Here is a 144,179-nt window from a genome sequence, read left to right as displayed (position 1 = left end):
CATATCAACATTACAAAGACTTGGTGAGGACATAGAAGGCAGCCTCAAGCAGTTGTTACTTGGTACCATTAGGAGATCTCTTCGAATGCAAGTTGCAGAGGAAATGAAAAGATATGGATACTTGGGACCATATGAATTGAAGACATTAGAGAGAATGTCTCTAATTGAGGTTCAATTGCATGATTTCCTGTTGCTTTTAAATAATTATTTGTATTTTGTATTTCTTAAAGTATATCTATTATTGTTTTAGGTTTCACTATATTAATGTCCTCGCTGAACTAATGTTTCTTTCTTTTGTTCTTTTTTTCTTTTCTTTCTTTTTTTTTTGTGTGTGTGGAAAAGAGGCTGTATCCAAGCAGTAGTTTTTGGAGAACCTTTCATGGTCGGCAGCGAGAAGGCAGTAAACTTTCATCTAGTTTAACTTCTTCAGATGGAATCAAGTTGCACCTTATATGCTCACATTCATCCAACAACATTAGCATCGAATGTGGTGAGATTGATGGAGTTGTAATAGGTCCTTGGGCAAGTAATAATGAAATGTCTACTTTTCCTGTGCCTGACGAAGACGATACTCACACTGGATACTGGGCAGCTGCTGCAGTCTGGTCTGATGCATGGGACCAAAGAACCATTGATCGTGTAAGTCTCTTCTCATCTATACCACTAAAGTTATAACACCAGTTAATTATGTATTCAACTCCTTGCCTAAGCCGAAAGTCTAAGTGCATGTATGGGTGTTCTTATCAGGCCTGGGCCCAGCCAAGCCCTCATTTAGGCTGGAAATTCCAGGTTGGGCAAGAAGTATGAAATTATTTATTTTTCTTTTAAGTTTTGCATAGCCATTACCTTGTCAGAACAGGATTCATGTAACTGACCCCATGTAGTTGGAACAAGGCTATGATGATGATGACATCCATGACTTGAACCCAAGATCTTAAACACAATGAGTTCTTCAGCCACTAAATTAATATAAATGTTATGTTGAAGGCTACAAGTTGTTTATAATATAATACATATTCTTGTTTATTAGAAGTTTCTAGTTACTGTTACTGAAAAAATAATAAGCATATATTTAAATCCATATAAATTTCACCTAATATATTATTTTCTGCACTACATAACTTGCTTCAATGGTATAGTTGAAGTACAAACCAAATGTTGTTCTCCATTTAATCTTGGTTTATCTCCTTGGTGAATGGACCATGATCATCTTTTCTTTAAAGATGGATAGAGGCTCCATTATCCCATCCGAGGTATGTTTCTATTTCATGGACTGCATACCTGGACAAATCCTAACAATTTACCCCTATTATCTAAAGGTATGTATTCATTTTGTGACTCCTCCCATGGATCAGTGGGCTCGTTCCTGCTATATTTTCTCTTATGATGGCATTTCATCAAGCTGTTTGGGTACCAGTGGGTAATCCTTAGTAGGAGTCAGATTTTTTTTTAAAGCGGGGATTAGTTAAATGCTTTTATGGGCAAAGTAGAATATCTCATTTATTTTCAGGCATCTATTTTAGAGGAGCTATGGACTTGAACTTAGCCACTTATGTAATGATTGACACAACATTGTTGAACCAGTTCTAATGCATAGTGTACATGATGCATATCTGACTTGGTGAAATGTCCCAACCATTTTTTTTTTATATAGGGATTTCTTTGAGTTCCTCCCATGCATATTATATTACTATTTGTACAATTTTTACCTAAAAAATTGATATACTGCATGCCAATGACAGCCGTAAGAACCATTCAACCATCTTTACTTCAATCATCATCATCATCTAAGCCTTGTCTCAACTATATGGGCCAGCTGTCTTTACTTCAACCAGATTGATTATTATTTGATCTTGGTTAGTTTTTTAGGACTGCTTTTTGGTGACAAATGCTGGTTTTTTTTTATTTATATTTATTTTTCTTAATGATTTGTTTCTGCAATGGAAGGTTTCAAAATGACAATTTCAATTCTTATATGTTGCGCAGATAGTTCTAGACCAGCCGTTTCTCATGGGTGTTCATATATTATGGGAATCACAATTGGAATATTATATATGCCACAATGATTGGGATGAGGTCTTCAAGCTTCTGAACATGATTCCTACAGCTTTATTGTCAGAGGGAAGTCTCCAAGTCAATTTGGATGGCTTTCATTCTGATGTAACCGTTGGATGCACTGGTGAACTTCCTGAGTATGAGAAGTATATCTGCTCTTCTGAAGAATTGGACACGGTTTGCCTTAGTGTGCCAAATGTTAAAATTTTCAGGTTTTCAGCTAGTAATATATGTTCCATTTGGTTAAGAATGCTTATTGAGCAGGAGCTGGCCAAGAAATTCATTTTCCTGAAGGAATACTGGGAAGGCACAGTAGAGATAGTACCACTTCTGGCTCGTGCAGGCTTCATTATCAATAGATCAAATTCTGCTATGAATGAACCTTTTGGGAGCTTATCAGAGCTTAGTTTGACTGATACCGGTGGAGAATTACATGGTGATACTTTCCAAGCCTTGCATAAACTTGTTATACATCATTGTGCACAGTATGATCTACCCAACCTTTTGGACCTTTACCTTGACCATCATAAATTGGCTCTGGATAAGGGTTCACTTACATCATTACTGGAAGCTGCCGTAAGTTTCTTTATCTGGTTAGTTTTAATGTTTTGAGTGGGCTCATCTGCCTAATAATTTTCATGTTAATCATAATTGTTCTGTTTCTTTCTTTATATCATTAACCAGATAAAGGAGATTGGTTAATTTAGAAGTTGAAACTACAATCTTCTAGTTCTACCTAATACAATGAAATTTATTGAAGATACATCAACCGTCCTAAACCATATGCTAAAACTACATTAATCTAGTAAAGAAACACCCGAATGTAAATGTGCCTTTCCCACCCCTCCTCTACCTAAGCTGCCTGCTATATGATTTTTCAAGCTCCACACCCTTCTGAATGAGATGTTAATCAATATGCCATAGTTGTAGCCTCTTTAACATAACTGTCTGAAGATCAAAGGGCCCTGCCATTCGTGAAACATTCAACTGTCTTCTCCTGTTTCTTTCTTCATTATTAAATTTCTATTTACAATATATTTAGGAGCCTCTGCTTGGTGCACTGTGAAAATCTCAGGATAACAAGTGGGGGAACATGGGTTTGAGTCTGAGAGCAGCCACTTTATGCGAAAGGTGCCAAAGGTTAGGTTTGTACCCAGTCCACTCCTCCCAACACTAGATAGTTTGGACCAACATCGAGTAATGACCCTTTTATTTTAAAAAATATTTCCATATTCCATAACATTGGTTTTATACCAGTAGCGGTAAGTTTCAATTGCAATCGAGTTGATTGCATAGACTCTAGTAGAATATGTATTGATATTTTCCTTGTTAACATTTTCTTATATGCCTTGTGTGGTTAGGTATCTCTCTTTCTCCCATCCCCTCCCCCTCTTTCTTATATGATATGCATGTATGATTTTCTTTACTTTCTTTATAGACAAGTAGTGTACACTTTGACTATGAAAAGAAAAAAAAAACAGTATCATATTTCTGTATCCTGTAACAGATCACTATTCAGACAGATTTTGTTGGCTGGATATTTTACTCAGAACTTTATCATTCCTAATTTCTTGATGATTGAAATTTTGTAGGGTATATCAGTATTTGACATTAGACATAGTAGATCATAGGTCAAAAAGAATCTTCATTTATTGCTCTGGTTTGGTCTTCAAGATTGTATCATCTGATTTATATTTAATAACCAGTCACATACAAATGTGTCATTTCTTTTGAATCTTTACAGGGAGATTGTCAATGGGCAAAGTGGTTGCTCCTGTCTAGGGTTAAGGGGTGTGAATATGAGGCATCATTCTCTAATGCTCGTTCAATTATATCAAGCAATGTAATTCCTGGTAGAAACCTCAGTATGTTGGAGGTTGATGAAATTATACGTACTGTTGACGATATGGCAGAAGGAGGTGGAGAAATGGCTGCTTTGGCAACCTTAATGTATGCATCTTCTCCGATCCAAAATTGTCTCAGCAGTGGAAGTGTTAATAGGAATTGTAACTCTTCAGCCCAGTGCACACTGGAGAATCTAAGACCAGCTCTCCAACGCTTTCCCACACTATGGCGCACTCTTGTTGCATCATGCTTTCACCAGGATGCAGATGGCAGTTCTATGGCTCATAATACAAAGAATGGTTAAACTTCTATCCTTAGACCTCGTCTTTTTAGCATTTTATGACATGCATAATTTTCCCAAAATATTCCAAGTTTCCATTGTCAAATTATATCCCCACCAATTTCTAACATTATCTTCCAATTTACAGTATTTGGCAACTCAACCTTGTCAGATTATTTGTATTGGCGTGAGAACATATTCTCTTCCACTGGACGTGATACCCCACTGGTACAAATGCTCCCCTGCTGGTTTTCAAAATCTATAAGGAGATTGATTCAGCTTTTTGTCCAGGTTGTTTCTGAGTTCATGGTTTATGGCTCTTTTTGGTATTTAATGTTCTTTTAATTGGTTGCATATTCAGAAAATTTGTAGAATTGAAACCAAGGAAAAGCTCAAGACAGTATTTTTAATCTCAAACCACTCCAATTTATGCCATTTCCTGTTACTGAGCAGACATTCTCATTTACCTGCACTTTTTTTTGATATGCAGGGCCCTCTTGGATGGCAATCTCTAGCAGGCATTCCTGCAGGAGAATCTTTTCTTCATAGAGAAATTGGCATTTTCATCAATGCACATGAAAGTGCTGGTCTTAGTGCCATTTCCTGGGAAGCATCTATCCAGAAAAATGTTGAAGAGGAACTGTATGCTTCCTCAGTGGAGGTGAATGTTTTTCCCTGATCTCTATACACAATAAACTTGCTTTTAGAATTTCTCTAGCTTGATATATAGATGAACAAACTTCTGTCTGTGCTTCTCTTGAACATTGCGGGAGCAAGAATTCAGCTTTTATGCTCCTACTAATGTTTATTAGTCTGTCTACTGTGTTATGTGCCTGGAATATTGATTAAACCTTGTTGAGTTAGTGGTTATGGAAGTTTGGATGGAAGAGTTTACATTATTAATTTTTTATTAGTAATAATTAGAAGGGTGTTGTGGGAAAAAGAAAAGGCAAATATTGATTTGTGTGCCGCTATGCCAGTATAGTGTTCAAACTAAAATCCAAAAACTATCATTTACAATTTTCCTGTATCTTTTAGTGTATTTGTCATTGCCTTTAAAAAAACTCTAGAATTACTCAACTTATTAAAAAACACCCTACAATTGCTTCTTTTCAAATGCTTCAGTGAAAGGAACCACATCCCCCAAATAGAAGCACCCACTTAGAGAAGTGGCTAATACTGAATCGCATTACAAGCTGAGGTGGGAAAAACCAAATGAATGTTGAACCATAGTTTTCAAGGCGTCTAGGCGATTCTGGGCGACAATTGGGCGCCTAGTCGCCTAGGCAATGGAAATTTTATAATATAAAAAGCTAACTTTTGGTTAGTTCCCTAGTTTTATATACCATTCAGCATGTATATTAATTGAAAAAAATAGCAATTCTCTTTAGTAAGAACATTAAATTTCCTCTAAAAATGTGGCAAATCATCAAATCTAAAAGATAAAAATCTTTTACATATATTAATTTCATTATTATTTTTTATTGGAAATGATAACTTCATTACTGTAAAATTAAGATACAATTGTCAACCCCTAAGATAGGAGTTGGGCCCGAGTAATTTGAAATACAGAACTGCCCAGAACAAACTTTCCCTCACTGTCCCTTGTTTGGCTGAGGTATCAGCCAGACCATTAGTTGATCTTCTTATCCACTTGAAACCTGCATCAAGCTCCCTTGTTATATTAAGAATTTCTCGTATGGGCTGTCGATACATCCATGCTCCCAACTTGCCTGATTGCAGCCAGTCCATTAACAATTTAGAATCTCCTTCTATCTCCACTTGGTGTAATCCCAATTGCTTGGCATATTTTACACCTTGAAGCAGAGTCATCACTTCTGCTCTCAGTGATCTCCCACCCCTGTTGGCCCAGAAAACATAGCAACAATTCTCCCATCTCCATCTCTGAATACTACCCTTATACCTGAAGGCCCTGGGTTACCTCTAGAGCTCCCATCAAAGTTCAACTTATTCTTTGTTGTGTTGGAGGGGACCACATTTCCTGCACAATAGGTTTTATAGATGTTGTAGCTGCCACCACTCCCCAATTCCTAAATATGTCCTCAGCTGAAAAATCTTTAAACAAATCTAGAGTTGTCAACCAATGAATAGTCATAATGGTTATTCTTTCTATAGTTGCCTCCTTGGATTTCTCCTCCTTCAAAGATCCTGATATTTCTTTCTTCCTAGACTGACCAGAGTATAGCTCTTGTGGCTCTCTCCACATAAATCTACCACGCCTCTTCGATTGCCTGAAAAAGCTTGGGTCAAAAAGGCTTGTCACATCCGGGGGAGGTGTCCACCTGCAAACAAAGAGAGAAGAGAACCAGGACCAAATAAAGTGCACAAAAGGACAAAATATTAATAGGTGCGTGATCGTCTCACCAGAACCCAAGCAAAGGCTACAAACATGGGGTGAAAGGCAGAAATTTGGCCTTTTTCTTTGCAACACATCCAAAGTATTGATTTTTTTGAAGAACCACCTCCCAACAAAAAGCCTGAATTTTTGGGGGTACAGGGCTACACCATACCTCCTTTGATGGAAAGTTCCTTGCAAGGTTATTTGATTGAATGAGGACATTAAAGAAAGAGGAACAAATGAAAACACTAGACGGGGAAGGTTTCCAAATTCTACTATCCACACAAGACTGATCTAGAAAGGTTGACCCTAAAAGGGAAACTAGTTCATCCACCATTGCCATTTGTCTCCTTAGACCTCTTCTTAATCCCAAGTCCCAGGAATTATCAATAAAAACCGAAGAGATCACTTTTCTTTTATTTTCTGACAGTGAATAAATAATAGGAAACCTATCCTTAAGGGGACTCTCTCCAACCCAAACATCTTCCCAGAACAACACTTCGTTTCCTGCACAGGGATCAAGTTTAAAGTAAGGAAGGATGGAAGGCAAAATACCATGAGTAGCTTTCCAGGGAGAACATCGAGAAGCCCTAGGATCAACTCCCGCATCCCAACCATTGTCTGCCAATCCATGTATGCTACCAATCACTCTGTGCCATAGTCTATCCTGTTCCAATGACCACTTCCATAACCATTCCCCAATAATATTGTGTTTCTCATCCTAACATTTCCTATCCCTATGCCTCGTCCATCTCTACTTCTAGAAACTACCTCCCACTTCACTAGGCGATCCTTCTCAGAGACTACTGGTTCCCAAAGGAAGTCCCTCATAATATTCTCTAACTTGTTTGCCCTTTGACTGGTATCCAAAAGGTAGATAGGAAATACACAAGTAAGCTAGCCAATGTTGACTTAATTTCATTATTTTCAAAAATAATACTACTACAATAAGTATTTAATAGAGCAATTTCATATCAATTAGCAACTAAAGAAGGTTATTAACTTTATATGATAAATATTCAAGATGGAAAGTAAAATAGAAAAAACAAGGATAGAGTTTCTGTTTTATTTAATTAGAGAGAGAAGGAATAGGAAAAAAAAACTTTATAATTCTATTATTTCTTTCCACTTTCTTTCTTTTTCTCTCCTCAAAACTGTTTGACCTTTTAAATTTCAGTAGTAAAACATTAAAACAAAGTATAATTGATAAATATAGCATATAATAAAATCTTTTAACACATACATTAATAAGATACAACAATATAAATGATATTATAAAAGGTGCCTGCCTTGTCATTTTTGTCGCCTAGGCGGGCGCTTAGTCACCTAGGCGGGCACCTAGTCACCTAGAAAGGCGCCTAGTTGCTAAAAGTTAAGGTGTTTGGGCAAGATGCCCAGCCAAGGGTGCCTAGTCGCCTAGGCGTTGAACAAGAATCCAAAGAATCTGAATGTGGTAAGGTGTAGGGAAACAAAAAGGATGTAATCTACTTGATGTCTTTGCATGTTCAACATCTATTCAGGATACAAAGACCTTAGCTTTTTTATAGAAAACATGTAAAGTATGGAATATCATTGAAAACTGAGAGAAAAACAAAATGCAGAATCCTTGGATACTAGAGGACAATACACTCAGAATTTACTAAAAAGAACATGATCCAAATTCGGTGTAGTAACACTTAGCTCCCTGGACTTTCATTTGCATCATATGGCTATGAGCTACCATGTACTTTCAGATTCAAACCATAATTTTCAAGGCAGCAAGTGAGGCTAGGCAATAGGGGGGCACCTTGTTGCCTAGGTTCCATAGCAAGAAACAACCGTCTTTCACTATTAATTGTCTACAATCTTTATAAAAAATGTATAAACTTGATTTAAACATAGAAAACCAACATATTCATGAAAAAACTGGAAGAAAGAAAAGAAATTTCAGAAAATAGAGGGACTGAGCCTTTTTTTTTGTCCTAGGAAAAGAAGAAAAGAAAAAAAAGATGAAAGGAAGAAGAGGAAAATAAATAGAGGTGTGTCTAGACAGCTTTGTTGAACTTGTATCCCATGACTTCTCAAATAGGATAGAAAGTCTCCATCAGTGTATTTTCCCCCTAAATCTGAGTGGAGGATACGTATATGAGACTGAAATTGAACTCGTATCATAGTATTAAAAATCTGAAATGCAGGATATACTTCTGATTTATGTCTCAGAAAGTAAATCCATGTGTACCTGGTGCAATCATCAATGAACAAGTCAAAGTACTTGTATCCAAGCCAAGAAATAATAGTTGAGGTCCAAACATCACTCTGTGTAATTTCAAATGATGAGGTGGCATGTTCAGATGTGTGAGGAAAGGGTAGAGTGTGCCTTTTACTCAAACAACAAGAAACACATGAGGTATCAAATGTATGTAAAGATGGAATTTTATTCTTAGTAGAACTAGAGTCAGACAAAAATTTTAAGTTTTCAAAATGTGGATATCCCAAACATTTATGCCATAATTGTTTTCCGAACAAAAGATCTAGAAGAGGATGAACTAAAATATGCCGATGATGTTGGTGCTTGAGAATTCTTGAACTCCAATGCAAATAAACAGCCTAGCCTACACCCCTTCCCTTTCACCTTCCAAGTGTACCAATCCTGAATCAGACAACCATCGTGAGAAAATGTTAGTGTGTATCTTTCATAAACAAGTTGGCCAATAGAAATCGGATTAGTAGTGAAGTTACGAACAAAAAAGGTTTTGGTAAGAGGAAAGGATGCAGTAGATGGCAGCTCAAGGGACAAGTCATTACTACCAATCATATTCAGTTCCGAAGTCGATGATCCAAACATGAGATTGAGAGGAACAATAACCAGAAAACTCACCAAACAGGCCGATAGTAGAAAAGGCAGAGGAAATAGCAGAGGATACAAATTGCCAAATTTTCTCTTCATCCATAGATGCAGGAGAATCACCCTTGATAGAAGAGATGTCAATGGTTTGTCCCTCAGTCACTTGATATGTACGTGGTTGGTTCTTCTTCTAAACATTGTTAGATGGCCTAATTAGACGGTCTGGAATGATGTGACCATGCTACTTACAATAAGTGCAAACATTCTTTTTCTTGCAGTGAGAAGCAATGTGACCAAATCCCTTTTTTTTATGAATGATAATAAATTTATTAATTCAGAAGCAGATTTAGAGTGAGTTCATACAACATCCTAGGGAGAGGTGCGAGCTATAGCCCCTCCTTGAATCTTACAAGTAAACTAGGAAAGAAAAGCAAGAATCACAACTGAGCCCAAAACAATTCTTCCCTATTTACCCCTTGCTTAGCTAACACATTTGACAAAGTATTTGCTGATCTCCCCACCCATTGTACAGTGACCAACATATTCCTTGTCAACCAACTAAATTTCTTCATTTCATTCTTGTAACGCCACATAGCCTCTTCAGGATTTTTCAACTAACCCACCACCACTTTGGAATCCCCCTCGATTGTTAGGTGTTGTACAACAACTAAAAGTTCTGCCCTGATGGAGTCCCCAATTCCCAAGGGACCTAAGTAGAGCAACAAAATCTCTCCCTTCTCGTTTCTCAAAGCACCCCCCATTCCGAATAATCCTGGATTACCCATGCTACTTCCATCAAAGTTCAACTTCAGTGAGCCTTCGGATGGAGGAGACCAGCTTGTAATTGATTTGTCCTTTAGGGATGAACACCTCGCTACTGCTGACCAATTTCTCCAAAGGTCATTAAAGGAGAATTGATGAAAGATTCTAATATTCCCTATTTAACACACAGTCTTTCAATTCTTGACTGCTCCTTTCCTTTTCTTGAAAAATTCTAATATTCCTTTCTTCCCAAAGAGTCCAAATCAAGGCAGCACGAGCACATCTCCACATAATTCTCCCTATTTTTGTAGGCCAATAAAAGGTAGAATGGTTGAAGAGCATGTGAAGTTCTGCTGGTAGACTCCAACTACTCCCAAACAACCAAAGTAGCCAAGCCCAAAGGTCTGCAGAAAAGGGACAAGATATTAATAGGTGGTAACAATCCTCATTGTGAGCTCTACAGAGGATACACCAATTAGGAGAAGTACAGAGGAAATGTCTTCTCTTTTGTAGGTTATCTAGAGTGTTTACTTTCCCATGGAATACTTCCCAACAAAATGCCATAATTTTTTGGGGAACTGGCCTGCACCAAATTTCTTTTGATAGAAAGGGTTGGTGAGTAGAAAGTTGAGAGATGGACTTGAAGAAAGAAGCACAAGTGAAGGTTCCATTGGGTCTAGGAGTCCATACCCTCTTATCTGGCTTGGAGGGATCCAAACAAACCTGATTAAGACAACCAAGCAAGACAGAAAGAGATTCAATTTCATCATCCCTAAGTCCTCTACGAAACCCAAAATCCTGACAAAATCTCTTGCACTCGTAACATTGTGTTTTGGAGAAGTCTTTGGCACCAGATTTCTTGATTCCTTGAACAACAAGAGCTGTATCAGCCCTAAAATCTATTGATTTTCCATCAATACTTGCAGTAGTTAGGGGTCTAGTCTTCTCCCTCAACAGTTCACCCATCACTGAATCCAACTGGAAGAGTTCCTCTACTCAAAATATAGGACCTGGTTATCTCATGTTCAGGTCTAAGTCTCATAAGGAATTGATTAACTTTCGTCTTCTCAAAGTGCTGCTGGAGAGATACTTGACACATTCTGTAGGGTCCGAAGGGTCTATATGGACAAGCTCGTATTCTGCCCACAAGTCAAGGAAATCAGCATAATATTCATAAATCTTCTTATCTCCCAGGCAATAGGCAAGAATCTCAGATTCAATCTGATACTGTCTAGACGTGTTAGATTGATGGTACACGGTCCACCTTCTTTAAGTATGCATACATCTCATAAGCAGTACACTTTCTTCTCATTGGTACTGCAATATGAGATAAAATTGAGCTGAGTATCCAAGAAACTATTTTCCCATTATCCAACTTCCATTCATATATCCTTCCAGACCTTTTCCTTTAACAAATAAGTCAAAATGGAACTTCCACATGCTGTAGTTAGTTCCATCAAACTTTACAGGAATGATATCAGCCTTCTCAGACATTCCGAATCACAACCACAGCCCAAGACAGGTTAACAATGCTAAAAGAGGGAAGAACCAGAAATTAACCACCTAACTTAATTCAGTAACAGTTCAAAAGCAACACTGAAGTTATACTTCACCAAGTAAAATGAGATTATACTGCAGAAATCTCAGAACAATAGGTTTATATCGATGTCAGTCCTAAAAATGAAGTTTCAGGACTGTCGATTACAAGGTGGGATCAAAACCCTACCAAAACCAAACCAGTCTTCAAAACAGATTAATAACCAGTTAAAGGAAGCCTGGGTGACACCAACCTTAGAGTCTTAGGCTGATTGAATCAGCCAATTTAGAGAAAACAAGAAAAAGATGGCCTGCTGGGTATCTTTTCCAGAAAATATCTATCAGCTTTGGTTGATCAAAAGTTCAAAACAGCCTTCAAATAATCTTCAAACAGAACTCGATGGTAATCAAAATACTTCTCAAACAACCCTCTAATCATCCAAGAAATAAATCAAATCAGCAGCTGGTAGACATGACCTGCTCTGATACCATGTCAATCTTCCAGTTCGTGAGAGAACACCAGGGGTGTCTAATATGATAATCGACCCTCACCCCCAATGAGTTATATATATACACACACACACACAATTACCAAGAGCCCTTGAAGGGCTAAAAGATAAAATATAAAGAATTACAAAAGAACCCTTAAAGGGCTGAAAGATAAAAGGAAGAAATAAAGAAAATAAGACTAGTACAACAGGGACCATAGTACTATTCATAAAAAAAGGGACCATAGTACTACAGTACATCAAGTGTCTCCACAACTATTGGCCGATACGGGCCGATATGTTGTGAAATTTTGATCCTTGGAACAAAGGCATAATCGCGAAACGAGGCCATGGAGCAAGCTTGTGAGGTGAGATTGTGAAGACAAGGCCAGGCATTACAGTGTATCACAAGATTGTTACGTGACACGCTATTGAAGGATCCTGCTTCAATGAAAGATAGGGGAATAATTGGTGTGTATGAGAGACAATTGCGCTGGGATTTGATGATACCAAGTCAATATTCCATTGCATCATTATTGCTTATGCGATGGTTACATATGTAACCTTATGGTGGGTCACTCATCGTAGGTAGTGCAATGTCTAATTCCATATACTTACAAGGGGGTTTAGGAATTGATAACCTATTAACTCAAAACAAGGCACCACTAGGGAAATGCTTGTGGAGGTTTCCCCTAGAGGGAGACAAGTTGTGGCACTAAGTGGTTGTAAGCATTCATGGCTATCTGTTGGACAGTTTGGTAAGAAAGGAATCATAGGATTTTTTTTCTTTTTTTGAAAAGGAGAGAAGTAGAGGAGCACTTGTTGATGTCATTACTGCTAGAATGGTCCATTGGGTGAAGTCTATAGATTCTTTGAGGATATCTCTACAGTGGCTGTGCTTAGTAATTCGAAGAAAGTAGCTAATTCCAGCCCCTTTTAAACCTGTAGTCAATCCAATTGGACTCCACCAGATAGTGGGTTCACTAAGTTGAACTTTGATGGAGGTAGTGAAGGAAACCCCGGTCCTTCAGACATTGGAGGAGTACTCAGAGATGAGGAAGAAAAAGTGGCCTTATTTTCAGGTTCAATTGGTGTAGATGATTCGCTAAGAATTGAGGTCCTGGCTGTTTTGGAAGGTATACAAAGGGCAAAGGAGCCGAATATTAGAAAATTGATTATTGAAGGTGACTCAAAGCTGGTAAATAGGCTGGTTAGAAAAGGAGGAAATTGGGCTTTGGGGTTTTGTTAATGAAAGAAGGAGATCTAAGTGGCTGATCGAGGGTATGGAAGTAAGACTGCAGTGGGTGAAAAGAAGTGCTAATTTCTTTGCAGATGCACTTGCCCAACAAGGGTGGGGAGGGTTCAATTGTTTTGGACTTTATTGTAATCTTGTATATTTGATGTGGGAAAGGTTAAGAGAGCTTACCTCTCCCCTTGCTATCTTATAATTGTATCTAGATGTGAATCAACCCAAAAAGAGAAAGGAATATTTTAATCTGAAAGTAGAAAAAAAAAAAGAGAGAAGATAGCAGAAAAGAAGAGGAAGAAGAAGATGAGAGAAGAGGAAGGGAGAAGGAGAAGAGAGTTTGATCAGTTCTCTCTCCTTTCTCCTAATCACTTTTGTTAATCTTCACTTAATGATCATAATTACAAAGATGCCCTTAATGGGGTGGCCAGCTCATAACATAACATAAGAAAAGAATAAAAAGGATAACATACCCATATGGATAAGGCCCATTAACATAGACATAACAAAACAATAAAATAAAGGTACTAGGGCCCATTCGGCTCAGACTCTCTCTACATATCATTTATCTTGATTTTTAATAAATTGTTTCTGTTATTGATAAAAAAAATGGCTGGGATGCTGGTGTGGCTGCAAGAGACAAGAGTTACCTTAGCTTCTCTCTGGAAAGCAATTCAAGGCAGTCTTACTATCTTTAATTTTATCAGGTACAATGTGTGGTCCAGTCATAAAATTCTGTTTTGGGAGGATATGTGGGTGGGCAACTCTCCTTTGAAAGGCTTGTTCCCTTCTTTGTATGCCCTATCTCATATTATAATAAAGAGCCTGTGTCTAAACTTGTAACCCCCTTGGCTCATGATCTGGATTGGGATCTTGGCTTTCATAGGGTGTAAGAGATTTGGAAACCCTTCAACCACTCCCTGGTTATGTCAAAATTTCTAGAGGCCCATACTATCTTTTATGATCCGTCCCACTTACATGGGAGTCCCCATCCACTATCAAATTTCTATAATTTAGGAGCTTAGCCAATCTTATCCCTTGTTGGATTGCTCTCAGTTCTGTCTTTGTTGAAACACCATGGCCGATGAGTCCAAAGAATAATGCAAAAATATGTAAACCTTATCACTTTACTGAATGTTTATCAATCTTTTTCTTTGAGTTCAAATTTCCATTTCACAGATATTAAGGAGCACCTAACTACAGCCGTTCTTTTTGAATTCACTTTCATGCTATGTGAATGTAATAGTTCAGATAAATGATCAGTCAACCGCCAGAAAGCACAATAATAGTTTTCCTTTTATGGTTCATATATTGTGGCTATTTGCATTTCTTGGAGCTTGGTGCATCAATCTCTAAAACTGTATTTGCTCTTTCTGGGCTTCAATAAGTGCTTGAATTGACCTCCAGGCTTCTGACAGCATAGTTAAAGTAGCAATTACCAGGATCTGCATTTAAGTTAAGAACTTTCCTGTACTCAACTGTTCTTAGCATATTCCTTCTGCAGTTCTGCTATAGATTTATGTGTTATAGTTTGGAATGTATTAGCTTCATTTGAAAATTCAAGTCAGTAAAGGTTCATGAACTTAACCGACCATCCATCTTGGCTTGATAACATGCTTTGCTCATTTCATTGGGTTTGGTGTCTTACAGGAGACTGGATTTGGAGTTGAACACCACTTGCATCGAGGGCGTGCACTAGCAGCTTTCAACCATCTTCTTGGCATGCGAGTTCAAAAGTTGAAATCAACAAATATCCTGCAGGAACAATCTGGTGCCTCTGCAAATGTGCAATCAGATGTCCAAATACTTCTTGCTCCTTTGACTCATAATGAAGAATCTCTTCTTTCATCTGTACGGATAATTTCTTTGCGTATTTCTTGAATAGAATTTAATTGTTTAACTTTCAATTCATCTTACAGTTTGACTTAGTTTAAGGTGTTATTCACTAAATATGTAAGGTAGCTTAAATATGACACTTTATTTTTGTGTATGTATATTATTGTAGTAGGTATGACCAAATTGGAAATTTAAAAATTTTTAATAATAAAATCATCATTGATGCCTTATTCCAACTATATGGGATTGGCTACACAAATCCTGTTTTGCCAATGCATTCTATTTAAAGTCATATCCATTGTTAAATTATTAGTGCTTAAATCATTTCTTACTACTTCTACTCATGTTCTTTTTGGTCCACTCCAAGCTCTTTTAGCACCTTCAATGTGTAACAAATCACTTCTTCTAATTGGTACAGTTGGCGGTCTTCTATGCACATGCCCAAACCATCTTAATCTACTGTCTCTCGTTTTATCACCTATTGGAGCTACTCCTAGGTTCCTATGGATAACTTCATTCATAATCCTATCCTTTCTAGTTTTTCCACTCATCCATCTTAGCATTCGCATTTCTGCCACATTCATTTTTTGGACATGTTCCTTGGTTGCCCAATACTTTGTTCCATACAACATATCTGGCCTGACAATTGTTTTATAGAATTTTCCTTTTAATCTAAGTGGTACTTGTCTATCACATAAAAGTCCAGATGCACCCCTCCATTTTGCCCATCCTGCTCTAATTCTTTCGGTGACATCTTCCTCAATCTCTCCCTTGTTATGAATTATTGAACCAAGGTACTGGAAATGGTCACGTTGAGTTATCTCTTGGTCTCCAATCCTAAGTCTATCTTGATTTACACTCCTATTATTACTAAATTTATGTCATATACTCCGTTTTTGTCCTACTTATTTTAAAGTCTCTTGTTTCTAAGGCATTTTTAGTAATAGAATAAAAAGAAAATCTTATTAGGGGAGCAAAAAATAAAATGAAGGTGTATTGAGGTTCCACACAACAAACAATACAACCAGAAACAGAATAAAAGGAAGACATTCATAAGTTATTCATCCATTACAATATCAAGGGTATTAAAAATCTCCAATGTGAAAGTGTCTTCCAAATTCCAATGTCTTTGAATTCTACATGAACCATCAAAAATAAAGGATTTGAGAATTGATATCAATATAAAATTCTCTGTTGTTGTTTTTTCCTTGTCAAAAATCCTTCTATTCCTTTCCTTCTAGATGCCCCCACAAACAGCAGATGGTAATGGTATTGAGAACCAACCTCGCTTTCTTGTTTCCAGCAAGCAAAAGCCATAATGAAAAGATCTCATAGGGATCAACGGATCTGAACACTGGCTTGCAGAACAATGTAAAGAAATATGTTGTTTAGGTTCTGATTGTTTGCAGTGCAAATCTGAACTGAATGCAAATTTTGCACCCGGTTCAGTTCTGCATCTTTTTTGTTTGTGAAGATGATTTGCACTCCAACCCAATGCAAAATTTGCACCTTCCTCCTATCTTAATTCTTTCTCATATAAAGTGGGGACTACATCCTTTTGCTTATCTTAATCCTCCTAAACAGATAATCTTCCTGCTGCCTCCATTCTCTCTCTCATACAAGTATGGACCACATCATTTGATTTCCTTTTTTTTCTCACAAACATTCAAGATAGGGTCAAATCTGAAGCAAAAGTAAAGAAGAATTTAAACAGACCATTTGCACTATCATGCATTTATGCTTTATGCTAATGCAAATGAAATTCACAGTGCAAACAAATGGAGTCTTAGCTACATTTTTTACTATTTCTAATGAACTTTAAACTAATGGTGTTTTGCAAAAGATTGATGAACATTTTTTGTATTTTCAATTATTGCAACAACTCATTTTTTCATAAGTATGTACATTACATTGTTGAAGTGTTACATTAATTTGGACATATTTTAAGTATTTATGATTTTTTTTAATTTTCTCAACCAATGACAAGATCAAAGAATTACTAGTAAGAGAAGAAAAAGTTATGATAATATGATATGGTGACAATCAGAAAAAGAAAGAAATCAAAGCATGGAACAAGCCAACTATCTAGGGTGACCATGGAGCCCCACAAATATACCCAATCTACAAAGGAAGGTCCAAGTCCCAACACATCTCCTCCCTCCAAATGCTTCCCATAGCTTATGAGTCAACTAATAATCGGTAGATCTCTGTATCTGTTGAAAGGATATATTCCTTGAGGAAGCTAAAGATCATGCTTACTTGACACATGCGAGAATGCTGTGGTCTCTTTCCATCACATTTTATCCAGCTAATTACCAAGTAGACCTTAGTATTATAATAATTCTGTTGTTGGTATATAATTACATATATTAGCTAATATCATTTGTTTAATGCCAATATTATCTGAATATTTCTTACAGAATATTATCTAAATATTTCAGTTAGCACTGTCTTGTAACATGTGGTGTGCATTCATTTTCAGGTTGTTCCACTTGCTATTGTGCACTTTGAGGACTCCATGTTGGTTGCTTCATGTGCTTTCCTCCTGGAGCTTTGTGGCTTATCTGCCAGCATGCTTCGTGTTGATGTTGCTGCCTTGAGACGTATTTCTTCTTTTTACATGTCCAGTGAGTATAATGAACATTCTAAGCATCTCTCACCAAAGGGTACTGCATTTCATGCGGTAAACCATGAAGGTGCTATTACAATTTCTCTTGCCCAAGCACTAGCAGATGATTATTTGCATCATTATAATGATAGTGTTATTAAGCCAAAAGAAACTTCTAATAGAGATTCCAGCAGTAAACAACCTTCACGAGCTCTCATGGCTGTCCTACTGCAATTGGAAAAGGCAAGTCTTCCTTTGATGGTTGAGGGGAGGACCTGTGGATCATGGTTGCTAAATGGCACAGGTGATGGAGCTGAGTTCAGGTCACAACAAAAGGCTGCAAGTCAGCACTGGAATTTAGTTACAGATTTTTGCAAAATGCATCAGATCCCCCTGAGCACAAAATACCTTGCTGTACTAGCAAAAGACAATGATTGGGTACTATTATTCTTCTACCTCTGTTCTGTAATGTAGTTTTACTATTATCTAGGACCAAATGATCATTGTTTTTTCCCTTTTGTTAGGTTGGTTTTCTTGCAGAAGCCCAGGTTGGAGGATACCCATTTGATGCCATCATCCAAGTTGTAAGTTTTTATTTCCTTGTTAATTGGATGACATGGACTTTTTTGATGGATAACTAAGAAACTTTTATTACTTTGTTGAAAAAAGAAACTATATACAAAATGATGAATGTTTTTTTTTATCAGCAAAAGAATTTCATTAAATTTAATTCAGAAACTTGGTACAAAATGATGAGTGATTTCCTCAAATCTATGGAGTAGCAACCCCTTTTTAATTTCACCCCTTTATGTTGTTCCCTAATACATTTGATCGCTAATTTATCCCTTGTCTTGCTAAATAATTGCTAATGCCATTTTCTGATCTCTGTGTCCAAGTAAATTCTGCATTCATCTCCCTTGCCAGCCTCCTTATCGCCCTCTGAAGACATTGATCTTTCTTAACTTTATATCTTATTTATGAAACAATTCACTATTACACCATTTCCTATCAAAAAAATCAATATTACTTCTCTTAGCTTCTTTGAGTGCATTACCATTCCATTCTGATATTATTTCATGTTTCAGGCTTCTAAGGAGTTCAGTGACCCACGACTGAGGATCCACATTTTAACTGTTCTAAAGAGCATACAGTCAACAAGAAAAAAGTCTAGCTCTTATTCAAATTCAGCTCCCATGGAAAAAAACAATGAAATGCCTTTTTCAACTGATACCAACCTCCTGATCCCCTTGGAGCTTTTTAGGCTTCTTGCTGAGTGTGAGAAAGAGAAAAATCCTGGAAAGGCACTACTGATAAAAGCAAAAGATTTGCGCTGGTCTCTTTTGGCAATGATTGCATCATGCTTTGCAGATGTGTCTCCTCTGTCCTGCTTGACAGTTTGGCTAGAGATAACAGCAGCAAGGTTTGCTAAAGTGAAAGTTTATATTTTCTTCCTGTTGTTTTAATTGCAATTGGTGCTTTTATTTTAAAAAAATTGAACTCCTAAGTATAATTCTGTGTGCATCTCAGTACCAAAATTTATTTACAGGGAGACATCATCAATCAAAGTTGATGACATAGCTTCCCAGATTGCCAATAATGTTGGAGCAGCTGTGGAAATGACCAATCTACTTCCTGTTGGTAGTAGAGCCCTTACATTTCGTTATAACCGAAGAAATCCAAAAAGAAGGCGCCTGATGGAGCAGACATCAGGGGATCCCTCAACTACTACCTCTTCTAAAGTTTCTACTGATATCAATGTTATCAGAAATTCTGCCATTCAAGATATCAGTGCCGAGGAAGATAAAAGACAAGAAGCTGATGAGCAAAACATAATTTTAAGTGATTCTGATGAAGTGCATGTTTCTCTTTCCAAGATGGTTGCTGTGCTTTGTGAACAGCATCTGTTTCTTCCTTTGCTAAGGGCATTTGAAATGTTCCTCCCATCTTGTTCTCTTTTACCTTTCATCCGTGCCCTGCAGGTATATTAAAAAAATCCTAACAACAGAACGTGTGTGAATCTACTTTATTGAATTCATCCCTCTCCCCCCAACAAAAAGAAAATTAGGTAAGGAACTATGTAGTGCAAATAAGAGAAATTGGATAACTTAAATAGGCATTTACTGGAAGATCTTATTATCGTCGAAGTCAATATCCTTACAAATAAACTCTTATATTATGCTCCTTTCTACTTGAAGTGCTTTGAAATCATTCCTATCTTTAGCAGCCCAGCTATTGTATTATATTCCAACTTTCTGAGTCTAATTACATAGGCAATTCATCATGATAATATAATTGTATGTACCAATGAAAAAAAAAATTCCTTTATATGGGAAATGCTAATTTATCAAACTCCAACTAGAACTTTAGTTATGATATTTTTGTTATTTTATACTTTACACCAGCCTAATTTGATACATTGAATGCATATAGTTGTACTGTTGTAGTTGATAAAATAGCAATGCTATTACTTTATCAGAGATTATTTTATTTTTCTAATTTTCCCTTTCCTATAACCTTTAAAAATTGACTAGGTTAAGTTGTCATAATGTTATATCATTTCCACTTAATAAATCTCAAACCTCCTCAAATTATACTACTTTCTTTACAATTAATCCTAGTTTAGTATTGTTTATTGCATTTTAAAATTTTAGTTAGTTAATTTTAATTAAAAGTGTTATGTTTTTTTGCAATATAAACTAGGCTGATTTTATTTCAACAACATAATATTGAAACCAAATAACAAATACCATCAAATTAATACCTTTTGTAATTTTATGACTATTGAAAAGAGTATTTAATTATTTAACTAAATATTTTAACAATAGGTTTTCTGAAAAGTCCAATTAGATCTGTTGGTTCAATGGTTAGGATCAACAAACTGAGTTTATATTTTATTTTATTTTTTATTTTTGCAAAATGTAGTTAAGGGTGACTTTCATGCCTCATGATTATTCCAATAGATTCGGTGGCATCGCTGAAATTTGGAATATTTGCACATTACATGTACTTTATTTTGCTTATATATCAAAATAGTTTAGAAATAGTGGGAAAATATGAAGAGAATTTTGAAGCCTTTTAATTCTAGGTGGTTTCCTTCCTCCTTTTGGAGAAATAGAAATTTCATTATGTTTCAAGAAATTGCAAGCTGAGTATAATGATGAATCATCCAATAATGTGTAAACGGAACCATGCCTTCCATGTAGATATTGTTATGTGTTGTTTTTAAATTCTGAGTAGAGAGTTTCATAATAACTCACTTTGGTCGACTTCCAAGCTGAGATTTGATTCCTATCTGAATGATTCTTCAAAAAGAAAGGAGAAAAACAGCGAGCTAGCAAGCAAGACCAAGAGAGAGTAATTTTAGGTTTTGACTCTTTTTCACTATGCAATTTTAGGTTTTGATTATTCTTCGCTGTTTATTTTAGGCATTTTCACAAATGCGACTAACAGAAGCTTCGGCACATTTAGCATCCTTTTCTGCCAGAATCAAGGAAGAAGCTCCTCATGTGCAAACAAGCATAGGAAGAGAAAAATTAATTGGAACATCATGGATAAGTTCAACTGCTGTGAAGGCTGCTGAGGCAATGCTTTCAACATCTCCATCAGCGTATGAAAAAAGGTGCTTACTACAACTTCTGGCTGCAACTGATTTTGGAGATGGAGGATCTGCTGCAACGTGTTTCCGTAGACTGTATTGGAAAATTAATTTGGCTGAGCCTTCATTGCGGAAAGATGATGATTTATACCTAGGGAATGAAACTCTAGATGATGCTTCACTTTTGACAGCATTAGAAAAGAGTGGAAATTGGGAACAAGCACGCAACTGGGCCAGGCAGTTGGAGGCTAGTGGTGCACCTTGGAAATCTGTTGTTCACCATGTTACTGAAGCACAGGTATTATTATTACCTTTAGATAATTTGTCTATTATGTGCAGTATTGGTCTTTTGAGGAAATTTTTGATACCCGGAGTCTTGTCTGCAAAAAATACAATTATTAAATCCTTATTGTTGAGTTGTGGGCCGATTTTATTTGTTTTTTATTTACATAACTTAGTTAGGTTGTTGTTGGGCTTTAGGCCTATTAGTTTATGTTTAAGTTAAGTGTGACTTTTCAGCTTCTTACAAGTAGCCAGCTTACTAAGAGTATACTTGTACTTGTACACTCTTTATTTATGACTATATAATCTAATGAAGGGGGCGGCCAGATCTATTTTTGGCTTCTTTCCCATTCTATTCTCTCTCTCTTCTCTTTCTTTCTAGCAGAAACTTTTTCCTCTCTTCTTTCTCTTCTATCTTTTACAGATTTTATATCAAATCAGATTATCAAAACTTTTCTACTTGGTATCAGAGCAAGTTTAAAGATTTCTTGAGCTGCTCCATCATGCAGCCCTAGATCAGCCGACTGCATGATGAGGTAAAGGGCTGATCAAAGACTTTAGCTAAGCCCAGTTCTTGGATTTTTAGGTGGATTTGCAATCCCTTGTAGCTAGTCTAGGGTTTAACACCAAAATCGGGAAGAATTGGTGAAAGGGGGAGAGTCTTGATTTAGTAGGACTCTTCAGTTTTGACCTAGGAAGTAGCGCCCTTGTTTTCTAGGGTTCCTTGAGTTTTTCTAAAGGGGGCGGTTCAAGTCCCAGCTTTTTTGGAGGCCTTTGGAGGGAGTGGCAACCTTCTCTCTCTCTTCTCTCGCTCCCACGGAAAAAGGAATCTTTGGATTGAGGGGCTTATAGGGTACCAGAAAGGTGTTTGAGTTTCTAAAGGAGATAAATACCTCTCTTTTCATCTCAAATTGATTTCCAAATCCTTTTTGGGAGTTATGGAGGGTTGTGGAGTTGAAAACAAACTTGGAAGTGAAATGAGACAAGAGGGAGGAGGTGGAGACCTCTTCGGGGCTGGGACCACCACTACAGTCAAGCCATATGGTACAAACTACTTAGAGTGGTCACAATCTACAAAGATGGCCATTGGTTCTCGTGGGAAATTGGGGTATATCACCGGTGAGGAAAAGAAACCTAAAACTAACTACTCCCGGTGGGTACAAGAGAACTACATGTGATGACTTGGTTGTGCAATTCCATGCTACCCCATACAAGTAAAAACTTTTTATGGGCTAGCATAGCTAAGGAGATTTGGGATGGAGTTGTAGAAACCTATTTACAACTATAGAATGTTGCTAGAGCTTACCAGTTGAGAAACCAGGTGATTGCTACCAGGCAGGGAGATAAATCTGTTGTTATTTATTTTTCTGCCTTCAAAACCATATGGCAGGAGATAGATCATTTGGGGACTGTGATTTGGGAAAGTAGTAAGGTTGCAGCAATTTATCAGAAGCTGGTAGAGAAGAATTGGGCTTTTGAGTTTCTAGTCGAACTTAACCCTGAGTATGACATTGTATGGTAGCATATTCTTTCCAGAGACGGTGCAACTTTATCTCAGGCATATGCCTTTGTGTCTGGAGAGGAGAGTATGAGGAATGTGATGATGAGGAACCCTGATCTTGAGCAGTTAGCTATGGTTAGCATAGTGAAGCCTAAGCTAAGTGGAGACAATGGTGGAAATGAACCTAGGATGGAGCACAAGAAGGATCTGATCTGTGACTACTATAAGAAGTCTAAATATACCAGAGATACCTGCTGGAATCTTTGCCCACACCTTGTGCCGAGTTGACTCAGAAACTAGAAGGGAAATGTGAATATGGCAGTGGCTGGTGACTTATCAGGACCACCTACTACAACTTCCCTAGAGTCTATTGCAGCAGTTGCAATGAGGGCCGAATTGGAGAGATATGGACAGTTTCTAAATTAAAGGGACACAATCAGTTCCAACCCATTATCAGGCGGACAACAAGGTATAGGTGGATCAGGAGGTAGCCATTCTACTTCGTTTACACATACAGGTAGTTCACATGCCACTACAAACTATGTTTCCACTACAGGTAAGGAGGGACCTCCTTGGATTATAGACTCAGGAGCCTCAAAACATATGACCAACATTTTCACCATTTTCTCCTCATACCACCTCTACTCTGGCAGAGATAGAGTCTCAACAAGTGATGGATCACATGTTCCCATTGCTGGGAAAGGGTCTATCAAGATAACTGATACCATTACCCTACCCTCTGTCCTTTATGTCCCTAGACTGAGTACTAACCTTTTATCTGTTAGTAGCTTGACAAAGAATTTGAATTGTTCAGTGATTTTTTCTCCTGGTCATTGCGTTTTGCATGATTTGGAATCAAAGAGGACGATTGGGAGTGGTCATGAGGTGAATGGAATCTATATTCTTAATGCGCTTCCTAGTCATCAGAGTCATCATGTCAGCAAGGGTATTGAGTCAAAGTCGGTGGGTTAGATTATGCTTTGGAATAATCGGTTAGGGCATTTGTCTTTTACTTCTTTGCATTTCTTGTTTCGTTGTTTGAGTCTATCAGTTTGTCTAGTTTGGAGTGTGAAGGTTATCAACTTGGAAAGCATTGTAGACATTCCTTTAAAGTAAGTAATAAAAGATATTCTTCTGCTTTTGATATTGTTCATACTGATGTGTGGGGGTCATATCATATTGGCTATTGGTATTTTCTTCTGTTTGTGGATGATTATTCCCAATATTCTTGGTTATATTTGATGGGATCCCATGATGAGGTACCATCTTTGGTTCGACAGTTTCATCAGGTGGTGCTGACGCAGTTTGGGGTACGAGTGTAAGTGTTTAGATCAAACAATGCCAGTGAATATTTTGAAAAAAAAAAACTGGCATCATACCTATTGGAGCATGGAGTAATCCATCAAAGTAGTTGTTCATACACTCCACAATAGAATGGTGTAGCAGAAAGGAAGAATAGACATATTGTAGAAGTTGCAAGAAGCATGATGTTGAGTTCTACTGTTCTAGTTCGTTTTTGGGGTGATGCAGTTCTTATAGTAGTTTTCTTGATTAATCGGGTGCCTACTCATGTTTTGGGATATAGTGCTCTGTTCAACATTCTTTTTCCTGAGGGGGAGATGTTCCATATTCCTCGAAGGGTGTTTGGATGTGTATGCTTTGTCCATGTTCTTGATCCTCACCACTCAAAGTTGGACCCTAAGGTGAAGAAGTGTGTCTTCCTTGGGTATGCAAGAAACTAGAAGGGGTATTGTTGCTATGACCTAGTCTCCGGGGTCGATATGTTACTATGGATGTCACCTTTTTTGAATACACATCTATTTTCGCAGAGGGTTCTTTTTAGAGGGAATGTTTTGGGGAAGGAAGTGAGCAATCTATACCACTTCAGGTTCCAGCCCCTTTGTCCACTCCAGTGTTTGACCCAACCCACCCACTTTACCACCTCCCTTGCATCCTATTTCTCAGACAGCGCCTACGACTGCACAGGGAGGTTGATTCCACAACAGAGGAGCCCTCATCACTCCTTATCGGCTCTTTGGAGATTCCAGGTTCAATTGACACTGACCCAGGTATGCCTTTTGCTTCCTCTGATGGTTTAGTTCCTATTGATACTACTACCCTTGCTCCTAACCCAATTGTAGATAACCTTGATCTTCTTATTGCACTTAGAAAAGGGAAGAGAAAATGTACTACTCATTGCATCTCACACCATCTTTCCTATAGTAGATTATCTCCTTCCTACTAAGCCTTCCTTTCCACCATCGACTCCGTGTCTATACCCAAGGGTGTTAGTGAGGCTCTCTCCAAACCTAAGTGGAAGGCAGCTATGCAGGAGGAAATGAAAGCTTTGATTAAGAATCAGACGAGGGAGATTGTGGATCTACCAGAGGGCAAGGAGACAATTGGATGCAGATGGGTTTATACAGTGAAGTACAAGGCTGATGGGAGTATAGAAAGGTATAAGGTGAGGCTGGTTGCAAAAGGATACACTCAGACTTAAGGCAAGATTACTTGGAAACTTTTGCACTAGTGGCAAAGATGAGCTCAGTCTGGATTCTTCTATCACTAGTAGCTACATACTCTTGGTCACTCTTCCAACTTGATGTGAATAATGCTTTTCTCAATGGGTATTTGCAAGAGGAGGTGTATATGGATTTTCCAGTTGGTTTCTACAATGATGTAGAAAAGGGAAAGGTATGTAAGTTGAAGAAGTCTCTATATGGTTTGAAGCAATCACCTAGAGCTTGGTTTAACAGGTTTAGAAGTGCAATGATTGTATTTGGCTATACTCAAACTCAATCTGATCACACTCTATTTGTGAAGAGGAAGGGGGTCGCTGGTGTCAGTTTTGATAGTGTATGTGGATGACATTGTAATTATAGGAAATGATCTGAGTGAGATTGATACCTTGAAGAAGAACCTGCACAAAGAGTTTGAAATTAAGGATCTTGGGGAGTTGAAGTACTTTCTAGGCATTGAGGTGGCAAGGTCCAAGCATGGGATCTTCATTTCATAGAGAAAGTATGTTCTGAATCTACTACAAGAGACAGGGAAACTTGGGGCAAAGGCAGCTTCTACACCTATGATCAGAGCCACAGGATAAATGTTTCAAAAGGTGAACTAGTAAAGGATGTTGGGAGGTATTAGAGATTAGTGGGGCGGTTGCTATACTTATGCATGACACGACCAAACATCTCTTATGTAGTGAGTGTGCTGAGTCAATACATGCATGCCCCACGAGTTCAGCATTGGAAGGCTATTGACAGGATACTTTCCTATTTGAAGGGACACCCAAGTAGAGGCATATTGTTTGCTGACCATGGACAGTTGAAGTTAAAGGCTTACACAGATGTTGATTGAGCAGGGTGTCTAGATGATAGGAGATCTACATCATGAGTTTGCATTCTTGTTGGAGGCAATCTAGTTTTATGGAAGAGTAAGAAATAGACAGTTGTGGCAAGGTCAAGTGCAGAAGCTGAATATAGAGCCATGGCACATGGTGTTTCAGAGCTCCTCTGGATCCATTCCTTGTTAGGGGAGATTGGGATTAAGGCAGAAGAATCTATGATGCTATACTGTGACAATCAAGCAGCAATTAACATTGCCCACAACCCAGTTCAGCATGATAGGACAAGCACATCGAAGTGGACAGACATTTTATAAGGGAAAGGGTGACCTCCGGAGAAGTTTGCTTGCCATATATTGCATCTGACTTGCAGCTTGCTAATGTTCTTACAAAAGGTGTTGCAAGAAACAAGCTGGAGCATGATCTACGCAAGTTGGGAATGTGTGACATCTATTCCCAACTTGAGGGGGAGTGTTGAGTTGTGGGCCGATTTTATTTGTTTTTTATTTACATAACTTAGTAGGTAGTTGTTGGGCCTTAGGCCCATTAGTTTATGTTTAAGTTAAGTGTGACTTTTCAGCTTCTTACAAGTATCTGACTTTCTTCCCCATTCTCTTCTATCTCTCTTCTCTTTCTTTCTAGCAGAAACTTTTTCCTCTCTTCTATCTTTTACAGATTTTATATCAAAGCAGGTTATCAAAACTTTTCTACTCTTATAAATGGGTTACTTCATATAATTTTATCATAAGCAATTTTAATATGGGTTACTTCATAATTCATTGTGCTTCTTCTATGTTTCATTGTCAACTTTGACATTGTATTTGTTTCAGGCTGAAGCCATGGTAGCAGAATGGAAAGAGTACCTTTGGGATGTCCCTGAAGAGAGAGCTGCTTTATGGGGCCACTGTCAGACACTGTTCCTTAGATATTCCTACCCTCCCTTACAGGTCATGCCAATAATATGTCACCAACCATATGGAAGTACAATTAATTGCAGATCATCCATATACTCATTTTACTCATATTCTGTTTAATATGTTTTTCTGTCTGATTTCTTGCTGGTCAGTTGTGTAAATTTTTTTCTACACTCCCTACTGATGTTCTTTTCTCTTGATGTGTCTTCAGGCAGGATTATTTTTTCTCAAGCATGCAGAAGCTGTGGACAAAGACATTCCAGCAAAGGAACTGCATGAACTACTACTTCTTTCCCTACAATGGTTAAGTGGAACCATAACCCAATCCAACCCGTACGTAACTTTCCTTTGCTACTTTGTCTCTGACTAGGGGTGCAACTTGGGCATTCTTGGGTTGGGAAATTGTTAAAATTTCAATAGGTCCAGCTCGAGTGCAATGTAAATTCTTTAAATTGGGTACCTAACTTGCACCCCTATCTCTTACTTCTAGTTACTTTTCTAACTTATATGCTTGTTGTTTCCAGAGTCTACCCTTTGCATCTTCTGCGTGAAATTGAGACCAGAGTATGGCTCTTGGCAGTTGAATCTGAGGCTCAGGTTAAGAGTGACGGAGATGTCATGTTACTCAATTCTGGCTGGAACAAAGTGAGTGGAAACAGCTCCAATATCATAGAACGTACTGCAAGTATTATCACAAAAATGGACAATCATATAAATGCAATGAGAGCAAGAGCTGGAGAGAAAAGTGATACAAGAGAAAATAACCACATGCATCTTCGTAACCTGCAAGCCATGGATGCTAGCTCTTCCATGATGACAGGAGGAAGTACAAAGACAAAGCGGAGGGCCAAAAGTTCTCTTCCACCAAGACGGTCTTTGGTGGACAATGCAGATAAAAATAGTGATCCTGATGATAATTCCTATCCTCCTGTCAGTGTGAGGAACAACATTGAATTTGTTAAAAGCTTTCAGTTGCAAGATGAAAATTTTGGAGTAGAGGGCTCTGTTTCGAGGTGGGAAGAAAGAGTTGGACCTGCTGAACTGGAAAGGGCTGTTCTTTCCTTGTTAGAGTTTGGACAAATAACAGCTGCCAAACAGCTTCAACATAAGCTCTCTCCAGCACATGTTCCTTCTGAATTTGCACTAGTGGACAGCGCTTTAAAGCTTGCAGCTACTTCAACTCCTAGTAGTTGTGAACCATCTACTCCAATGTCGGATGCAGAAGTGCTTTCAGTTATCCAGTCATACAATATAATGACTGACTGCCATCAAATTGAACCATTGCAGGTTCCTGCCCAATCTCTTTCATATGGTTCTCTATGCTTCTTCTGTTCCTTAATCTCCATCTTTACATTATTGGCCTTTTTTCCAGTTTTCCATTCTTCCTTCTTGAATATTCAAGATGTGACAGGGCCTGAGTATCTCCCAAGTGATTGAGTTATAGCAGTCATGGTTCAAAGTTTTGATAATCTCAATACACAAAATTTGCATATCAAGACTTCTGTCTTTGTCAGAACTATTTTTGTATCTATTAGGTGTCAGATTTTGACAGGGGTATGCCAACGTTGTCTCTTGTGAAATTCTTAAAACCTGCTAACTCCCCTTAAATGGCATATTGGGGACCCAAAGATAGATTACGATACGCCTGGTACAGGCACATCATATTTTATACTTTGAACCTTCATAGTTGATTACAGTTCTCATATTTGTTATTTATCATTTTATTGCAGGTCTTGGAGAACTTAACAAGCAAGTGCAATGAAGGTGGCGGTCGTGGTTTGTGTAAGAGAATAATAGCTGTTGTAAAAGCTGCCAATGTCTTGGGCCTTTCTTTTTATGAGGCATTTGGAAAACAGCCAATTGAGCTTCTACAATTGCTTTCTCTTAAAGCACAAGATTCGCTTGAGGAGGCAAAGCTTCTAGTGCAGACACATTCCATGGCACCAGCCAGTATTGCTCGAATTCTTGCTGAATCTTTTCTGAAGGTGATTTCTTCCATATCTGCTTAAGCATTTTGAGTTATTGCTGCATGAGATTATGTTCTGACACTTTACTGTATTTTTCCAGGGTCTATTGGCCGCACATCGTGGAGGATATATGGATTCTCAAAAGGAGGAAGGACCTGCACCTCTTTTGTGGAGACTATCAGACTTCTTAAAGTGGGCAGAACTTTGTCCATCAGAGCCAGAAATTGGGCATGCATTGATGCGTTTGGTGATTACTGGACAAGAAATACCACATGCTTGTGAGGTAGGTATCTATAGTTGGGATTAATAACATAGTAATGTCATAGATTAATAGACTGCCCAACGTTTTGCTCAATATTATCATCTCTCATATTGATAAAAAAATATTATCATCTCGCATTTAGAATTTAGATCTCTCTAATAGCAGAATATTGTTGTTTTCGATCAAGATATTAGTACTGCTATTACTATTAAGTGTTAAAAATTTCAACTAGCAATATGTACCAACTGTACCATAGATGGTATCTCATAATTTTCTTTGGAACTCATTTCTCAGTTAACCATATTGATGTATTCTTGGGATTTTTTGCACCTGAGGCTATATCATAGTTTTCAAGGCGCCAAGGTGAGGCTAGGCGACAGGGGGGCGCCTTGTCGCCTAGTCACCTAGGCGGGCGCCTAGATGTCACCTGGGCGATGGATTTTCTTATGTAGAAAACATAGATCCTAGGGTAGTTCCCTAGGTACCATAACCATATTTGTAATACATAGTACAAAACTGTTTGGCAATTAGGCGAGGCGAACCTCAAAGGTCGCCTTGTCGCCTAGGCGTCACCTTGACAACTATGGGCTATATTATAACTCTGTATATTGGGGATGATCATGGGCTGGACCAGGTTTTTGCAAGGTAGGAATAGTATTTTGAGCTGTCGGGGTGTGGCAGGCCTACGGCCTGAAAACATGTCTGGGTACAGGCCTGGCCAGGAGTCCAGGCTTTAAAACTATAAAATTAAAAAAATAAATAAAATTTAAATCTGAGTTTATATTTAAAATTACGGAAAATATATAAAAATTTTATTATGCATATTAATTTATTAATATACATGCAGGCCCAGACAGGGTGGGTAATTTTTTACTTAACTTCCAGGGCAGGGTGGGTAATGCAGGCCCAGGCAGAAATTATCAACCTTACTGTATACTCCAAATTTGTATTTATCCTCATGATTATAGTATTTGTTTTTTACCTTTGTTAAAAGAACAAACATCAAATTTTGTTACTTTTGAAACTACAAAAAACAATTGAGCTATTATTTACAGGAAGCAAGAACAGAAATAATCCAGTTAAAGATCATGATATTCCAGCATTATTTATCATAAAAAAAAAAAAAACAGATCATGATATTCCAGCACCATCTTTTAATCCATATGTTATATGTAAGAGTAAAGGCAATAGTTTGAAGGATTGAGAAGACACTTGACAATAGTTTTCCTCTGATTCAAAACACAGATGATCTATCTGTGTCTCACAAAATATTTATTGTGGTGCAACTTATGGTAAATGCAAACATAACAAAATCTCCAGCATGGGTTTTATTCCATTTTATTCACAGAAAAAAGCTGATTTTTTCTTGTATCAACAGTTTGAAAGACCCTACCATAAATACCCGTTTGTGTGTGTGTGTACATGTTTCTATTTTCTTTGGTTCAATATGATATATTCCCACGTCTTACCATAATTAGAAAACTATGTTTCAGGTTGAACTTCTCATTCTGTCACATCACTTCTACAAATCTTCTGCTTGTCTGGATGGAGTAGATGTTCTTGTAGCCCTTGCAGCAACAAGGGTTGAAGCTTATGTGTCTGAGGGAGACTTTTCTTGTCTGGCTCGCTTGATAACTGGAGTAGGAAATTTCCATGCCTTGAATTTCATTCTTGGCATTCTTATAGAAAATGGTCAGCTAGAGCTTCTTCTTCAGAAGTATTCAGCTACAGACACTACCACTGGCACAGCGGAGACTGTCAGAGGATTTCGGATGGCTGTCCTCACATCATTGAAACATTTTAACCCTTCTGATCTTGATGCATTTGCTATGGTATGGATATACTCCAATTCTTTACCATATTTTACACAGACGTGTACACTAGAAACATATATAAAATGCTGCAGTGTGGATGATGTGGAATGGGGATGTACACTAGTCATATAGTAATTATAATGTTAAGGGCCGATAGCCTCACATTTGTCTTCATGTTTGGGAATTTCTCTGTGCAGGTTTATAATCATTTTGACATGAAACATGAGACAGCTTCACTGCTAGAGTCACGAGCTATGCAGTCCATCCAGCAGTGGTTTCATCGCTATGACAAGGAGCAGAATGAGGACCTCCTGGATTCCATGCGCTACTTTATTGAAGCTGCAGAAGTACACTCCACCATTGATGCTGGCAATAAGACATGCCGGTCATGTGCACAGGCATCTCTCATCTCACTCCAGATCCGCATGCCCGACTTCGATTGGCTCAACCTATCTGAAACCAATGCAAGGCGTGCGCTGGTTGAACAATCCCGCTTTCAAGAGGCTCTCATTGTGGCCGAGGCATACTGTCTCAACCAGCCAAGTGAGTGGGCTCTTGTGTTATGGAACCAGATGCTGAAGCCAGAACTCACTGAACGATTTGTGGCCGAGTTTGTGGCTGTGCTTCCTCTCCAGCCATCAATGCTCATTGAGCTTGCAAGATTTTATAGGGCTGAGGTGGCAGCAAGAGGGGATCAGTCCCACTTTTCTGTGTGGCTGTCACCGGGAGGTTTACCCGCAGAGTGGGCAAAGCATCTTGGTAGGTCATTTAGGAGCCTTTTGAAGAGAACAAGGGATCTAAGATTGCGGTTACAGCTTGCTACCGTGGCAACTGGATTTGCTGATGTAGTTGATTCATGCATGAAAGCATTGGATAAGGTGCCAGAGACCTCCGGGCCACTTGTATTGAGGAAGGGACATGGTGGAGCCTACCTCCCGCTAATGTGAAGAAAGTTTGGTGGCAACAATGATGATGGGAGATAAAATGATTCAGTGTGCTAATGAGATAGTAATGATGATAGTGGTGGTATTGATGATGACAATGAAGGTAAACACTCTCACCTGAAACACATTTTAAACTTGATGCCATTTAAGCTTTGGGTGCAGGAGAGCACAGTTGGGATTAGCACATCGTGTAATAGGCTTGAGATGGGTGTAAATTAGGTTACGGATTTTCCAGCTCCCTACAAAGTTGAAACAAGCAATGGGATGTATGGAAATGTTTTGCAGTGTAGGTTGTACAGTCCAAGTCATCAATTTCATGCTGGTTTTGTTCTTATTTTTTGGCAGAAACCGGGGCAATTTGTAGCTTTGTTGAGTGCATTCTTTGTACCATGTATCTCTTAGGCCCATTTGACCTATACGAAGTGCCCTTTTGTGTACATAGATGTATATTTCAACCTTTATAGCAAACATCAAATTCCATCGGTGGCGTAGCAAAGTTTCTTCTCCCTTTTCTTCTGTTTCGTAAACGAATCCTTGATGTTAAAAAATTAAAATTTTAAAGTATTGACTGTAATGTTCAATAAGCAAAAAAAGGAATGCTATGGTTGTGGTAGGGCTTCTTTCCGGGAGTTTGGTGCTGAAGCCGTGGTTAATGGCCACTGGAAATACAGGTTTCTTGGGAACACGTCTTTGTATGAAATAAATGATCGAGTTTCAAAATTGTGAGGTTTATTTTACAGCCCCTTTTATCTCCACTGCAAGTCTGCACGTAAAACCAAGAACGAACTTATTTTTTGCAGTCAGGCATTGAAATAATACCTCGAGTACTTGTTATTAGATTCATTTTTAGGATAAAGTAGAAAATATGTTATTATTAGACATTTTTTAGGATAAGTCGCAGATTACCACCTGTGCTTTGGGGTACTGATATTTAGTCGCCATAACTTTTATCTGTGACAAAGGCCCTTCCTGAACTTCCATATTCCAATGCTTTCTCTTGATTGATGGAAACATACGGGTTTATGCAAATATGTAAAGAAAGGGCATAGTGGTTCCACAAATTAAAGAAATGGTGGTTTGGGGGTTTAAAAATGTTTGACAAGCACATGATACTGTGAGACACATAGAATCGTTTTTAAAGTTGAGTGACAGTATGTTAACAGAGGGAACAAATTGTTGAAAAAAGTACAGGGTGGGATGCTTTAGCTCGCTGAATTAAAGTGGCCATATAATTGCAGAAACATCCACCAATATCAAACCAGGAGGATCACTGAACTTTGGGATGCTTTAGCTTGCTGAATATGCAAGATTTAAGACAATTTCAGCATCCATCTGTCTATCTATCTATCTATAAAAGTGCAAATAGGTATCTTTGACTTCTTGAATTTCGTTGCAACAAATGCCCCCTAGCTAAAGTTAGAATTGGAAAATAAGCAAAGACAAAACTGTTATTTTATAATTTTCATTTAATGCTTATTTATACTATTATTAAAAGTGTGAATAATGGTGTGAATTTTTGAATTTGGTTCTTATCTAATTTTAAGGACGGAAATGTAATTTGAAAACTAATTCTCCTCATTCAAATTCTCATTAAGTCTCATATTTAAAGTATTAACTCCATTAACATTTATTGATTTGTTTTCTTGATTAGAACACTCCCTATTTTTGAATATGGTTCCTCTCTAATTGTGAGGGCACAAAATGTAATTTGAATTTTGAACTACTATATTGTGGGGTATTAACTCCCATGTCAGCAGTCCTCTCCTTCTTCCATTACCCCTTCTCTCATCTCTCCATTCTTCCTTACCCCTTTCCAGTTCTCTCATTTACTCTCTTTCTTTCCTCCCCTTCCCTCTCAATAGAGAGTCTCTTTGCCAACTAAAGTGACCTATTAATCGAGTGATTTTTTGTTCCCATTGAGAGAATCATGCATAATTTATATAGAGAGAGCTAGGTTTATAATCAATCACATTTCTAAAATGTCTCCTCTTACTCCTAAAATCTCTAATGATTTATAGATTATTGCTCTTAACTGTCTTTTCCCACATTCTCCTCCCCCCCGCGTTCCCACCAACTTAAATAATCTCCTCTCTTAAAATTTCTCCTAAACAGCCTCCCCTACCTAAATAATTTCCTCTCTAACAACCAATGAACCAATAGATAAAGAAAGAAGGATGTGCTTTTCTAATGTTTAGCCAAGTGGTACCACTGTCCCCCACTTTTTTTCTAAGTTATCTCTAATTCCTATTTATCTTTTAAATTGTCTCTAATTTAGTAAAGAATTTCTCTCCAAAATTATCTTTAATTCCTATTTATCCTTTCCCCCACTTTTTATCTATATCTACGTAAAGAAAGTTTAAATTAAAAATTTTAAGAATTATTTAAATATTATAAAAAATTATATAATAATTATAAAATATTTATGAAAACACAAAATTAGTTATAATAGATTTAATAATATCCATATTATTAATAATTTTATATTTTTCAAAATTCAACATGAAATTATGTACTAACAACATAAATAATGTTTTAACAGATTAGTCAATTGAAATCTTATTCAAATAATAACTTTAAAATTAAAAAAATAAAATATTATTTAAATATTTCAATAACTAAATATCTTAAATAAAAAAATACTAAAAACAGCTAAATAATTATATAAAAATATTTAATATTATGTAATAACTTTTAAAAAATAAAATCCAGACAAAAAATAAATATTTTACATATTATTTAAATGTTTAAACAACTAAGTATTTTAAATAATAAAATATTTAACATAAATAAATTTTAAATAGTTAAAATAACGAAAGTATGTAATAAATTTAAAAAAAAATCCTAAAAGTAGAAAAATATTATAATAGATTTCATAATATTAAAATTTATAATAATTTAATAGTTTACAAAATTAATAAAGACTTGATATTTTAAAAAATTAAAAATGATATTATTAAATAACTATTATTTTAAACAACTAATTTCACTTATATCAATTAATAATTCTAGAAAATAACTTTCAAAAAATTAATATTTATTAATAATAATTTTAAAATCTTAACCTATATTTATTATATATTTACATGTATAAATTAATATTTAGTGTATTTTCAGTAATTATTTGTTGTATTTTCGTGATAAATATATTTTCAATAGTTATGTATAAATCTATTTTTGTTCTATTATTTAACAAAAAGCTTTCAATAATGATTGTAAATTAAACTACTGTTATTTAGCATTTTAAATTTACTTTATTGTACTTATTGTATTTTTGTTATTAATTTATTTTTAATAATTATCTATTTTTGTTATAATTTATTGATTAATATTTGTTAGAGATCAAACTATTTTTTGAGATTACACTATTTATTGAGTAATTTAATATCTTTTTAGTATTTATTTTATTTTTAATATATTTATTGTTAACCAAAAGCTAAATGATATTGTAATTATTGTATTTTTATTAGTTATTTATTTTCAATAATTGTGTATTTTTACTATGTATTTTTAATAATTATTGGTGATTAAACTATTGTTATTTATTAGAAATTAGAGTATTAATTTAGCTAAAAATTAAGAGTATTCACGGGCCAGTTTAGTTTGGTTGCAGGTTTTTTTGGCCAACTAAATCAACCTAGTCAGGTTGGGGAGTTGGTCACCCAAAACCAACTGATCATTAGTGAAAACTAGCCAACTCGGGTTGTATCAATTTGAGTCAATTTTCGATTTAGTCAGTTGATTCAAAAAATTTTAACTTAAAATTAAATTTAAATTAAAAAATTGCATTGATATTATTAAAAAAATAAATCAAAAATTAAATTCATGATATAAAATACTTTAGCTAAACTAAGAAATATGAAAATTTCCCACTTTCCTGTATTAAAAAATTATATTTAAAATATAAAGTATTAATGTATATCCATAGTTGGATCAGTTCGGTTTTGGTCGGTTTACAAATGGCCAAACCGAAACTCACCCAACCTGATTGGGTTTGAAAATTAATGAACCAAAGCTGATTGGAAATACTAGAAGACCAACCAACTCGGGTTGAGTTGGTCAGTTTCATTTGTTTGATGAACAATCCTAGCCAAAATTAATTATTGTTATTTTTGTATTATAAAAAAAATTATTAAAAGTAATATATAAAATATAAATAATTATTAATTATTTAAAAATTAAAATATAAAACAATTATATACTCTTGTGTGTTTTTATTGTTTAGGTTTCACTTAATGGGTCCCCACTAGTGTGTGTGTGTGTGTGTGTGTGTGTATATATATATATATATAAAGAGAGTCTCTACTTTCCCTTTTTTTAATATTTTGATCTTTTTATTCCATGCCATGTTTTAAACAATCTATTATAGACTCTCCTTTCCCCCTTAATAATAAAAATTTTCCTAAAATCTCTCTCTCTCTCTCTCTCTCTCTCTCTTTATATATATATATATATATATATATATATATATATTATTCCCATTCATATAATCTCCTCTCCTAAATTTCTCCTAAGCTATCTCCTCCACCTAAAACTTCCTATCCTAAAGCATCTCTAATCTATCTCACATGCCTAATAAACCATATAATTCTATTGTCTCTTTCCCACCCTCCTCCCCCCTCTCCCTCTCTCTACCTTCTAAATTCATCAATGTTTTAAAATATTAATATTTAGGTTAAAACTTCTTTTAGAAACAATTTAAGTTAAAACTCAAGCATTGAAATGAGATGAGTAAAAAATATCTAAAATACTAATTAGAGAAAAAAAACAAATAAGACAATAAGACAAATAATAAAATTTAATTTCGATTTAAAAATGATTAACATAATAGAAAATGTAAATAAATTATTGTTTTTAATTTTAATGATTATAATTGTTAAATTTAGTTACAACAATATTACTTAATTTATAATTAAGAAATTCTAACATTATTAAAAATTTTAAATAGTAACAAAATTAGCATAATATCCTAACTTAAATTACGCATCATAACAATTTACTAAATAAATTAAAATTTAATAGAAGTAAAAATTATTAATCTAAATTCAATTTTAAAACAATGAAAATGAACACAAGTCGGTTTTAGTACGGGGTTGCATTCACCCTACTCAAACCCCTCATTTTACCATATCATTAGGCTCTTAGCCTCTAGTCATGTCACCCTATCTCCCTTTTCACCTTCGTAACAAAGGTGGAAACTTTCCAAACATTAAATGTACAGGATAATTAAAATAATAAAAATATCAATTTATTTTGATATTTTTAATAATTAATTATTCATAAATACATAAAATTTTGAAATTTTATTTATTCAATCAATAATGACTAAATAATCAATAATTAAGGAAGTTTACTAAAATTATTTTTATATTTAACTTTATTATTATTATTATTATTATTATTATTATTGTTGTTATTGTTGTTGTTGTTGTTATTGTTATTATTATTATTGTTGTTATATGAAATTAATTATTATTAGTATTATCTGAATTTTATAATTATTACCTGAAAGTTTTCGTAATCTTCACAGAATTATTTATTTTGAAATTTTCAAAAAAAAATAATTTTTAGGTTATTTAGAAAATTATTAATTTTAAAAACTAAATTTGGCAATAAAAATTCTTTGTTGATATTTTCAATTGCATTGGTTTTTGGTAACTATTAAATATTAAATTGGAAAATTATTGGGGAGCTTTAACTATATTTCCATAACTATTAAAAAATAATATTTTTCGAAAATTATTAAATTATAAAATTTTATAGTTTCCATAATTAATTATTGGTAATTTAAATTGTTTTTTTGGTAATTATTAATAATTTCCATAATTACTGGTAATTTACATTGACTTTTGGTATTTATTGGGAAATTTTAATTTAGTGATTTCCATAAACTAATCTTCATGGTTTTGGTAATTTAATTTAGTGAAAGTTAATTTAAAAAATATAATTTACTATTTTTACATTTAGTAATTAATATTCATAAATTCAGAATTTTTAGATAATTAATTTATTCATGTCAATAAATTTTGAAAATTTTATTCATATCATTTCAGAAATTTAATTTTTTGAAAACTAATTTATTCATATCAATATTTATACCAAGGATTTTTAAGATATTTAAGTTTTTCTTTCTATAAGGTCTCCTGCTACCTGTAGTTAGGGGTTCAAGCTGGGCAGGTTGGTCCGGGTTTATGGTCAACCCGAGCCCAGACCGAGCCTGAAGTCAAGCCTGATTTTCCCAACCCAAGCCCAACCTGCCCTATAATTTGATGAACTCGGGGCCGGGCCGGGCTTGGGTTGGTCAATGAACCCATTCTAAAATTACACATATATGTATTTATGCAAATATGTATACATATATTTATGTATATATGTATGCAAAATATGTATGTAAATAGTTAAATATTTATACAAATGTATATATACACAAATATATATATATATATATATATATGCAAAATTAACATATATATACATGTGTATAGTTGGGTCAGGCTTGGCTCAAACTACCTAAGGGCTAAGCCCAGGCCTGGCCCAAAAAATAGAAAAGCCAGATTTCTTGAGCCCAAGCTCAGACTCTGTAAAATTTCAGAATGGGCCAGTTCGGGCTCAGATTGAGCCCACCCAAGTTGCACCCCTAATTGTAGTGTAGACCTAGGATGAAATCCAGCTTGCAATGGGTATTTAAACTGAAACCAGATTCAGTCAGTGCAAAACTCGTTCCAACAGCCATCATAGCCTTGTATTGGGAATATCTCCCGATGCAAGGCTGTTTGAAAACTGAACGAGCCTTGCACTGACTGAAGCCGATCTCATTTAAACCATCCTGTACTTTTGACCTCTGAAAAAAAAAAAAAAAAAAAAGACATCTTTCAAGTTATCAATTAATAAAACTAATAAACTTTCAGATTTTCCCGTACATCATACAGGTCCCCGCCGGTAACAAAATAAAAACCTACCCTTTCAAACGACCCACAACAATCCATAATTTCAATTTTCATCCATTATGAATTTTGATGACAATCCGAGAGGTGCAGAAGACCATATGGAACTTCGACCACTAGTAGGAAATATGTCTCCATAGATGAAGTTTCTAAGTCTGTCTTTAACTTAAGTTTCTGAACTCGAATAGCTTGGGTCAATTGAGCCCCCACTTTCAAAGCTCTTAGTTCTATTGTTAGAGACGTCCATCCCTCACAAAATGACTCAGTGGCAGCTCTTGCTGTTTGCATAGAGCCTTTATTACAATATTAATTTTTGCAACGTCAGGGTGCAGAAGTCTTCCCACCAGCAATATGTCTCCCAAGCGCTGCAGTGGGAATATCTTGGCAACTTCAGCAAGCTCAAAATGGAATTTACATGCTAAAGAGTTCTAAGAGCCAGAAGTTTATTGCAGACAAGCATTAGGAATAAGTAATATTGTTGTGTAAGAAATGGTTTTCCTGTTTCTTTTAGACGAAAATTATAACTGACATTAAATTTGCACTTTTTTTCTTAAACATGAATTTTATATTCTGTGATGGATATTGTTCAATTTATGGCACCTGTTAGACAGGATGACTAACAATATTTTCCACTCAAGAACTCTAGAATTTAGTTAATGGTAAATGCACTCCTAACGTGAACGCAAAGCCATGCCAACCCACTGTCAATCAGATATGTTTTGACATAAAAAATGTAGATATAAACCTGATGGATTTAAAAGCTGTTTTGGAGTGGATACTAAACATAATAGATTTATCTAATTCAAATAAATTAACCTACCCTGCTTCAGGAGAATAACAGTATGTTGTCACCGTCACATGGAGATGTTGGGTTTTTCTAGTCTATTTACACAACAATACGGACACCAAGATGAAGTCTCATCCACCGACTTATGGTGGCTCAGTTGGTAATAAAGAAGGCCATTACCCAAAGTTGGTCCTGGCTATCCGGGACAGAGGAGCCAGAGCTCCATAACCAAAATAGACTTAGTTTTCCTCATATTTATCCAATCTTTTAAGCAGCATATGTATGATTTTTGTTTGAAGGCCCAGTCTGCAATTGATTCTAGATCAACAATGCATACCGCATGGGTGTCCGGGTTTTGAATAATTTCTTACATTTGATATTTCTTTCTTGCTTAACGCAAGTTCTTACCCCGAAAGATTAATCATCCCTCAAAATCTCTTTTCACCATGCACCAATAACAAGCAATAGCCCTAAATGGCACTGCTAACAGAAAAAGCAATCTTCCCCATGCAAAGGTTCCTGTCAAGTGATTTAGCTTTAGAAGTCACAGAGAACCCAGACAACTTTTAGCAAGAAGCTGCAACAACCAAAGAGCAAACATCACCCAACCAAAAAAATAATTTAAAACGTAAACTTCTAATTTATGATAGGCTAGTCAATCCAAAACAAGGTGAATTGATGGAAGCATAACTAGTCATCTATACAACATGCTTTGAACGTTTTGCATCATAGTGACTTTTTCCTGCTTTTTAGGTGTAGGTTCTAAGTTAATCATAATGAAACAAAATCATCAAACTGAGGTGTTACAAAGGAACATGAACAATGTAGACATAACCACCATCATTGCTGTTTAGAGTTTGCTTTTTCTGCCTCAGGACGCCTTTGAGCAAGCAATTGCTTTGTCCTCTCAAGAACACCAAAGAAAATTGAACCACCAATACCTATCCAAAGTACCCTTGGCCCAATACCCTGAGATAAACAACCAAAAAAAGGAAAAAATATTAGAGCGAGAATTCCTTTGTTCAAGATACATGAAATTTTCCCAGGCAAAGTATGACAATGTTTTCTGAGATGCTCTCCAATTTCTTCCTGCTAGGATTTTCTCACCAACATGTCTAGGGCTATGATTTTTTCTCTTTTCCTTGATTCACTTGAAAGTTACTGGCATCAACATATGATAAGGCCTGTATTGTGAGTTTTGTTATCTAGGTGGGTGCTTTTTTGACATAAGTTAAGGCATTCAGTTTAGGTTCTCAATCAAGGGCATCTAGGTGATGCCTTGACAACTATACTTTCAGTCTCCCAGGGAATGACCCCCTACAGTTGGGTGCTACTAGCCCCTTGGTTTGGTCAATACATTTACCATACATTTAGCTGATCTTTGAGTCCAAGTGAAAAGAGTTCCTATTTCTCTCTCTGGTCTTCTTTTCCTCACCTCTCTTCTTCTCTCTAACAGCAATGCTACTATATAAAGACATAATGATAAAAGGGTGCTTTATCCTCAAGCCTTCACATGCTTGAAGAAGCTATTTTATGCCTCATGTGCTCCTATATTAAAATATCTAGCAAACTGATAGAATTGAATAAGGAATAATAACGTCAATATTTTACTCAAGTTACATGGTGAAACAAAGGTACCTTTAAAAGAGCCGAAGGTCCTTCTTCTCTAACAAGAGTCTGAACACAATCAAAAATTCCTTTGTACTGGTTTGCTGATCCCTGTATACAACAAAATAAAAATAGAATGGCTAAACAGCATCCAAATGAAGCATAATATATGTAAAACAAATTCATAAAAAAAAAAACAATATATGTAAAAAATTGAGATATTGCATGCAACTCAACCAAACCTTACCAACCAATGTCTGCAAAAGCAGTTAGGAAAAGTTAGAAACGAAGTGTACCTGAACCATTAATCTTGTCTTAATCACATCAAGCGGAGTAGTTATGGCCCCAGTTAATGCACCTTCAAAACAATATTCAATTAAAGGAATATCTATGCAAGAATACCTGAACCATCAATCTAGTTCATTTCAGCCTTATGGTAAAGTATTATGCTAAAAGATTTTGTGCCATAATGATTTTTTAGAACTAAAAGAAAAGGTGTCGTCATGACAAATAGGTATGGGAATGTACAAACAAAATGTAATAGCTCTTTTATAAAGAAGGGACAAACACAAACTAGAAGGAGGTGTGGGGCCTTAAATTACCAGCAAAAGCACCAATTATAGCATTCTCTGGATCATTTAAATCTCTCTTTGCCTGCATGACAAATTAAACAAGAAAATGACAATTATTGTCCATAAATTGATGCATAAAATAAAGACAGTGTGTACAGGCAGGGTATATAATGCCTACTCAACAATAAAATAACAGGGTTACTTGAACAAAGGCACAGAATTTTGTCATATACAAAATAAAATTTAAAGCTTGTCCATTATTAAGAAATTTTTGGAAAAATTATGAAACGAAAATACTACACAAAACCCAACAAGCAGTCCTTTCCAATAATTTCAGGTAAGATCTAATAATAGCAAAATGAACTTACTGCTAGCTTATAACCCAGTCGAAGCTGCTCATAGATGCAGAACTGGATGGCATCAAATGGCAAATCTCGCAATAAAAAGGACCCATATCCCTACAGTCTCAAGGTGAAAGGTCAAATAGCAATGCAAAAATATTTCATGATATCAAACAAAGAGAACCTTCACATGGATTAAAATATACATTAAGCATAAATCTACTCCCCCATGTCAAAATTATTCCACTCATGTTTCCCATACTACCCTAATTGATAGCATTAATTTTCATATTCCCATATGATAAGATACTTATCTTTCCTCCATTTGCATTGGGAACACAAGTTCAACCTAGCTAGTATATGAAGAAAGCAAGCTGGAGGCAGTTGGAAGAGTGGGTGTATAAGGAGGAAGTAAGCTGGAAGCAGAAATCCCGGTCCAGGTGGCTAAAGGAGGGCAACAGAAACACTAGTTATTTTTGTTCTATGGCAAACGGCAGGAGGAGGAAAAATTCCATTTCTAGATTGGAAGTTGATGGATCTGTCGACTCTGTCCTGACTACCCAGGATGAGATAGTAGGGGCACTTATAGAACATTTTAAGTCCATCTTTAGAAGGCCTCTAAATGGGAGGGTGTGTGTAGAAGGATTGGATTGGCCAGATATAGGGGCAGAAAATAGGCAACGGCTGGAAAGAAGATTTGAAGTGGAGGAAATCAGGGAGGCAGTATTTTCTATTGGCGGAACAAAAGCTCTAGGCCCGGATGGTTTCACAATGGCTTTCTATCAAGACTATTGGGATGTTTTGGAAAGGGACATAATACTAGTCTTTGATGAATTCTATAGAAGGGGAGTAATTAATCTTGGTTTGAACTCTACCTTCATTACACTAGTCCCGAAGAAGAAAGATGCCTCTTCAACCAAAGGATTTCAGACCAATCAGCTTAGTAAATAGCCTTTATAAGATAATTACAAAGGTGTTGTCTTTAAGGTTAAAGCAAGTTTTTCCAGTTATCATTGCACCAAATCAAGGAGCTTTTTTAAAGGGATGACAGATCACTGATCAAATTTAAATTGCCAATGAGAATTTGGAGAACTTCAAAAGGGCCAAAAAGAAGGGGTGGTGTGCAAGATAGATCTAGAAAAGGCTTATGATTTAGTGGATTAGTCTTTTTTGAAGGAGATTTTGGTAAACTTTGGGTTTGGGGACAGATGGTGCAAATGGTTATGGGGTGTGTCCAGAAGTGTCACTACTCTGTGCTAGTAAATGGGTTAATGGTAGATTTTTTTCCCAACCTTAAGGGAAATAAGACTAAGAGATCCACTCCGTTCCTGTTTACACTGATTGCAGACATTTTGGGGAGATTGATTCATAGAGCAAATTCAAGGAATTTAATAAGAGGGTGGAGAGTAGGAAGGGGGGAGTTACCCCTTACCCATTTACAGTTTGCAAATGACACAATACTGTTCTGTGAGGGTGGAAATTTTTGTTGGATTAGAAACTTGAAATTGGTGATACAAGTTTTTGAACAAATATCCAACTTAAAAGTGAATTTTGAGAAAAGTTGTGTAGTCAGTAGGAGTGAATTTGGGAGAAGAGGAGGTTAGGGAGTGTGCAGAGATTTTGGGGTGTGTAGTGTCAAGTTGGCCTTTGAGCTATCTAGGGTTACCATTAGGATACAATCCTAAAAAATAAGGCTTTTGGAACCCAGTAGTGGAAAGATTTGAGAAGAGACTCACTTCTTGGAAAAGGAACTACCTTTCTCTTGGTCACTCATTAGAGCTACCTTAGCCAATCTGCCCATTTACTTTTTGTCAATTTTCAAGATTCCTGCAAAGGTGGCTAATAGGCTAGAGAAACTAATGATATATTTTCTCTAGGAACCAGGAGAGGAGAAGAGGGACCATAGGGTGGGTTGGGAGATAATGTGTAGAAGTAAGGAGCAAGGAGGGCTAGGGCTAGGGAATATTAGAAAAGGGAATGAGGCTTTGTTGGGGAAGTGGTTATGGAGGTTTCCTTTAGAGAAGGAGAAGTTGTGGGCTAAAATAGTGGCTAGCATTCACGGACTGGAAGGCAATGGATGGGATCCCAGAATTCTAGCAAGCACTACAAATGCCTAACCCTGGAAAGCCATCCACAACTTGCTATCAGCTTTCTCCCCTCTGATCAGGTATGACTTAAATTCTGGAAATTTCATAAAATTTTGGGAACAAATTTGGTTAGGGAGCACCCCTTTGAAGGACCAATTTCCATCTTTATATGCCCTCTCTGATCTGAAAAATGAGCCTATCTCTTCCTTCCTTGTCCCATCTTCTTCCAACTCGGGGTTCGGTTGGAATATGGGGTTAAGAAGGGATGTTAGAAACACTGACCTGAACAACATTTCGACTCTCCTCGGTCTTCTTGAAAATATTTTCCTGGACCCCACAAAGGACACCAGAATTTGGAAACCCACCCCCTCGGGCTTGTTCTCTTGTGCTTCTTTCTTCAAAGCCTTAGCTGAGCCAACCAGTCCCATGGACCCTCCTTTCCCTGTCAAAGAGATTTGGGGTAAGCCAATTCCTTCTAGGGTTGGGAGTTTTTGTTGGGAAGCTTTTCTGGAAAGAGTCAACTAGTGATCTGCTTGAAAAAAAAGAGACCCAAGACATGCTTATCTCCTCATTGGTGTGTTATCTATAGAGCCGATGGGGAAACTGGTTTTCACATGTTGGTCTCTTGCCAGTATGCAAGAGTGATTTGGGAACGGGCATTATCCCTTTTTGGGTGCAGTTGGTTCCCTCCGTTGAGCTTGCAGATGCTATTTTCTTCTTCCTTCTTCAGGTGGCAGTGTAAAAGAGGCAGGGCCATGTGGAGATGCCTAAGAGCTGCAGTATGCTAGTTTTTGTGGGAGGAAAAGAACAGACTTTTTTCTGAAAAAAAGAGAGGAGGGTTGAAGACCTGATTGACTTGATCCATTTCAGGGTAGTACAGTGGCTGAAATCCTCAGAGTTGTTCAAAGATTTCACTGTGGATGACTTGCTTAGAAAGTGGAGTGAGATTGCTAATTGTAACCAAGTCAAAACAGACCTGAGATTGTCCTAGAATCCCCCCCTTCCGGCTTCATAAAACTGAACTTTGATGGGAGTAGCAGAGGGAACCAGGGCTTTCAGGTAATTGAGGGTGTGTTTAGGGATGAGAATGGGACTGTTTTAGCTTTGTTCTCAGGCCCAATAGGGACGGGGGATTCTCTCAGCTGAGATCTGTGCAGCTGTGGAAGGTGTCCAGAAAGCAAAGGAAATGAATTTTCAGGAGACTTGTAATTGAAGGGGATTCAAAGGTGGTAGTAGGGTGGCTGAAAGAAGATAAGGCTGGCCTATGGGGGTATAGCAATGAAAGGAAAAAGTTTAAGTGGCTGGTCAAGGACATGGAAGTGAAGTTCAGATGGGTGAAGAGATCTGCTAACCCATTTGCTGATAAGTTAGCAAAGCTGGGGGTGGGTAGGGAAATTTTATTTTGGGCTCAGTTGTAATTTCAAACTTTGTTTGGGGCTTTGGCCTCAGTAGGGGGAGAAAAGAAAATTTATCTCCCTTTATGTACCATATTTATAGACTGACTAATGAAATTGTTGTTATTGATAAAAAAAATGTATATGAAGAAAGAAAAGATAATGGCTTCATTCACCAGTGTACAACCACACCAAATTTCTGTCCTCAAAACAACAAATCTACATACTCTTTCTATAAAAGTGAAACCGAATTATTCCAGAATGAAGTAACTACTTGAAGTAGGAACCTTTAAGGGAGAGAAACAAAATCATACCGCATAAAGACCTTTAAAACCCTCTTTGGCAACTATAAGGTGGACAGCATCAGGAGCTGAAGCAAATTGCCCAGTTTGCATTCTTTGCTTGACAACCTGGAAACTATTGAAGCTGAGAACAAGACAGGTGAAGTGATGTTAAAGAACGGGGAGTGAAGGAGTCAACTTAACTACCTCTGTTGGTACACGAATGAGAGAAGCAGCAACTCCACCAATGGCACCTGCAGTCTACATTAAGTCTGATAATCCATTAGAAAAGACAAAAGGAAGGCCTGTTGCCAGAGACAGAAAATAAGAATGGGTAAAAAGGTTCTTAATGTGGCAGATGAGGAAGTGAATACACAGCCAAACTCAAGCCCAGAGTTTAGCAGGAAATAAGACTACAGTCATCAAGACACCATCAAGGGGGACTATCTGACCAAATCATGAAGCAAGCATAAAGGTTCCATTTCAAAGTTATAGGCTGCTCAAGGGCATAAATCTCTAGGCTAAACAGGCTGGCTTCTGAAAATATGTAAAGGTCTTAACTACTTTCTTTTCCTCTGCAAAAATATGTTTTATCATACAAGTAGGGTGACCGTGATTAAGTCTATAGATAAGTGAAGATGCTCAACTGATGATAATGAACATTATATAAGAAATTTTGAAGTAAAATGCAATGAAGATTGATGATTTGGAACAGACATTTGGAAGCATTCCATTCCTCTTTTTGGTACTTAATGGTGGCTCCGAAGTGTTTTGGAGCCTACTTCCCCACTCCCCCCCCCCCTCCTTTCACATACATAAAAAAGGCTATTACAAATGTTGGTCCCAGCTATCCCGGTCTTGGGAGTGGTCTCCTTCAGACATGTACCCATGTTTTCATTACACCAGTAATTGCTCCTCAACTCCCATCCAAAAATAAAACAAAAGAAAAGATGAGGAAATTAATACAGCAGAGCTCCAGACTACCTTGCCATTAAGATGCATTGAAATGGTTTCTCTCTTGAGAATTCAAACCCTCGCTTTAGGAGAATCTTATGGAGATCAGAAGGGCAAATATCATCTGGGTATACCCTGGCCTGAATGAGTATGGTGATTGAATTAATTCTGAGATCTTATCCCTCTATACAGTTAGAGGCTCTTTTTCCATAGGGATATAGATGGTTGAGAATGAGGGAGACAAGGTAATAATTGGTCAGATGACCAATGACGCATTTAGTCCCTAATCATTGTGACATCCCATGGCTTCAAGAATGAGCAGCTTGTTTAGGTGGATTTTAAGGACAACTAATTTTTTAATCAATAGTCTCAATAGGGATGTGGTAATGAGGCTGATATAGTTATTGTACATGGTTCATTCAGGTTCTATTTCTTGTATCTTGTTATGCCAGCTTCCACTTCATTTTCTTGGGGCCCCTCCCTCTTGTAGGGGCATACTTTGGCCATACCACTACTTTTTGCTTATATTAATGCAAACTTTGGATTGTTATAATTAAAAAAAGGAAAGATTGGTCATTTTTCTTCTTCATCCAGGCACAGAGAAAAAAATACAGAATTCAACAATATAAAGTTAGTTAAGTTCCTGAAACAAATTACCAGGTTAACCATCAGTTCATACCCACTTACCAAATGAGCAATAGCACTAAGATTTTCAGGGAAGCTCCGTAATAATTTCTGCTTTGTAGGTTCATATACACCAACAAACAAAGCAGAAGCCCTGCAGGATAGAAACAACATTGTTTACCAATTCGGGCCAATAAGCAGTTTGAGGATGTAACAGGACAAACACATTATGAGAATTGCTTTTTTTTGTAGTTTATTCTTCCCTTCTTTTCAGAAGGGGGCAGAATAAATGATGGATTCATATAAAATCAACATGGATAGTTAACTATCTACTAAAGATGCCAGATACAGATACAGGTACAGGAAACAGGGATATGACTCTCTATTTCCTAAAATTCTAAACACAGATACAGACACAGATTTTCCCCTTCCTGTCCTGCATCAGAGGATCTATCAAGATCAAGTTCTGGCCATAGTTATAAGTTACAACTAGTCCAAATCTGACCCAATATCATGAAATCATCACAAATCCTTCTATTTCCTTTAAATATTCCTCCATTCCTTCAGTTTATTGGCCACCAAGTTCTCCTCCTTCATTAGGCTCTCTCTTTTGATTGGGTACAGGGAGGTGCTGATATGGTTCAGTCTGGAGATCAGAGATCACATTTTCAGAAACATCTTTAACACAAATTGATAGTCTCTTAGCATAATTATGGGACCTAACAATGTCAGGAGTCAGGAAAGTACAGTGCAAGACATTGAGGATGAAAGTGGGGTAGTGGCTGAACACAATATGAACAACTTGTCATAAGTAAACTCTAATTTGAAACCTAGACCTTGACTTGGAACTGTGAAGTACCTGAAAGGCATATCAAGTAGAAGACAGTACAGTACAAGTAAAACTCATAAAATTATATTGAAATGAAAAGGTCCAATATGAATTTCAGAAGAAAATGTTAAGATATATTTCCAATCAGCATGAGGAGCCTACGGTAAAACCCCAGCAAGGTTTCCAGCCAGTCCAGAATAAAGGCCCTTCAAGAGAATCTCTCCTCCACCACGAGCTGCCTGAAAATAGAAAAAACCAATACAGGCAGTTTTATGAGATAATGTTATGAGGGAAATATAAAAATATTAAAAAACAATTGTAGAGAAGTTTAGTTATCGAAGAATTACATAATTCCCTTCATGCAATTATGCACATATAAACACATATACATGCACATTACTGATCAGAGATTTTACTAGAATAATAACAAAGGTATATCCAACCCTCCCTGCTGTAGTTGTGGTAGTAGACCATGAGCATTTTCCAAGTTGCTAAAACCCCACAACATACAACCGCCCCCCGGTAACCCAACCACAAGCCTGGAGGATCAAAGCAAATATGTTTAATTTTAATTCCATTAGAAAGTCTACTTACAAGTGACATCAGAAATGCCATGCTAAAAACAAAAGGGATAATATATTGTGAGACCAAAACTCAAAAAAATAGAAAATATTATTTCCTCCTTCATAGTAGTATATATATATATATATATATATATATATATATATTCTGAAGCATCTTACCCCCACACCACAGCTCTTACAAGTAACCTAATGAGATCCTTGTCCAAAAACTTGACAAGCCATGCCCCAACTACCACAAAGTGGGCCATGGAATTAAGATGGTAACAAATTCTAACATGCCCCTACCATAACCATAGAAAAAAGTTATCAAAATGCAATTCACAAGATTACTCACAATGCAAAGAAGCCTAATAAAAAGAAACATATAGAAACTCAACGGGGTTATCAATTGTTACTATTTGGATGCTTGTATCTCATCATCCAGCCACTGGATTTGCTTAGGTTTAGATAATGTGATGATGAGAAAAAGTGATAAAAATGCAATTCAAAGATTACTCACAATGCAAAGAAGCCTAATCAAAAGAAAATACAGCAGCTCAACTAGGTTCTTGATTGTAACTGCTGGGGTGCTTGTATCTCATGATCCAACCACTGGATTTGCATAGGTTTGGATATGTGATAATTATGAGTCTACTACACTGTTTTAAATTTTCAATCAATCATAGAAGTGGAAAGGTACCGTCCAGGAATTGTACAGAAGCTGGTTTTTACAAATTGATAGAAACATGAATTCTGGTCAAAGTCAAAATTCGATCTTTAACCATATAAGCTCACTACTATGTGTCACCCAACATAGAGGAGTCTGGCAGTCTTTAATTTTAATTTTTAATTGGATTTAGTTGGGTTGATAAGGTACCAAAGATTTTTGCCTTGAAAAAAGTAAAAAATCATTAAACACAGATTTTTTAAGACATTTTGGTACTTGAATATTGGTCCACTAAGTTGTTTCAATGGTCCAAGGTTTCATGAATTCTAGTGGGTTATTATGGATAGTTCTGTGAATGGTAGCATGAAGAAATTTTTTAATAGAATTTTTTTCTTCTTTGGGAGAAACTTTTTCTCTTTCTGTGTAGCTTGGCCAATCATAAAAAGGCCATCTTTCACTGTTCTACTTAGTTTGCACTCTCTTTCTTATTATTAGATTAATGTTTTCAACTACTATTTTTTTCTTCAATTTATGTGGTTCTATCTGTGTTAAAAAGCTTTTATCCTAAATACCCAACCCACATAAACACACTAAATTTTGAGAGCTTTTTGCAGGAAATTTCAACTTGATTTCAAGTAGGCTACCCATCTCATGAATAAAAAAGGCCATTACCCAATTTTGACCCCAGCTAGCATATAAATATTTCTGTGGCTAACCTGCAAAACACTTTAATGTTCATATTAATTCATGCAACAAAAGGACAAACCATAATGGCTTTTGCTCTCTAATTAACCTGCCTGCAGGCGAGTCTTTATTGTATCAATTGGGTATAAAGCTGTTTCAACAATGACTCCAGCAGTACCTCCTGCTATAACTCCCTCTGTAAGATCCAGAACAGCAAATTAGAAACATGGAAGCATACCAATTTAAATTTTCCTCTCTATTCCTTAGTACGAAGACAAAATTGTAGCATAGGCAAGAAGTTTCAGATCTTAAATTTAATTCTAGAAACAAAAAACTAAACCCCCATAAAACCAGCTGGACTGAACCTTTCTGATTACATCAGTAAAAGCAGTCCACTTTTTGACAAAATCAAGAAGATTGTTCTCATGTACAGTACAAACAAAACATGTGCCCCTTGATCAATAATAAAAACATCATTGTTCGTAAGAACTTTTTCTCTTATTTTAAATTTCTTGATACAATAGCTAGATGGATATATTATATTGCCTAATGAACTTCTAATGCTCACGCAGAGCAAGCATGTTTGTGCCCAACCAACAACAAAAACATGTGTGCGTGTGTATACAGAGAGAGAGAGATATAAAAAAATAAGGAGATATATAAATTCCACAGAGCATCATAGCATGTATCTAGATATTGTATTTATTTGTAAGATAAAGTTTATTGATAATGAAAAGGAAAACATGGAAGACCATTCTCATATAACCATTTATTGATTAATCAGATTCAATTTCTCATTTTTCCTTATTTTGATTGAAAAGCTCTACAAGTTTTTTTCGCCTCCAACTTACTAAGACACAAAGAAAAAGATAAAAGAAGAATTCTTTGATGAATTTATTGCCCCTACCTTAAAACTATTTTACTTTAGAAACTGTCCTTTTCATTATAAAAAAAAAAAAAGAAACAACAATAATAAAATTATTTCTTCTATGAATATTTAGAGTCTTCCAAATTGTCAAATGACTATTTGTTTCATAAAATTCCAAATTATTTTACTAGAAAATTCATTAAATTAAAAGTGAAACACTCAAACCAGCACAGACACCTTGGGCCCATGGTAGTTGTATTGTGGCATGCTTTCATGCAGACTCTTAGGTGTGTTGCAAGCTTGCCAGGTAATTGGGTTGCTGCTAGCATTCCGCGTAGAAGATACACACATATTTGAAAACAAGGCATTGGAAGAGATTATGATTGCGAAGAAGGTTATAGGGATGTTATTTTCTTGGATGACCAGGCATGAATCATTCAAAGGAAGATCATACAGCTCTTTTTTATTCTTATTTTCTTTTTAAGAATCACTTTCAGAAATCTTATGTAAATTCCCAATGTACAGTCCCTTGTTGTACATGGGTTCTTTTAATGAATATAATCATTACACTTTACCTTTTTCTAAAAAAAAAAGTGTTTTGAAAGTGAAATAATTTTGACCAACTATAAACAAAACCAACCTTCTTGAGAAGTTGTCCTTCAAACATCCAAAACCTAAATCCAACTTCAGAAAAATTCATAGAGCATACCAAATAAAACACGTAAAAAATTGAATGGCTTTTCTTCACTTGTGCTAATTGATGCAAAGAACTTCCGTTGGTCCCACTGAGAATTACATATTTTGCTTTTGTGTGAACCTGCAAAACCATATCACCTGCTCAAAAGTAACAATAGAGTTGATTCTGGACATAAAACCAAAACATACTGAAATGACATATAATACCTCAATAAATTTGAGACATTATAGAAAATGATCCCAGAAACGGTATTAACTCTAAGGTTCAAAGCATTGATATGATACACCCCATATCAGGTGTATCATATCATATCTTTGGATTTCCAATACACCTATTTAAAGGTGTTTTGAGGAAACGGGTGTTTATTGATTAAACAATATAAAAAATGTGTAAGACAGAAATTTTGAAAAAAAAAACTAAAAAAATAAAAAGCGTGGGGTAAAAAAGTATCGATACACCCCTGCCGGCGGTATTGGGGTGTATCAATACTTTAAACCACGATTAACTCAACTGGTGTTCCTATCAAGTACAATGAGTTGAAACATGCAATGCAAATGAATAAAGAATAAAAGAAACAAAATTCAAGGTGGATGAGTACTTAAGTAATTAAATTCTAACTCTTGTTAGTGCATACGTCAATAATCCCAGCTCTTTCACTTCTTGTTATCCAAAACTGCAGGTGTTATTTCTGGAAAATCCTTGCAGAAATAATTTGTTATTCTCCTTGAGTTGGAGTAATCGCCACTTATGAAAACATTGCAGATTTTCGTGTGAAGACTTTGAACCCATTGGGGAAATCTTCAATCCTTTCACAACATTATATTGAAAAGTTAATAAGCAACACAGAAAGTTCCTAAGTGCTTATCAAAACACACACACACACACACAGACAAAGGTTCCTAAGCCTCTTGAATGATTATTCAGTTCCTATGTGTTTTGCTATTACTTGCTCGTACTATAAGCAATCAGCAACAGGTCATATGTGCTGACTGAGAAGAAAAAAAAAAAAACTTCTTTTTTTATTTTGGTAGAGGAAACCGGTCTTCACACCCTGTTAAGGTGTCCCTTCTCCCTAATAGTTCAGTAAAACTATGTGGCAATCAGTGCACTTAATGGAGCATATATGCATCTGCACATTTATAAATAAACAATATGGTTGAAAATGCCTTCTTCCCTCTCACTGGGATGCATCATGCAATTGAGGTAACTTAGATGGTGTTTGGCACCAATGCATTTCACAGGCATTCCGTTTCACAAGTGTTCCCAATTCATAAGTGCTTCATTTCTACTTTTTTTTTTGAAAAACAAAAAAAAAAATCATGTTTGGTGGAGATGCATGCTTACTGGGCGTTAAAATGTTTTGTAATATATTCATATGACAACTGTATAACATTTCAAAAAAGCTGTCAGCTTTTTCAAATTTCAATGTGCCACACCACTTTGGTGATTCAAGAAACGTCTCTTTTAAAAAATCCCAAAGCTCATCATTGCAGCAACATTTTTTTCAAAAAACAGTTTGCAATTAAATAGCATTTCCATTTTTTTGTTTTTTCTAATGTGGATAGCTCGTGAAACAAAACACTTGTGAAACACTATGGTGCTGAACACCCACTTAATTTAACAAAACAGATTTGACCTTTCCATATTTCAAAAGCATTTCCCCATATGAACTAAATGGAAGTTGATCTGACATTTAAAGGAATTGCAATTCTTGCTCTAGATTCTGGACATTAAGATATTCTGCCCAATCAATTTAGGGTGTCCTCAACATAAATTTCCTTGGAAGCAACAAAGAGACCAGACACTTGATAATCTCACCACAATTGATGATTTTGATGGCTCAATTGTTAACATGCAGAAAATAAGAGAAATCTTAGCACTTCTAAATCAGCTAAAGATGACCAAGGATTTAAAGATCCATTGTTTAACTTTGAAGGAGATTGTAGCAATATGATAGCTTGGGTTTCTGCAAGAATACCCTGTTTTCCCAAGTCCATTCATTAACTCCTTTTTAGTTTTTTTTTTTTTTGATAATTGAAAATGATTTCATTCAACAAGAGGAATAAGATTTTACAAGAATCCCTTGGAGAGGCACGAGATGCAGCCTCCCCTAACCATTACAAGAGATCAGAAATAAAATTACAATGCTGCCCAGAATAAATGGTCTCTAGTAGACCCTGTTTAGCAAGATGATCAGCCAAGGCATTTACCTCCCTACCCACCCACTGGTATCTACACGAGATGCAGCCTCAATAACTCCTTTTTAGTTATTGATAACACATTGAAGCAATTTCAAGAAAATAAAGTGAATAAAGGAATGTTTCCTTGGTTAACTCATGATAAGGTGATGTGGTTTTCTCACATTGACATTACATCTAATCCTTTTTGCCACCAAAAGTTTTAACTTTTTTTATTCTTCTTTTGTATGTGGCACGTTGGATTTGTCCCTTTCCTTGTATCCTAGACTCCTCTTTCGACTTCAGCGAGAATGTTCCCTATAGCATAATCCTTTGATAGCTTCAGGTAAAAGAAGAATCAAAGCCACGCTTCCTTTCAAACAGTGTACAGCTTTTTATTTAAGAGGTTAGAGATGGAACGTATGGATATTGAAAATTCTGAAAAGGAAGTGGAGAAGTGGCCACTTACGAGAAAAGACTTCATCTAGTCATAGTTGATAAAGATTATTGCAAGAATTAACCAAAAAAAAAAAAAAACTGTTTATCTATATGTAAGAGCCTTCAACATCATTCGACACAATGCAACCAATTTAAGAACATCCAAAGCTAGTTCAACTCATAGAATTTACCAAGAAATATTTGTAAAGTGCTTCAGCGTGACCTGTTACCTGAAAAGTCAGCTGGAGAGCTTTTGGCATCCACGAACAGCGTTAGAGGACCCATTAAGGTCCTAGAAATTCTTTTTTTCTCCTCTCTTTTACCTAAAATTTGTACAATTGACAAAAGAATGCGACTTCAACATTCTTGACGTTGTTCAGAATAAAATCGACTACAACAGAAGGTGGAGGTTTCGGATTCTTCATGCATTTGGCATTACCAGACAATTTTCGGATACCCATATTCCAGTAACTTTCAGAATTAAGTGTCAATCTAGCATTTCTTCATACAATATACCTCCATGAACTAACTGGTTTCTATATAACAATTGTCTGTACCTTCTCCGAGTAAAGAAATGGAAAACGAGAATAAAGAAGCATCAAAAACAGAGAGAGAGAGAGAGAGAGAGACCTGTTGGGTAAATCTGCTGCTTTTGAGTTCTCTTACTTCTCTAGGAAAACGAAGCCAACCGGGCCGGGTAAGGAAGGGATGAAGATTTGAAGATGGAAGAGGTTGCACGTGTTGTTTTGTAATTTACCAAAAATGGGTAAATTGCTGAAACCGACTGAAGTTTGCTAATTGCAATTACCTCCGATATGCACATCCAACCGTTGGGAACATTTCCGCTACCCTCGCAGCACATTCATCCATTCATGCATTGAGAACATTTTATATCTATAATATATCTATAGTGTGAATTCAATGTAAAATTTTTGGATTAAAATTATCCAGAAAGATTATAAAACTTATTTTATTATAGCTTTAATATCAGATTTAATAGCTAAAAAAATCCCATAATTATGTATTTAGTCTATTTTAATGATAAGGGTTAAAAATGTAACTTCAATTAGTACTTTCCACCTCATTTAATCCCTTTTTATTAAGTCTTATACTTAGGTATTAATTCTCATTTTCTCTTACTAAATCTTATATTTAAGTTATTTTCACTAATAAATATTAATAATTAGCATTGTTTTCAAAACCAGACTAGATCGGATGGTGATACCAAAAAAACTAGGAACTAGTCACCTGACTGGTTCCATTTCACCCAAAAACCGCTCTTTGGCAAAAAAAAAAACATTGATTTGGTCAATGAACCGTTGACCTAGGTAGTCAACTCGTCAACCCGAACAATGGTTTTTGGCCTTTTTTTGTTTTTTATTTTTTTGATAGAATGGGTTGTCCATTTAGACAATTTGACCCGAGAACCGGCCCTTATTCCCTGTTTGGTCCAATTTTAAAAACTTTGCTAATTAAGATCTATGTCAATATTTTTAGCAATATAAACCCATATATTTTAAAATTAACTCAAAAACAAAAACCATTTTTTATTTAAGTGATGGCTAAACAATTCAACCATCCAAATCAAAGTCATCAACTTATGAAGTCATAGTTAGGTAATAAAATTTTTAAAATAAAAATAAATATATAAAATTACAAAAATATAGAAAAATTAGATGCGTTTATGATATTTTTATTAATCAAATTAAAAAAGTATAATAAACAATAATTATTTTTATTGATAATGAAAATAAAATACATAATTTAGAACTAATAGAAAATGAAATTATTTTACGATTTGGCAAAGACCAATGGTTCAAATTTTGGGTCAAATGTAATATCATAAATAAATAATAAAATATAAAAAGACATAAATTTTGCAAAAAAAAAGCATTTAGGGTTATATATATATATATATATATATAATATAATATCATGTAATTATCATATTAAACAAGAAGTAAGTGTGACATATCAAAATTATTTTTACACATGAAAATACTAAAAAAAAGTTATAGAAAAAAATAGAACACGTCTATAATTCTATATTACACTACTATTAAAAACATGAATATTGTGGAACTTTCTTTTCACTAAAATACTCACTTTTGAATTTAGTTTCTATTTAATTGTGAGGTTTAAATTGTAAATTGAACTACTACTTTTCACCTCATTCAATTTCTTACATTTCTTGATAAATGAACAAAAAAAATACCAAAAAGATAAAACATTAAAAAAAATCTAACCAAACAGGCAGGCTTATTAATGATACTTTAAATTTCACAGCTCGATCCAATTATCACATATTTGGATGAGGTATTTATGTAATCAGATTTGGATTTTGCAATTTGCTTCCGATTAATAATAAAAACAACAAATATATAAAAAAATACATATTTATAGAATTTTTTTTATACATTATTACAATCATCATCACCATCTAGAATTGGCACGTGCAAAGTGAAAGTTTGAAAATGCCCATATTTGTGTATTTAATCCATCTCTAATTGTAAGGGATGAAGTGGTAACTCCAAATTAACTCTTATACTTAAGTTATTAACTCTCATTTTCTCTTATTAAATCCTATATTCAAGTTATTTTTTATTAATAGATGCTACTAATGTCAATATTTTTAACAATATAAATCTATATATTTTAAAATTGACTCAAAAACAAAATCATTCTTTATCCAAGTGGTGGCTAAGCAATTCAACCATCCAAATCAAATCAATCAATTTATGAAGTCATAGTTAGGTAATAAAATTTTTAAAATATAAATAAATATAGAAAATTACAAAAAAAAGAAAAAAAAATTAAACATATTTATGATATTTTTATTAATCAAAATAAAAAATAAGTGTAATAAACAAGAATTATTTTTATTGATGATGAAAGTGATATACATAATTTAGAACTAACCAAAAATAAAAATATTTTACTATTTGGCAAAGATCAATAGTTTAACTTTTGGGTCAAACTTATTAACCTTTAATGTCATAAATAAATAATAAAATTAATAAAATATAAAAATAAAAAAAAAAACATAAATTTTGCAAAAAATAAACAATTTATATATATATATATATATATAGATAGATAGATAGATAGATAGATAGATGGATGGATGGATGGATGGATGGATGGATGGATGGATGGATGGATGGATGGATGGATGGATGGATGGATGGATGGATGGATGGATGGATGGATGGATGGATGGATGGATGGATGGATGGATGGATGGATGGATGGATGGATGGATGGATAGATAGATAGATAGATAGATAGATAGATAGATAGATAGATAGATAGATAGATAGATATCATATTAAACAAAATTTAAGTGTGGCATGTCATAATTAATTTTACACAAGAAAATACAAAAAAAAAATTATAAAAAAATGAACACATGTATAATTCTATATATACAATGCTATTAAAAATATAAATAAGATTGTGGAACTTTATATTGACTAAAATACTCATTTTTGAATTTAGTCCCTATTTAATTGTAAGGTTTAAATTGTACATTGAACTACTACTTTTCACCTCATTCGATTCTCTCTATTTAAATCTTACATTTTTTTGATAAAACATAAAACATTACAAAAGAAAAAAAAAAGAGTCTAACCAAGCAGGTAGGCCTATCAATGATACCTGAAACTTTACAACTCGATCCGATTATTACATATTTGGATGAAGTGTTTATATAATCCAATTTAGATTTGGCAATTTGCATCCGATTAATAATTAAAAACAAAAAATAAAAAATGCATAAAATTTTATAGAAAATTTTGGATACACTATTACTATCATTATCATCATCTAGACTTGCTCACGTGCAAAGCATGTACATACTTACTAGTGTTCCCAATATGCGGCTACAAACTTTTGTAAGATTGGTATGAGGAGTGTTAAGGAGGAATATATCATATACATGGTCAAACCCAGTCCAACCTATCATACCCACTACAAAATGCATGGTTTTAAAATAGGATGATTTAATCATTCAACCTAGAATTAGGGATGCAAACGGATTGGATCAGATTCAAATCCTATCTGATAGTGTTTATGTCGGATCTAATAAGAGTTTATTTGAATTTGAATCCTATTGGTAAGTCAAATCTTCAGATTTGATCCGATCCGACTTGTTTTCTTTAAAAATTAATAAATTATTAAAAGAAAATAAAATATACTAATTTAAATAAAGTAAAAACAAAAAATACAAGTATTTTTAATTATTTTCATCATATATATACATGTTTTTTTTATAAAAAATTAAATAATATACCAATTTTGTAAAAATATATTTATAAATAAATAAATGAATAACATACATATATGTATTGTATATATATATATATATATATATATATATATATATATATATCAAATCAAATCTTCTCAGATCGGATAGGGGGTGATCCGAGTACGATCTGATTTCTGATAGGATCCTACTATACGATTCGATCCAATCTGAAGATCTGAATAGGGGTGATCTGAATTCGATCAAATAGGATCGGATCGGATCATGATCTAATCCATTTACACCCCTACCTAGAATCAGCCACTTGGGGGGGGGGGGGGAGGGAGAGAGGGAATGGTGGTAGTAATTACTACTGTTGTTGTTGTTGTCTCTGTTAGTGTCATTGTTCCCTCCTCTTCTTCTTATACTACTTTTTTTTTCTTTCTTTCTTTCTTTCTTTTTCAGTTGGCATCCACATCCCTCCTGCCCTAATATTCTAATCTAAAAGGTTAAGATTTAAAATTAGATGTTAGAATGAACTCAAGTGTTTGAACCATTTGATCCAAATGGTTAGACTGCTGACATGAAAATCAATGGTCAAAGTTTTTTCATTTCCATGTCAGTTTTTAAAACTTTGAGCAAATGTTCAATTAGAGCTACTATACACAAGGCCATCCAATGAAAGTTGGGACCATATCAATACTTTTTTCTCAGTTACTAGTGTAAGAGAACATGTTATGCATGTGTGCAAGTATAGGGGTGTTGGTGCTTTGGTTTGATTTGAAGAAAATCTCTGACTAAACTAGTAAATTACAATTTGAGAATTTCTTAGACCAAACCAAACCATTTTAGCATAGAAACCAAATCATACCAAATAGTTTTATTATGGTTTGGTCTGATTCCTAATATGGTTTGGGCTATTTAACTATTGGGCTTAACTCAATTAGAAAGCCCACCATACATACACATATAATTTAGTTTAGTTTGATTTATGGTTTGGTGTTGTTTCTAAAATTTAGAAAACCAAATCAAACCGTTTGAGGGTAAACCAGACCAACCAATTTCAGTTTGGTTCAGTGCACTTTGGGAGTATAGACCATATATATAATATAATGAACACCCTATGTGAAAGCAGTATACTTTTTTCTAACAAATTAAAAGTGAAAGTATATAAGAAATTAAATCACATTAACTAGAAGAAAAATAAAAAGAAAAGAAATTAAAAAATCGCTGACATTTCTTCTCTTCAATCCCCATTGCTTTTCCTCCTACAATAATGTGAACCTAATAATAATCATCAAAATCAAAAACAGTGTCGTCGTAGATCTCAATTCAAGTCTCTCACCGGCACTCACAATCTCAATCGGGAAGAGACAAGACCCTCGAGAGGCATTCTTGGTTGTTAAAACCGCCAATCCCTGAAAATCACAAGCTTGAACATCCTGGTTTTGCATTTGGAAATACATATTGAATGCATATGATACGTTCCCGTAAATGTCCATGCCGTTACACGACCCTCCATACACCAGAGCCGAACAGTCTGCGTAGGTGCAAGCGTAGTCCATGTTGGCCGGCACCAGATTCACGTTCTTGATTTTTCTGTCCAGTATGCACCACTGTGCCGGCAAGTATTGCACCCCCTTTGCACCCACCGGGAGCTTATCGTGTCCTTGGCCGGAGAAGTCCATCGGAAACTTTGGCTTGCCGTCGTATCGAAAGATGCCCCAATGTCTCTCGAAAAAACCTGGTAAAATGCTCTTCATGTTCTCGTCGAAAAGACCGAACAGGTAGACGTCCATTTTCCCGGGTCTCAATGGGGTGCCCTTGTCGCTTGCCAGCTTCTTAAACAGGCCGTCGTAGAACCTCTTTGCGTAGTGCACATTGGCTTTCTTGTGTCCGTCGGTAGGCCACCCAATCTCGCCGATGATGATCTTCAGGTTGGGAACGCCGGCCTTCTTCAACGACCAGACAAGTGTGTCGTGGTTGGCATCAAGGACGTTGGTGTACTTGATGCCATTGTCGACGATTGGACTGCTGTCGCTATCAAAGAAAGCAAACTCCATGGGAAAGTCGTCGTTCTGGTAGAGGCTGAGGAATGGATAGATGTTGACGACAAAGGGCGCATTGTTGGCGTTGAGGAACTTGACTATTTTGATCATGAGCTCCCTTATGTCCTTACGGAAGTTCCCACCCGATGGCGTGCCTGTTGAAGAGTCATAGACATCTGCATTTAGGGGGGTGGTAGCTTTGATCTTATCCCCAAGGCCGGCCTCGTCCAGGGCTCTCTGGATGTTCTTTAATGCTGGGAAAGTATGATTGGTGAATCTACCATTGTAGCTCTTGAGGAAAGGCTCATTTCCAATCGCAACATACCTGTAAATTGATCAGGAACATGAGAGAGAGAGAGAGAGAGAGAGAGAGAGTGTGATATAAATAATTACAAGCTCTCAATTAAAAAACAAACCCAGAATTAATTGTTTAGTTCTAGCTAATTATTTACTTGATATCAACTCCTCCCTTGTACAGATGTGATGTAATGTTGTCATGCACCCAGTCTTTGGCGTTATCATAGTCATCACTAAATCGTTCAAGCTGATCATTTGGTATTGCGACCATGACTTGGATACCGCTCCCTGCCAAGGAATTTACGGTCCAAGAATCTGAATCAAACAACTTCACCTTCTTTATCCCATTGTCCTTGAGCATGCGGACAACAGTGGCTGGAAGTAAGGGGTGGGACATGATAATCCCCCAGTTCACACCAATCCCTTGTGCTGGATTGGCGGAGAGCAACACTAGACAGAAGACCCATATCATCAGGACCTTGGCTCGGACGGCCATGGTTATTCACCACCCCCTAGCTATGACAGGAGTATCAAGGAGGAAGCTAGGCAACACAGTAGGGCTTGGATTCGAGCAAGTAGTTTTGGGAACGGAGCACATATGATTTAGTAGGGGAGTTTTGAATTAATGAGTTGGAAATATTGCAGGAGTGTAGAGAGAATGTAAAGGTTTTCTAAAGCTGGGGGGAGAGACCCCTTCTCATTTCAGTTGGCATTCAAAAAGTTGTTGGCAGCTCAACGGCTTTTTACCACTTCCTACACCACATACAAGTCGGCACTATTAGTTAATTAGATGGTCGCTTACTGTTATTGTTTAGGTCCCATTAACCAGATCCGGAAGATAAGCATGTAAAGTAATAATTGGTTGGTATACTAAGGTTAGATTTGAAATACTGTAAGAGTTCTTCCCAAGATTTAGGCTGTGTTAGGGCTAGGTTAAACAATATTTCACGCGATGTGTAAACATCATTTGAACACGACACGAGTTTAGAGGGTCTGGGTTTACGTTAGTCGTTTAACATGATTAATGAATGTGCCAATTTTTTTTGACCCACTTAACTAGACCTATTTATAACAAAAAAAAAAAAAAATCATTTAGGGTCCATTTGGTTTGCAGTCAGAAGCGGAATCAAAATCGGAATCAAGATTTGAAATCAGAATGGTCCATTCCCATAGTCTGTTTGTTTCAGACATGAATGAAAATGAGAATTAAAATCAGCAGAATAGGATTTCATTCCCAAAGGAGGGCCAGGGAATGGCCATTCCCTCAAATAGTAGAATGCCATTCAGTAGGAATGGAAATAGATTCCGATTCTTCCCAATCAAACAGTTGAAATCGGAATAGCCCATTCCGATTCCTATTCCAGACCTCTTTTCCTGCTAACCAAACGGACCCTTAATATAAATGGTCTACATTATATTTAGATAAAATGCTGATAATGGTCTACATTATATATATATATATATATATATATATAGCGTGTTGGTTTCATGTTAATTTGAATTATATGTATTATTTAGGATAGAGTTAAATGGGTTGTCGAGATTATATTGTCATGTGGTGTTAATTGAAAATGACCGTTTAAATAAACGAGTTAACAAGTTACCCATGTGATAAATAAATCGTGTTCATACATGTTTGAAAATCTAATTAACATGTACTATTAATTAATCATGTTGTGTTCATCATCAATATCTATGTATTTAAATACCCTTATCTTGACATGATGCAAGAGCACAAATTACCACTTCTAATTAGGGACCCAGTGTTCAAGTGAATTGAATGGGCTCAGATTTGCTACTCACAAGTTATTCAATTCCCACATCCCTACCCATGGGACATTATGACTGTAAATTGGGAATATCTTCTGTGTCATTCATGGGAATGGGAAGATGTCCCCAATGCATGGCAGTGGTGTTTTTTAGGTAGGAAACTAAGGATGTGGAAATAGTTTGTGGATAATAGATCCCAGTGGACTTGAATCCATCAATAACTTGACTATTGTTGCCCCATTTATTTTATTATTATTGAAAATTCAATTAGTCAGTGCTTGGGTTGGTATTGGATCCCATGTCCAACACTTAGGCTTTGTTTTTTTGGTATGCTTTCAACTTCTAATGTCTTAAAATCAAAAGACTTCAGACATTAGACTACTCTTTTAATATCTCTTGTTTTTCAGACATTTGACATTTGACCTAACAACCTTTTTATTATTTATCCCCAAAATTCCTTTTGTACATTTTATTCATTATTTATTATTAGTAGCACACTCTTAATATACTAAAACTTTATAAATAATATACTAAAATATTACTTTAATAATTTTATTATTAATAAATATGATTTATCATAATAATATTTATTATTAAAATAATAATATTATTATATTATTTAATTATTTATTATTCAAATAATAAGAACAATAATTTATGATTTTTTTAATTGACTCTATAATATGTGGTATGCAATACCAAAAAAAGAGAATAAAATATATCAAGTGACAACTTTAATTTCTTATTATTTAGATTCAAATTGGATATTATCCATGGGGTTTTGATCAAAATTGATTTTTTTTTAAAGAGTGATCAAATTTGGATATATTTACCAAAAAATGAATATTAAATACTATTAATAAATTAAACTAAAATAATGCAAATATTATATATTATTTTTTAGTAGAAAATATCATTATATTATTTTTTTAAGTCATAAGGCAATTCCATTCATCATAAAAAATCAGTTACATTGTTCAGAAGAAATAACATGAGAAGCAAAGTATGTTGTCAAAGTGTTACTTGGTATCTTAAAAGAACTGAACTTAGCTAAGTGATGAGTAGCAGCATTACGATATGGTGTTTGGTATTAGAGTCATTTTTCAATGGCGTTTCCACCATGTTAGAGCCATGTAAACCTATTGTTCTCTTCCTCACTTTTTCTTCTTTGGTTGAGCATTTTCAAGATGTTTTTCGAATACATTGAATGCCTTGGATTTTGTAAGAACAATATTTGAAGAAAATGTCCTTTTGGCATTTCTTGCAATGAAAACAACACTATCACCATTTTGTCTATATGATAACTAACTAGCACCAAACAACAATTAATGTAAAACTATGCATAGAATTCTGAGTTATTTTATTAAATTTCTGGTTGTTGTATGATAAAACGAACATGAGCGTAAATAGTACTAAACCGAACAATGCTGGAGGGGTAGACGTTAAGCTCCCAAGTTCAGCTATGGTACAAGTACAATGAAATCTCCAATGGGGTTGGTTGTCTGTGAAGTCCCCAATAGGATATTTATGAAAGTTTGAGAATCAAGTCCCCAATAGGATATTAATTGAAAGTTTGAGAATCACCATCAATAATAACAGATGTTAAAGCCAGATCCTTAGCGAAGCGCAAGAGCCATCAAGAAAAGGTAGCAGCAGCTTCAGCCCCCACTGATGAGATGAACTCTAACAAACAAGAAAGGCTACCAAGTGGTGGTTTGGACTTTGGACCGCATTTCTGCTGATGGATGGGTATGCCCCAAAGCTCTTGAGCTTGAGTTTGGACCATTATAATCAATGTGGGTTAAGGGTGGAGTGCTCGAAGATTGACTTGCTTCTCTAACCAATCTCTCCCTTAGGTTTGGTTGCAACTTGCAAGATCTTTTTACAGGTTAATATGGGTAAATTGCTGAAACATCACTTGAAGTTTCTAGTTGTTGTTGAAACCTCCCCTGAAGTTTAATTGGTAATTGCAATGACCTTCTCGGAACTTTTTGACATAACTACAAGTAGACCCCCTATGGTAGAATCTTCTAAAACAAAGCATGAAAATGTCCAAAATACTCATGTAGTTACTCTTAACAAAAATGTTTTATTTTTCAAATTTTTTCTTCATATGAATCACTACCCCAAATCCTTCCAATCTCTTTTTTGAAACTGATAAAAACAGTTGTATTGTTTTTTTTTCCACAGAAACCAGCTTCAATAGTAAATGTATGGGTATTTTTGGATATTTTTATGCTTTTTATGAAAAATTCTATGGAGTAGGGCTGTTCACAGGTCAGGTTGGGTCGGTTTACTAGTTTTTTTTCAACCGACCCGACCTGGTCGGGTTACCTAAAAATTAAACCGAAACCAACCCTCTATTAAGCAAAACCGACCTGGTCGGTTTAGGCCGATTTGAGTCGGTTTTGGTTTAAATATATACATTTCCGAAATATATATTTCAGCTTTATATATATATATATATATATTTCGAAAATATACATATTATATATAATATTTTAGAATATATTTTCTGGAAATATATTTAAAACTGAAATATAATTTCAGAAATATTTATATTTAAAACCAATATATATATATATATTTAAAACTGAAATATATATTTCAGAATATACATATTATATATAATATTTCAGTAAGAATATATTTATAGATAACTCAGTTCGATTTGGTTCGATTTCAGTTTTCATGTGTGAAAGCTGAAACCGAACCGAATTATCGATTTACCCATCTTTTCAACCTGAAACCGACCAGTGGTGAAGAAAAACCGACCAAATTGGTTTGGGTCGGACCGGATTGGTTGATTTGGTTGGTTTGAACTTATTTGTGAACAGCCCTACTATGGAGGTCTACTTGCAACTTTATTAAAAAGTTCAGGTAAGGTGATTGTAATTACTAAACTTCAAGAGAGGTTTTAACAACGGTCAAAAACTTCAGGAGTTCCAGCAAATTACCCTAAAAAAAGCAAAAAGTAAACATGGAAGAAGAGGCAAGGAGTGACGGATGAAGTGATTCGATTCTGATTTGCCATCCTCCTTCGTTCATCAGAATGTGGAGAAGAGAGGGGAGGAAAGAAAGACAGAAAGAAGAAGAAAAAAGAGGAGAAAGGAGGATGTGGTAGAGTGAGGATATAAGGAAGAAGGAGGAAGGAAGAGGGGGCAGAAGTTATTGTTTGTGAGACGTTCAAATGGAGAAGAAGATTGCAGTGGTTCTGTTTGTGTTCAGTGTTCACTGCAGTGTAAAAAGCTTGTTTTTTACCGGATGGAGATAAAAGGGTAAATTTGTATTTTGACACTTTTTTTTGGCAGAGGCCAAGTGAATAACGGAAGGGGACATTACGTATAATTTACCCCAACTGAAAAGGGAGGTTTTTGCAGAAGTCAAAAAGTTCAGGGGAGATTAAAGCAGTTATCAGTAACGTAAGTGCCAAAAAATTTTTGTGAAAAACTGAAAATTATTTACTGGATTGGATTAGGGTGGATCCATATTCGGTCCAATTATATACGAATCGAATTCAGAATTTCGGATCTCTGGAACAAGATACCAATTGGCATTTGCAGCCCCAGCAGAAAGGTGGGGAGAGAGTGCAGGCATGGAGGAGGAGGAGAATACCAGAACACCTCGGGCTGTTTTTATGGCGTTCGGAACCAAAGGAGACGTTAACCCCATTGTTGTAATAACTAAACTTTTCTTTCTCTCTTTCCCTTTTTGTTTTATTTCTTCTTCTTTTTTTTTCACTCCTTTCTTCTGCGTCTGCATCCAGTTACAGTGAGACTTGTTGAACTGTACGCCTCTACGTGGAGTAATTTCATTCGACATAAATGCACTTCTTTTATCAGGAGGGAAGAATAATAAAAATTTTATAGCCAAAAGTTTCGAACATCCGATGTTCAACCTGTAATTGGCGTCACAGGTGCCATTAACGCTTAAAACTCAATTGAAATTAATAGCCCTGTTGTTCTGTTAATGGTCACTAATTGCAATACTGGATCATCTTTAGTAGAGTTTTAGATTTGAGCTTAGACGAGAACAGAGGTACCAATGGTTATATAGCATCTTAGGAGTTAAGCTGGTCACTTTTGAACTACGTGGGGTGGAGCGTCAGCCCAAGAAATGGGATATTTTGTATTTGATGGGTATACTTGGTTTTGTACTCCTTTTTTTTCCTCCTTTTCTGGTAGTGACTACTAATATTATGATTGTATTTTGCATATAAGTGCCAAGTGAATTGCTTTATCTCCTGTCCGAGTCTCCTCCCTTATATTAAAAATATAGAAAAAAAAAGAAAGAACTCAATTTGGTAGCATTTGGATGGGCATTTCTCAAGAAACTGAAGTTTAACCTGACATGATTGTGCTGTGAACTGGCCAGTGTTTTCGATGTAATGAAGGGATGACTAGTCGTTTTGGCCTCTCTAGTCGATGCCATGACTAGTTGATAGGAAAAAAAGAAATGTTCTGTATTTAAGAAATTGATGCAATCTCATAAATAAGTTAATATAAACTACAACTATGCAATAAAAGAATGATATTGAACATTTAGTTTACAGTGCAAATCAAAGAAAAAGTTACTTTGGATAGCTTAGGATAGGGAATCATAGCTTTTGCTTTCCAGAGAAAGAGTGCAACCTTGATCATTTGATGTGCCATTTGTTTGTGGCAACTCTGTACCAACAAACCACTAATTGGAAGAAAAATTGAAAGAACTCCACTCCCTTATTTTATTTTAAGCCTATTTTATTTTATATACCATCATCCAATCACATTTCATAACATCTTTAAAGCAACACAATGAATATAACAAAATACATACTATATTTTATATTATTTCAAAAAATTTGTTGCAAACAAATAAAAAACAAAACAAATATTGATAAAAAAATAAATAAAGCTTTAAGATTACTGTGATTGACTAGTCATTAATCAACTAGTCTACCTAGTCAATGCTTAGTCATCCTAGGTGACCAATCATGAATATGGACCAACTAGTCAAGAATGCAGACAGTCTGGCCCTTAACTGACTAGTTGATTGATTAGTTAATGAACAGTGGACCTGGCAATGCTGGAACCTGTAATGGTTGGGACTTAGGAGAAAATTCATTTTGATTAGTATTTCAGTTTTGATTCTTGTCATTTTAGCCGTATCTAATAAAAATGGGCTAGTTAGTATAAAAGTCTTATAGTAATTGTTTACTTGTGTAGAGAATGCTAATGTGGACCCCACTGTTCGTATGTCAGCAATATGATAAGATTAGGATTAGTCTTTTATAAGATTAGGATTAGTCTTTTATGATTTCAGCTTTATCTTATCTTGCCATGTAAGCAATTCAGTCCTTTTATAAGTATGATACTATGTATATAAATTTAAGAGTGGGGTGGCTGTTTCAAAACAACCAACTCTCTCTTTTCTCAAAATCTCTCTCTCTCTCTCTCTTCTCCCTCTTCTTTTCTTATTCTTTTTCTTCTTCTCTTTTAAGTGTCTGTTCAATCTTGAACGACTACTTGGTATTAGAGCATTCAATCTAGGGTTTCTCATGTGGAATTAATTAATCCGACCACATGAGAATTATTTAGGGCTGAAAGATTTTTTTTTTTCATTCGACTGATTCTTGGAGATTACAAGAAGTCTTCAGCAACTGTCCAAGGATTGGAAAGTTCTCCTTGTAATCAAGAAGAATCAGAGAAGAATTAAGTGATCAAGGTTAGGCCTTTGATCAAGATTGGAGGTGCCAATCAGATTTTTTTTTTGGTTATCTCATCAAGACTGAAGTTGGCGATCAAGAAGATTTTCTCAAAGATCAGTTCTGTTTTCAGAAGTTTCTAGGGTTGATCAGAATCAAGATTAGTTTTGAGCAAAACTGAAGTTGGCGATCAGAATTTCAGGAAGATTTTTGAATCAAGATCAGTTTTTTTCAGAAATTTCTGGGTAAGGTCTTATTCCTTCTTGAGGTCAGCAGCAAGGATAGCTTAATTTGTGAGGTACGACTATATAGAATTTTTTTTTCTTTTATCTTCTAGGGTTTTAAGAGAAAACCCTGAAATCCAGGATTGTTACTGTGTCCGGATAAGAGATTAAACTTGCTCTTTTTTAAGTTTGGCTGGTATCAGATTTCTGTTCTCTGATCTCTGTTTAGGAGTTATGTACCCAGTTCTGCTGGAATCTAGGCCAACTGCTATTAGTTCTCAGATTCAGTAGGCTGATTGATACAGTGATATAGTGAATTGGAAAGTTTTTTTTACTGAATCTGATTTCTGCTTCTAGACCTACTGTCGTCCAGTAGTCTGATTGTTACAGTAAATAGAAGGTGTTTTTTTGCTTAACCCCTAACCAAGAATGGAGTTCAAGAGCCAAGGGGAGGGTGTTTTTGGAACTGGCTCAAGTAATATGACTGAGAACACTTTCCAGATTATAATTGTTAAGTTCGATGGGTTGAACTACTTAGAATGGGCTCAATTAGCCATGATGACCATTAAGGGAAGAGGAAAACTAAATTATTTGCTAGGGGATATAAAGGAACCAACTAAGGAGGATCCCACTTATGCTAAGTGGATTCAGGAGAATTATTTGGTGGTGACATGGCTGTGCAATTCTATGCAGCCACACATCAGCCGAAACTACTTATGGGCAAAAACAACTAAGGAAATATGGGATGTTGTGAAAGAAACCTACTCTCAGCCCCTTAATGTTGCTAGGGCTTATGAGCTGAAATGTGAGGTTAAAAATTTCAAACAAGGTGAGAAACAAGTTTTTGTTTATTTTTCAATCTTGAAATCCTTGTGGCATGAAATTGACCACCTTGAATCAATTGAATGGGAAAATCAGAAGGATGCACAGGCTTACAGAAAGCAAATTGAAATTAATAGAGTGTTTGAAGTCCTGGTTGGTCTAAATTCTGAATATGATATTGTGAGACAGCAATTGTTGACAAGAGACAGTGTAACTTTGTCCCAGGCATATTCCTTAGTGCACAACGAAGAGACTAGGAGAAAAGTTATGCTACAACAACAGCCTTTTGAATCAGCTTTGGTAGCAGTTAAGCCCAAATTTGGGGGTGATAAGGAAAGAGACGTGAAGAAGGAAGCTAAGAAGGACCTAGTATGTAAGCATTGCAAGAAACCTAAACATACTAAAGATACCTATTGGAAGTTGCATCCACATCTAGTTCCAACAAAACTCAGAAACAAAAAGGGGAATGCAAATATGGTTGTTAACGCTGATAGTACAACCTCGTCTAGCACAAAAGGCACTCCTCTAGACACCCTAGCTGCTGTCCGAGCTGCTCTAATTCGGCTGGAAAATGAAGTTGGTAATTCAGCTCCACCTCCTCAGACACCATCAACACCCCCTACCTCAGCTTTTGCTCATTCAAGTAATCGGGCCTCAGCTCACCATGCCTCTGCTACAGGTAATATAGAATATTCATGGATAATAGATTCAGGAGCACCTGACCATATGACTGGCTTGCCGTGACTGTTTACTACCTATCACTTATCTTCCGGTAGAGACAAAGTGTCCATTGCTGATGGCTCTCTCGTTCTAGTTTCTGACAAGGGAGACATCAAGTTGTCTGGTGTCATTTCCTTATCTTCGGTTTTGCATGTTCCTAAGCTTAGTACTAACTTGCTTTCAGTTAGTAGCATTACAAAAAACCAGAATTGTTTTAGTAACCTTTTTCCTGGATCAATGTGTTTTTCAGGATCTAGAGACAAGGAAGGTGATTGGGACTGGCCGTGAGGCAAATGGAGTCTATCTGCTTGGAGGGAGTTATCATTGGGAAGATAGTGAGGCTAAGAGGTCTTGTGTTTCTCAGTCTGTTAATCAAGCTATGCTTTGGCATAATAGGATGGGTCATTTATCTTTTCGGGCTTTAAAGAGTTTGTTTCCCAGTTAATTTGAATCTATCCAGATGTCTAGTTTGAAATGTGAGAGTTGTGAACTTGCAAAACACTGCAGGACAACCTATTCATTAAATAATAATAGAAGTAATGTTCCCTTTGAAATTGTGCATATTGATGTTTGGGGACCTTACCATACCACTGCCATGGGAGGGTACAGATATTTCCTACTATTTGTTGATGATTATACTCGTTTTTCGTGGGTTTATCTCATGCGTTCTCGAGATGAGGTTCTGACATTAACTCGAATCTTTCATCAGATGATTTTGATAACCCAATTTGGGGTCAAAATCAAAATTTTTAGATCTGGTAATGCGAAAGAATATTTTGCAAACCCATTAGCCTCCTATTTGGTTGAACATGGGATTATCCATCAGAGTACTTGTCCTCATACACCACAGCAGAATGGGGTTGCTGAAAGAAAGAATAGACACATATTGGAGGTGGCCAGAAGCATTATGTTTACCTCCAATGTGCCTATACGTTTCTGGGGGGATGCTATTCTTATAGCAGTATATCTCATCAATAGGATTCCTTGACGGGTTCTTGACATCAAACCTCCATTTACCCTCTTATATCCTAATAAAGAGTTATTTACCGTTCCCCTTAAAACCTTTGGTTGTACATGCTTTGTTCAGATTCTTGGCCCTCATCGTTCCAAGTTTGATCCTAAGACCTCAAAATGTATTTTCCTTGGTTATGCACAAACTCAAAAGGGATATTGTTGCTATAAACCTACTTTTGGGAAAAGATTTATCTTAATGGATGTCACTTTCTTTGAAGATGTACCTTATTATCCAAGGGTTTTTCCTCAGGGGGAGAGTAGTGAGGTTGGGATTAATTCGTCAGAAGTTCCTTTACCTGTCCCATTAAGTGAAGAAGGGTGTAATGGGGAGGGTTGTTAGAGGTGTAGGGATGTGAGAGTCTATCACAGACGATGGAGGCAGGTTGATTTTGGTCATCAACAGTCCAGGCCAACCCCAGTTCCTTTTGCAAATCCAGATCCAGGTACCACAGTCTCTTCACCAGATACTATAGATGAGAGATCTTCCACCATGGAGCCTTCACTTTCATTGAATGACCTTGACCTTCCCATAGAAGTCCATAAAGGCAAACGCCGTTGCACCACACCCACAACTCACTGCATTTCCCAGTTCTTGTCCTATGAACATTTGTCTCCCTCCTACAAGTTTTTTCTTGCATCCATTGCTGAAATTCCCATTCCCAGAACAGTATAGGAAGCCTTATCAGTTCCTGAGTGGAAAGATGCAATAAAAGTAGAAATGGATGCCCTCATCAGAAACAATACCTGGGAGATAGTTGATCAGCCTAAAGGGAAGAAACCAGTTGGATGTAGATGGGTGTTCACTGTGAAACATAATGCTGATGGTTCCGTTGAAAGGTATAAAGCCCGATTAGTTGCAAAGGGATTTACTCAGACACATGGTATTGATTACTTGGAAACTTTTGCACCAGTAGCAAAGATGACCACTATCAGAATCCTATTATCTCTTGCAGCCAATTACTCTTGACCGTTGTATCAGATGGATGTTAAAAATGCCTTCCTCAATGGAGACTTGCAAGAAGAAGTTTACATGCAGTTGCCTCCTAGATTTTATGGTATAAAGACAGGAAAGAAAGTTTGTTGGTTGAACAAAGCCTTGTATGGATTAAAACAGTCCCCCAGAGCTTGGTTTGATAGATTCAGACGAGCCCTTGAAAGGTTCAGATATGTATAGGCCCAGTCAGACCACACCTTGTTTATTAAGAGAGTGAATTCTTCCTTAATCTTGCTTGCTGTATATGTGGATGATATTGTAGTAACATGAAATGATAATAGTGAGATTGAGTCCCTTAAGCAACTCCTTCATCAAGAGTTAGAGGTAAAAGATCTGGGAGAACTACGATACTTCTTGGGCATTGAGGTAGCCAGATCCAAGCATGGGATTTTTGTTTCTCAAAGAAAGTATGTTCTTGACCTATTGGAAGAAACAGGAAAGTTTGGTGTTAAGCCAACTGACACACCTATTGAACAAAATCACAAGATCAGTCCAGAGGGTGGAAAGCCCCTTGAAGATAAAGCTATATTCTAACGGTTAGTTGGAAAACTTCCCTATCTTTGTCTCACTCGACCCGACATCAGTTATGCAGTCAGTGTGGTTAGTCAGTATATGCACTCTCCTAGGACTACTCACCTCCTTGCAGTTGAGAAGATACTAGCATATTTGAAGAGGTGCTCAGGTAGAGGCATTTTATTCAAGAATAATGATCACAAGAAGATAGGAGTTTACACAGATGCTGATTGGGCTGGGTGTGTTAATGATCGAAGATCTACCTCTGGATATTGTGCTTTTGTAGGAGGTAATCTTGTCTCTTGGAGGAGTAAGAAACAAAATGTTATTTCTCGTTCTAGTGCTGAAGCTGAATATAGGTCCATGGCAAATGGTGTAGCTGAGATTCTATGGTTGAGATCATTATTTGAGGAGTTATGTATTGTTTATGAGAAACCCTTGATGTTGTACTGTGATAATTAGGCTGCCATCAATATAGCCCATAATCCGGTACAACACTATAGAACTAAGCATATTGAAGTGGATCGACATTTTATTAGAGAGAGGGCTACATCTCAAGAAGTATGCCTTCCATATATCACCTCCGACATGCAGCTGGCAGATCTTCTCACCAAGGCGGTTTCAAGGAAGAAGTTAGAGGCATATCTATGCAAGTTGGGAATGACAAACATCTATCCCTGACTTGAGGGAGAGTGTAGAAAGCACTAATGTGGACCCCACTAAGGTGGTCCCCACTGTTCGTATGTCAGCAATATGATAAGATTAGGATTAGTCTTTTATGATAAGATTAGGATTAGTCTTTTATAAGATTAAGATTAGTCTTTTATGATTTCAGCTTTATCTTATCTCGCCATGTAAGCAATTCAGTCATTTTATAAGTATGATACTATGTATATAAATTTAAGAGTGGGGCGTCTGTTTCAAAACAACCAACTCTCTCTTTTCTCAAAATCTCTCTCTCTCTCTCTCTCTCTCTTCTCCCCCTCCTTTCTTATTCTTTTTCTTCTTCTCTTTTAAGTGTCTGTTCAATATTGATCGACTACTACTTGTATTTTCATAAATATATAGAAATTGCAAATTGTTTTCTTTTTTAGGTTGCTCATATCATATCTCTCACATTAACCAAACAAGTTGATGTTGCAACAACTTTACCCTAGGAAGTCTCTCTTGCTTTTTCACTATCCTCAGATTTGATTTCATGATGGAATGCAGTGTTTAATAATGATATGATCTTTCTTTTTTTTATTCTTCTTTCTAGATGTGAAAGTCATGGACTAGTATAGTAATAGCCATGTGATAACTGAATGAGCTGTTGTCTACAGGCCATTGCTGCAGCTTTTGCTATAGACCAACGTCAATACCATGTCGTGCTAATCACTCATTCAGCTCACAAGGTTTATAAAACTCTTCAGATTCCATCCCCTTTGTTAGCACTGTTTTATTCAACTAAATATTACTATAGTGAGAATGGGCCGAATGGGCCCTAGTGTACTTTATTTCTTTTAAGTAGTGTTTAAAAGTTATGTTTCTTAGTTATGGGCCTTCTTTTATTTTCTTTAATTATCTCTTTAGTGCTGGCCGCCCCATTAAGGGCATCCAAGTAGTTGTACTCAGACTTGGAATTATTAATAAAAGTGATGAAAGGGGCTAGAGAGAGAGGTTCAAATTCTTTTTTTCTCTCTTCGCTTCTTTTCTTCTTCCACAACCTATTGTTGAAACTTCTTTTCTTCTTCTTTCTCTTTCTCTTTTTTCTTCTTTTCTTGCATTATCTGAATTACTGTAGGTGAAATTTTCAACTATTACTCATAGTTAAAATCCTCTTACTTTTAACCTAATATCGATATTTATTGATGTTTATCTTTCTTTTTATCTCATTCATTGATTAGCAATAATTTCATCATAGTTGACTATAAGACTTTATTATATTGTTTATGTTGCAGAACTTAAGTACATATCTAGCAGCAAATAATGTCACCTACTTTCAAGTTTCAACACCACCTGTTCTTTCTGCTTATCGGGATGATGATGCCTCAGGTTTTAATAGTTAAATTGAGTTTAAGTTCTTTAAATTCTAGTCTAATTTATTTCTAGGTACAATTGGTTTCAATTATAATGAAGAACGCTTTATTTTCTCTATGGTTGGGTAAAGTTCTAAAACTGCTCTTTATCTTCCCAGGTTCAGTTGAGTCCTTGTTTTCTATGAAGAAAAAGCTCATTGCAAGAGAACATCGACAAGAATGCTTGTCTATAATGGAAATGGTTTTTGGAGATGACCCAAAAATGGATGGTGATTTTATTCTGATAAATTTCTTTGCGCTGGTATGTGCTTTGTAAAACTTAGGAGCAGTTGATTTTTCCATAACAATTTAAGTGCTTCATCTAACAAGGCAGCAGCATTGCTTTATGCCTCTATCCTTGATTGGATATCTTGAATGATGGACTAGGAAGGATGGAATCTTGCCGAACTGTTTCAGATTAGATGTATTGTTGCTGCTCCTTATGTTGTTCCATATAGGTACTTGAAGATTGTTCCTTATTTACATACAATGATGTAATGAATAGGTGCTTTAAATTTATGTATTTAATATTATGCCTGATTGTTTCCCTTTGTCTATGTGATCAAAGTGCTCTAGGGTGCTGGATGTGTACATTCTATATTGCTGTGTAACTAACTTTGACATCACTACTTCCTCATGACCTTAAACTTTTGGTCATTTCTTCCCCTTCTGTTCTGAGATGGAGACCATGGAACCTGACATGTATAGTGGGTCATCTCTTCCTTTGTATTGCTTTATGGGTAGCATTTTAATTATGACTGTGCTTTTTGCGCAATTGTGTCTATTTATTATTTCTAAGAATCTGAGATATTGGAAACCGTGGTTAATTAAATGTCGCATAAACATAAAAAGTATTTTAGGAAACTCCATAAACTAGTGGCTATCCATTGCATAAATATGAAAAAGAAAAGAAAAGGGGCTTAAAGATGCAAAATTAGTAAAAAATTGTTATTTTAACTTATTAAGATGATAAAAATTAAAGGTAAAATTGTTAGTTTTAACTATTGAAATGAGTTATTTACATTGTTTTGTTTGTACAAAATCAGAAACATTACATTAATAAATAATAAGAAAGTAAAGTTAGATTGAGGTAGAGTAGGATGTAATACCACTACAGAAGAGAGCGGGGGGATACAGAGAAGTGGAAATGTTATTGCTCGTAATTGGAGTAATAGGGTCTTGGGTGGTTAAAAGAAGATTGTGGGTGGTCTGGATGTGGAAGAAGGCTTGGGTTTCTTGGCATGCAGATTGGTGGTATGCTACTTGCTGGTTGTTACTGTGTTTGTTTGTCTTTTTATTTTTTGTGGGTACAACTTGTATATATACATACATACATATTAAGATTCATTAATATGGTTTACCAATCAAAGAAAGGGAAGGTTTGAAGAATTAGACGGTATAAACCACATCAAAGCATTGGGTTGCATTAGGAAAATATACTGTGACAGAACAATGATTTCAGTACCCAGTGGAAGAAAGAGGGAAATAGTTTGAAGAAGTATTAAGAAACATGCTGTTTTCTTAAATTATTTTTTTTATCAGTAAAAAAGAGCAATTTTATTAGTAGTCCAACTTTCCTGTGCTAGTGATACCCTTTAGATGAACTGAATCTTGCTTCAGTACTGGGCAAGCTGTTGGATATATTCTAAATTCTACACTGATACATCTCAATGATAATTCATTATGTGATGCATTTTTTGACATTTTTTACCTACTGGACAGTGCACCTTCATCATTTGAACGCCGATTTAAAAAGGAGTTCCCTCTCCTGTATAAGTATCTTCAAGAGTCTCCTGTTGACCAAGTAAGAAATACTTGCTTTCAATATTTAGAAGTTTCATTGATGCTATTAGCACAAATGGTGTATTTCTGTACTAGTTGAGACTTTAAGGCATGATCCAATAGAAAAAAAAAGGTGGAACCTCCCCATAATTTTGTATTTAAACCTTTTTCTTAATTAATGAAGTTTTCTGTTACTGATAAAAAAAAGAAAAAAGAAAAAAAGAGGTGGATGAAAAGAACTCTTTATTCATTATCTATTTTTATGAGGGGATATAACTAGAAAAAATGGATTTATCAGCATGAAAGGTTCTTTCTATTCGTCTCTTTGATATAAATAATAGATTTTTTTTTTTTTTTTTGGTGTAGAGGTAACAGATATTTTAAAATTATGTAGCAGTGCCTTGATAACTTGTGGGTGATGCACTGGGATGTAATAAAAGTGACCAGGCTTCAAGGAATAACATAAATTCTATGGTGATAAAACGTTTAGTTCCAAATTAGTTCAAATAAGAATTAAGAGAATACTTCTATTATTTTCTTTCTTTCTCTATTTTCTTATGATATTTACCTCTGCTATATTTATCCATTGTATTTTTTATTTTTTGTTTATATTCTTGGTTATCTAATTATGTAATACTCATTTTCTAAAATTTCATATATTAGAAGGATTCATATTGAAGCACATGGAATCTTTTTCTCACCTTAATACACAATAGGTTTGCTGGAAAGATGTCATCCATTGGATGTGGCCGCTTTTTACAGAAGAGTGGGGATCATGGAGAAGTATGGCTTTGAACCTAAGTCCTTGCCCTTTCACGGTCAGTGCCCCTAGCTTACCGGTTAGCCTGTAATAACACAAGTTACATTCAAATAAATTTTTTATGCATTTTACGATACAACCAAATTTGTTAGGACCTTGTTTTAGTAATTGCAACTTGTACATAGCTATTGTTGACCATTGTTACTTTACCCACCAAGTTGCTTCTATGATGGATGCAGGATCCTGTAACAGGTCTTCCCACATGGCATGACTGGCCCCGATCGCCCCTTCTGTTGTAAGATTTTTTATATAGGTAGATAGATAATCAGTCAAAAACTGTTTATAACATCTGAAAGGAAAAAAAAAAAGAAAAACTCAGTACAAGGAACCCCCCACCCATCCCTAAACATCTGCTAGGGAGCTGACTGACCTTGATACCCAATTAATTAAGGAGTGCAACTTGGGCAGGTTTTGCCTAGACCCAACCATTAAGTCTCAAACCTCATGCTCGGGCCTGGCCCAACCCAAGGTCAAGCCTGAGTTTACCATCCCAGGCTTAACTTGAGCTTAACCCAACAAAACTCAGGCCAGCCCTGGCCAGGTTGGTTGGGTTTGAAAGTATTTTTTGAATATTTTTCACAAATTTATATTTTATTGGACTTTGTAGCCCAATTTAGGAATTAGGAGTAGAATTGATTGATAATATGCAAAAATGTCCTTAAGAAATGCATACACACAAATTTATGTAGATGCGTTACATCTGTGTATTATACAATATCATTTGGAATTGGGCTACTGGAGGCCTCAACCCAAGTTTTCTGGCCCAGGCCCAGCCAGGAGCCTGAAAACGCAAGCCCAATCTGTTGTTTTGACAATAGTGATAGGCCAGTCAGTTAGTTGTTTTTATTTATTGGGCTGTTATGTGTCTTTTTGGTCTCAATGGGTCCTTTAATTGTTTCTTATTGCTGCCACCCTATTAAGGGTACTAATGTAATTTGTCTCTCCATAATTTAAAACAATAAAATAGTGAGGCTTCAATAGAACCTCACGATCTGTTTTCTCAAATTCTCTTATCTTCTCTGTTCTTTCTCACTTTTCTTCTCTTCTTGCTTCTAACCAATTATCTACTGGTTCCTTGTTGATTAAAACCCTATTTTATACTGCTGAAAGTTGCGCACTTGGTATCAGAGCCTATTTGACCAAGTTGTCTAGTGTTTGATCCTCGTCGCCCTGATTATAATTAATTGAGTTTCAGCACAAGGCATGGGGGGCCTGATGTGCTTGTCCACACTCCAAACCCGATAAGCTTTCATGTCAGAGGTCATATTAGTGAATTATGCCTTTAGGTTGGGCCCACCCAAGGCATGGGGGACTTACCTAACAGCTTAAGCCTTTAGGTTGAAAGGTTCTTTGATATGGGTCGGGTCAGGTCAGGCTCGGGTTAGGCCCACCCAAGTTGCAGCCCTATGATTGATATTGTCATCTTAGCTGTAGACAATCTTGCCATGCCAAAGTGTCCAATGGCCTTCTGATTGTGGTCTCATCCATGCCACCACTACTGAACATTCTTTTTCAATTTCAAATCTCTATAAATCTAGAGAGAACCTGATCCTCAGGCCCTTGATGGGGGAAAAATCTACACTCTTATGGATGCTATGTATTTGTGCAAGGAAAATTCTGCCTCTTCAATCTAGAGAGAACCAGCATGATTATTTGTGATGGCTAGCATTATATTATTGTGGTTAAATAGGCACTGTCTGATGGAGGACTGTTAAGAGTTTATTTTCTTGATTACTTCAGCTTTCATGCTTGTGTCAACTCTTTTTAATGAAGAGTTTTGATATCTTTTACTAACCAAAGTGCTTTCCAGGTATGGGTTTAGCAAAGAAGTGGTGGAATGCCCAGGTTTGTGGATTTTACTTCTACTGCACCTTTATATTACTTATACCAATTTTATATTGTTAAGTGAAATCTACCTTCTTTGCGAAGTTGATAAAATAAGACTATGAAGGGGCTCTTCATTTGATCTAGACAAGGTATTTGATTGAGCTTATGGAATTGATATATAGAATAATGTTGATTCTCACGGGAAAAAAATGTAAGAATTAGAATATGGATTTTTGAATCAACCAACTTGATTTTCCAATATTTGATTGAACATAGGAGGTTTATATATAGAACCACAGATGGAATGGCCTGTTTTGGTGTGTCTGAGTACCAGTGACAAAACAGCTGTCCATAAGCAGGAGATTTTCAATACTAAAAGTTGGCATGATTAGTTAATTGGCCATCTCATCTGGATTGTTAGGTTCTTTTAGTTCTGTAGATTCCTTCGGTAGGATTCACTTGAATGTTGGGTTCCAATCTGCATGACTGCTGCTACATTATTAATGTACATACATGAAAAACTTCATAGAATAGTCAAACTTCATTTCTCTAGTTTAATCTACATTGACACAAGGCTGATAACAGGTTATTGGCCATCAAGAGTTCGAGTATGTGGCTTTTGGTTTCTACCTGAAGAATGGCAATATTCATGTAACAAGTGCAGACAAGTTTTGACCCCACTTCCATCAGGGCATCTTAGTACAAATGATGATATGTGTCTACAACATGCTAATTTACATTGGTTTCTGAAGACATCTAAAACAGTTTTACCCATCTTCGTAGGGCTAAGCTCCATAGGAAGGCAAGTCATTACCTTGTTGTCATACACATACAGACATAGATATGTACATACATAAGCATGCATGTAGATGATCATGAAGATTGTTCTGTAGATGATCATGAAGACATAGATATGTATATATGTATGAGAGAGGAAGAGGAGAATAATCATGTGGCTTTATGAGACAGAAATATGTTCACGAAGATTGACAAAATCACCTAGAAAGAAAGTAAGGCTGTGTTTAGTAAGAGTAAAAATGCAGAAGTGAAGCAAATTTGCACTCTGCTTCAGTTTTGCAGGTGTTTGGTAAGAACAAGGTTCAAAATATCGATACGCCTACCGGCATATTGGGCAGTATTGATAGATTTTTTTTTTTTTTTTTTTAGTTTTTTTTTTCAAATCCGGTTCAGAGGGGCCGGTTTAAGGTCCATCCACCCCCTGAACTGGTCGAAATCCCAAAACACCCCCTGGAGGGGTGTATTGGGAAGCCCCCGATATGATAACTTCGAACCTTGGGTAAGAATACGTTTTTGTACTGAAAATGAAAGTAAACTTGTTTTTTCAACTGTTTTTGCACACAAAATGAGCTGGTCGATGTAAAATGTCCCATCCTCGAGATTCATGTTTTCATCCATCACAACCAAACAAGGCACAATAAATTTATGAGAATAAAACTGAACTGGGTTTGCACCCTTCTATTTGAACAAATTTGCATTCACATCATTGCATTCACTTTTTGCATTCTTACCAAATGCAGCCTTGGTGTAAAATTTGTGTTGAAACCTCATTCATCCACAGCCTTGCCATATATGGGTATCCTAATGCCGATTGCAAACTAAGTCTGAAAGAAAAAGAAATGGAAATATTTCTATGCAGTTTGTACTGTGCTTCATGTCACACTTTAAGCTACTAATGTTCCTAAGTTAGTTTCATCAACGCCTTGAGGCTTTTGCTGAAATGTTTCTGTGAAAATTGGTAGATGTTAACTTTATCTTAATTGTCTCTCTTCTTGGATGTATTCTCTTCTTTACTCTAGTACAAAATGTGCTTAAACTTCGCTGCTTGTTTGTAAGGGTTCAAGTTCGGTGCCCAGCTTGAAGAATTTAACTGCATTGGGCTTGGGCCAGGCCTATTCAAATTTTAACAAATGCTCAACCTGAGCCCACCCAAGTTGCAGCCCCACTATTCTGTAATTTCTTGAACTTAGATACCTTTACATTTTTCAGCATGGGTTTCTTGACAAACCCTGGAGCATTTCTTCAAGTACTTGAAGCTGTTATGGAGATCACAGGCTACAGATTCATCCTTCTCACGGCTGGTTTTGAACCCTTAGATGCTGCTATTCAACTTATTGCCACTAAGACATGTTCGCTCTCTGATCAAAAACCACAGGTTGAAGATGGAATCCTTCTCTTCAGTGATCATCTCTTGTGCTTTTCTGGGTGAGAATTTCTTTACTGGCCTTATTAACATTTGTGTTTTGTTTTGCAAGGCCAAGAAAGTCAAAGAAAGAGGAGATTTACTAAATGAAGAAAGGGAAGAGAACAATAATAATTCTTGAACTACATATGTTCTTGCTAGGAAAAGTTTCACTAAAATGGATGTTACACCCCATCTAGAACTTCTCTGGTTGTATGGACTTAAAGACAGATTTATTTGTCAATATCCTAAAATAAAAAAAAAAGAAAAAAGGATAAAAAGCACTCCCTCCTCCCCCCTCCCCAACCCCCAAACACAAACAAAATAAAAAAGGGAGGAAAGGAAGTCAATGTAACTTTGTAACTTCAGCTTTGCCTTTATACCTACCAAAGTAATTTTCCTCATACTCTATTTAACCCTATTTTTCTAATTTCAGCCAAATTTTGCAAATCTGATTCTATATTGGGTGGATGAAAACTGCTACATTAAAAAACCATTTACAATTTGATAATTTTATTGATATTTAGTATTTACAGTTTTTCATGGATATAAGGGAGTTGTGTCAGAATGTTCAATAACAAGGTGAACAAAAAGCAAGTCAAAATTCCATTCTTTAATGACACAGTTTTTCTTGTTATCTTTTTTGTTTGTTTTCTTCTTTTAGGAAGGTTGGAGTCACACTACACAAGGTGAAAATAAAACTGAACCATTACAATACATATTTAGGAACTCTCCAAGAATGACATGCAAATCTAATATCTAACCAGTCATTGAGTCATTTTATCTGGTTATATCAAGTCCGTAAAGGAAAAGAAGGAAATGACAGAATCCCCTTTTCTACTGCTCATAAATGTCTACTGTGAAACTAATAACCTTTTTTCTGCATAATTCATATCATGTGTAGACTTTATTCTAGTTTATTTGTCTAAACTTAGCACTTTCTGTATCCACCATTTGATATGTTTATCTGAATGTAGCATAAATGAAAACATCAACAACGATATAAAATACAGTGTAAATTGGGGAAAATGGATTTGTTTTAGAAAAATAATTCAAATTTTGTGAAATTGTCTATTTGGGTTAAATTAAAAAGAAAAGAGCTAAGTTTCTTGGCCTTTAGCATAAGCTACACCTCACTTAAGTTCAACCACTATTTCACTTGGTCTGATTAGTTTGGTCATCTAAGAATTCGTTCTGCAGAACTTGAAATTTCAGATCAGTTTAAAATTCAGATTTACTTTTTATTTGTAGACTGACACTTCCTCTTGCCACTTTGTCAATTAGAACTGTGCCATACAACTGGCTATTTCAAAGATGTGCAGTTGCCATTCATCATGGGGGAAGGTAGAATTTTCTGTATGATCTTCACATTGCCTTAATATTAAAACAATGTTTTTGAGTGGTGTCTTGATACTAAAACATTATGCATCAGACTGACTGATATATGCTTTTCTACCATATGTCAGTGGATCCACTGCAGCAGCACTACATGCGGGTATTCCACAGGTAAATGACTAGTGTTAAGCAAGGGTCTAAGTATCGATACACCTGTGTCGGCAGAGGTATATCGGTACTAAAAACCTTGCACTTTTATATATTTTTAGTTTTTTTTTCAAAAAATTGGTTTTTATCATTTTTATTAAAAAAAGAGGGATCCCGAAACACCTGTTTCGGAACCCAAAAGATACGGTACGATACACCATCAGACGTATCGTATTGAAATTTTGATCCTTGGTGCCAAGTTTGTTGGTCATCAAGCTATCTTTGGTACTCTTGATTAATATTTTTCCCTGAAGCTCAATTTTTTTTTTCTCTAAAGAGAATAGAAAACCTTAATAGCATAGGAAAATTGCCTAATCCATAGGGTGGGTTGAATAACTATTTTGTACATTGATATATATGAGCGGGTAAACTGCATGATAATCTTGAATGCATAGATCTATCAGAATGGATGAATGCATGGATTTATTGAAATGGATTGTGGTCCTTTGGTCGTTATGAAGCTTTTATGCATGTATTGTGGTGCTTACTGACAAGCATGGAGTGGCAGATAATTTGCCCATTTATGCTAGATCAGTTTTATTGGGCGGAGAAGATGTTCTGGCTTGGGGTTGCACCGGAACCATTACAGAGGAACCATTTAGTTCCAGATAGAGATGATGATGTAAGCATTGTGCAAGCTGCAAATGGGCTATCAAATGCCATAAGTTATGCATTGTCTCCTAAAGTAAAAGCTTGTGCATCAGAGGTTGCTGAGAGAATTTCTTCAGAGGTATGCAAATATGTCTATGTATATAAACGCCTAGTATATGAACTCAAAAACAAATAAAAACCAACTCAATCCAACTTAAAGAGTAGACTAGAAGTTAGCCCCAAAAAGCTCTCTGGGCATGTTCCTTAAGTACTGAACCCAGTCTAAAATCATTGATACCAAATATATATTGATTGTGAAAGGATAGAAATCATTAAAAGAATATGGAAATACAGGAGTAGGTGATAAGAAATAACTAAGGTAATAGAACACGACAAAACCACTGAACCCTGAACCTTAAAGAAGTGCCAGGCAAGCCAAAACACCACCCAACACCATCTTCCAAGATGCGCAAAAAATTAACTGACATCCCTAACTAAATCACTGCCCCAATCACTAAAACCAAAAAATGAAACCAAGAAAGAACACCCCCAACCTGCATTATCTTTAAAATATACATAATATAAACCTTCAGTTCATGCTTAGTAATAAAATCCTGCACCTTTCAATACCTCTTTCCAAAAATTTAGAAACCATCAACCATTCCTTGTCTAGAAAAAACCTTCATTAGCCTCCAAGTTATTCCAACGTTGAGGAAATGGAATTTTTAATCTTTTCTTCTATTTTAATCTCTTCATCCTATTGGATATCACCTTTTGTTTCTTCTTGGTCTGATTCTATTTGCCATTGTGATTAACTGGCTTGGATCTAAATATTTTATTCTGTGCATTCCTGCTCACTTCAGCATTTCTAAAATTCTTGTCAGCAACTTCAGCAAAATCCCTGGCCCTATGTGACATAGAAAGTACCTTATAATCATTAGCTACTTCAACCACCAAAACTAGTGTGTATCAGGAGTACTTTTTCCCATTAACAATCAAACTCTACCACTCAGATGCCCTACCTGCTTTGCGATCATTGCCCTTAACCCCCTTTCAATTGTATACACTTTTAAATTTCTTTCATGGGCTCACCTAGGGGTGATCATGGGCCGGGCCCAGGTCGAGCTTTGCCTTCATAACAACAAACTTAGGCTAGGCCCAGGCTCTGCCCAGCCCACATTATGGGCCTAAAAATATAAGCCTGGGCCAAGATTCTGGGCCTAATTATTGTATTTAAGTTCCAAAATTAAACAATTGTACTTTTTCTTCATATATTGTCGTGGAGACTATAGTAATCTGTAAGAAACTTTAAACTTAATATCAAGATAAAAGCTTCTAACATAAAAGAAATTAAATAATTATACCTTGTAATTTATAAGTTTCAATTGGTCATTAGTATGCTAAAAATGATAATTTTAACAAACCAATTCTTCTATCAACAAAAAATCAACCTAGAACCTATAATATCTATCAAAAAATAACCATCCATTGTCATGTAATATCCACAAAACAACTTCAAACATCTCTATAAGGGGCTCCATCTTCCATTCAACTCCTACAAATAAAAAGTGAAATAAAAAAGATATTAGCAAACTAAGAAAAAATAGTTCAAATTAATGTAAATAAATAAGTAATAAAATATTGAAAATGGTTTCAATTTTACCCAAAACTTGCAACCACTCTAAACTTCAGATGTATCTTCATCACTGGAAGATTCGTCTTTTGGTGAGAGAGAGAGATTGGGCACGGCGGTGGTTTTGTAAAATTGGTGTGTGTGTGTGTGAGAGAGAGAGAGAGAGAGCTGAGAAGACTAGGGTTTAGTAATTTCTATATTTTATTAAATACTAGATTAGAATTTGGTAAGATCTAAGACCGTAGGATTAAAATCTTTAATCTCCTACAAATCTCTATTTAATATATAAAACATCAATTATCAAATATTTTTAAATAACAAATATACATAAAGATATATATATATATATATATATATTAATATTATTTATAAATATCTGGGCCAGGCCTAAAAAATTAGGCCCAAGCCCGGCCCTAAATTTTGCGGGCCTGATGTGGGCCCGGGCCGGGTCGGTCCTTAACAAAAAACCTAGGCCCAAGCCCGGATTTTCCGGGCCGGGCCGGGCTGAAATGATCACCCCTAGGCTCACCCCAGAAAGACCATACTTCAGCAGGCAGAAAACTCTGGTAATGTGCACCAACTGGTGATTGTTTAGAACCTTTACAATGGTTTCCAAAGTTCTACTTTCGATCAATACCTTCACCCAAAACTCTGGTAATGTGAAGGGCAGCACAGTGCATGAGGCTCCCACGAATGTGGGGTCTGGGGAGGGACGGATGTACATAGCCTTTCCTTTTTTTGAAGAATAAAGAAAAAATTTTATTAAAAAGATAGGGAGATACATCAGAGTTGATAAGATATCACCGAAAGCAATACCAGCCCCAAACCCACAAAATGGACCAAATACCGCACAGCTTACAGGCTTGAATACCCATCTAACCCAAGATATAACCCAAAACCGACCCAAAGCAAATCCCCAAAGAAAACATAAGCATTGGTCCGACAGCTGACCCAATCAAAACCCCTTCCTGAAACACCACCCTTCAGTCTAAATCCGCGAGAACATCATCCTCCCGGTCTGAGACATCCTCATCCCAGACCTTGCTTCCTTTCGAAAGTAATTTTTTCTTCAACAAGTCTTCCTTTTTTCTTTTCTTGAATTCCTTGAAGGCTCTCCTGGAAAACTCCTCCCCACCCCGGAAAAACAGACGCAGACTTTTCCCAATTGTAACCTCTCTATCCACTAATTTCTGAAGAGCTTCATCACCTGATTCTCTGTCAATAGTATCACTACCCTTCTGCAACTTGTTCTCACCAGGGTTAATTACAGTACCTCTTAACTCTTTTTCCTGATGTTCCTTCATCGAATGGGGAATCGAAGCCTGAACTTGTTTCGTTGCCTCCCCATGGTCTGGATGGATATCCCCTTGCCTCTCATTCTTTTCCTTCTATACATCCATTTGTATTTTTTTGTAGGTCCTGCCCCACTAGGCTGGTTTTGAGCCTAGAAAAAAATCTCTGTCACATGTACAATGTTATGGTTTCTCAAATTACTTAATTTTTTGTTAATTATCCTGTTGGTCTGTTCCTCCTCCTCAAGTTTGCTCCTTTGGCCTAAGTCAACACCCAACCTACCAACCTTTATTTCTTCAAAATGCAAATGATCCTCTACATAGTTGGCACCCTTCCCTTTAGGGAGTTCCTCACCATTTGAAACTCCCTTTCCTCCAACCACACCTTCACTTTCCAGCTCGACATCGGTGTTATCTCTCCTCCGAGCTGCCTACCTGTCTCATCCCTCCCTTCCGTCCTCTCTGCTTCTGCTGAGGCAAGCTCTTCTGAAAACTTTGGATCTGGTTTTCCTACTTCACCCCTAAACGCTAGGGGCGTCAGATCTGTAATCACAGATTTGGAGGAACCTTGGATCCCTTCAGGATCCCTATTAACCCGAGGCAGAAGCCCTGCATCACTATTCACAGAAGAAGAAAAGTAGTCATCGCCTCATCGGGAGCCTCTTCTTTCCTACCTTTTTTGTCATACCTGGCAATCACCCAATCTTTCTCTAGCCTCAGTCGAATTCCTTCTTCCTGTTGTTGCACTCCTTTTAAAATTTGGTCTGATGAATCCAGGATACTTTTTCTTGTTGATTCCTTTCCTTCTAAACTGATTCTCCTTTCTGCCATTGAACTCATCATCGATGTAGCCTTCATTCGACCTTTCTATTGGGCAGGACAAAAACTTCAGTCGAGTACCCTGTTCAGAGAAAGCCGATGATTGTCGTGTGTCACGCTCCTTTACCTCATCATTGATTCCTGGAAGGGGTTCATCTGTTCTCGCTGAACCCCCATAGGTCCCATCATGTAATAGTAGGGGAGACACAGCAGGAACATCAGCTAAATTTGAGAGCGCCCATCGCTCGATTTTATCGAAGGCCCAAGTTTCAAGTGATTAATAAGGTATATGTTTGGTTCCATTTACGTTTATTGAAAGTGCCACATAGGCACCCCATCAGCAAATGCCTCGTTAATTGCATTTGTGTGTATCGAAGTTTGCAAAAGTAAACTTCGGTTTCTGTGCGCCTCTCTTGTTTCAGGAAGCTTCATTTTGGAGCTTCCTAAAACAGGTAGGTGTTTATTGGCATTTTGCTGATGTGGTGCCTAATGGCGCCTATGACATAAACGCCATCATTAAATGTGTTTTTCTGTTTTGCAGTCATACAAGTACAAAACATTTACTGAATAAACGTAAATGGAACCAAACACCTGAAGGTAATCACGTGAGTTTGTAATCCCAGCCGGTATTTTCTTTTGAACCGCTGATGGACCATTTGGTTCAGCTAAATTCTTTTCAATACCCTTCTCTTTGTATGGTGGACCCCACCCACTCGCTGATTCAACCCCCTTCAATGCTGTTTCCCCATGCAATCCTCATTCCCCGTGCAAGCCTCTTTCTTCATTAACCTCATTTATTCCCCTTTCTGCATTCAACTCTGGAATTTGAAGCGCCTCACCCGGCTTCTTCCCCACATCCTTTCCAGCCTCCACATCACTGACCACCTGTGAGAAGTCAGTTACACATACCTCGCCACTTGTAACCCGACCTGCCATGTCATCGCCCTCTTTCGTCTTCCCAAACCAGAGTGTTGCTTCCACTTCCGAAGCCACCCACACCCTGTTCCATAGACTTCCTGCACACAGAGAGGCTGTTTCCAAGATTTGAACCTTGGTCACCCAGGTTGCAATAGAGCAACCCAACCATTGTGTGAACACCCACCCTCATGTTACACCAAGAAATTATCTTCCCACAATATAGCATTGCAGTGATCAACAAAATGCTTAAAATGAAAATCACTGAAGAAATCAGTAATGGAGGTCCATTTGACCTAGGTTTTTTTTTTCAGCAACTGCACCCTTTATCAGGGGGACCGGCTTTATCTTCAAACAGGCAGTTGTTCCTCTCTTTCCAGATGCACCAGCAAACCACTAAAGGAGAAGCTTTCCACAGGACCTTACCCTTATTAGAAAAAGCCTGACCACACCAATGAGCCAAGAGGTAGCGAGGTCTGGGGGAGTAACCCAGTTCATACCAAACAGACTTAAAACATGGGCCCAAATCCTGTGAGAGTAGCTACAGAGGACAAGAATATGCTTAGCAAATTCTTCATCCTCCCCACATAAACAACAACAGTTGACAAGAATCATTCCCTTTTTTCCTCAAAACATCTATAGTAGGAATTTTACCCTTGATGGCAGCCAAAAAAAACTGAACCTTCAGAGGAATAGCAATCTTCCAAAACCAAACCCAAGAGGGGGAGGGGGGGGGGTGAGCTCTTCTGTAGTGAGCAAGGAATTCAGTAATGACCTCACTGTAAATATACCCGAATTTTCTTTGTTCCACCAAATCTTGTACACACCTAATGACTGAATCTGAACTTTTTCCAAAGCTTGCATCAGACCAACGAGAGATTCCATGTCCCAATCATTAGCCTTTCTTCTAAGCCTTGGTGCCCAAACAATCTGAGTGGATGATAATTCAAAACAATCACAGACCCGAACCTCCTTGTCAAGCGCCAAAGCAAAGATTGAAGGGAAATACACTAAGGGGATTAGCTTCACACCACCTGTCTTTCCAGAACAGAATTCTTTCACCCAAGCCAGGCCTGTAGGAAACGCAACAAAAAAATGAATCCCCGTTCTGCAATATTCTTTTCCACATGCTAGTACCGTAACGTTCTGAAGCTGAACCAGATTCCTAGTCATGAGTAACTTCCCCATATTTGTTCAAGATTACAGATTTCCAGAGCAAATCAACCTCCATAACCTTCACCCAAAACTTCTAACTTACTCAACACTAATATTATCAGTTTCAGCATTTTGAGGACTCCCCCTGACGTGACCCAGATAAACCCCTAGCAGACCAATTGAAATCTCAAACTGTTCTCCCGGTTCCCAGCCCAACTTCCAATTTGGATGAGCCTCCATTTACTACTGAATCACCCACCTTGCAACCATTGCTAACATCAGCACATATCTTCTAAATATTTCTTTGTTTCCATATAAGGTTTTTTGTTTCTTTCTTTTTAAACTCTCAACAAATAACAAGCAGAACACAACTGTGGAAAATTTTTGCCTTTGGCAGTCAAAAGTATATGCATGCATAATACAGAGATTCTTGATCTAGAGATCTCCTGGGTGGACCATTCATAAATGGGCTCTGATCCATCGTAGACGCTACTTGTTTAGAATTTGTATTTGATGAGCAATTGGATACACTCGTAGACATGGCTTCCCCAAAAGGGGGAAATTGTTAGGTAACAGTAAATGCATGCAATGAATGACAGAAGTGGATGACTATTGACTACTGTAATCTAAATATCATACTCATTTTGTAATCTAAATATCTATTTTGTGAACTCTACGAATCTAAAACACTACAAATTCTATTGGCTCCATTTGGAAGTACAAATACAAACATGTAGAGTGCAAAACCTTATATTTTGTATGTATTTGTACTGTACATATTTGTATTTATACTCCTTCCAATCCGAGTCTTATGTGTCTAAACTCTGCATTTATGATTTCAGGATGGAGTTGGAGAAGCTGTGAAGATTCTGAAGGAAGAGGTAATGTGTCAAAGTAAAATCAGGCACCAAACTTCATTCTGATTCAGTTTTAACTTGAGCTGATAGGGTTCCGAACCTTTCTACAATCATTGCAAAGATGCGGCCACACCTTTGAGCCTAGTGTCTGTCATTGATGTGGCCTCAGTTTTTGTCAGTTCAACTTGCGTTACGGCAATGATCCATGGTGGATCCCTTCCTACTCCATTTTATGTAGTATGTATTTGTCTCATTATTTGATCCAACAAAAAGACTAAATTCATCAGCTTCACATCATTGTTCACTTTGGCTAACAGGCTAACTGGCTGGTTATTTTGCAAAATGGCATAATTAACCTAACATCTGGTATCAGGGATAAAAGATAGTGGTCTAAAATCTAAATTTAATATGACTAATAAAAAGCATCTTAAAGCCGCTGGGATAGTGAAAAGGAACCTTGACACCCCCTCCCCCGCCAAAAAAAAAAAAATGAAGATATAGAAACGAAGAAAGAAAATATAAAAGAAAAAGTTCTTCAATGGTTAGACGATCCATTTTGAGCATTTCATTCTCCTTGGTTGAATTATAGATTGTGTGAGAGATTTAGGCTCAGTTTGGAAGGAGTACAAATACAAATGCAAATGCAAATATGTAGAGTGCAGAACTTTGTATTTTGTATTATTTTGTATGTATTTGCACTCTACATATTTATATTTGTACTCTTTCCAAACTGAGCCTTAATTGTAATTCTGCGATATATCCGCTGAGACCCACCCCACAGCTAAGATTATAAAAGCATCTGCGATCTTGTGCATAGCTTTGTAATTTGTAAAGAGAACACGTTAATACATACGATGATACGACCAGTGGTTAAGGCCAGATTTTTGTTAATCTTGAGCTTTGTTTCTGGAATTACGCATCTGTTTGCTAATGTTTCGGTTTAACACGATAATGGCACAGGAGAGCTTGTAAACCCTTGCAAATTGCTCCATTGCTTTTATGTTCTTCGCATATTTCTAAATTCCTGCTGTAAGGGTTACCTCCTAACGTCAGGTCTAGATTGGGTTAACATCATGAGATGAAACTCCAATAACAGACTGGGATCAATAGAAGTATAGAACCTTGACTCTTGATAACCAAATTCTCTATTGCACGGATAGGTTTGGTGCAGTCTAAGGCTGCATTTGGCATTCCTTTTTTTAAGGAATGTCCCATTGAACATTTCAGCCTTGAGAACAGCCTAGAACCACCAGAGATTAGCAGGTATCTTAGGCCAAACCAAAGGTATCACGATGATTCAGCGATTTGCTTCCAAAAATTCTCAACAAGCAATATTCCTTTATATTTTGAGAACATTAAGTTTTAAAAATGCTGATCATGGGAGTAGAAAGGGAACTGAGTTCTTCTCCCCAATCCGATTCTACAGGTTTCAGTCCTTCAGATGAGAGCTCAAAAGTCACAAGACTGAGTTGGTCATGCCCAATTCTGCATTAGATCGAATAGCTGACCTATATAGCTGTTTTAGGGGCTGTGGGACCAATTGTTTTGCTCCATGTCAGCCATAGAGTGCAGATGGCCCATACCACTTAATCTCTCACTTTCACTTATGGCTGGCGTGGAGCAAAATGATAGGTCCCACAGCCCGTAAAAGTTTAAAACATGTATCAAGTTCAGCTAATCCAATCTCATTCTGCATGTCCGAAGTCCATTGTTTTGATAGCAGCTAATCGATCTCATTTGCATATCTAGAACAAATGGACTGAATTATCCTCCTTGGCTAGAGATTTTAGTCAGTCTTGAGAAGAGTTGGTGGTACTTGGTAGTTTTTGTTTCTGTTTTGCTGCTTGATCCTTGCTTTAACCAAAAAGAAAAATAGAATGATAACAAGATTGAACTAAGCAAGACACATTCAATACAAATATATACATATTGAGACAGCACACACGCACTGAACTCTGTTTTTCAATTAATTTGCATCAGTAGCTCTGCTGGCCATTAATATATACACATTTAGTATAATGAATTAATGACATGAAACGCTATCCAAAGCATAACCAAAACCAAGAATTGGTTGCAAAAAAAATAAAAAAAAAAGAAATCAAAACAAAGAATTGATATGAAAAAAATAACAAATTTAAGAAATCTGTCTATACCTTTGTGCATGTTAAGATTATCATTCAGTCATTCTGTATTAACATTCCAAATCGTATATATCCTACACCAGTAAAGAAACAAAACATATCAGGAGGGATAGAACCTGATGCAGGAAAAGAAACCAAACCCCACAAATTTGTATTTGGAAACAAGCATATAGCACTGAATTTCTCATAGATAGGTTTATGCATGGGACAAGATGCATCAATGTGATTACAAAGTAAAATTAAATTTGAAAGATAAAGTAAAATTACTCGAAGCTAAATGGATTGGTCAATTAGTTTGTTCCCAAAATAAACATGAATTACCATATCTGATTCTTGGTTTCTACTTTCTAGATTGCATATCAAATAATTGAGATTGACTTGAGATTGACTCAGCTCAGCAGGGCTGAACGTGAAGTTGATTAGGGAGTCATGTTACAATTTAGGAACTTAATCATACCATAATTTTATAAATTTCACAGAGTTCATTTTGATAATGTGTTTCTACTCTCTACACTACAATAATCAGAAATCTAAACACAAATAGTTATAATATACTAATATTAAAGTAAAATTAGATATACAGAACACTTAAAATTTATCACTTGATAATTCTTGTGGAAAAGAAAATATAGAACTCGATAGATCTACTAGTATTAAGTTTTTAAGCACCCATATGCGATCTTTCTTGTGTTTTAAAACAATGTATTTATAAACACTGACAAGATCCACAGGTAGCATTTATATAACTTACTATCATTGACTTTGAGGAGTTGGTCTCTTGACTCAACTATGTTTATTTAGAATCATCATAATAACTTAAATGGGTAAAGGCCTTTTTATCATGACCTGGCTTCCTATGTGTTACGATCCATTTGTCCCATGTTGGTAGTATGGGATGCTAATGTGAGGTATCCCACATTGGTAGAATGGGATGCTGTTGTGGGGTATATATGTGCTGAGACGGGATCTGCTCCTCACAAATGGGCGCCTCACATGCACATCCACCGTTCATTGGGAACATCTCCCCTGAATAATAATTAATAAGTGCGGGAGATGTTCTCAATGCATGGTAGGATGTGCGTGTGAGGCGCCTGTGAGGCGCCAGGTGTGAGGAGCAGATCCGGTCTCATATGTGCTTGGGTTCCCTCCCTCTAACAGCTAGCTTTTAGGGGTGAGTTCTCCTAAGGCACATAACAAATGGTATCAAAGCCTACACTATGCCTCCCAGTTGCAATCGTGCGGCATAGGTGGTGATGCCGGTATTGCAGTGTTCGGCTGGGACTAGGTGGACTAGTGCAAAGCCAGCCTGCGTGGGCATCGGGACTGCGGAGCGTGGTGGAATGTTATGATCCATTTGTCCCATATTGGTAGTATGGGATGCTAATGTGAGGTATCCCACATCGGTAGAATGAGATGCTGTTGTGGGGTATATATGTGCTTGGGTTCCCTCCCTCTAACAGCTAGCTTTTAGGGGTGAGTTCTCCTAAGGCACATAACACTATGCTTGATAGTAGAGTGACCCAAAAGAGTCAATAAGCCAACTTGGGAGTTGGGAAATTATGGATCACTTCATTCACTAAAATTCCAAACCCCGTCGATGGGATTGTAATGGCATAGCAGCCGGTGGAGGTAGGAGAAATGCCATTCAGAATGAACTTGGTGGTACTTCTATGTCCAAGATGTGCAATGTTAGAAACTAATGCATAAATACGCACACTTGTGCATGTGCATGAGTAATTTTTTAAAGATTTTCAGAATGAATTTTAATCATCTGATCCTAATAAAATAGACATAGAGGAATAAAATAACACGGATCTCTCTTAAGCAGACAATTATTACCAAAAAGAGATTGACAATAATTGTTCTTTTCTGAGTAAACTAGAAAATTATTTTCCTAGTTTTCTGAATTATAATTATCTAAGTAACAGGTCTAAGAGTGTTGATCAATCAAATATTATAAACAAAAAGAATTATTGCAAAATATAAAGAACATAATTGGGTGGGGGTGTTGGACATGATAACATACAGAAGGATATTTACCTTCCAAAACTTAAGCAGTTTGTTCTGCCATAAAGTTATCTGTTATAACTTCATCAGCTTCTAACTCTGCATCTGTGAATGTGAGAGCTCTTTGTAGCTTCCTGTGACAGAAAACCTCTACCTCAGCCATGTAATTGGCTGTCACAGGCCGATGGTCAGAAAGCCTCTGCTCAATCCTCTTATAATTCAATAGCCTCATTCCATTTCCATATGCAAGAATGCGATCACACCTGAATGACACACATATCAAATCTCGAAGAGTAATATGTTAAAATTTAAAGTATACACAAATTTTCATGCAACTAGATAAATTCCAGTCAAGGCTTGAACTTCAGGATCTGGTATGTTAAATTTTATAATTGTGATATATAATTGGAAGCATTCTTGAGCTAATTTCAGTAAAATGATTAACTCAGTTCAGACAAGAGAGGAGTCTAAGCCCTTCATAGCTGATGACATCATTAGAGGATGATAATGCGGTTTCTTCTTCAACCAAAACTAAAGACTCAAACCTGGCTCCCTCCACTAATCTCCAAAAAATTAATGGGTGCATTCCTGAAAATCCAGGGAGATCAGGAGCTGAGCTGGTGAAGCTTCAAGGAACAACCAAGGTGAAATATTGATGGTATATTAGGACCAATAGAGCAGGGAGACAACCGAGATAGAAATCCTATTGTTACTTCACAGGTTAAGGTTGTGCTATTATCCAGGATACAGTAACAGAGGTGGAAAGGGATTTTCAGATGATAATCGTGTAGATACAAGGGGAAACTCCAGGGCCATGGCAGTTTAGGCATTTCACCAGGGAAACTAGATTTAATAGGAGCTAGCCCTAGTGACCTATTCTGGGGAGTGCCTGAGCACTTCTCTTTTTCTTTTATTGGCATCTTTTTGCATTGATTATTAAAGTTGCCTAATCAGTTATTAATCAAGAAGATAATTGGAAACATAGACAATATATAGATATTTAACCTGGGGGAAACTCAGGGATATGGTTCATCTCATAGACATCCTACAACTCTATTGTAACAGATTTTTATAGTGCATAACTATGTTAAATTTCCCTACATTTACTGGATAAAGTAAATTAAGACACACATAATGGGTCATTCAGGTGAAGGAACTAACTAAAGTTTGCATTAATTGGCTATACGAGGTGAAATGCAACAGATGGAAAATTGCAAGTACATACCATGCTGGAGTACGCCGCCCAGTCTTTGGGTCATCTCCACAATATTTCTCTGAATTATACTCATATTTGTATGTGGGTGGAAAATTTAAGGTACCCTCTTTCCATCCACCAAACGCACGTCCCTTTCTTAGTTCTCTTACAAGCTGCCATTTAACACAAAAGAAAGAATTTCAACATAGTTATCAATTAAAGTTGGCCAGCAGTTACTGACAAAAGAAATTGTGTTTGATCAATAAATTTGAATAGACATTTTTGACTGTTGAATAGCTTCAAGAAGGTAAATAATTTCAAGATATAGGGTTCTAAAACTGAACCGCATTTAATGCTTTATGCATTACCGGTTTGAAGTTTAAATCAATTCCAGCATTGGAAAAATATGTTACATTCTTTAAGGCATCATAAAGTTAGTTTACAAAATAGAAATAAAAGTTGAATTACCTGGTCCCTCTCGATCAACTCAGACCATTCTTTTCTAGATATGAGTTCTCGTGTTTTCTCGTATGGTAAATTGATACGATAATTCAGGTCCCCAAACCATATTATTCTTCTGCAAAGAGAATTATGAGAATTAATAAGTTCATGTTCTTTACAAGATTGAAGAAATGAATGAAAGTTGGAGGTTCAAAGAAGCAGTCACTTCCATGTAATCGGAGGGCAGGTATGGGTACTACCATTAGTAGCATACTTCCCAACTAGTCTAACTCTCTTGCAAGAGTAAGTTAATAATTCCACCAAGAACCTTCTTAATAAGCAGTTTTCCATATGAAAGTGTAACATTCAGTTAGAAGATAATACAGAACTGACTCAAAAAGATGATGCTATTTTAAACCGCAATTTTTTATAAATAACAAATTCACTAAAGATCATGAGCATTAAAACATATGTAAGAGGGTGGAGAAGGGAAGAAAGTGTTTTGGAATGGTAGAATACTGATATGTTTCATTCTATTGCCAATGGGCATATTTATACAGTAAGCTGCTGCAATAAATAGAAAGAAAGAAAAATAGAAAGAAAAGAAAATAGAAAGAAGAAAAAATAGAAAGAAGAGAAAATAGAAAGTACAAAAATAGAAAGAAAGAAATAGAAAGAAAAAACTTTCTAAATCAATCCTTCCAAAATCCTCGGAATATATACAATTCTATTTTCAGATCTGAACCAGTAACCCCACGTTTTCCAACACTCCCCCTCAAGCTGGTGAATAGAGATCCTCCATTCCCAACTTGGCTATAATTCTCTGAAAGTCTGTACTATTGAGCCCTTTAGTAAGTACATCGGCCAGTTGTCCTTTTGTAGACACATAGGGAGTGCAAATCAACTTGCTGTCCAGTTTCTCTTTTATAAAGTGTCGGTCAATTTCGATGTGCTTCGTCTTGTCATGTTGAACAGGATTGTGAGCAATATTGATGGCTGACTTGTTGTCACAATATAGTTTCATAGGCTCTTCTCGTAGAATCTTCAGGTCTTCTAAAATTATCTTCAACCAAAGTAATTTACACACTCCTTGTGCCATAGCCCTGATTCTGCCTCTGCACTTGACCGAGCCACTACATTTTGCTTCTTACTCATCCAAGTGACTAAGTTTCCTCCTAAGAAGGTACAGTAACCAGAAGTGGACCGTCTATCTACTGGAGAATCCTGCATAATCGGCATCTGTATATGCTTCAAGAGTCAGTCCTCCATTTCTTCTGAATAAAATTCCTTTTCCTGGATTGGCTTTCAAATAGTGCAGAATTCGATGAGCAGCCTACAGATGAACTTCTTTATGATTATGCATAAACTGACTTATTACACTTACAGCATATGCAATATAAATGAGTTTTCCGACTAGTCTTTGGAACATCTCCTTGTCTACACTTGCATTCTCGTTGGCTTCTTCAAGTTTATGATTGGGATCTATAGGCGTGGAAGCTGGTTTACATGCCATATTTCCTGTTTCTCTCAAAAGATCAACAACATACTTTTGTTGAGAGATAAAGATGCTTTGTTTAGAATGTGCAACTTCAATTCCGAGAAAATACTTTAGTCTCCCCAAGTCTTTTATCTCAAATTCTCTAGCAAGGCAGTTTTTCAATGCTTCCTTCTCCTTTTTATCATTCCCAGTAACGATTATATCATCCACATAGACTAATAGTGCAGTAACTTCCCCTGAGGCTGTGTTTGATAAACAATGTGTGGTCACCTTGACTTTGCTTGTAACCTGTACTCAACATTACCTTTGTAAACCTTCCAAACCATGCTCTCGGAGATTGTTTGAGACCGTATAGTGCTTTCTTCAACCGACAAACTTTGTTCCCTTTAATGCCTTCTCCAAAACCCGGTGGAATGTCCATGTATATCTCCTCTTCTAGATCACCATGGAGAAACACATTTTTTACATCAAACTGTTGCAAATCCCAATTATAGTTAGCAACCAACGACAGTAACACCCTTACTGTATTCATTTTAGTTACTGGGGCAAAAGTCTCCTGATAATCTACCCCATAAGTCTGTGTATATCCCTTGGCTACCAGGCGTGCTTTGTACCTTTCTAATGACCCATCAGATTTGTACTTAATTGTGAACACCCATTTACAACCTATCGTCTTCTTGTTTCTTGGTAGATCCACAACTTCCCATGTGTTGTTTTTTTCTAATGCCTCCATTTCCACTCTCATGGCTTTTCTCCACTCCTTATTAGAAAGTGCCTCGGCTAGAGTATTAGGAATTAGAATGGTGTTAAGGCTGGCTAGAAAACTTTTATGGGATTTAGAGAATCTTTGGAATGATACATATTTGGCTAAAGGGTACAATGGGCGTTTGGTACATTCTCTAGTTCCTTTTCTCAGTGCAATAGGTAGGTCATACTCATACTCAGACTGTGAAGGTGTAGGTTCAGGATCTAAGCATCCCTCAGTTCTAGGATTAGGAGTTGAATCTTGGACTTGCATAGGTTGAGGATCTGGATTTTTCCTCCTAGAGTAAACCTGCATATATCTCACATTATCATGCACATCATTCGTGGAGTTAACAGTGTCCGAATTTGGTTCAATGGTCGGGTTGTTTCACTCTTGTTGAGACTCGGGAATGTGGGGCTCAGAGGAATGTGACTCAGAGGGATGTGATTCTTGACGATTGAATGTCTGTGAGGAGGGTAATACATCTAGGGAGAGTAGATCCGAGGCCTTATCTTCCATTAATGAGGGCTCCCCTTGAAGATAAGGTTGAGTGAAAAAAGATTTTCCTTCCTCAAATGTGACATTGATGGAGGTGTAGAATTTTCTGGTGGCTGGATGATAACATTTATAACCTTTCTGAGTTGGGGAATATCCCAAGAAGACACACCTAATTGCTCGTGAGTCTAATTTTCCCTTATTATGGACATGAACAAAGACAGTGCAGACAAAAATTCTTGGTGTGAGATTATTTGAGGCTCGAATATCAGGGTAAAATTGAGAAAGGACTTGTATTGGGCTTCGGTTGTCAAGAACTTTAGATGGTAGTCTATTTATGGTGTAGGCAGCAGTAAGGACAGCTTCCCCCCAATATTGTTTTGGCACCTGATTTTGAAAGAGAAAGGCTCGGGTGGTTTGCAAAAGATAGCCATTTTTTCTCTCAGCTACCCCATTCTGTTGGGGAGTGTTAACACAGGAGGATTCATGCACAATGCCTTCTTTCTGAAAAAATGGGGACAAATTCTGATTAAAATAATCTGTAGCATTATCAGATCGAAACCTTTTAATTCTCACACCAAACTGAGTTTGGACCATGTTATGAAAGTTGGGAAGAATCGTACCCACATCAGATTTAGACTTAAGAAGAAAAATCCATGTGACCCTAGTGCAATCATCAATAAAGGTGACGAACCATCTGGGACCAGTAATGTTGGGAATTTGAGAAGGGCCCCATATATCCGAATGAATCAAATAAAAAGGAGTTGTAGATCTTTTATTGCTGATTGGGAAAGAAACCCTTTTGTGCTTAGCAAGTTCACAAACATCACAATGAAAGGTTTCAACATCAATTCCTTTAAACAAGGAAGGAAGCATTGTTTTTAAAATAGGAAATGAAGGATGACCAAAACGGAAATGATGACGCCAAATTAAATCTTTATTGGAGGTAGATAAGAATGACTCGTGTGTGACATGCATAACAGTGTGAGATGATTTGCTTCAAGGTAGTAGAGTCCATCTCTTTCCTTAGCAAGTCCAATCTTCTTCCCCGAAACCTGGTCCTGAAATACACAGTAAGAAGGGAAGAACACAACATTGCAGTTCACATCCTGGGTGAGTTTATGTATAGAGATAAGGCTAGTGGATAACTTAGGAACATGAAGCACATTTTTAAGTAATAGGGATGGAGTAATTTGAATATTCCCAATCCCTGCCACTGTGGTGAAAGAACCATCAGCAATAGAAATTTTTCTATTACTAGGACAAGGTGTATAGGTGAGAAAATGTAGTGAAGAGGGTGTCATGTGGTCAGTAGCTCCAGAATCAAGAATCCATGGAAAAACACTAGCCAAGGCATGTAATCCTAGAGATAAAGACTCACCTGAGAGAGCAAGAGAGGTAGAACCACTTCCTGGTTTCAAGGATTTCAGGAAGCACCTTAGCCTTTCAATTTCTTCATCATTAAATGGTCCCTGACTTGAGTGTTCTTGCTGCGGGGTTGTGGAGACATTATGGGCCTGTTGAACTCCTTTTGAAACTCCTTGATTTCCCCATTCCTTGCTGGATGTGGGAGGTTTCCCATGAAGTTTCCAGCACCGATCTTTCGTGTGTCTGGGCTTCTTGCAATAGGTAAACCAGAGGTTATCGTTAGAATCACGGGTGGTTGTGTCACGAGCCAAGTTGTGATTGTTCTCACCCTTTGAACCACTGTAACTTCCTCCCCTTGCCACCATGGCTGAGCCTTCGGGATCTTTAGGCTCAAGCATGATTCCACGGCGGCTTTCCTCATCTCTGACAAGGGCTATGACTTCATTCAATGGAGGCACTTCTTCTTTGCCAAGAATTTGTATTCGGACCTGATCAAATTCAGCATTCAGTCCGACCAAAAAATCATACACCCTATCTCTTTCAATAAAATTCTTCAAGATCACAGCATCATCTGCGCACTTTGTCTCAAGAACCCGATAATGATCAAGCTCATGCCATAAATTTTGCAGCAGATTTGCATACTCTGTAACACTCCTACTCCCTTGTTTGGCCGCCAGTCTTCACTTTGACCTCATAGACACGAGCAGCGTCATGGGCTTTGGAATAGGTTTGTCGGACAGCATCCCAAATAGCCTTTGCAGAGGGAAGAAACATACAAGTATCACTGATCTCGGGTGTCATTGAACTCCACAACCATGACATAATCATGGAGTCATCTTCGTCCCAAGCATCAAAATTTGGCTCGCCCAACCTTGGTCCTGTTCCAAGGAGGTGACTGATTTTTTCTTTTCCCTTCAAATAGGTACGCACTAGTTGTGACCACTTCAAGTAATTCTGGCCATTCAGTCTATATGTTGCCTGAATATTCTGCAAATCACTAGTGTGAGGATGAGAATTTGTTGCTCCTTCATCGGTTTGGACGGGAGCACTTGTTGCAGTCATGTCGGACATTGTTAATGGAGGAAAAATAAGGCCAGCAGGAAAGGAGAATAAAGGAACACTTCTGGTTACAGATCAACACTGAAGGCCAGAAGAGAAAAACACAAAAAACTGGCAATGAAGGCCGAAAAAATCTCAAGGTTGACAAACCTAGAGCTCTGATACCATGTTTTGGAATGGTAGAATACTGATATGTTTCATTCTATTGCCAATGGGCATATTTATACAGTAAGCTGCTGCAATAAATAGAAAGAAAGAAAAGAAAATAGAAAGAAGCAAAATAGAAAGAAGAGAAAATAGAAAGTACAAAAATAGAAAGAAAGAAATAGAAAGAAAAAACTTTCTAAATCAATCCTTCCACAATCCTAGGAATATATACAATTCTATTTTCAGATCTGAACCAGTAACCCCACGTTTTCCAACAGAAAGAAACAAAAAAAAAAAGAATGGAAAACAGTGGCAACATGCAAGATAACAGCTCAAAAAAAAAAAAAAAAGCCAAGCCCTATGAGCACTTCTACAGACCGCATTATATCTAAGTGGTCCCTTCCACACATCGAGATCTGAAAGCAGTTCCTTTGGGATTTACTTGTTCAGTAACTCATACAATGAACCATAAAGGGCAACAAAGCATATGTATCCTCTCAAACTGCATGTCAAGCCATCCAAAGAAAATATCAGGTTTCTCTAACTCCATGCACACACCTCAACTCTCCTTGCTGCCTTACTATCTCAAGGAGGTCTAATTGCAGCAATATAGCTGTACATGTGTGGTCCCATGTGGGTGTAGGGCCCTTATTTCATTCCAAACTACCATATCTAAGGGTGTAGGGCCCTTAGACATACCTATAGTGCCAATCAAGGCCAATTCATGGTTGCCAAATAAGATGACAGATACTGCAAAGGATGCATAGATTGTACAAGAAGTTCCAATCACTAAGATAGGTTCTTTGTTTTGTTCCCTTTAAATGGTTTAGTATTTGCAAGAGGTAGGATGCATCCTTAAAGAGAAACTGGAAAATGAAAATGTTAGAGGAGTGCTATAGAAACTGAGCAGTTATACTGGGTCCAAATGAATAACATAAAAAAGGATAAAATAGAAGTAGGTTGAGCAACCTCTCGAGTTCTTAGTATTCCCAAAATGTTTAAGCAGAAAGAGAAAATTTAGAAAACTGTTCAGCATTTATGACATCTCCAGATTACAAAATGGTTTATTAGCTGAAACAACAACATAGAAAAATGGTAACATTCATGTCTATTATGTCCTTACAATTGAGATGAAAAAGTTATATGTTTACTTACTCATGGTCATAGATGGTTTTGGGAAATCCCAGACCAGAAACTGAATCAAAATTTGTCCTCCGATGTATTTCATGCACATCAGCATTTCTTTTAAGTTCATCCCCTTCTTTTTCACCTGCTGTTAGGTGACTACAGATGAAACAAAAGAGTGTCTGATATATAGACATGCTGACAGATATTGATCCCTGGAATATTAAAAAGATTTGTCAACATATATCCAAATTTACCATGGGAAAGATTCAAATGATTAATACTGCTCATCAATCACAACGGTACAAATAATTATAAAACAATCACAACAACAACAGAATTATTTTTTTACCAGATTTTATCAAAGAAAATTAGAAACTGCAATAAATATCATAAACCAACAAGGAAAAAGAACATCAGACCACAAGGAAAGTGAAGAAAATCAATCCAGTAAATAATTGCAACCATCCTACAAGGGCAGCCCAGTACGCATCCTGCCAATGCAGGGTCTGGGGAGGGACAGATGTACCCAGCCTTACCCCTGCACATAAAGAGGCTATTTCCAAGATTTGAACCCTGGCCACCCAGGTTGCAATGGAGCAACCCAACCATTGAGCCAAGGCCCACCCTCAATTGCAACTAACCTATCTATATATTTTTTGTTAGACATTCTGGAAGATGGTTTCATTGCCATTCATAATTTTTTACAAGTCTCATCCTTTATGATTCAACCTGTTGTTTTCTATACCTATAGGACTCATCCTAATAATTTGCTTGATACATAGTAAATATAGTTTGTAAATTATAATGAGTGGAAATTCCAAAAGAAATGTACACAAATAGCAAAGACAAGCAATAATAGTCTATTGATCAAAATGCACTTAACAATAAATTGTAGAAGTTGTATATGCTGACTGATTCTTAAAAGAGAAATTTATTCTAATAAATGATATTGATACATATAATATTTACATGGCCAGTATTCCTTTCAGGAGCTGCACTACAGATAAGGTAATCTCGTCTACTGAATATGGAAACTGACGTGCTTCTTATAAAAAGGGATAATGTTGTCAAGTTTCAACCTATTCAATAGCCATTTTCCTTAGCATTGGATGTTTACATTATTCTAAAATAAGTTCTTAATAGTGTTTGCAGGTAAAGAATTACTTCACTTCTCTAGATACTAGCAATGGAAAGAAACAGTTCTTTTCAAAAACGTACAAAGCTCTCTCAGTTTGGAACTTCTCTTTCTACTCCTCTTCCTTGCAATATGTGGCAGTTTATTTTGTAATTGGAGTCTCCAAATAGGGGTAGGAGGATATGGGTATATTTACATGTTTAAACTGGATGGATATCAAAAAGAAATGAATTCAGCTATGGAGAGGGTTTCTTTAATAGGGATATTTTCTTGCCTAGTTAGCTCATTTTTTGCAGGAGTTTCTTTTCTAATAATACAATTATATATCATTGCCTTTCTCAAAAGATGCATCAACACTGATTATGGGAACTTTTTTCCTTCACTATTTTAACCATCAACAAAAAGAGGTATTTGTTGAAAGAGAAAAGAAAGATGAGTACAATCCATTCAGAAAATCAGAAATAGGCTATGGGCAACTCCCATGCCCATGGCAATGGGTTCTCCTTTACAAATATACAAAAGGAACATCTAACCCAGCATGAAAAGGAACCAAACAAGAAAGAAGTTTATTCCTCTTGGCTCACACCTAGTGGAGTCGTCAAAACAGGGAAGCTTGCACACACACGTAGGACTTACAAGAATCAGACACTACCTTTAACCCAAAAACTCATGCCATTAGGTTGTGGGCCAATCCTCATATTTAAGTCCTTTGCTTCTCTTAATTCTATCCAATGTGGGATGTCTTTCTCATATACTCATGCATGCATCCCAATGATCTCCACCTCACATATGAGTTTCTTTCCACATTAAGTGCTCCTCCTTGAACAAAAGCTGTTATCATAGAAACAAGTTTGACAGGCACAAACCAAGAGCCCTCTGCCCACAACCATAGGGAGCCTTCACTCAACCAGAAACAGCCAAACAAATAGTTATCCATGGGTATGTCAGACATGAGAGTCACCAAATGCTCAACTATGGGAGCACATTCCCATGGGTGGAGTTATCACAGGAGATCAACCACTCGACCATGGGGAAGCCTGGTCAAGTGGTTAGCAACAAAGACACACACACACATACATATGTGTGTGTGTGTGTGTATGTATGTATGTATGTACGTATGTATGTATGTATGTATCGCATTCCGTATATATTGTTCCATATATTATAAGTCAAATCATGATATTTTAATAATATCATATTGTAGTTACATGGTGGCCACTAAGACCATCAGAGTATAGAAAGTGTGAAACCAACACTACATGGATGCCTGCGATGAATCCAGGACCCATCGCACGATTGCGATGAGATCATTGCAGATCCACGATTGTGACGAACTCATACCCAGGACAGGTCACGATGAACTTCAGCTAGCACGAATCTGCGATAAAGCTAAGATGCGCGGGCTTGCGATGAAACCCGAACACACGGATTTACGATGAAGCCGGACACGCATAAAGCTGCGATGAACCCGACACCATTACAGAACTGCGGAATCACGGTAGAATGGGAATAGATACCAGTTACACGTACGCCTTTAAGTTACGCATGCGGGTTCAATAAAATACACCCGCCAAATGATGACATCACCCACACCACGTCAATATAACAGGGCCACATACGGAGAGAATCCGGAAGGGATAGAATTTTCTAAAAATGATCCCTTAATAGTCAAACTAAAGGAAATATCTCCTTCCCTAACAGAAGGGATTCCCTTTCCTAACAGAAAAGAACTTCTTCCTTGATAACCCTAACTTTCTCTCTATAAAAAGGGCGGGGGGAGACAACACAATCAAAACTCTGACCTAGGGTTTCTCAAGAGGTTCCTCTTTCTCTCTCCCTCTCCTCTCTTTCTTCACTTCTCCACCTTCTCTCTCATTTCGGCCACCATCTTTGGACCTTCAGAGACTGACCGACTGCCACGAGTCTACGGTGATTACACATATAATACAAATTTTATAAATGTCTTTTTCATTTATTGAAATATTTTTCTTTAAATCTAATCGTTTATTTGGAGTTCACATTATTTTTTCAATTTAAATTTCAAATTTCAAAAAGTCTAATCAATACAACCTCAATAAATACAATTAATGCCTAGAAAATATAATTAAACATAGTAAATGACGTTTTAGTTGGTGAATGTTTAATTATTAATGCCTAGTAAATGACATTTTAGTTGTATTGTATCTAGTAGTTGTATTAAGAAATTGAAAGCTGAAACTATAGTCCCACATCAGATGGGAAGAGAGAAAGCGGGCAAGAGAGATGAACTATAAAAAGGAACTTGGGATCTTAATGAAATGTCATTTTCTTGGCCCTTTGGCAAGGCCTAGAACCAGACCCAATCTAAGTCCCTTGATAAAGGTGCTAAGCCCGCCCTGGGCACAGCCCAGCCCACGATCAGCCTTAGTCATCACATGCATCCATCAATACTTGCACCCAGCCAAATCTTCAGCTTTGATACCATTGTTGTGCGGGAGTTGCTAAAACTGACAAACTTGCACACATGCATAAGACTTACACACAGGAATTGGACACCACCTTTAACCTAACAGCTTAAGCTATTAGGTTGTGGGCAAATCCTCATATATAAGTCCCTTGCTTCTCTTACTTCTATCCATTGTACACACACATGTGCATCCCACCATCTAGCAAGTTTGCCAGAAGTTTTAGTGCATAGATCCTAAACTCATCAAGAATTAGTTTTTCTATTTCTTCCAATGTCAACAAACCACACTCAGGTTTTAGGACCTGCATTATAATATAATTTGATTCTGTTGGAACCTATAAAGATATAACCCATTACTTACTATAACAGTGTTCATAAACCAGTCTAGTAGGTTGTATTTTTGTACAGTAATGTCTTGTACACAACGTATGGTAGACAACAAAATATTTCCGTGACTCAATATTCACTATTCTAAAACAAAAACATATCTTCTTCTACAAATAATATTTAGTCCAAGTAATCCAGTCTACAGGGAGAATTCCCCAAGTCATTTATATTTATATAATAAGTACGAGAAACATTAGTAAAGGCAAATACAAGATCCAGAGATTAATTTGACAGAATTCCCACAATGATTTTGATTCCTAGTGTTAATAAGTAGTTAAGGCATTTATAGCTTGGGCTTAAAATGCCACAAATAATCAAAAAGATCTTATAGCACACAATTCAAAAAATCAAGATTTAAAAAAAAAAAAAGTTTCCATTGAAGACAATGAAATCCATGAAACAAAAAATGATTAAAAAAATGGAACTTGGCTATGAATTAGTTTTTAGCAACAGAAAAGAAGGTAATGACCTTGTTACCAATGTAACCCATAATGCCAACACCAACAGTGGATACCTTCAGGTTTTGAATATGCCTCCTCAAGCTTCTACGAACCCATATAGAAAGGAAGATCCCAACCATCTGTTTACTAACTATTCTTACAAATTGTGATCTTTTCTTCTGCTGTAGAATAGGTTCCAGGTCAAATTCTGCAAGTGAATCCGTCTTTGATGACCCTCTGCTACTCTTCATTGATGATGACTTGAAAGAATAAGATTGCCTAAAAGAATTAGAGGCTTTGAAAGATTTAACTGATTTGAAAGAACTTTGTTTGTCTAAAACATGCTTAGCCAGTAAATCCATTGGAAGCTCTGGCCAGCTCAAACCAATCCTTTCTGTCCCACTAAGCGTTTTGGCCAATTTTCCTTTCTGTTGGGATTGAGAAAATGATGATTCAGAAATCCCTATAGAATTCTCTGTACGGAAACAATTTAATCTATCTAATCTCTTTGGTGTGGAAAACTGCCTCTGCAAACCTTCTTTCATTGATAATTCTACATCAGCATGTTCAGTCGAATTTAAAACTGACATACTTGTTAATACATTTTCACTCATGGTGACTGTATCCTTTATTTCATTGATATCATCACATTCTTCATCCAGTGGATGGACCATCTCATCATCATCACTATCAGTTGCATCCAGTATTTCATCTTCAATATCCGAGACATCATCTGATTGCTTAAACCTCGATGGAGAAGGAGGATGACTATAACACTTAACCTTTTTCTTAACTGGTTGTATTTTATTCAGTGTTTCACGAATAATATTTTCCCATTTTGGAACTGGACGGCCATCCTCAGCACCAAAAATGTTCCCGGCATTTAGTGGGACAATCTCCTGAAGGCTGCATTAAAAAAACATTGTTATAGTTCCAAGTCAAACATAAAATCGTGAGTTTTTCAGACAATATTGGTCAGATAACTAGTGGGTATGCAAGGGAAAAAGCACTCCATGATTTCACATTGAAGTGTTCAAAGAGAAAAGGGAAATAACATAACAAAAATCCTGCTGCATCAAACATCTATGCGTGTCCAGTTAACTGACTGTTGAAAATTGAAAGCGCTTACATGGGAACAATTTACCATCCTAACAAATAAAATCAATTAGAAGCAGAATTCTGGAAAACAAGTTCTGGCATATACCCAAGCACATATATATCAGCAGGCTGATCCATATCCAACCAATCTTTGATATCTAGGTCATCAGATGGAAGTTTCCCTCCAACATTCCATGTCCCAACACAGATCCTAGAAAGAAATAGGAAAGTAAAAACTATCAGAGTCCAAAAACGTATTTAAAAGAAAATAAATGGTTCTCTTCCTATGGTGGTGCATTCATTACATTTTTTCACCTGGCCATTTAGTTAGCTAAAGAGTAAAAAAGTTTCACCACATACAAGACAAGAGTAACCTACCTGATTTCTTTAGTTTGTATGTATTGAGCCCGAAGGGTCTCTGAATTTCGTCTTCTCAACCTAGGAAGAGTATCAGAGGTCCCTGAAAATTAAGGCCGGAAATTTATTGGAAGGAATAATGTAATAGTATGACAATTTCCATATGAAAAAAAAAATGTATCAAAAATTGACGCACAAGAAAAAAAAAATGAAGCATAACCTTGTTATTTTATCATGAACAAATTGTCCGATAAAATAAGGACAGATATGGGGAAACCAAAAAAGAAAACACAGTATACATGACGGTGTTTGCCATAACAAGAAAAACAAGAAAATGAGGAAAAATAATTATTTCCGAAGGAATTCCCTTTTCAATAAATTGTAGAGAGAAAAGGAAACAAAAAGAAGGGGTTGGAAATATTTCCTTCTCGCCAGGAAGATCAACATACTCTGTATGATAAAATATTGATAACGAGTACAAGTAAAAAAAAAAAAAAGGAACTAAAGAAGTATGATAAAATATTTTACATTACCATTGGGCTCGAATTTGACTCCATCCCCTTTCTTGTCCCCAAACCGTGATTCTCCTTCATAACACCCGCATTCTGCAAAATCCATCATATAGTAAAGAACTAAAGAAGTATGCATCTTAAACACGAAATTCAAACTGAAAGAGATCAGTCAAGTAGTGCATTAAGGAGAACACACGACTAGAATTGAAAACCAAAAGAGAAGAAATGAAATGAAACTGAATTTTTCCTTCTGTTTCTTCACACCTTCGAGATCAGAACCGCTGTCGCTACCGTCATCTGTGTCAGCGCTGTAATCAGAATCTTTGGTTTTGATGTTCAGCCACTTCCTTAGAACAACTCTGGCCCAGAAGAGCTGTAGGCACGAGCAACCGAAACAACATATTTCAGCCCAACTCCACTGCAACCTCTCAACCAACATATAAAATGGAGACTACATCGTTCGAAAAACACTAATTTAAAGCTTCTAAGCATCCCCTAAAGAAATGAAGAGAACCCAGATAGGGAAGAAGAAGAACAAGAAGAGTACCTCTGATTGTTTTCTCCGGCGATGCTTCATTTGGGCAGGCGACAAAAAAACTACAGAATTGGAGTTAGCTATAAGAGTGCCTCCGGTTCTCTCTGTCTGTCTGTCTGTCTGTGCTTAGCGATCTAGAGAAAGGAAGAGAGAAGTAAACTTAAGCGAGAAGGGTAGCAGTTGCTGGAGATGAAAAGATGCTGAGTAAACAATAACCACCTCGCTTGATAGATAACGGTCCTGTCTTGGGAGGGAGATCGCTTCGTCAGATTTATTTCAATCAAGTTTTATTACAAATTTTACAAGTGTGCTTCGGCCGCTGCCGCGGCGCCGAGTCAGACGCGCCATTTTTTTCTTAAAGATTCCATTTTCTATTGAAAATTCTTCTTTATTTTCGTTTTCATAATAAATATGTTTTCTCAACTCACCCAAGTTGCCAGTCGCCATCCAAGTCTTACATTCTGTTTCCATGAAGCCGGAAACAACCATTTTTACGGGTCCCACACGGAAATCAGCTGAGTCAATTAATCCAGTTATTTGATCAATCATACAAATACAATATTTGCCATGATAAAAGTAAAAATAGCTGTTAGAACGGTGTGGGCACAGCTTTGCCATGATAAAAATCGATTTCGGCATGATCTGTGCGGCGCTAATCTGATCTTTTCAGAGAGGGAGCCAGGAGAATTGAGAAATTGAAAATTTTTGGCATAAAACATAGTGTACAAATACAATATTTTCCTGGGTTTTGGCAGTATAAACTTTTTTTTTCTTTACTATTCCAAATAATTTAGCACATTGAGATAAGGTTAATTGAATGTCAGCCTACAATCATTCATCCTCTCAGGGGTGAAGCTATGATTTTTCTTAAGAGGGGTCCAAAGCTGATAAACATGAAACATAGGGCCAAAAGTTAATAAATATGAATGGAAAACCAAAATATATGTAGGAATTAATTGGGGATTATGAGAACTTTGAAGGCATAGGAGGCCATGGCTCGGTCCTCCACGACCCCTTTGTCTCCGCCCCGGGAAACCTCTCACCGAGTCACCGGGCAATCAAATGTGTTCAGCTAACCCAAATTATAGCACGAATGTCACCGACTCACGGTGGACAAATGAAGAGAAAACCGCCAACGTCCAGAAATATAATCCGGGCGTTCTTTTCAAAACCCACAATGTGGGAAACCTGATACAAAATGTGGTAGCCTTTCAGATTTCCCTCAGTGCTGTCAAATATATTTTTAATCTCGTATATTAAAATAATGTCGTAGCCTTTGGTGCAGTGAAAGGGCCTCTCAAAATCCCCTCGAAGCTATTTGGAACATTCCCTCTATTTCAATCAAATTTCTCCTATTTTCTCTCTCTCTGGGTACATTCTCTCTCTAGTCTCTTCTTTTCTCCTTTATTCTGTTCCTCTTTTTTCTTACACAATTACAAAAGCTATATTTTTTTAAGTGGTACACCACCTGAAGTAAAAACCTTTTTTTCATGAATCACGGATGATGACATGTGTCAGTTGTGATTCGTCTCGTTGGGTCAGCCCAACCTTTGGTGATCCTAGCTCAACACGATTAATCCGTTTTTCGTATTTAGATTAGGTTTTTAATGCAAATACTAAGGTGGTATTTGCAGATGTATGATTTTGCTTTTTACAATTAACTACCATTTCAATAAAAATAAGGGTTCATAACTCCATTTGATTTGTAGGAATAGAGATTTAGAGTCAAAATTAGAATTAGAATTTCAACTATTTGATGGGATGGAATTGGAATCATACAGTGAATGTCATAGATTTTAAAAACGACCTGCAGACCGAACCGGTCAGGGGTTTGGTTACTGGGTCGAACGATCCGATCATTCAAACCGAATGATTGGTCCGTTCTGATAAAAAATAAAAAAATTAAAAAAATTAAAAAACAGTCAAAACTATTCAAACGGTTCGAACAATTAATTGCTCAGATCAGCAATTTACTGACCAAAATCAACAGTTTTAGGCAAATTTCCAGTTTTAGGAAAAACTGAAACTGATCACCTGACCGATTACCGGTTTTCCAGTCCGACTGTCTGATGCGGTCCAGTTTTGAAAACCATGGTGAATGTCACCACTAACCTGCTAACTGGGTTTGACATTGGCTGTTGGAGGCTAACAGCCTCCGCTGTTGAGGAGCTTTTTCCATATGACACGCTACTATGGGTGTGGGTCTAAACAGTAATTGCATTCAGTAATCTTTTGAAAAAAAGGGTTTGAACGAGTCATGCGCAAACATCTCTTCAAAAACATAAAAGCCCAGGTTCTTGGGTCCCATCAGCCAAAGTATATAATTCGTGGAGAATTCGGATTAACTGAACACTTTGACTGTTCAGCGGGTGTGGAATCAATGATAAGTTTCATGTCAGTACTAAATTTATAGGCTCCACTGTGAAAGGGTTGAGTCCCATGTATTTTATTACTGACGTGGAAGCTAAACCTTGCTCTTCTGTTGGGGCCAAAGACACAAGCTACAACAATATTACCTTGCTCGAAACAGATTGGATAATAGAATCATAATGACACACATGGCACCCTCTTACATAGCCCACAGGCCTCTTGTGCTAAAATCAATGTTATCTTGCTTCACAATAGTCTCACACTAATCTCAGAGCATATTTCAGCCGTGCATCTAAAACATCTTTTCATAAATAAAAATTTATAATTACGGAAATATTTTAAATATATAGCTGAAAAATGTATTACAAGGTTGGTGTAAAGTGTACTATGTGAGCAATAAAACTCTTTTTTTTTTCTTTGCTATAACTGAATCCTTTTTTTCTCCATATAACTATGCAACCGGGGTAGTCAATCATCCAAACCCATAACCCCCAACTCAGGTGCAAGTGAGATTTATTTACAGCAATTGAATTAATCACAGCTATTTGAATTATATAAAATATTATAGATTGGGGAATTATAGTCGCATCTACCGATTATATTGAATTTACCTTTGACTCCTTACTTTTGCTTTTTAATGATGTTAAAGTCACCTCATCCAATATCCAAAATTTTTCATATAAATCAAGGAAACCTGCCCTTATCATTCCTTATAAAAAGTCAAAATACTTATTACTTTGCTAGCATCATGCAACTTCTTCTCAACACTGCTACTGTCAAGAATCATGAGTTTTGTTGATGCACATAAGAAAATATTTTTGATAATAAGAAAAAAAAGAAGACATAAATACATAGATAAGGAAAAGAATTGTGGCAATGATTCTGATACCAATGCAAAATTATAAAGAATTCGTTTTCTTCAACACTATCAAATATCATTTTTTTTTTCTTTTTCTTGTTCTATCCTTCATGGGTGGATCCGAAGATCAGGATGTAAACTAGGGGAAATGTATTATGAAAGCCAGCTGGCCAGGGAGTACATGTGCGTGCCAATTAAGATAATATTTGTCTTCTTGTTGTTTATTTGATTTGATGCAAATACATTGCACGCTTAGAGGGTTTGGTGGTATAATGGTTTTGTCTTTTTTTTTTTTTTTTAAACCAAAACATCTGTTACATCAGTAAAAATGTATGGACTGTGTTGACATCACAAATGATTTTGTTTTAGAAAATAACACAATTTACATTGGCAAAAACACTTTTCCTTTGTAAGTGTTGAAAAAAAATGTGCTAATTAAAACATGATGCAGATGTTGTAGCCCTGCTCTTTTTTTTTTTGTTTTTTTGCAGAAAGTTAATATTTCAAAATTAGATTTACTACCAACAAACACTTCCAATAAGTTTCCCAACAAGAAATTACAATTTATTGTCAATGTGCGGCCATAGTGGCTTGTTGGGAGCAAATCCTAACTCTTAACATTTCTGCATAATGGGCACAAACAAACACAATTTTTTCCTGGGTTTAGATTATTTAAGGCAATTAAGCAATATCACAAATTCATAATTCCACCAATTGATGGTGGCTCAATTGACAAATTTGCTAGTTAATTGTAGTGGAGACTTATATCTCGTTGTCACCCACGGTTGGATTACCTGAATGGTGAGCATATTTTCCTAACCAAACTGAAATAACTGATTAGCCAATTCAGTTTATTGATTATTTTTTTTTCATTTTTATTGTAATTTTCATGCTAACAAAAGGAAACTCGTATTTCCCTTACTTAAAAGAAAAAGAACCAACTACAATAACATTTCAACACCAACCAAATAAACCAAGCAACTAATAATTATTATTATAAAAACACATCAATCTTCAATATATACTCATAACTTCTATTAAATCAAACACATACAATTAGAAATTATGTAATTTATAATATATTATTGATGAATCAATTTTTAGTGCTAAGTACCTCGTCATTTGGTCTGAGCTGGGGGCAGATTAGGTGCCGAGTTAACTAGGCCAAGCTGGGCAGGTTAGGTGCTGAACTGACTGGGCCGAGCTAGGCAGGTTAGGTGACGAACTGACTGGGTCGAGCTAGGCAGGTTAGGTGACGAGCTGACCAGAGTGTCGAGCTGACCAGAGGGCCGAGCTGCTTGGTGGCGAGCTGGATTGATTGTTGAGCTTCGTCGTTCTTTAGAGACCTGCAAGGAATCAATGCCAGAGGACCTAGGGTGGCTAACCTAGCGAGGTCGCTCCGATGTTTAAGTTAGCACTCTCATAGTAGATTGCGAGGTAAAAATCACAAAGTATGAGAGCTAGAATATGCTTACTTGCCCCCCAATGCCATTGGGGTTGGTGCTTTTATATAGGCATTGCTTGGCGTGGGCTTCACACACCGCATCCGAGATTTCTGCGAGGTCGTCTAAGTGGTCCGAGATTCCCGGAGGTAACCGCCATGCACGTTGACCACCCTCCGGATCGTTCGGCACGTGGGCCAACTTCCAAGGATCGTGGGAGTGTTAGGATATGCATGTCGAATTCGTCAGCGAGCACGTCTCCCAGGCCGCCAATTCGCGCCTGGGTCAGGTCGCCAGGTCGATGCCTGTGCTAGGTCGCCAGGTCGATGCCTGTGCTAGGCCGCCAGGTCGCGCCTGGGCCAGGCCGCCAGGTCGGCACCTGGGCCAGGCCGCCAAGTCGGCGCTTGGGCCAGGCCGCCAGGTGGGACACCATCAACTTGGCTAAGGCAAGTTGTTGCCTAAGTGGTTCCGTGTGTCACCTAGTTGTTTCGAGGTGCCATGTGTTACAATATCATTAGAGGGCCAAATCCGCCCTTATCATTTGCCCCCCACTCCCGAGCTAAAAGTAACTTGGTGAAGGGAGTAGATTGCTCTTTTTGTCCTAAAATGACTAATTTGATGAGCTCATAAGTGTCGATTCAATTCCTTAGACTCTGGGAGTGACTCGCAGTCCACTCCTTTACCCTTCATTTTGCCCATGCCAAAGAGGCGACTAGGTCTTATGTGGTGTCGAAGTCTTTGCCAGTTCGGCACTTTAGCCCTTTGGCAATGGGAGCGACTCGTAGTCCACTCTCCTTGATCTTTGATTTTGACCATGCTGAAGAGGCAACTGGGTCTTATGTGCCCATGCTAAGGAGGCGACTGAGACTTATCGTAGTGTCAAGGTCTTTTATCAGTTTGCCAGTTTGTGCTTGGGCCAGGCCGCCAGGTTGTGCCTGGGCCAGGCCGCCAATTCGTGCCTAGGCTAGGCCGCCAGGTCGCGCCTTAGAGCTACGGCTGCGCTGCATCAGCCTCGTTAGTGACGTTGGTTACCCACTCCTACAAGAAGCTACTAGGAGCTTGACCTACGGGGGCAACACTACTAACTTTAGGTCACCAGCTCGCACGGGAGCCTTGGAAGGCTCGACCGGCAGGGGCGTCCATGCAGTCTGTTGGCCGCCTACTCCCGCAGAAGCCACGAAGAGCTCATCTTTGTAGAGGGTACCTTGCAAAGAGGACTGATGAGGCTTTATCTGAGTTGAAATAAAGTTGGTAGAGCTGCTTAGCATGTTGACCATCAACTTCCTGCATAGTGTTTGAGTTCATAAAAAATGGAAACTAGAAAGTGAGAGCTTTTAGTTTCTAAAAGGTGAGAACTTAGCTTTCTGGAAGAGGAGGACTTAGCCTTTCAGAGGATGAGAACTTAGCTTTTTGTAGTGTTTCCCACAGACGGTGCCAAAAATACTTTCATAGTAGACTGCGAGCTAAAAATCACAAAGTATGAGAGCTAGAATATGCTTACTTGCCCCCCAATGCCATTGGGGTTGGTGCCTTTATATAGGCATTGTTTGGCGTGGGCTTCACGCACCACATCCGAGATTTCCGCGAGGTTGTCTAAGTGGTCCGAGATTCCCGGAGGTAACCACCATGCACGTTGACCACCCTCCGGATCGTTCGGCACGTAGGCCAACTTCCAAGGATCGTGGAAGTGTTAGGATATGCATGCCGAATTCGTCGGCAAGCACGTCTCCAAACCGCCAGGTCAGCGCTTGTGCCAAGCCACCAGGTCACGCCTGGGCCAGGCCACTAGGTTGGCGCTTGTGTTAGGCCGCCAAGTCGTTGCCTATGCCAGACCGCCAGTTCGCGCCTGGGCCAGGCCGCTAGGTCGGCGCCTGTGCCAAGCCGCCAGGTTAGCGCTTGGGCCAAGCCGCCAAGTCAGCGCTTGGGCCAAGCCGCCAGGTGGAACACCATCAACTTGTCGGCTAAGGCAAGTTGTTGCCTAAGTGGTTCTGGGTGTCACCTAATTGTTCTGAGGTGCCATGTGTCACAATATCATTGGAGGGCCAAATCCGCCCTTATTGTAGTTTTCATGAAAACAAAAGGAAACTCGTATTTCCCTTACTTAAAAGAAAAACAACCAACTACAATAACATTTCAACACCAACCAAATAAACCAAGCAACTAATAATTATTATTATAAAAACACATCAATCTTCAATATATACTCATAACTTCTAGTAAACCAAACACATACAATTAGAAATTATGTAATTTATAATATATTATAAATAAACTTATTGGTTCAATTAATCAATGTTTTCAAGTCGGATCAGACTGGAAAAACCGGGAACCAGTCACTTGACCGATTCCATTTTTCTCTAGAACCGTCCTTTGGCAAAAAACTGTTGATTTGGTCAGAAAACCACTAATTCGAGCGTTCAAATCATTCAAGGACTTTGACTTTTTTTTTTAGTTTTTTTAAATTTTTGTCAAAATAGGCCATCCATTTAGTTCGAATAGTCGGACCATTCAACTCGGGAACCGGACCCTTGAACAGTTCGCTGTCCAATTCAGTTTTAAAAAGCTTGCAGTTAACAACGGATTTTTTTTTCCAGATTAATTGAAACCAAACCTAAAAACAGAATATCTATTACCCATTAATAAAAATGAGAATGGTTCATTAGTTATCGTCAAAAGATCCTTATTTTATATTTTTGCTTTTACTCCTGCTAAACACCATTAATAAAAATGAGAATATATATTTCCATATCTACCCTTGCCAAAACACCCTAAGAAAAAGTTGGTTTACGTATGTTAAAAAGGCATCAAAATAGCTGCAATTCAGGACGGATAGAAAGTGAATAGGAAAAGTGAGTAGAAATCCCATTTGAACATGAAAGCTATAGATTTTTTTCTTTTTGGACACTTGTTGCAAATGAAACGCAAAATGTTCTTTTGTTTCAAGTTTGATGTTAAATTAATAACAAAAGGACCACCAAAGAGGTTTCAATCGGTTTTTGTTTCTTTTTCATCAAAAAATCGGTTTTATCTGAAAGCATAATTGAACGATTTCTGATCGGGTAGGACAAATCAGATGCAATTAACGTAGTTCTGACATTTCAACAGTTTGGTAAGAATTATTTAGCAAGTAAGTACTTGTCTGAAAAAAAAAAGCAAATGAATTGACTCAATTACCCATATAATTTTTGTTTTTTTTTTTATTTAGCTCATTGGCTTCGGAAAGAAATTCCGGTTTTTCAGATTTTCAGTTTGGGGTGGGGTATTATTTGTAGGTACAATACAATCGTTTTTAACGGTGGATGATAATTCAACACCTCCCTGTTTTTGTCAAATTTTTCGAATAACAATGGCTTAAACATACACCGTAAAAAGAAATTAATTATTAGTATTTAACAGGAGCCAAAGTTGTCTATGGGATTTTATGCGCAAGTGGTATATATAATTGGACTTTCCGTGCACTTTTGTCCTAATATCTCAAAATCTCAAAAATGTCATGTGCACGTTAGAATTGCAACTATTTCCATTTTGACAGAGACAGACGAGCCGAGGCAGTAGGCCCCAAGGCCTGATACCTTGGCTTGGGTTCTGATGTTTATTTACCAATAGAAATGCGAGATGGATGCATTTAGACTATGGAAGAAGTTCAGAAGTTCTAGGGGTCTCGTATCGTGAACCAACAACGATGTGGACCTTCGGATCACACTGTATTTCTACGTAAAAGTTAGAAAGGGAACCTTCCCGTTTTTTGTCCCCACCATCTTTTTTTTGTCTTGGTCCACAACACATCCCACCGGCCCAGGCCAACCAGACACCCACCACGGTCTACCCAGCCCACAGTATGAGACGATGAGTTGTGATCCAGGGTGGCTCCACTCTTTCTTGACTAGAAACATTGCATCCACAGGGGTGGTGGGATTAAGGGAAGAATCAGCTTTGTTTCTTTTATTCTTCTGGTGACCCGACTCCCAAAACCTCATCATTGTCACAATCGATGTGCATGTAACTGCAAATAAGTTGGACCCCTTTTTTAACTCGTTTGGTAGTGTCGTCAATGGATCAGATGTCAGAGGGACAAGCGATCCAATCTACAAACATTCACTCAGCTGTTGCCCTTTTATGATATGTCAGAGGGACCAAGTGACCCGTTATCCTATTCATTATACCACCACGGAAAAATAGATTCTATTTTAAGGATATTTTGGTTTGATAAAAAATAAGAGAGAAATAGAAAGTGGTAAGAAAGTTTTTAATCAATTTAACATGCCTAATCAAAATATATTTTTACTTAATATATTTCATGAAAGAAAAACATTGCAGAATCGATCATGCAATTGCGTTCCCTACTTGCCGTCTGTTATTAATTGTGCTTCAAATAATGGGCTGCAGGTAAACACTGCATAGTACATACCCAACACCATCCAAGAGTTATAAAACTAGGGATGATCATGGACCGAGTCAAGCTTAGCATCTAGCTAAGGGGTCTATCGCAAGCCCTGACGACTTCAAATACATTATAGGTCAGTTATCGAAATAGGGATTTATAATCAGAATCCAGCTGTCTACCTAAAGCTAAAGGACAATTTAGACCTTATCGCTTGGGAATGAGAATCTTATTCTAGCCGGTCAAAAAATAGAAGTGACTTGAGAAAAAAAACCTAAACCTTATTTCTCTTTATTCATCAACACCAATTCTCCTTGAGAGTAAAGCATCATAGATGGAGATGTAAGAGAGATTGTTCTCAACAATTTTTATTTATATGGGTCAAAACTCAAAAACCATTCTCCTTTTGGCCTTTTTTTCAAAAGAACCCACCTTTTGACCCAGCTTGGACGATGGGTTAGACCATTCAACTCGCCGTCCAGCAACCAAACCTAAACTGGAATATGTTATGCTTGGTTTGGCTATATTCTTTTTTGTTTTAAAATTATGATATACATGTGTATAACCCTGATCCGGTCCTAATCCAGGTATCCAACCCGTCCGTCTCCATGCTTAATAAAGTTACTTTCCAGAAAGCAAATAAAGGTTGCACAATGCATAGTCTTTTGGGAGGCTTTGGAAGTTGAGACCTCAAAAACGACCTTATCATGTATTCATGTCACGTGCTACAGTTATTTTGGTTAAACCATGAAAAGAGGTTTTAAGGGCTTCAGAAAAAGAAGAAAGGTACGCGTTTCAAGTTTCAACATGGATGATGATGGATCCCTCACATGAGACAGATGAGAATTGTTGCTTTGAATTGGTGAACTGGTGTTACGTGGCACATATGATGCGACAATATAAGGTGGAGCATGGGTGTTAAAGATTCTAATTTGACGTCAGAAAAATTCCTAAGGTCTATTTTCAATTCAAGGGGTGTTTCTTTCTGAAAGATATTTCAAGGGGTTTTTAGGCCACAATCACAACGTTGCGTTGCCGTTCAAATTTCCATCTAGGTGTTATATAGGTGTTTTTTTTACCTTCCCCACCTAGAAACAGTATTTGTGGGCAGACTCCCTACAATTGAATTGAGCTCTAATCGAATGATTCGGTTTTAAATTCGATTAAGTTCAATTTAAGTTCGAACCTTGGGATAAACTCGATTAGTAAACATCAATATATATATATATATATATATATATATATTAATTTTATTATATTATTTTATTTCAATTGTATTATAAATTTTTTATTTTACTTTATTATTGCATATATAAACAATTATATGCATTAAAGTTCGAACCTTGGGATAAATTATATGCATTAAAATTCAACCCGCGAACTAGCCTAGTCTGTGGCACAACACGGCATGACCCGGACCCGTACCATGGGTCATGTCAGGCCAGACCTCTAAAGCATCGTAAAAGTAGCAAGCACGGGCCACCCACACTCGATTTACACCTCTATGAGCTCATACATACATATGCCATATTATAGAATATAAAAATATATTTTATAATATATATTATAAAAATATATTTTTATATTTTATATAATATAAGAATATACTATATGTTATTAAAAATACCATATATAATATATAAATATATTTATTTTTGAGCTTTCAAGCCAAACTCGAGCTCATTGAATATTTAATCGAATCAAATTCAAACCAGAAAATATAGTTCGAATAAAACTAGAGCTTAAACTGAAACCTAGTAGTATTTTAGTCAAGCCGAGCCAAGACATGCCAAAGTTCAACTTGGCTAGGCTCGGTTGCACCCCTACTTCCTAAATTAGGTTATTGGGTTATGGGAGTTAGAATTTTTATTAAGGGTCTATTTGGTTTACTAGAATAAGTGCTTGGAATCGGAATCGGAATCGCCCATTCCAATTCCAATTGTTTGGCATGAATGGATTTTGATTCCCGTTCTTAGCGGAATGGGATTCCCCCAACACATTGCAGTACTTTGAGCCTGGTCCCATCAACACATTGCAATGGTACCAAACACTATCTATATGATAGTTCAAAGGTACAAATGAAATATAAGAATTCTTTTTATTTACTAAATAATTATTTTCATATTTTCTCTTTTCCCATTACTTTTCCAACAAAAGATTGATATTTTTTATGTTTGGCAAGAAAATGAATCTAAAATTAAAATGTAAGTACAACAAAAAAAAAAAAACAATTTCAAGAAACGAATTGGGATACTCATGGAAAGGCATGAATTTTGACAATGGAGCCAAAAAATTAAGATACCTATGGATGCTTTAGGGAAACTCATAAGAATTCAAATGAATATAAATATGAGATGAAAGTATACAAAATACTTCAATGCATAATCAACATACAAATGGAATGGTTGATATAAATAATATGAAATATATAAAGAAAGTTCAACTAATGGATATTAATATAAACATAAAATAATTAATAAATATTAATATTAATATTAAATATTCTTAACATAAAAAAGTGGAAACACTATCTATTAAGTATACAAATCTAGTTGAATATATAGGGATGTCAATAGATCGGGTTCAATATAGCTTCTTTACCTTGAGTCCAGATCTGCTCCTCAGAGAGCACTCTTCACACTGACCTCACAACATGTATCAGCTACACATTGGAAACATCTCCTATACTTGTATGTTATTATTCATGGGAGATATTCTCAATACATGGTGGGATGTGGCTATGAGGTGGATGTCAGAAGTGCTCTGTGAGGAACATATCCCAATAAGGGGACCCATGGGGACCATGCCCCCCATGGTGTGACAAAACGTTAATGTGTGCTATGGAGAGTGGGGAGAGGGGGGGTTCGTCGGGATTTGGTCCCCACTATAGGTTCACCAAATAGTTGTATATAGTTGACAACGCATTCACTTATAACTTGTATTACTATTAACTATTATTTGCAAAATAAAAGAAAATAAAAAATATAACAAAACCAATATTCAATCAAAGAACCTGATACCCACTGCTAAAACCACTTTTAAACAATTTGAACACTCCCAGAAGAAAAAACATGGAAATATGGAATCAGATATATATATATATATATTCTTTGTTTATTCTTGTTCACTACTCAAGTTTTTCTTGGAAGGTTAAACACTGCCCAACAACCAATGGTGCCTAGAAGTAGGGGTGAGCATTCAGTTTATTCAGTTAAAAACCGAATCGAATAAATTGAAATTTTAAAAACCAAACTAAAAAAATAAAAACTGAAATTTAGAAACATTGAAATAACCGAAACCGAATTTTTCAGTTATTTCGGTTAAAACCGAATTTTAAAAATATATACTATATTATATATATTAAACATAAAATATATATTGTGAAATCAAATTTCAGTATATTATATATTAATATATAAATATATTATATATTACATATAATAATAAAAAGTTTGGTTAATTTGGTTAGCTGAAATTCTAATTCTAAAAATTGAAACTGAAAACCGAATTAACCGAACCGATCTAACCAAAAACCAAAAAAACTGAAACCAAAATTTTTGGTTCGGTTTTTCAGTTTTAATCAAATAGTGCTCACCCCTACCTAGAAGGATCAACTCCATAAGGTCCAGAACCAATAGATTGTTGAATACTTAAATTTAATGAATTTCATTATTCATTTATTTGCATAGTTGGAGTTGAACTTTTGATATTTTAAGGAGTTTGACTATAATGCCGGAAAAACATGATACTGAAAAAACATATAACTAGTATTTCCTTTACCTGCTTCTCAATAACAAATTTTCCACTAAGAAATTGCTAATCATAAGAGGGATGGATATTGATGGATCCTATGAGATTTATGGGGATGAAGAAGACACAAACCATATCTTTATAAACTGCCTGATTGCCAAACAAGTTTGATTGGGTAGTAGAGACTCAGTTAAGGTTCCTAGCAACCGGAATGGTTCTGTTCGCGATTGGTGGAACCTCGTTTCTAGTAATGAAGGTGGGGATTCAATTAGTTGCCCTTATAGAAAGGAAAAAATTATGTTGCTTCTCTAGCAACTTCAGAAAAACCGTAATGATAGGGTTTTAATAAAAGAAATGTGGCTCCTCCCAGTATTATTGAGAGAGCATGAAATTCCTGGGCTGACATCCAAGTTAGTGAGGAAAGGGATGTGGTTGATTAGAGGAGAAGATAAATTATTCCTATTAAATGGTCAAGTGATGGATTAGAGGTCATTAAAGTCAATTTTGATGCCTCTTGTATTAATGGTAGTTGTTCGATAGCTTGTATAGCTAGAGACCATATGGGCTGAATATTGGATTTCAAGTAGGGGTGAGCAAAAAAAACTAAAAAACCGAACCGACTAGTTCGGTTAACCAAATTTTCAGTTCAATTTTGGTTAACCATTTAAAAAAGCAACGGTTAACCGAACCGACCGATATATATATATACAATAATATATATTTATATAAATATTATATATATTATATTTTTTGAAAATCTAATTAAAAAGCCAAACTGAGAGTCTGAGACTTTCAGGTTTCAATTCAAACAACCTGTCTGACAGACTAACACCCGCCACATAGGGACTTTTCAGTTTTCCCTTTCTTTCCCCCTCTCTCTCTCAAACTCTCACTTTCTCAGACTCCCACTCTTGACTCTCCCAGTTCTCTCATCTCTGAGCTCTCTCTCAGTCTCTCTCTGAGCTCTCTTTCCCTCTCTATCTCTCAGATCTCTCTAAGCTTTATTTCTTTCCCTTTTCCCCTTTCCCCAACGGACTCTCTCTCTCTCTCTCTCTCTCTCTCTCTTTTAGACTCCCACTCTCCCAGTTCTCTTCTTCCCCAAAGGACCGACGGCCTTCGGCGCTCCACCCTCCGATCGAATCACCGACGACCTCTGACACTAGCGATCCCTCCTGCTTTGGCGACACCAGAGGTTCGGCTGCATTTGCTCGACGACACTGGTGATCCCTCTGCTGCATCTCCTAGTTCTCTTCGACTGTGCTTTTCCCTTTTTTATTTTAATTTTGAGAGCATAAAAAACAAAAAAATTGAACCGCGGTTAACTGGTCCACCGGTTAACCGGTTACATTGGTTCGATTTCGGTTCGATTAAATGTAAAGACCAAACATATTAGTTTGGTCCAGAAAATCACCTCATGGTTCTGTTAACCGAACCGTGAGCACCCCTAATTTCAAGGCTTATAAACTGGGCATTTCTACTGTCAATGTGGCAGAGGCATGGGCTACGTGGGGAGACCACAATTTTGCTCTAATTAATTCATTATCATTCAGGGTGATTCTAAGCTAGTGATCGACTGTCTGAAGAGTGCTACCAACCCCCCGTGGAGAGTGAAGGCGATTATTGAAGGTTGTAAGGTGTTGTTTGAGAGGTTTGGTGGAATGGTGGATTACCGTCATGTCTTCGGAGAGAGGAATATGGCTGGAGATTGGCTTGTTAATTATGTGCATTCTAATGAAGTCTACAATAGTTCCACTTCTAGGGATTTAATTGTTATTTGTTGTGTTGATTTTTGAGGACGTGCTAAGAAAAAACATATAACTAATCAATTGGGGTCATAAAAGTGGTAAGCAATCAAATGGCTTTAAGTAAATTGTAAAAGCTTTTTTTACCTTGAATATCTTCCATTTTTTAAAGTTTTTTTTTTATCATGTAACTAATTACTTAAAGGAGTCTAGGACTGACTTTGAATTTTTTCTAATTTTTTATTGTTGATTTGTCATTGTGTGCACACTGGAATTCCTTCATTCAACAGATGGAAGATGGAATACCAAAAAAATTATTAGCTTAATGAAGGACCAATTTTGAATAGACAAGCATTAGCAATGAATGAGCCCCATATGTTCAAACAAGAGTCCCAAATAGGACTTTTGCGTAGGCGCATGCCACGACTTGTCCAGTGCACACTGTTGGAGAAAAAGGGGTCACTGTAACTTTGAAGGAAAAGCTCTGAGGCGCGTCTGAAGACACTGTCTTTAGAACGTTATTTGCCCCCACTTAGTGTCACTGAGTTTGTTGTTGGGTTACAGGAAAATTCGTTCCCAGGATACAACAAAGCTTTGGGCGAGAATCTGCAACCAGCAAAGTTGAAGAGTCTCAAAAGAAACCTTCTGTGAGACTGTAGCAGACCGGACTGAGAGAGAGAGAGAGAGAGATAGTGAATTTCGAAATTGTGTGTTTTGGAGTCTGATTCATGCTCCTTAAATAATTTGCGAAGAGGTATGAAGAAAATGTAGGTGCTGGTTTAGAGAAGGCACCTTGAACAGTCACAATTTCAAACATTGTGACTGTTTAAAAGTAGTTAACAGTTAGTGACTGTTAACTTTGAATTGTGCCTCTTGATCACACCCGATCGAATCGTGACCGTTGATCTCATCAATGGTGATCAACGGTCAGCAACACACCAAAACCAAAGCCGCCCATCGCGAAGTGCGAGCAAAGTGCGCCTCTAAAGCGCCTCATTGCGCCGCACACGCGTGCGCGCGCGTTGCGCAGTATCGAATCCCCATACTCTCCTCTACTAATTCTAAGGAGTGTAAATAAGCTCCTATTGAAATACTGAAAACAAAACTTATAATTATCCAATGTGGGGCAAGTTTAAAATTGGGTTTTGTAAGAGAAAAACTGATTTTTCAATCAAGTGTGCAGGTGCAATTTCTCATATAATTGACCAATCAAACCCATTGGATTTAATCTCTTATGAGATAAAAATCCAACACACACAAGCACTTCAATCTCTTGGCCATTGCCTAGCCCATCTGCTTGGGCTTTCCTAGTACCCAACACACCCATCTGCACTCGGTTACCCACTTTGTGCCTTTACCCAACCCACCCACCTGCCCAGCCACCCCGGTTATAATTAACAAGGCAAAAGACAAGGAAATCCAATTTAAATATATAAAACATTAAACAACAATTGAAAAACACTCAATAAATGGTTTTTTTCTTAATCAAATAGCCATAGCAAGAAAAAAAAAACACAATCAAAACTGTAAAGACCACTTAACATTTTGGTGAGTAAAACAATTTTATTATTTTCAATATGTCATCTTGGAATTAACATATCAGAGAATATCAAACAAAAATAAATGTATAAACATAATAAAGAAATTAGAATTTAGTTACACAATTTACATTACAAAACCACAAAATTTTGAATTAGGAGCTAATGAAATCTCGACAGCACAATAAAAAATCTTATATATATATTAACTTTAGAATTTTGGTATTTTATAACAATCTTATAATCGTTAGCATTTTTACTATGAAAATTAGGATATATGTTTAAGTAAGGATATTAGTTGTTGCTGCCAAATGTGGAATTGAGGGCAACAAGGTAATTTACAGCGTTCGCGGCTGATAAGTCCAACTTATTGAAAGAAGAAATATATCAAAAGCCCCGAGAGGAGGAATAGTTGGAAGTGATTGATGATGGGTGATCAGATACATCCGGCCGATGTCACATGTCAAGTACACGGGATAGCCAGGATGCATCTGGCCGACTCCATGTGTCAACATCTACGGGTCGGCCAAATGCTCTAGATGTATGACTGAATTTTTAAGGCATACAACTGAATTTTTAATTTACTCTTAACATCTCTCCCCCCCTCCCTTTTTTTTGTTCTTCGTTCTTGTTTTATTTCTTTTTCTTGAAAAATATGTTTTCTTTTTTATTTTTTTGAAAAGGTAATAAATCCAAAGTCGAACTTTCCTACAAACTTTGAAATAAAGAATATTTATCGCATTTCCAATTCATACGCTATCACAGAGTTTCAACGTCTGATATGCACCGGCGTTTAAACCATGGTAATGAGTAATGAGTAACACACTAGAATACCATCTTCAGAAAGCGAAGATGCTTTCCTCGACCGGAACAGAGACCTGTTACCAAAACAGATGGAATCGGGGCCTTATCCTTTGCGTCGTGTTCTCCTATTGTTAGTTGTTACTATCCCCGAGATACGAAAGAGAGTACCAATGTGGACAGTGCACATTCTTAATTGACACGGACACTGACATTACCTTAGATTCCAATCCAATGGTAAGCAGCTAAAGAACACGTACTCGTACTCTTTTGTTTTTCGCTAAAAATAGTTGTCGGTTATCTTCCTCTTTTGATCATGAAATTCAATATCGAGAGGAAGAGCAAATTATCTAGTTATCTACTCGATTAGTTGAGTTTTCACGCGAATTCGATCCATGGAATACGAATTTCAGAAAGCGAAGTTAGCAAAATTTCGTTACAGAGAAGCATTTTCTTTTAAAAATTTCTTTGGACACCATGAAGAGCTCATGAAGAAGAAAGAACTTCAAGATCTAGCCGAACTAGTAAATTAAATAAAGAAGGGAAAGCGGAAAGGGACGAGAAAGAATCGCACCTTTAATTCGAAGTTCTGAGTTGGAGTCTTGTTTCTTCTTTGCCTGTGAAAAGCTCTAGACTGTGAGGTGTGAGGAAGAGGAGAGAAGATCGCAGCGTCTCCGCCTTCCTCGTCGGCCCGAAGTTCTCTCCTGTGGTCTGAAGAGCTGCTCCAACTACAGCTAGTGCTTCGCTCCGAGTCTATTTATAGGAGCAAACCTGACTGCGCCACGAAGGTCCCTAGATGGCTCCTCTTTATCCGTAGCTTCTGAGCCTTCTGTACAGTAAAGCAGCAGGAGGAGAACTATCTGCTACGCCCGTTGGTGTTGCTTTGGGCTAAAGCTGTGAAATCACAGCCCTCGATTTATTAACGTGGCCTTACATTGAATTAGATGAAGTGTTAAGATACACAGTAAAAATCCCAAAGCTATGCCAACGGGCCTAGCGGATTTTAGGATGTATGTATTAAAGGATTCTGTAGTTCATAATACAGTGTGCTACTGTGTGTATGGTGTACATAAAGAGATATTCTGTAAAAGCAAAATGGAAGTGGAGGTAATGAATGGCGAAGAATTATTGTTTTCGGCAACTTGATGAATTTAAAATTTCCAATTGACAGTTGACACCCGTTTAGGATGTGTTTGGTGCTATTGGTGTTTCAATCTGTAATGTTTTTGAATTGAATTTGTAACATGAAAACGACTATTTGCATACAAATCTTGTTTGGTGAGAAATTTGTATTCTTCATTCGTGTCATTGTGTCGGCACCAAATCATGTATCAAATCAGTTGGGATTTACTTGCCTCCTAACAGGGTTGGAAGTCTTATATCTATAAATCCTAAATTTATATTAAAAATGTGTTTGATCTAAATGTGAAAAGTAAAACTTTCTTTCTAATAAACAGTCTCCAACTAAATAGAAAATTGATCATTAAACTCAAAATACCTATATGGTGTTGATGCCATGGCATTTATACTTGAAATTGCAAAATACCAAACAACAGCTTAATTTTTTTTCATTAGCTGAATGTTTTAAGAGGCTGTAAAATCAATGATAAGACTCCACACCAGTCTTAAAATACATGGGACCCATCCTCATTATCAGCTAAAGAGTTCATTTAATCCTATATATCCCAATCTCCTATTTAGAAAACCTACCAACTGTCCACATATTACTTAAGGCTCCTATACAAGGTTTTACATTCTATATATCTGTATTTGCACCCTTTCCATGGCTCAATTTAATTTGGAAGGATTATGAATACAAATATGTAGAATGCAAAACCTTATAATTTGTATTATTTTGTATCTATTTATATTTATGCTCCTTTCAAACTAAGCCTAATATGCAAAAATTTGGACAAAAAGAAAAAAACATTCTTACGGAAAATGCATTCTTACCCAAACAAAATTGCAAATTTACCAAATATATGCATTCTTATCAAATGCACCTGAGTATGCATTTGGAATGGGTGTAAAGGACACTAATGATGTTTTACACCAAATCGTGAGAAAATGACCATTGCACTTTGAAAAGCATGATGTGAAAAGTAAAATGTTTTACATCATTTTTATTGATGTAGTATTTATATTAGATACTCAATGTAAAATTTTATATTTGATTAGGTTTTTCATTGATTTACGATGTAAAATTCTATTCCATCTAAATGCCGGTAAATTTAAGGGATTTTTAGCTTGCACTCCACTTCAGAATTTAGATTTGAATTGCAAACTTACAACAATTCAAATTTATGAATAAATTCACCTATAACACCCATACCCACATGTAAATTAGTAACAATTCCGAGCTACCACCTACCCCTAACTATAGGTGGAAGTAGAATTCTAAAAATAGACTAAAATGATAAAAAACCCTAAATTTAAATCAAAGTGGAGTTTTACGTCAACTCTCCATCCAAACGTTGAAAAAATCAAACTAATGTAAATTTTTACATCGTTTTTTATTTAAACCGATTCCAAAGGCAGCATGATGGAATATCTTCTTATTTTATTTTTCTTTTTAATCATCTATTTATTTTTTATCCTGTACTTGTACCTAGCCATTGGAATCAATTACGTTTCTGTTTTAGAAATATTAATGGATTGAGTGGTGGAACCCCACATTCATCATTTAAGAATCCATGTTCTGATCGTTTGGCTGGGAAGGTCCCATGATATCTCATTGTCTTCTACCCTGCATTCATTTTTGTCAGGATTATTTGGTCCTGTCGTGGTCATAGTCAAAATTTCGTTGCTTCGTACAGGTAACTTCTACCGGTGGTGCTTAGGAATCAGGACCACCCATGTGACAGTGGGACCTACTGGCTAGTGTATCAAGTATCAGCGATGTCAATACGTGTTACCACATGCAGCTTCTTTCTCAGGTTCTTATTTATTTAAGGCGACTCTTGCATGCGGATTTCTGAATGCAAGAGTCTCTCGTTCGGATGAGTTACTTGGCCTGGAATTTGGAATTCAATGGATTTAATTAAGTATTGAAGTCGGATTCCTTTTGGATGGCTGACAGTGGGAGCTACAGTATCAACAATGTCGACACGTGTGGGCCAGAATATTATGTTCGAAGGGGGGAGATTGTTGGACGAAGCTAGGGTTGGCTAGTAATTCACTAATTTGTCGTGTTTCCATCTTTTGGTGAGAGGTCGTTTTTCCTCTTGGAATTTGGAAAGGAATGTCATGGTCTTAACTCTTAAATGACAAGATCAAGACAGCCAAATAAGGATCCGTTTCGTACTTTCGTTTACCAAGAGGACCGGAGTTGAAATTCTTTGAAATCGGAATCAGAATTATCTATTCTTGACGTCTATTTGCTTCAAGCAATAATTATAATGGAAATTTTGATTGTTTTTATTTGGTTTATTAGGAGTTGGAATCGAAATCAACTAAAAATTTTTAATTTTGTATTAATTTATTATTACTTTATTACAATTTTATGATTATATATAATTATTATTTTATTAATACTTTATTATTATTATTTCATTAGTATTTAATAATTAATATCTTAATATTTATCATTAATTTATGAATATTTTATTAATATATTATTATTTTTCTTATTAGTTTAACAAAATTCTATTATTTTTGTAAATTAATTTATTATTATTTAATAAATAGCATGTTAATATTTTATTATTATTTTAATTATAATATATTAATATTTTATTTGTACTTAATTATTATTATGATTATTATTATTTTATGAATATTTTAGTTATTATTATTATTATTATTATTATTATTATTATTATTGTTGTTGTTGTTGTTGTTATTATTGTTATTGTTATTGTTATTGTTATTGTTATTGTTATTGTCTTATTATTAATTTAATAATATTTTATTATTTTTATTAATATTAGTATTTCAGGGGCATTTTGTCATAAGTTAGTTATTTACTTTTTGACAAGACTTTAGAGTAGGAATCCTGGGGGGATGGTCTTGCTCCACAAAAACTTGCCAGCTGGCTAATGTTTTAATACATATTTTATACATCGATTTAGGTTCACTATTGGGTTAAGTTATTTATATAGGTGATACGTTTTTTTTGTTTTTTCATTTTTTTCCTTTGTAGTTTTTTTTTTTGTTTTTAAAGCCTGTTTAATAAGTAATTTTGTCAAAGTTGATTTAGTTTATAGTATCTCCTTCCTTAGGAGATAGGTATTAATGATATCCAAAGGAAACTTCATTTACCATGGAACCCACATTACCAAACAAATGAATATATCTTGAGGTTTGGTGGTTTAGGATTTAAGGGGATAGAGCTTAGGTTTTAGGGTTAGGGTTTAAGGGATTAAGATTTAGGTTGTAGAAAGATACTTGGTTCCTGCCTAGTTGGAGAACATGCATCCCATTCATCATTTTAAACATAAACTTAAGTGTTTAGAGGTTTAGGATTTAGGGTTCAAGAGTTTAGAATTTAGATTTTAGGACTTAAATCTAGAATTCAAGAGGTGAATATTCATAAAGATTTACACTATTGTCAAGATATTATTGATGATGCGCGATCTAGTGCTCCCTATTGGTAGACAGCTCAGATGTTGGACTGAGTAGGTCGCCTGGTCAAGATACAAAAAAGTGATTATTAGAGTGTTTGGGTAGCTTAACCCAGGGTGAAGTCTAGTTAGATTAGTGGAAGTAGGTTGCCTCTTACGCCGACTTGAGATCTTGCCTGGCTGTTCGTAGTTCGGCCTACCGGTGTGGTGCCAAGGTCGTCAAGGCGGTTTGTGAAGTGTCAGAAGTGCTCCTAGGGTCCTCTTATGTGGTGCTGAGATGTCATTCTACTATTTTGCAATGCCAAGTGTCATGATATCATTGGATGACCAAATTACCCCTCATCAATTGCCCCCTGTTCCTGAGTCCGGCGTGATCAGTCCGATGAGGGAGTAGTCTTAACTCGAGGTGATTTGATCTGAGTTCCAACTTCGATCGTGGTCCGATTAATGGCTCAGGATTAGGTTGGTTTAATCAATCCAACCTAGGCACGAGGTAGCATACCGGGAACACGCGGATGCCACACAATCATTAGGTCGCGCAGTCGTCAAAAACGCATTAAATTGATTTCACCTTGGAATATGAACCGCCACGTCCTTGCAAACCAACTATCTATAAATAGGACCCTCAGAGGCCCATTTCTCTTGTCCTTAACCTTGGAGTTCTGGTGCATAGTGAGGTCGTGGAGCTTCGACGTTGTTGAAGTCATTGGTGTAGTCGGTGAGGTTGGTCCATTCATTCTAGGTGAGTCATCTCCCCCTTGATTCGTTCTTTGCTTTCATCATGTTGGGTATCGAGTCTGGGGAAGAGAGGGGTCCGTCTTGCTAGGCCGAGGAGGGGTCCTCGGCCCAAGAACAACGAGGTTCCAATAAAGGAGCCTCATCCTCCCGTCGTCAACCCAAAAACAAATCTGAGCTCGGTCCCACCGAACTGGCTGTCAAAGATGTTTACGAGCTCGTAGATTGGTATAGGATACCAAACTAGTTCAGATATTCCCTTCTCCTTGGGTAGTTCCCATGGAAGCATGTCGATAACGAGGTTGCTATCTTCGAGGATGCCTTGAAAGTAAGTCTTCATTCCCCCTTCACCCCCTTATTCCCAATGTGCTAAACTACTACAATGTTAGCCTAGATCAGCTCCACCCCAACTCTATTAGGACCCTGGTTGACACCATCTCCTTCTGTCACCACGTCGGTTTCCCCTAAATCTCAAGACCTTCGTCGACATCTGCCACATAAAGAAAAACCCTCCAATACTCCTGGGATGTATAACTACTACTTGTCCTACCGGCCTTGGTGTAAATTGTTGAACAACTTCCCTTCCAAGGTACTAGACTAGAAGATGAGGTATTTCTTTCTCAATTGAAATGGTGGATGGCTGTTCTCATTGGCTTGGAGAGTGGGACTAGGGACTCCAGGGAGGATACATTGAGTGAGAGGATGCAAATTAGAGTGCATCTATTAGTGGACAAGAGGTTAGAGCTGAGTGAATTCTTGGCCGAGGAGAAGCTGATACAAGCTGGGCTGAGTCCTCCAGGTAGGTCGCCATTTCAAGTTCTAGCATATTTCTTTCTCTATTTGGCCTTAACTTATCTTTGAACTTCTCGTGTAGGACACATGTCGCGTGCCAACTTCTAAGCTATTTTAGGCTATGAGGAGGAAAAAGAGGAAGGTGACTCCCTAAGAAGCTCCTCAGGTCGTAACTTCTGAGCCCACTATACGGGGTGCGGCTGAAGCCATGCCAATGATTGACCTCGTTGAGGAGGAATAGCCAAAGGGGACCTCACTCGAACCCAAGGCCACCCGGACTTCCGAGGAGCCCCTTCCACAACTTGAGGCCAAGGCGACCACTACTTCGGACGTTGGGGCCACTTCTGAGGGGTGATGGGTATTATATCTTTTACCATAAAATGTACTCAGATTCAATCTTTAGGCACACATGGTCTATGTATGGCGGACATCTTGGGTAGTTACAGATGATATCTTTCCTAAAAAGCACCTAGACAAATATAGATTTTGGTAACAATAGTCCTTCGGTCAGAGGTTTCTAAAGTGTTTAAGGGATCTTTTATCCTATTTGTTCTATTATTAAAGAACAATGATCAAGAGTTAATTTCTCAGCTTCTTTTACCGCTATAGGGTTCTTAACATGGCTCACTATTAATTCATCTTTTCCTATTTTTATGGCTTCCATATTCCATGATTTTTCCTCTAGTTGTTTTCCAACGCTTAGATAATTTCTCAGTGGTACATACTTCTAAGTCGTCTTCAGGTGGCTTATTATCAACAAATTCTTTTTACTTAGAAAACCATTCCCAAAAGGTTATATTTTCTCTACCCTTAATGATTTCTGATTTCTTTATACCATAAGGTTCTTATTTTATCCTTTCTCCTTTAAGGAAGGTGGGAAAGAACCATTCATTGCCTCTTTTTAGTCTATGAATTAAAGTCTATCCATAAAGAAGTCTTACCTCTCTGGGATTCTTCTTCTTCTATTTTTAAGATATTTATTTCAAAGTCAGCCTGGGTTGGCTCATAAGATTTTACTGAGGGTGGAGTTATTTTAATCAGAATCTCATATGCAGCGTACTTGATTCCTAGAGGTGGTTCTAATAAGTCAAATGATCTCCTTGAAAGTACAGATCTTCCTCCAAAGGTTCACTATATGATGGTTTAGAGGAGACAAAGGCCCTTCTAAATCTTAATTCAATTGATCCGTCATTTTCACTTATTATATAATCTAATTCTTTGGATTCTATTGGTTTAGGTGGATCTACATTAGCCATGCTCCCTTTTTCCATAGAATTGGTTTTAGAATAATGAAATTGTTTGTTGCATTATTTTGAAATAGGGTCATCATTCCCTTTATACCTATTATCCTATTATTAGGATATATAGTGTTCATAGTTTTAAAGTAAACTCTATATACTAAAGCAACATTTTTAGATCCTAGCTTTATATCGAAACCCTAAGTCTAAAGCCATGAGGGAAAGGCACGGGATTTTAGACAAGAGAATCAGTGACAATAACATTCTAGTGAAAAGGGTGAAACCAAACAACATCTTGGTTAAGATAAATTTTGACGCATCAAGGAGGGCAGATGGCATATGTGCAATTAGAGATATTCTAAGATATGACAGTGGGCTTGTCTTATGGGTTAGCTGTAGAGATGTAGGAGAGTGCTCAACCAATGAAGCTGAAGCTTGGGTGGCAGTGGAAAAATTTATATCATTGTGTCTCGATTCAAGCAGTGGAAGTTCATTATAGAAAGAGACTCAAGCATCTTTATCAATAGCTTACGTGGACAGTTAGATCCTCCTTAGAATGTTAGTAACTTTGGGTCCATTTGATGCATCTTTCTGCGTGATCTTTTGGCTGTTTACAAGCCGAGAAGACCGACTTTCGGTCTATTCCCATTTGGCTTGTGGAAGATCTAGACGCCAAAAGATGGAGCACCGAAAAGACGCGAGAAGTCTATTTTCAGGATGATTTTGGGAAGCTTCAAATGAAGCTTTCCGTGTCTTTCGCGTTTTATTCTCGCGCGGAAAGGAAAATGCGAAAGACACATAAAGACGTGCATCTGTCAAACTTGTTTCGGGCTGCTCAGATCTTCATGCAAAAGCTCAATAGGTCTTTTGCATGTCAGAACTACCAGAAGATCTTTTCAAAAAGACATGTGAAACAGGCCCTTCATCAGTCTTTGTATGGATATAAGTACCGATAATGACCTCCAAATTTCTTACGAGTATGTGTTGAGGGAAGGAAATTTTGCGGGTGATAGATTGGCGGCTCTCAAGCATTCGATGGAGATCTCCAACTCATACTTGTCTGATCCTACCCTTTATAATATTTGTTTTGGGGATGCTTAAGGCCTTCTGCACCAAGCGCCACTCTTCATTTTAATGCATTTTCGGGGAACGGAGTCCATCATATTCACGTTTAGCTAAATTGGGTATTAAATCATGGCCTACATAAGTCCTTTTCCCCCTTTATTTTAGTTTATTTCATTCTCATTAAGGCTCCGTTTGCTTTTTGGTAAGTGCACTCACCCATGCTACCCATGTTCTTTTATTACCCATGTAAATAAGGCAATGACCATTTTAGTCATAAAAATCCATTATTATAAGGAGTATTTTTGTCCCATTCAAGTGTTGGCAACTTACCCCCAAGGTGGGAAAGTTATTTACCGAGCTACGAGATGGGTATCATTTACCCAGGTAAGTGATACATAGGAAAATAAACTTTCCCTGATCCCCACATAAATCTGAAAAAAGAACATGGGATTCTTGGTCAATGGAAATCAAAATCCCATTGATCAACTTTCCCCCTCTCAAAATCCAGAAAAAGAACACCCCCTAAGTACTAACTTGTTAAACATATTTTTTCTATCTCATAATGTTGTTGTTTTTAGTTGTTCTCACACTATTGTTTTCTTCTTCTTCTTCTATTATTATTATTAATTTATTAATATTTTATTATTTTATTAATATTAGGTTTTGAGGGGTTTTTTGTCATGAGTTCTTTACTACTTACGACTTGAATGGGAATTTCATTTTGGGTGTTCAAATTCGGTTATCAAACTAAAAACCAAACCGAGCCCAAGCGAATAAGCCATTTCAGTTTAGTTAATTTGGTGTTTTATTTGGTTTGGTTTTAAGACTTTAGAAATTTTGATTTTCAATTTTGAGTTTGGTTTGAGAAAAAATTCAACCGAACTGAAAACCAAATTAATCAAAATAAAATACATCTATTATATTTTAATTATAAATATTCATATTAATATTAACATTATTATTTATATTAATAATATAATATATATTTTAGTTATAAATGTTGATGTATTTTAATAATAATTATTAATAAATATAAAATACATTTATATTTTAGCTAACCAAATTAATAGTTTAATTTTGGTTTGGTTTGGTTCATTTCAAGTCTAATTCGATTCATAAAAATGACATAACTGAAATGTCAGTTAGGTTCTATTTTTGAACCAAATCAAACCGACCCGACCGAATGAACACCCCTAATTACTTTTTCTCTAGGGGTCCTAAAATACCTAAACGTCAGGCCTCTCCTTTCAACAAAGGTATTTATCTATTTTCTCCTTTTTGCATTTTTCCTTTTTATTTTAAAAATATAAAAAAATCACTGTCATCAATAAAGCTAGCTCTACACCATTATCATGTCATTAATAAAGCTTTACACTATTATCAAGATATTATATTATTAGAGAGAGGGAGAGAGAATGAGAGAAAAATATTATATCTATACTACTTTAAAAAGCATGAATGGCCTCAAGAATATTTCTGGAATTTTCTAAGGACAAAATTTACCCCTCTATATTGAAATTTATTTATAAAAAAGAGGACAAATAGGGTAATAGGTTATTGATATTAAATGAGTTGAAAATATGTGATTTTAAGATATTCAATGCAATCAATTCTCTCTCATTAAATCCAACATTTAAGTTATTAACTTGCATTCATGTTCATTGAATCATATATTTAAGTCATTTTTGTTTCTTCTCATCATTAAGTTCTATTAATTAAATCCGTACTTAATAAATTAATAATTTTAATAACATAAAAGCTTATACTTTTAAAATCTACCAAGAAAAAACTTAGTGTTTTCATCTAGGTGGTGGTAAGAAATTAAACCATTGTAGGTCAAATGGGTCAATCCATGTTGCCATAATTAAATAATAAATTAGAAAAAAAAATTCGGAATATTTTTAACATACATATTAAACAATAATAAGTATGATAAATAAAAAATATTTTTATTAATGATGGAAATTGAATATAAAATTTTAAACCAATTGGAAATAAAAATACTTTTCTATTCTACCTCAATAAATCCTATATTTAAGATATATTTTTCTCATCATTAAATTCTTGTAATTAAATCCAAAATATTAATTTTAATAGTATAAAAGTAAATATTTTGAAAAGTAATTTGAAAACAAAAACATTTTCTTCCCTATTAGTGGTGGGCAAGCAATTCGACCATTTGAGGTCAAATGGGCTAATAAATAATGCCATAATTAAATGATAAAAATTAAAATAAATAAGTAAAAAAATGTAAGAAGTATTTTTATTAATGATGAAAATGGAATGCCAAATTTAAAATCTACCTAGAAATGAAATGATGTCATAGTCAAATTTTTAAAAATAGAAAATACAAAGAATCACAAAAATAAAAAAGAAGATAAAGAAAAAATTGGGCACATAACTAAATTTATATTTATAAAAAATAAAATGTTGGGTACATCTCTAATGTTATGCATACATTATATTGAACAAAAATAAGTACTATATATAAGAAATAATTTTATCAATGATAGAAATGTAATACAATATTTATTGTCAACCTAGAAATAAAACTATTTTTCTTTTTGGGTGGTGGGTAGTGGTTTGGGTCACATCATATCATAGACAAACAAAAATTAAGTGTTATAAGTAAAAAATACTTTACATAATGTAAATAAAATATATAATTTAAAAATAATCAAAACCGTATACTGAAAATAGGTTTTCAATTTCTCTCCCGCTCCCTCTGTCTCTCCCACTCTCTCAACTCCAATCTGTAGCCAAATCAAAAGCACTCTCTCTCTCTCTCTCTCTTCCTCTCCGTCAATATCTCCTTCTCCCTCAATCTCTATCGTTCTCCTTAGTCTTTCTCCCACTCCCTCTCTCATTCTTTTTTTTTCTTACAAAATTATACAATATTAATCAAACCATATAAAAGAATTAAATGGACCAACCACTTGTACAATCAAGTTATAAATTTCTACCAAGTTGGTTTAAATTTTATAGCCAAGAGTTTCGTGTGAATTTTTATTAAATTGATGCAATGATTTTTTAACCATACCAAGTTGGTTTCATGTAATTTTATATGATCTAATTAATACCATATAAGTGTGTAAGAAAAAAAAAAAAAGAAGAATGAGAGAGAGAACGGGAGAGAAACTAAGGGAGAAGGAGAGATCGACCAAGAAAGAGAATGGGAGAGATTGAGGGAGAATGATAGGTAGAGAGAGAATGTGAGAAATTGATAGAGAGAACATAAATACGGAAACCAAAATCCATTTTTATTTATTTTTAAATCACACAATCATGAGCAAAGAGAGATGACTAGGAGAATGAGAGAGTGGGAGAGAGAGAGAGGGGGGAGAGAGAAACTAAAAACCCTTTTTTATTTTCCAATCACTTAGCATTAAAGGGCAATTTCAGTATAAGTTTTTTCTTGTGTCCAACATGGATTAAGAGTCCCATGTTGGCAACAACCATATAAACCTCCGATGACATGGTGAGGTTTTTATAATTTGAAATGTAGAGCCAATTGTTAGAGTTTTGTTGGTTTTTGGACCAACCTATAGCCTAATTTTAAATGTAAAACAACCGGCTCTAACTATAATTTTCCTTAATTTAAAACTAATCTGAAAGGAAAGCTATTTTCTTATCTAGATGGTGGGTCAACGATCCAACTTTTCAAAGAAACCCATGATGTCATAATTGAATAATAAATATTTAAAAAAAGATAATGAAAATGTACAAAATTTTGTCAAAACATTTGATATATATATATATATTCATCATATTAAATAAAATTAATTGTTAAAATAAAAGTTATTTTTATTTATGATAAAAATGGAATACAAAATTTAATAATAATAATAATAATAATAACAACAACTACTGTAATTTGCTACAAACATTTAAGTTTCTTTTTAATCATATTGTTACTTTTGTTAATTTTTAGTTTCTATCTTAACTATGAGATATCTAAAATTTAATTAATTAATATGAAGAAAAATTTTCTCACATGCAACACATGTGCTTAATTACTAGTATTATTAAAGAGAGACAATATGAGAATGTGTTAATGAGAGAGAGAGAGAGAGAGAGAGAGAGAGAGAGTGAGTGGTTTTTGGGTATTTTAGGTCATTTAAAAGATATTAATTATTAAATATAATAATAATGTATAAATAAAATATTAATACAATATTCAAGTAATAATATAATATAACTACAGTAATAATAAAATAATAAATTATTAAAGTAGTAAAAAGACTAATACAAAATTAAAACTTTTAGTTGATTCCGATTCCAACTCCAAATGATCCAACTACAACAATCAGAATCCAATTCCATTCTTAACTGAACCAAATAAGCGTCAGGAATAGGTGCTCCTAATTTTGATTCTGATCTTGTTTGTAAACCAAACAAGAATAAAATATTATTAATTTAGGATCCACTAAACTTCTATTAAAATAATAATTATTAATAAAACTTTGTAAAAATTAAAATAGGTTTATCTTATAATAATTAATAAAAATTAAGAAATTTGGTTTCTTTGAAATATTAATCAAATTCAAATACATACACACATACATACATATTGATGAAAATCAAAAGTCATTGTACTGACTCAAAAACAGCTCGAAAGGTCGAGAGGGGACACATTTAGGTGACTCATGTGCCATATTATTGACGTGTGGAAGAAGCCTGAATCCCATTGATCGACAAGACAACCATGCATAATGATGATGTTGTATGTGAGGTTAAGACTTTCATCTTTCATCATGAACAAAATAATTAAAGTTAATAAAAAATATTAGATTTTAACAAGTTTTTATCTAGTAACTATTAAAAATTAAGAAATTAATAAAAATTAATGTCAATAAGATAATTAAAATTAATAATAAAATGTAACAAATCATTGATAACTTGGCCCAACCTGAATAAACCTATAAATTTTCAGGCTCAAGCAGCTATTTTCTTCTGAACTAGGTCTAACTCGGATATACACCAAGTTCACACATAATGTGTGCAATAGGATTGTAAACAAATTAAATTTAAATGAGATCCAGCTACATTTGCATCAAAATCTGATTATGAATTCTAGATTCACATCCGCATCTAATTATTAAATTGGATTTCAAATTTTATTTGCAAAAATATTATTGTATTTAAAATGACCGAAAAATTAAAACTTGATATAATTGCACAATTGCGTTCCTTAATTATAAGTTTTAGATTGAATCACTTTTCCTTGACATAAATACCGTCCCCGTTAGTATGTTTGGTGGAACTAGGAGCCCAGCATTGCCCACATCTATACACAACCCCTTGGGTCCTATAACAAAAGAGTTCGATCGAACATTCCCAGGAGATGAGAACACAACAAACCATAGCTAAATGGTCCCGAAGAAGAAAATGGGCAATGAAACCACGGTGGGTCCCAAATAAAGAAATAAACTAACAAAGCAGAGTGGTTCCACCCAATTCCCAAAATGATAATCCGACACCTACCACATAAAAGTAGTTCTTCCACACACAATTGGCAATAAATAAATCAATGAAATTCGTGCAACCATTTGATAAAAGTCAAGTCAAAACCAAAATGATCTAGAACCTGCCTCGTTCCCCTCTCCAAGTTTACCACGTAACTCACATAATAAACCGACAACCTCGTCATCGATTGCAACGCGTTCGGTTCAGATCTATTGACCACAACATTGTCGAATGCATCCAGCCGTACATTTGAAACATTAATTATACTTTACATCATTAAAAATAACATTTGGAAATATTTTTCATGTGCAACCAGATGAACAATATATTGTATTCAAATGAGGTGTGTATTTTTTAGGAATTTGGATTAACTAAACGTGCTGTTCGATTTATTGTGAAATCAATGATAGGTTCTACGCGAGTAATAAATATATGGGCCTTATTGTGAAAGATGCAGATCTATGTATTTTATTACTGGTACCAGAGAATTATTTTTAAAAAGTTATTCGAGATTATTTCACTGAAAATTTTACTTTTATTAAACACAGCCGGCTGAAGTTTCAGTTTTTTTCAGCTCAGCTCATGTAATATATGAAAGCCGTCCCAAACGGGCACTAAGGTGTGAAGGGGACTGTGCTGTGTAGACCATGCAAAGATTCTCAAATCATACATGTGCCGAACAGAGGAGCCGAGACTTACTCTATTATATTTTATGAGACAACTCGACAAGTATATCTTGAAAGATGATTGTTTTCTTCAAATTTATAGATTGTTGACCTCGTTCAGGCATCGGCTCGGCTGTGATGACTTCACTTTACTTTAAAGCAAATAAATAAATTAGTCAGCTGCTCATGTGTCGGCCCACATAAAAAATAAACAAAAGCCCTGGTACCCATAATTGAAGAAGAGCCCACCAATGAGATCCATTTAATTTGGACGGTGAAAAGTGAAAACTGAAAGCCCTTCTATTTGTTTTCTAATTCTATCCACAATGATGACAGTTGAAAAGGATTTGATTCAAACTCCAAAATAATCTAAGAAACGGTTAGGTTAGTTCATGGGAATAATAAAATTGGCTAATTGGTGCATATCTCAGCCCACGTAGATGGGCCCAGCATGAGAGGGCCGAGATGGTGACCCCGTTCTCCGCACGCGGCCCAATTGCATACTAACACCTTCCATCAGGTGATGAGATGAAATCAGCTTTGATTTCGTAAACTCAACAGAAATTCAGGAGACAGACTTCGATAGTGAAATCCTTTGCCCATTTGGTAACTTTGGGGGCGTTTTACTTTAAAAGTGGGGTCAAACAGGTTCGCACTCCGAATCGGAATTAGAATTGGAATGATCCATTTTCATAGTCTATGTGGTTTAGACAGGAATGGGAATGGAAATTAAAATCAGTAGGAATGAGATTTCATTCCCAAGAGAGAGGCAGGGAATGGCCATTCCCTCAAATGGGAGAGTGCTATTCCAACAGGAATGGGAATGGGATTCCGATTCTGGTTCTGCCAACCAAACAGTTGGAATCGGAATAGCCCATTCCGAATCCGATTCCAGACCCCAATTCCCGCAAACCAAACAGGGCCTGAATTGTTTTTCTTTGTTGCTGATTTTAAAAATAAATCAAAATTATTTGGTTTGAAAATAGATTGTTTCTAAAAATAAAAACACAAAAATCATGTTTTTTGGTTGTGTATGTCAGTATGTGTTAATCAAAAATATAATTTTGAATTTCTGGTTTCAAAAACGCGTTTTCATTTAGTTATTTAATATCATGTTTCATAGATCATATGATTTTTACACTATAAAATTTGTTTTTTGTTTCAAAGACCATTGTTTTGATTGTTTAGAAAACATGTATTGTTTTTAGAAACAATACCAACTTATTGTTTTTTCTCTTAGGCTCAGTTTGAAAAAAGTACAAATACAAATACATATTTGTATTTGTACTCCTTCCAAACTAAGCGTTAGGTTGTGTTTGGTTGCAATGCAAATAAATTTGCATTGATACAAAACTGTAATAGTGCAAATGATTTCTAGTATAAATTCTGACATTTTTGTTTCAAATTTTGGCTTATTTTATTTGATTGCAGTAAAAATGAAATAAATTAAGACATTAAGCAGAATAAAATTAAACCCAAAACAAAAACAGAGTTCAAGAATGTATTTTTGCTTTTAGCTGATGTGGCAACTTAAAAAACAAATAGAAACAAAAAACATTCATGCTGTAGAACAGCCTTTTTGAAGATCCCTGCTCCAATATCTTCTAACGATTAGCGGATTAGGTGATGCTATATTGCTATTAACCTAGCGTGAGCTTTTGATTACTTTGAACCGAGGTTTTTAAAATCGAATTGGATAGGGAATCGTTCTGGGCCTCTGGGGTTCAGTTCTTGGGTTGAACGGTCTGACTGTTCAAATTGAATGGATGACCCGTTTTGACAAAAAATAAAAAAAAAGTAAAAAAAATGACCGAAAAATGTTGTCTGGGCCAATGGTTCGACCACTCATGTCAGCAATTCACTGACCAAATCAATGTTTTTTAGCCAAAAAGCAGTTTCTAGGCTGAAACGGAAAACTGGTTCCCGTTTTTTTGTCCAACTGTCTGGTCCGGTCCAATTTTGAAATCATTGCTTTGAACCCCACAAGCAGGTTCACTGGGCCTTAATCTTAGGCCCAAACTCAATCCAAGGAGACCTGCATTTACATTGCCCAGTTTGGGCTGATCTGATCCAGCCCAAACTTTATGCATCCATGGTTTGAATTTGAATCACTTTATAATGGACACATTTGGCAGACCTAAGCACCATCAAATCGTTAATCGGTGGTCAGACAAAAGGATCAAGCAAGTAAAATACCATGTTACAAAATGGATGGCTTTTTTGTTTGTTTGTTTGTTTCTTTTTTTTTTCAGATTTAGAGCGTCTATTTGGAATCGTTGCTTTTATTCCAAAAAACGGTGCCACATCAGCGTTATGTAGAAAAAAATGATGCTCTAGGAAACAATCATCTGTTTGGAACTGTTTTTCTATAGAAAACAGTACTCCAAGCTACACCTTGGAAATCGGGAAGGCATGGCTTGGAGCAACGCCAAATTTGGCATTTTTTTGAGCTGCAACTCGTTGCTGTCAACAGGGCAGTGATGTGACAGTGGATAATGGGTAGAAGTGCAGAAAACGTTTCCTGGAGCATTAGTACCAAATAGAAAAAGTTGTTGCTCTAGGAAACGTCATACCTGGCAGCAACAATTCCAAACAAAAAAACGGTGATAAAATATGCTCCAAGCCACACATTAGCAGTACCGTTTTCTCACATTTTTTGCAGGAAAACGGTGCTGCAACTGCAGCATCGATGCCAAACATATACAGATATTTCATCTATTATGTTCACCTTTTTTGCAGAAAAACAAAGTTTTTATTGTCTAATACACTCTAGACAACAAACCCTAGACAAGCACCAAAACTATTAAACATTCAACCCAGTCCAGTGAACCAGCAAGGAAAT

At 36.3% G+C, this 144,179-nt stretch overlaps 5 protein-coding genes across 22 annotated transcripts in view; 2 read left to right on the top strand and 3 right to left on the bottom strand.

The window, feature by feature from the left end:
- LOC104599968 (spatacsin carboxy-terminus protein) overlaps positions 1–32,960 on the top strand; it is a 54,028-nt gene extending 21,068 nt beyond the window's left edge. For all 5 annotated transcript variants that reach the window (XM_019198229.2, XM_010262733.3, XM_010262734.3 and 2 more), the window contains 19 exons: positions 1–169; positions 343–639; positions 1,987–2,631; positions 3,800–4,199; positions 4,329–4,471; positions 4,671–4,841; positions 15,046–15,246; positions 17,714–18,277; positions 18,364–18,423; positions 18,925–19,259; positions 19,386–19,818; positions 21,265–21,732; positions 27,394–27,510; positions 27,689–27,810; positions 28,002–28,764; positions 29,208–29,462; positions 29,545–29,727; positions 31,200–31,538; positions 31,718–32,960. The exon at positions 1–169 is cut by the window's left edge and continues 17 nt beyond it. In XM_019198229.2, coding sequence (XP_019053774.1) covers positions 1–169; positions 343–639; positions 1,987–2,631; positions 3,800–4,199; positions 4,329–4,471; positions 4,671–4,841; positions 15,046–15,246; positions 17,714–18,277; positions 18,364–18,423; positions 18,925–19,259; positions 19,386–19,818; positions 21,265–21,732; positions 27,394–27,510; positions 27,689–27,810; positions 28,002–28,764; positions 29,208–29,462; positions 29,545–29,727; positions 31,200–31,538; positions 31,718–32,467 — 6,415 coding nt within the window. In that variant the 3' untranslated portion in view covers positions 32,468–32,960. The remainder of the gene's footprint in view (positions 170–342; positions 640–1,986; positions 2,632–3,799; positions 4,200–4,328; positions 4,472–4,670; positions 4,842–15,045; positions 15,247–17,713; positions 18,278–18,363; positions 18,424–18,924; positions 19,260–19,385; positions 19,819–21,264; positions 21,733–27,393; positions 27,511–27,688; positions 27,811–28,001; positions 28,765–29,207; positions 29,463–29,544; positions 29,728–31,199; positions 31,539–31,717) is intronic.
- Positions 32,961–40,197: 7,237 nt separating this feature from the next.
- On the bottom strand, positions 40,198–55,760 carry LOC104599969 (S-adenosylmethionine carrier 1, chloroplastic/mitochondrial). Of its 4 annotated transcripts, none has more exons than XM_088888732.1 (14): positions 55,607–55,760; positions 55,207–55,299; positions 52,374–52,481; positions 50,906–50,992; positions 49,045–49,117; positions 48,117–48,207; positions 46,683–46,736; positions 46,509–46,604; positions 42,741–42,830; positions 42,403–42,454; positions 42,097–42,158; positions 41,831–41,911; positions 41,031–41,161; positions 40,198–40,769 (listed from the first exon to the last, which is right to left on the bottom strand). In XM_088888732.1, the coding sequence occupies exons 2-13, from the start codon at positions 55,259–55,261 to the stop codon at positions 41,033–41,035; spliced, it is 978 nt and encodes a 325-aa protein (XP_088744858.1). In that variant the 5' UTR covers positions 55,262–55,299; positions 55,607–55,760; the 3' UTR covers positions 40,198–40,769; positions 41,031–41,032. The 4 variants fall into 4 exon arrangements, with proteins under 4 accessions (XP_088744858.1, XP_010261038.1, XP_010261039.1 ...); XM_010262736.3 differs by lacking the exon at positions 55,607–55,760 and adding an exon at positions 55,416–55,596; XM_010262737.3 differs by lacking the exon at positions 40,198–40,769 and having other exon boundaries at positions 40,810–41,161.
- A 4,655-nt stretch (positions 55,761–60,415) lies between these two features.
- On the bottom strand, positions 60,416–62,162 carry LOC104600162 (glucan endo-1,3-beta-glucosidase 8-like). Its single transcript, XM_010263004.2, has 2 exons — positions 61,723–62,162; positions 60,416–61,595 (listed from the first exon to the last, which is right to left on the bottom strand). Exons 1-2 carry the CDS (start codon positions 62,061–62,063, stop codon positions 60,491–60,493), a joined length of 1,446 nt encoding a protein of 481 aa, XP_010261306.1. The 5' UTR covers positions 62,064–62,162; the 3' UTR covers positions 60,416–60,490.
- Positions 62,163–66,857: 4,695 nt separating this feature from the next.
- Positions 66,858–91,094, top strand: LOC104599970 (UDP-Glycosyltransferase superfamily protein). Of its 4 annotated transcripts, none has more exons than XM_010262739.3 (15): positions 66,858–67,013; positions 74,630–74,701; positions 75,248–75,341; positions 75,484–75,626; positions 75,752–75,822; positions 77,087–77,168; positions 77,863–77,964; positions 78,146–78,201; positions 79,777–79,811; positions 80,379–80,595; positions 81,801–82,016; positions 83,278–83,337; positions 83,460–83,499; positions 84,071–84,265; positions 90,783–91,094. In XM_010262739.3, the coding sequence occupies exons 1-15, from the start codon at positions 66,933–66,935 to the stop codon at positions 90,861–90,863; spliced, it is 1,545 nt and encodes a 514-aa protein (XP_010261041.1). In that variant the 5' UTR covers positions 66,858–66,932; the 3' UTR covers positions 90,864–91,094. The 4 variants fall into 4 exon arrangements, with proteins under 4 accessions (XP_010261041.1, XP_010261040.1, XP_010261042.1 ...); XM_010262738.3 differs by having other exon boundaries at positions 84,044–84,265; XM_088887423.1 differs by lacking the exon at positions 66,858–67,013 and adding an exon at positions 67,115–67,253 and having other exon boundaries at positions 84,044–84,265.
- A 1,649-nt stretch (positions 91,095–92,743) lies between these two features.
- Positions 92,744–127,547, bottom strand: LOC104599971 (DNAse I-like superfamily protein). 8 transcript variants are annotated; one of them, XR_016076141.1, is made up of 13 exons: positions 127,389–127,546; positions 109,944–110,171; positions 109,661–109,769; positions 109,418–109,489; positions 108,906–108,987; positions 108,634–108,738; positions 107,459–108,335; positions 103,049–103,233; positions 96,609–96,717; positions 96,171–96,313; positions 94,979–95,208; positions 92,951–93,012; positions 92,744–92,836 (listed from the first exon to the last, which is right to left on the bottom strand). XR_016076141.1 is itself a non-coding variant. In XM_010262743.3 (12 exons), the coding sequence occupies exons 2-11, from the start codon at positions 109,971–109,973 to the stop codon at positions 94,989–94,991; spliced, it is 1,932 nt and encodes a 643-aa protein (XP_010261045.1). In that variant the 5' UTR covers positions 109,974–110,065; positions 127,389–127,547; the 3' UTR covers positions 92,744–93,012; positions 94,979–94,988. The 8 variants fall into 8 exon arrangements, 6 of the variants coding, with proteins under 6 accessions (XP_010261045.1, XP_010261044.1, XP_019053785.1 ...); XR_016076142.1 differs by having other exon boundaries at positions 92,744–92,782; XM_010262743.3 differs by having other exon boundaries at positions 92,744–93,012; positions 109,944–110,065; positions 127,389–127,547.
- Positions 127,548–144,179: the final 16,632 nt, after the last annotated feature.

The sequence above is a fragment of the Nelumbo nucifera genome, chromosome 5, assembly GCF_055504915.1.
Source record: "Nelumbo nucifera cultivar China Antique chromosome 5, China Antique-T2T, whole genome shotgun sequence".
NCBI classification, from domain to species: domain Eukaryota; kingdom Viridiplantae; phylum Streptophyta; class Magnoliopsida; order Proteales; family Nelumbonaceae; genus Nelumbo; species Nelumbo nucifera.
The sequence above is the reverse complement of the archived record's forward strand: the minus strand, read 5'-3'. Positions and strand labels throughout refer to the sequence as shown.

Bases quoted from the DNA above. Each gene is read 5' to 3' on its own strand.
- LOC104599969 (XM_010262736.3), bottom strand. From the start codon at position 55,437: ATGGGTATCCGAAAATTGTCTG. The intron at 50,993-52,373 runs GTATGCTCTATG...TGGATCTTACAG, and splicing joins TTTTTTACGTGTTTTATTTG to AGGGAGTTATAGCAGGAGGT. The intron at 49,118-50,905 runs GTTAATTAGAGA...ATTTTCAGGCAG, and splicing joins AAAGACTCGCCTGCAGGCAG to CTCGTGGTGGAGGAGAGATT.
- LOC104600162 (XM_010263004.2), bottom strand. From the start codon at position 62,063: ATGGCCGTCCGAGCCAAGGTCCTGATGATATGGGTCTTCTGTCTAGTG. The intron at 61,596-61,722 runs GTAAATAATTAG...ATCAATTTACAG, and splicing joins AAGGGAGGAGTTGATATCAA to GTATGTTGCGATTGGAAATG.
- LOC104599970 (XM_010262738.3), top strand. From the start codon at position 66,933: ATGGAGGAGGAGGAGAATACCAGAACACCTCGGGCTGTTTTTATGGCG. The intron at 67,014-74,629 runs GTAATAACTAAA...TGTTGTCTACAG, and splicing joins GAGACGTTAACCCCATTGTT to GCCATTGCTGCAGCTTTTGC. The intron at 77,965-78,145 runs GTCAGTGCCCCT...TGATGGATGCAG, and splicing joins TAAGTCCTTGCCCTTTCACG to GATCCTGTAACAGGTCTTCC.
- LOC104599971 (XM_010262743.3), bottom strand. From the start codon at position 109,973: ATGAAGCATCGCCGGAGAAAACAATCAGAG. The intron at 109,490-109,660 runs GTGTGAAGAAAC...TGGATTTTGCAG, and splicing joins CAGCGGTTCTGATCTCGAAG to AATGCGGGTGTTATGAAGGA. The intron at 96,718-103,048 runs GTAAGTAAACAT...TTCTCTTTGCAG, and splicing joins AAAACCATCTATGACCATGA to AAGAATAATATGGTTTGGGG.